This window comes from Cupressus sempervirens, chromosome 9 (assembly GCF_028749045.1).
Source record: "Cupressus sempervirens isolate cs-2001-9-10 chromosome 9, ASM2874904v1, whole genome shotgun sequence".
Classification (NCBI taxonomy): Eukaryota; Viridiplantae; Streptophyta; class Pinopsida; order Cupressales; family Cupressaceae; genus Cupressus; species Cupressus sempervirens.
The window spans coordinates 43097647-43213749 of NC_143126.1; the positions used below are offsets into that span (position 1 = coordinate 43097647).

At 33.3% G+C, this 116103-nt stretch overlaps 1 protein-coding gene and 2 pseudogenes across 1 annotated transcript; all 3 read left to right on the forward strand.

Moving 5' to 3' along the window:
- The first annotated feature begins 4673 nt into the window (after window positions 1-4673).
- LOC149537527 (protein IQ-DOMAIN 3 pseudogene) lies at window positions 4674-5277 on the forward strand (annotated as a pseudogene).
- Window positions 5278-25888: 20611 nt separating this feature from the next.
- On the forward strand, window positions 25889-29671 carry LOC149537528 (AP-1 complex subunit mu-2-like). Its single transcript, XM_089802347.1, is given in 10 exon segments — window positions 25889-26096; window positions 26397-26461; window positions 26611-26787; window positions 26879-26982; window positions 28117-28224; window positions 28370-28466; window positions 28578-28675; window positions 28838-28979; window positions 29092-29218; window positions 29577-29671. Coding segments are annotated over 10 exon segments (1221 nt in total).
- A 37-nt stretch (window positions 29672-29708) lies between these two features.
- LOC149537529 (lipoamide acyltransferase component of branched-chain alpha-keto acid dehydrogenase complex, mitochondrial pseudogene) lies at window positions 29709-113200 on the forward strand (annotated as a pseudogene).
- The last annotated feature ends 2903 nt before the right edge of the window (window positions 113201-116103 follow it).

Sequence of the window (116103 nt, forward strand, 5' to 3'; positions counted from 1 at the left end):
ATCCATACTTCCTTTGGAATACTATGGCCCAATGGAGTAAAGGGACCTCTATTAATCAAATATATAGTAGTATTGATAGCATTTTCCCACATTTTTAAGGGCAACCCTACATGCAACCTCATGCTCCTTACATGCTCTATTATAGTCTTGTTCGTGCATTTAGCCACTCCATTTTCTTGTGGAGTCCTTGCAATAGTTTTTTTTCTACGAATACCATTAGTGGGGAAATAATCTTCAAATTCATGGCTATAATACTCACAACCTTTATCAAATCTAAGACATTTTAATTTCTTACCGGTCTCATTTTCAACCAAACATTTATATTTCTTAAAAGTTTGAAATACAATAGATTTTTGTCTAAGGAAATAAATCCAAACTTTTCTAGTTGCATCGATAATAAATGTAACATAGTAATGAGAGCCACCAAGGGAAGATACCTAAGCTGGTCCCCATACATCTATATGCACAAGCTCTGATCTCTCACATTTCCTTTCCTTCCCACTCTTCACAAAACTCGCTCTCTTTTATTTTCCATACACACGACTTTCATAGAAATCCATATTAACACATTTCAAACCTAGTAAACTTGCTTTGAATGAATTATTTTCATACATTTCTCACTCATATGCGCAAGTCTTTCGTACCATAGCACTGTATCAAAATCTATAGCAATTTTTTGTTCTCCCTACTCAACTACAACAACTATTCCCAAATATTCATTTTTCTCTGAAACAATCAAAGTATAAGGAACAATATGACCTATACAAAGATATAAGGTGGCTAATCTCACACATTTTTCTACTACAAGGGAAACTTTTTAAACTTTCCAATTTTTATCATTAAAAGTAACTAAAGAACCCTCATCACCAAGTTGCCCTACTGAAATTAAATTCCAACTCAGTCTTGGAACATGTCTTACCTCATGTAGTAGCCAATAATTCCCATTTTGCAACATAATCTTAACTTTTCCTTTTCTAAGAATCGGACGAGGCTCATAATCCCCCAAATAAACAAGCCCAAAATACCCCTGGACATAATCAATAAAATAACCTCTATGAGGTGTAGCATGGAATGAAGCACCAAAATCTAAAACCCATGAATCATCAACATTTTCTAAAGAAAGAAGGAAATCATCCTCTTTGAATTTTTTACTTACCACATTTGCCTCCTTGTTTCCTTCTAGTTTATCTCCTTCATTATTCTTTTGAGTCCAACAATCTTTCTTCTTATGCCTTGGTTTACCATAGTAACAGCAATCTCTTGGTCCTCTAGATTGAGACCTTTTTCCATTTGACTTTCCTCTTTATTTCCCATGGTTTCGAGACTTGTTTCCTCTCTCAGTCATTTTGCCTCTTCTTTGTGCATTCAAAGCATTTCCTGATGTAAATCCACCTTCAAAAAATACTGCACCCATTGTCAAACACATCAGAATCCAATATGCAGTTGGGAAGTGATTAGATCATAGTAAAAAGGATATCTAGATAGGAAAACCTTTTGGTGGCAAGCCTGCCAAAAGGGGTTAGATGAAAAACTAATATAAAATAAGAAGTAACCTGCACAAATTAGAGCACACAAAAGTTAATTGGGTTTGGCAGTAAACCAACCAAATCCAAAAAAAAAAATTCAATTTCTTCCATCTTAAGAAGATTAAAGAAGAAATTAGTGAAATCTCTCTCAAGAGTCTCCTTCGAATCATACCTTCATGCAAACACTCAAAACAAAGATTAAACTGCTCTGATACCATGTTAGAAATGGAAAAAGAAATATGTAAAGAAGCAATACCAGGAAAGAATCTAAGAGATTTAATGCATGAAAAGATATTACCATAAAATAGGAGAGAGAAAGCTTCAAGATCCAACACCATGAGACAAGATATTTGGAAAGGGGAAAGCAAAGAAAACCCCTTGTGACATTATGAATGAGGCATGAAAAGCCCAAGAGAGAGAGAGAGAGAGAGAGAGAGAGAGAGAGAGAGAGAGAGAGAGCAAGTGCTCATACAATAATTGAGAAGAGGAAGAAACCTCATTGTAAATGAGAGAAGAGGGTCATCTCTTAAATAGAGATGAGAGAGAGGAGTTAGAATGTAACTCCCATGTCTATGAATGCCACCATTCATAAGTGTGTGAGGCCAAGTGTGAGATTCCTCTTAAGGAGGAATAATCTAAAATTGGAAATTACAATAAATATTTGTCCTCACATATTCCACTAGATGACAAAATATGATGTAGTGGAAAAAGGACAAAAAAGAAATATATTAGGATACCTTGGCTTATATCCTAATATATTACAACAATAAAGAAAGGAGTTCTAACCTTGGTTTATAAACACACCAAGGAAAGATTACAACTTCTAACACCCCCCTTTAATCTTTACTTGGGGAAATTACATCAAAGGGTATTAAACCCATAATTTACAAAAATCTGCAACTTAATCTTCAATATGAAGTAATTTGATTGTCTTCAAGCCATATGGTACATTTGCAGATCCAAGAGAAGTACATGAGTCCTTTGAATGTGATCAAGTGGAAGTATAGACACCTCTTCATATGTGGAAAACCAAGAAGGTTCCTTGATGGATCACCTGGAAAAAAACAAGACAAATATCCACAAGTAGAATGCCATCATATATGCAAATTTGAAATCCTTTTGAATAAGGATAATAAAACTCTCATAGAGAAAAAATGAGTAAAACATGTTACCACAAAACAATGGAGATAACCTGATATCAAGATAAATTATATGCTCAAAAAATTGTCAACAAGGACAAATTGAGTAAAAAGCTTGATCAATGCTCTCATGAAAAGAATATTATACTAATGCACAAATGACCACAGACAAGGCCAACTAATGATACGTGCATCAACATTGCATCAATCATGTGGATATAGACAGTCCACTTAATGAATCATCCCACTGCAAGTTAATGGGTGATCAATCCATAACATGCATGACTCATGATCTAAGCAATAAAGTATGTAGATCATTATCACATTAATATATGAAAATAACATAAAGGAGAGACGTGCTGATCACAGTAGAATTATCATGATTTTTGTTAGGATAATCAAAAGAATGGATTATGAGGATATAACAACATATTGCCTTCAAATTGGATCAAATTATCTGAATTTGGAGAGAAAACTCCAATAATAACATCCTCTTCATTGAGGAACAAAAATGGAACAACATGGAGGGAAAATCCATAAAAATATTATCCTATCAAAATGGAACAGATAGGATCAAATGGAGGGAAACTCCATATAAAATGAGTGCATACCAATATAGGATGGAGGGATACTCCATGGGCCAGATAAGGAAACTATGTATTAGTTATACTAAGGGGACCTACATAGTTAACCTTGAAAAAATATTAAGCTCCCTATGCAACTCAAAAAAAAATATCATATAAATTGTTTATATCAATGGTATAATACCATAAAGTGACAACATGTGCATAGAACGATGTTATAATAGCATAAAAGTGCAACTATGGGCACATCAAAATATCAAAATGAAGGCAAATGTGTAAGATTACTCATAATCCAATTAAGTAAACTGATGTAAGGAAGATCAACTAAATATAGATATCAGGTATAAAACTCCATTAAAGGTAAACATGGGTATGAAAATTATAATAGCTTGTATATTTATCTTCGTATATATGTGTGCACCCATATATACTTGAATAAATATACTTAAAATATCATAGTATGAAATCACACAATTACAATTATGAAATGATAGCTTGACGCTAGAAAAATGATTAGCCCCTTTTCCTTTTTTTGAGAGTAATTACCTTTATATTAAATTTGTTACAACTAACCCTGCAAAAAAAACATTAGAGGAATAATTCTTCTGCAAATATAGAAACTGTATCTGCCAAATAATCAAAAAGAGCTAAGTTTGGCAAAGAGCCAAAAAATTGCTGAACACAAGGAATATTAATTATAGTGCATGAGAGACACAGGTCTTTTACCCAGATTCAATTTCGGGTTGATTGGTGGATGTTTCAGAATCTCTGTTCAGCGAAAATTGCAGTGATGCGATGACTGCTAGCGAACATGAATAGTACACACGTGTCTGTGGGCAGAAACAGATACTATGAAAAGCATCTTAAATATTTTTGTTGACATTACATGAAGTTTGTATGTCATTATCCCCAGCCATGCCTGTCACATTTGGAATGTTGTGACAGAGCAATTAGTGTTTAATGCTAGAGATATCACTGATCCAGACGCACTGCGAGGGTGGCGTTTGTTGACGAAACAAGAAGAGCGCATGAGAGTTAACAGAAATGGAATTCTTCACAATTAAGACCTGGTGGATGCGCAACTTCAATAATAGCAGATGATTTCCTCTCTGCATTCATCACCACTACGCAATCTGGCCTCAATGCAGGCACCCCTCCTATGATGGATCTACCACCTTTTTTTTTTTGAACTCGACAAGCGAATCCTTCTTTTCGTCAATCAACAGAGCTGATTAAAACTTCCCCCATGCACTGGTTATTACTACAACATCATTGAGTCAAGTTAAACTTGAAATCTGATAATTAAATTACAGCAACATCTGATATTGCAAATCCAGATCAAATTGAAAATTCTAAGCCTGCTGGATCCCAGTCTCCATTTACTCCTACTTCAAAACCTTTGCTGGTGTAAAGTGCATGACGTATTCAATTTATGGGTGAGTTCAAGATAGGCATAACAGAGGTTCTCTAAGGAGAGTAACGCAACGAGAATGGGGAAGAAGGGAAATTGGTTTAGTGGATTGAAGAAAGTATTCTCTTCAAGTTCAAAAGATAAATCAGATTCAAAGCCTCCGAAGGAGAAGCGCAAATGGGGTTTCGGAAAGCATAAACACAAGGACCCTCCTGCCATTGCAGATCCAACAACAGAGGAAAAGGAAACAACACCCTCTTTCGATAAAACATTGGCTAAGGCAGGAGAAGAGCAAAACAAACATGCATTAGCTATAGTAGTTGCAACAGCTGCTGCTGCTATAGCAGCCGCTCAAGCTGCAGCTGAAATTGTTCGGCTCACAGACGTAGCCCGCTCACGTTATGCAGGAAAATCCAAAGAAGAATGTGTAGCAATCAAAATTCAAACTACTTTTAGGGCATATTTGGCCCGGAGAGCCTTACGCGCATTAAAGGGTCTAGTCAGATTGCAAGCATTAGTGCGTGGGCAAACTGTCAGAAGACAAGCAAAAAATACACTATGATGCATGCAAGCTCTTGTGAGAGTCCAATCACAGGTCTGTGCAAGAAGGGTTCGAATGTCTGAGGAGAATCGAGCTCTCCAGCGTTAGCTAATGCAAAAACATGTAAAGAAACTCGAGGAAATGAGAGTGAGTATGGAAGCAAAGGATTGGGATGACAGCTTACAATCTCAACATTCTCAAAAGATGGCACTTTTTGTCCCTTTGCAAAACAAGGACCGTGGCCAAAGAAAACAGTCCTCATAGAAAAGAAAATGTTGTAACGGTCCCTGACAAGGAGCCAAAAACTTAAGGCCAAAAAATTCAAAGTGCGAGCCAAACTAATGCAGGAAACCAATATGCTGATAAAAGGCAAAAGCTGGAGGGAGGACAGGCAAGACTGATATCAAAAGAGCACAAAGATGCTAATAAGGAATGTCCATCCATGTCCTTCACCGGACCAAACTCTAAATGTTTTGACAAAATCAGATTAAAAAAAGAGCTATATGTAAAAAAACACAGGCAGAAAAATAAAACCTTCAAAAAATACCACACCCATTGTCAAACACATCAGAATCCAATATGCAGTTGGGAAGTGATTAGATCATACTAAAAAGGATATCTAGATAGGAAAACCTTTTGGCGGCAAGCCTGCCAAAAGGGGTTAGATGAAAAACTAATATAAAATAAGAAGTAACCTGCACAAATTAGAGCACACAAAAGTTAATTGGGTTTGGCGGTAAACCAGCCAAATCCAAAAAAAAAAATTTCAATTTCTTCCATCTTAAGAAGATTAAAGAAGAAATTAGTGAAATCTCTCTCAAGAGTCTCCTTCGAATCGTACCTTCATGCAAACACTCAAAAAAAAGATTAAATTGCTCTAATACCATGTTAGAAATGGAAAAAGAAATATGTAAAGAAGCAATACCAAGAAAGAATCTAAGAGAGTTAATGCATGAAAAGATATTACCATAAAATAGGAGAGAGAAAGCTTCAAGATCCAACACCATGAGACAAGATATTTGGAAAGGGGAAAGCAAAGAAAACCCCTTGTGACATTATGAATGAGGCATGAAAAGCCTAAGAAGGAAGAGAGAGAGAGAGAGAGAGAGAGAGAGAGAGAGAGAGAGAGAGAGAGAGAGAGAGAGAGAGAGAGAGAGAGAGAGAGAAAGTGCTCATACAATAATTGAGAAGAGGAAGAAACCTCATTGTAAATGAGAGAAGAGGATCATCTTTTAAATAGAGATGAGAGAGAGGAGTTAGAATGTAACTCCCATGTCTATGAATGCCACCATTCATAAGTGTGTGAGGCCAAGTGTGAGATTCCTCTTAAGGAGGAATAATCTAAAATTAGAAATTACAATAAATATTTGTCCTCACATATTCCACTAGATGACAAAATAAGATGTAGTGGAAAAAGGAAAATGAATAAATATATTAGGATACCTTGGCTTACATCCTAATATATTACAACAATAAAGAAAGGAGTTCTAACCTTGGTTTATAAACACACCAAGGAAAGATTACAAATTCTAACAGTCTCAAAGTCTACTCATATATATCTTTTTTAGTTTTCTTTACATGTTTGCATCTTGGCTTAATTTTCTCCATTAATTCATTGGGAATTTGTTGTGCAAGTTGGACTCGAGAGTATTTCCATTTACCTAGCTTTGACATGGCCATGTCTTCAACTTGTTGCTTCTCCTTTGAATTTCTGATTTTATACTTCAATGATCTAAAAAAAATTGTTCTACCACCAAAATCAATTTCTTTCAATCTTTCTTGAAATGTGGGTGGAGGCCATTTGAAAATCACATCTTTTACTTCTTCACCCAATTTCAGTTTCTTTCTGGATTTTCTTCTTGTAAACACTACAGTAGATGGCCTAGTAGATTTGGTTATAATAACCTTCCTTTCTACTTTACTGGCTCTTCTTCTTATTATTTTTCTTTGTCTTCTGCATCATCTTCTTCCATGCCATCTCCTTTACCTTCTATCAACCGAAGAGTAAAACTAGTTTGTTTCAATTTTGCTATTCTCTTTTTACCTTTGTTGACAGCCAGAGGGAGTTTTATCTCTAATTCAATTCTATCCTTAGCTTCATCATATGTTCTAAAATATCTCGCCTTTGAATCAACAAGTTCATTTAACAATTCTTCAATGATGTCCTTGGTTTCATCAATATTGACCTCATAACCTAGAGGCTTGACCCATACAATTCTCGGTCAGACTAGTTCAATAACTACTTTATCAAAATCAACCATAAAAAAAATATCATCTTTGTAGTCTTCTACAAGTTTCTTTGGTATCCTAAATCTATTATTCATCTTCTCCTTGAATGCATCAAAATAGTTGTCCATGAAACTCACATAATTTTATCTCATTTCTGCTATGTACTCATTGATTTAATAAAGAATAGGTACATCTTTTGTCCATACAACTATACCTTTTGATGGGAATAACTTTTATAAAAAGAAATATAAATAGGTTAAGAGTCAAATAAACTTACAAAGGTTATTCTTTGAATTTTTGATGCTTTTCATATTTTGGTTGAACTGGTTCAACATTAGCTCAACAAGGTTGAAGGACATATTGTTCTTGACCACTTTGAAAGTAAAATCCATAGCTTCACATGATACACTACTTAGTTGACTAGAGCTATATATTTTTTGTACAATTACATGTATTCCAAACTTTAGCTCTATATTAATAACACAACTAATCTTCATACACCTTTCATCCCATTTGGCAAGGGTTTTCTTCTCCAATTCCACCCAACTTAGGGTTTTGGTGGTTGTTTCCTTAGCCAACATTAGAAGTCCTATGATCTGATGAATCATTTTATTTGTTATCAAAATAGGTTTTCTATTATGCACATGGATAGGGATAAATCTTATCCACTTTATCTTAAAATCTTGAGGCATGTGTGGAATGTGAGCCAAACCCTTCGCTTCTAACTGTTGATGTTCTGGTCTCAACACATTATTCACACACAACTTCTACATATTTTCAACCATTTATAAGGTTCCTATATCTTGAATCAAACATAAAAAATGTGAACGAATATCATTTACCAAAAGTACCTTGGATGGAATTTGAGATAGAGCTCTGGCAGGTCTTTGCAATTGCCAAACTCAATTTGAAATCTGGTGCTTTTCATTTGACTCCTTAGACTAGCATCTCGGACCCTTTCTTTGTCTTGTTGCTAGAGGATGCCATCATTTGGTAGGGTTTCTAAAAATATGAAAATCTTCAACAATGATTCACTTAGATCACTTAGATGTACAAAGATCACTCTTCACAAATAGCTCTTGAAAATTCATAGTGACAAATGAATTTGATTTCTCCCTTTTTAACAAATTTTTCCTTTAAATCACCATAAATGCTTGGTACGATCACTTTCTCAATGATAGATTTTCTTCCATTCATCTTGAATTAATTTCTCAATAGAGTCATCCATGACTTGGTGTCCACACAACTTAGTAACTCCCAACCTTGCTCAGCAGGGTCTTGTAACCCGACCTAGCTCGGTAGTGTCCAAAATTTCTTTAAACGCTTGGTGATCACTTTGCATCTTGAATGCTAATTTTGATCTTTCCTTTCTACTAACTAGAACTGATGTAGAATGTCTTCTTAGAATATTAGTTCTAGTTATCCTTGTGGTAGATCAAGTAGAAATTCTTGAGTCACCCAATTCTTGAGTAACATGTGCTTCATTGCTCAGACTTGCATTCTCTAAAGATTTAGGAATCCACTACTATCTCATTTTTTTTCTGATGTTATCAGCCTTGGCTTTCTTTTCATCTTCACTTCTTCTAATTTTTATATAATTCTTGGCAAGATGTCCAAGTTATGTACAAATAAAACATCTTCTAGTGGTGTCTCTTGTACTCATGTGATGTTTTACACAATTTATTCCAATGTGTAAAAATTCTCCATAGTAGTTATTGGAAATATAGATCGAGTAACTAGGGGGGGTTAATTAGTTACTACAAAAACAAATCCATAGATCCCTTAGATGTCTAATAAACTAGTTATTGCTATCACTCAGTAAACATACATAAACATGTTGTAACTTGGTAGATGCAGTGTATATTAACTTTTAACAGATTCTTAAATATTCGTAGTGATTAACATGCAACCATAAAAGAAATAACATGAACACATGAGACACTAGATTTAACATGGAAACCCAATATGGGAAAAACCACCAAGTAACTAGCTACTGATTTTCACTCTTCTAAAGTGAGCCCTGTTAGGAGCCAACCTAGTTAAAGGTTACAAAACACACTATTAGGTATGACCTTGTTAGAGGATTTTAATCACCTTGTTAGGAGTGGCCTTGCTAGAGGTCTTTAGAACAATTCAATAGAACTATCCCCTTGTTAGAGGATTTACAAATGGTTGTTAAACCAACTCTATTAAGAGATTTAGGAATCACTGCTACAATGGTGAGAAAATAACAATGAAATGACCTAAATAAGATGCAACTGAATTGTTGATACAGATTTTTGTTCTGCTTCACTAGATCCCTCTCGATCAAATAAAATGTTGTTGTTGCTCAAGGATATCTAACTGTCCTTCAAATTTTTCTCACACTTTCTTCTTCAATCAATACACTTGCATGCTGACTCATTACACTTTAGAATTCTCAACTTTACCTTTCATATATACCTTTCATATTATCAAGTTGGCTCATTTACAAGTTATAATTACCAATAATCATTACCTTAGTCGACTACAATTATCACATCAAATAATTAAACTTTATTTCTCAAAATAACAAAATCCTTCATTGGCCAACCCTGCTCGGTAAACATTGTTCTAGAAATGACTTCCAGTGTTAACCAACAGAAGCTCGGTTAACACTAAAAACCCTACAAAATCCTTCGAAGATCGAGTGAAATTGGTAAACACTGACTTTCCTTTATTAACCATGTTAGCTCAGTTAACACTGACTTCTACCACAAAATCCTTTCATGCCCAAGTTAGCTCGATAGAAACTATTTCCACAGAGTAATTTTTAGGAATGCTTGGTAGACTCTAAAATTTTCTTTGCTAACCAATTGTGCTTAGTAGATAACATCTGCCAGCTGATATGAGATTTGTGTAACATCAAAGACAACACACAATTAGACAATTGTATCCAATAGTAGTGACATCTACACAAAGTGTTGTAGTCTCAACCAAATATAGCTTTTACAATTTGTTCTATTGGATTCAATATCTTATTTTTGCATTCTAAAGATTTTTACCTATGCTTCTTGCATTTGTGACATTTTCCTTCTAATTTAACTTTTTCTTTATATTCATTAGCTCTATGGCCATGCTAATTGCAATTTTAGCATTTTCCATTGAATTTAGCTTTTCCATTGCTCCAACATTTGTTTGATGTATGACCTATTCTACCATAGTGACTGCAAGTAAGTCTTTGATTATTTTGAGCTCCTTGCTTGGATGATTCATCTTCTTTTGTATATCCAATTCCTTCTTTTCCCTTTTGCTTGTAATGGATTTTCTCATTTAATTGATCCATGTCTACTTGAGATTTCATCATCCTCTCATTGGTTTTCTTTTTAGTGTTTAGATCATTCTGTAATCTTTCATTCTCAGTTCTTTGATTCATGATGTCTTCATTTGCATTGATAAATTGATCAATGAAGTATGTTTGTTGAAGGAATATATGTTGAATTTCATTGTTCTTTCCTTCTAACTCTTCTTTTATCTTATTTTTCTCTTCCATGACTTCACATAATCTTACTGACTGGATTTCTTGTTCTCTTTTTAGCTTTCTGATTTCTTCTTGAAGTGTATCATTCTTTTCTAATAGTTCTTTGATTGCCTCATTAGCTTCATCTAAATTACTTTTTAAATGGATGTTATCAATTCTTGCTTCAATGTAGAGTTAGTCACTCATTTATACTGCAAGATATTTTCTTCTTTTCAAGGACTGAGAGAATTGCTCCTTTGCTTTCTTGAGTTTCCCAATAGCCAATTCTAAATCTAGCTTTTCATTTTGAATAGCCTTATCAAGTCTAAATACCTCATTACTTCTGATCTTTGCTCAAGATGTTAAAATTTTTTAGAGAACCACAAAGCTCTGATACCAATTGTTTGAAATATATGATAGGATTAAGTTACAAAAAGGGGTAGGGTAAACCAATAACCAATAAAACTTAATCTTTATTTACCAATTAATCCTTTGTGTGTATTCTAATATAATTGCATACATGATAAACTAAAAGCATTAAAATATTCATAACAATTTTACACATAATATGGTGACCCAGAAACCTTCCAAATAGAAAGTGAAACTGAGGTGGGGATGATACTCACAAGCTTTAGTATTGTAGTATAATGTTGTTTTGTTAAGGCTTACAATGATCACTTCTAATGATCTTCCTTGTTAGGAGAAATAAGGACTGCTAGGTCCACCTTGCAAAAAGATTTACAAACATACAATGAAGTAGTGCACGCGTAAAGAGATTTACAAAAGATTTTTCAATCTACCTTGCGAAAGGATTTAACTATTCCACCTATTAGGTTGAACCAGTAGATGATCTTTGATTTTCAACTTGGTTTACTGAATGAGATTCCTTTGAGTGTAATTGTCACCTTGCTGTGATAGATAAATCATTGTTGCTCCTTATATTGTTTTAGCCTTTAACTTCACACTTTTGCACTTTTACACTTTGATGATACCTCTTTTTGATGTGATTCAATACATTACTTTTATATCAATCCAATTTACAAATAAGCAAAGTTGGCTATATTAAAAGTTTCACCAAAATACACAAAGTCGGCCCAATTGCAAGAACTCAAGTTCTGAAAACAAACTCAGTGAGGTTTTGATGGTTGGCAACAATTATCAATGCTCAAAATCATCATGCACTCAATAGACATAGAAGCTTGGCTCATACTAATCACTTCCAAGTAGTTTGAACTTGATTTGCACTACTGACTTGGTGAATACTGTGAAACTCGACATATAAACTAAATCACTTGATTCACACTGGATAGCTCAGTCAATGCTATAACTATGAGCTTGATATAGATTGAATCACTTGGTTGACATTGTGTGGCTTGGTCAACATTGGATTCACATTGCTGAAATGAACTTGGTAACCACTGTAGAACTCAATTTGCATAGAGAAACTTGGTAAACACAATAATGCTTGGTTTACACTGATAATCACCAAGTTGGTAGAAATTGCTTATTGCAAATTGAATATTTTTCTTGAAACTTGGTAGCAATAGTAGAACTCAATAGAGCCTGAATTACTTGGTTAACATTTTTATTTGTATAATATGCTTGGTAGTTGTTAACTTTTTAATTAAGTGTGTGTTTGTCACTAATAAAAAAACTTTACTAAAATGTCAACTAGGCACCTGTGCACAATGACATAAATTTCAAATAAAAACTTGGGTTTTGAGCCAAATGTTTTTTAAGCCCTCCTTCTAGTGCCACTTCTGTTGAGCCGTCATTTTGCATGATAATGAATGAAAGGGATAATTGTGAATCCCTCTCTTGAAAAGATGATCGAGAATCAATTCCAAGGTTCTAGGCAATCTTGTAACCTGCTAAATTCCACTCAATTAAAGATAAATGAGTATTTTCACAAGGAGGCCTTTGCTCATTGAAACCAATTTTAGATAATCTATATGATCTATTACTATTTGAAAAAGTAACCACAAAAGAGATATATTTTTTGTATTTTCTATTTTATGAGGAATTCAATTTATCAATGTAACTATATCAATTCCTATTTTAACCAAGTGTTGTAAAAGAAAATAAAAAAGATAGAGTAATGAGAGATTAAAGAAAATAACTTGAAAGGGAAATTCCTAATAGACATAAACCATGGTAGCAACATGTCTATGAATTAAATCATCAAAAAGATCAAGTAGGAAACCAATGAAATTAGGAGCAACACTTCCTCAACCTTGACGATGCTATCATCGATGGAAACTCAATAATAATAGAAATATTTTTCATGTTTCATCAAATTGCAAGGCCATGGAAAGTGCACTCATGCGAGACAAAATGATATGCAACAACAATAGGTGATCTTTTCTCCAATTTGTTACGTCAACAAAATTTGTCAACATGAAGAAAACACCAAAACTAAAAGATCACACAATCATAAAAACAAAATAAAACTATTAGATCCATTATTATTCATGAACATCCATTCACAAAAATAACACACTCCAACAAGAATAACTACACTCAGAATGAGAGCACCAATAACATATATTATTGCATCAAAATAATGGCTTGGAGTACATATAACATCCATGTATTTAAAAGAAATTGTCTCCTATTTTTGTGTTAGGAGCGAGAGTTCTTCTAATGCAAACTCATGCTAGAAAACTAATAAAATTAAGCTAATTACATACAAACTAACTCTCTAAATGGTGCTAGGCAAGTCTCCAGCATTGTTTATATCAGTTAATGGGTGCATGAGCCTTTACATGACTTAAAATAATAAAAGAATGAGAAGATAAGAAGATAGAATCCATGGGATGATCTAGGAGTTTCTAGGAGATCTAAAAATGAAAGCTCAACCTTTTTTAGGTGTCTCTAGGAGTTGAACTGATCTCAAAATGTGTTTGCAATGCATAAAACGATCTAAAATAACAACTTGCAATGCCCTGCCAAGGGATCCAAAAGAATTAACCTAAATTTTTACTAAGTTTGCCAAACAATTTTATTTTTTAAACATGAAAGATAAACCATTCATATCAAACACATAGTAGTAAAAGTAATAACATACATTCATCTAAAAGGATACATAAGCATACATAACAGGTTACATTCCTTAAGGATCCCAAGACGTTGAGTCACATTTAATCTAATTAATACTAAGTCTAACAACCACCACATCCACATGAAAGAATAAATAGAAAGTCCAATGTCCATATTACACATTTTTTTCTGAATGCCTCTTGGCAATTAAATTCAAAATACTCAATCATCCACTATACATGTCATAGGAAATGAAAAGCTTAAAAGAATATACATGTGTGAAAATGAAGTACATCATCCTATTCTAATCCATGATGCAAGTGCAATAAAGTAAATGAAACCAAATTCCATACATGATACATCATCATAGAAGATATAAACATCCATCATAAAAGATAGCCATAAATCATAAACACAACACATAATTATCTAAATGCATGGTTCCTCCAAACTGTAAATAGCATCATTAGACCATCGTGGGTCCTAGCCATCCCTTTGTGCATAACATCCCAAGTCACCGAAGAGATCATTAGTATTATCATAGTAGGAATGTCACTCCTAAGACATACTACACCATATGAAAAAGAAAATCTAACATGCAAGAATAAAGCATAAGATGATCCTACAAAGCAAATAATACCATCTATCACATGCTAATCATCAATATAAATAAACATGTCAGTAAATTACATCCATCATAAGATCCAAGAACGGAATGAAGATAAATACCAACCAATAATGCTCTAACGATGATGTCTACAGACGGATCTCAAATGGTAAGAGTGAAAAAGCACTACCACTCGACCACGTGGAACCTAAATGGTCCACTCCCACCGTGCTGAGGAGATAATCTCAAGTCCCAAATAGAATATCAAATCACATAACAAAAGTACTCTCTAAGTCTAGGAATACTAAAAGTATACTAACTCAAAGGTTCTAACACAAACTAACACCTAATCCCAGAGGCACACAAAGACATGTAAGAAACCTACTATGTAAGTGGGAAAGTGTCATCGCACGGATCACACTAGAGTTACCCTGGTAGTCTCTCAATAGACCCCGGCCCCCTAGTGATCCCTATGTGGCTACTAGTATCCTCTCATACTAATGAGGCATACTACAGAATGCAAGGTCATAACCAAGCATTCCCTCTACTCCCATCCTAGTCTATACTAGCACTCAAGGCATGGGCGAGAACATACAATTATCTCATTAGGTTCATTTAATTCACCATTTAGTGTAAATATTTTCACTTATTAAATAACTTACAATGAGTTACCTTGGAAGCCACTTAGGGCCCCAGCCCCCATTACAAGCCACTTCTTGACACTACAAGTAGATAACCTACCCTAAGCTCATGGAATCATAAATCAAAAAATCACCATAGTCCTATACAAGCGACTAGAAAAATACCAAAATAAATCCATAATAAAAGCATCAAATCTCCATGAGTAACTTAAAAGAATCCACTGATAATCATGACCACAACAGTTCTCTATTAGCAACTGAAGATATCAATGATAATCACAATATCCATTGGTTCTCAATAAGCAACCAAAAATTATCTCAAAGTAATACTGATCGAAGACTCCAAACACTAATACATTAGGGGTCAATTTGCGACACCAATTTGTGATGACGAGCAAATGTTTTTTTTTTTGGCTTTTTTTTTCAATTATAGCTCGAGGACTTTGCAATTGTGACATCAGGCAACATAGGTGTCACAATTGTGATGTCGTCGAGCTATAATTGAAAAAAAAAAGCTTGCATTGGTCATTTGGTGGGTTTTCTTCTACGGCATATCAAGTCACGTTATATGCCATTTCAAACATTGAACACTTGAACTTTGAGGTGCATTGCAAGACATTTCATTCCAACTTCTTTCTCGTTCAAAAATCCTCAAACTTACCTACAAAACCAAGGGTCATGGCGTACATTATATGCATTTGGAGAAGGGTACATGCACTGACATTTTGCATTATATTCATTTGGAGAAGGGTATATTATCAGGCTCTGCAGGTGAGAAATGTCCACAACTTAGAAATTTGTGTGGGTGGAAGTTTTATTGCTAAATGATAAATTAGTTTTATTGCTAAATGATAGCGCATCAAACTTGTGGAGGAGTTCCTTACCAAATAGATAGCGCATCAAACTTGAATTGTTGCATTTTTAAAATTACCCATCATTGCATATCCTAATTAGGGTTTATACCAGAAATTGAGTTTAGAACACAAAATAGAAAGAGTGTGAATGCCACAGTATGTGAAGGAGTTGTAGAGGTTAAAGTTAAGAGAACTAAAAAGTAATCTATAGGAAGAGCTCCACATAAGGGAGTAGCTAGTCAAAGAAAATATACTTGTGAACGTGCCAAAAGATTTTGATAAAATCCCATCAATGATTTTATTGCCAAGTTCAACTGCCAAATGCATCATGAAGATAGTCAATGCAAGATCCTCAAGGGTGAGCATATAATCTAAGTTGGATGTGGTTGGACTAGAGGCTAGAAAAATTAACATTCGCTATCATGTGCAAGGCGATGTTTTAGAGTGCATCAATTTAGATTTAGAATTGGGATGGAAAAATCAATGCCTATGATAGAACCTTTTTATTTTTGTATTCTTATTGCAGTCAAGTGGGCAGCAAAAATGAAGCTTTAATGTCATCCCCAGTGAAAACTCTTGGTCAAGGGCATATGCAAGCACTAGTTTTAATGCCTTCATTAGTTGTTGAATTCCTTATAGTAGAGGCCACAAAAATGAAGGAGGTATCTCATGCCAAGGGAGGAATATAGTATCCCAAGTGGAAAATACTTGAATGGCTGCAACATGTAAAAGGAGGTGCACCCGTGCAAAAAAAACCTCCCATGCCTTGTCCAAACTATCCATTTTCCTTCTATTGTATGAAGTGTTTCCCTTTGGAGGTCATGTGAGTGATTACATGTAAGATTCTTCATTAAAATGTAAAGGCATCATAAACATGAATGCTGCAAATGCACTCCAAGCATTTGATGTTTTTCTACTCCGAGGGTTTATTTATTTAGAGAACAAAAAATTGTAAACCTGAAACAATGTTTACAAGCTCAAATTAATCTTTATAACCATTAACTTGGTGAGTGAACTTTTTGGGTTGGGTTAGGTATTTGAGGACCTTGGAAACCATAGTAGAACCCTCATGAAGTTGAGTCCTTGTATTTTTATATGTGAGCCATTAGTAGCCCTAAGGAACATTGTCAGCTTGGATTGCAATTTGATCTTTTGGCAAGACTGCCTAGTAGTTGATAAAGAGCCCTCACCCATCTCTACATCATTCCCTTCATCCTTAGTAGGAATGAATCTTCTAAATAATACCACGTAGATTTTTCTAAGACAAAACACATGAAAAGATCAGATAAATTCCATCTAAATTAACCAAAATAGATATATAAATCCTATTTTAACTATAAGTTTGCACATAACTATAGAAAAATACTATATTTGTATCTCCTTCCTAAAGCCAATCAACCCTTACCTTCTACTTCCTAAAAATAGTTCTCATTACTTACTTAAGTTCTCAAACAACTTGAGACTCCTCTCTACTCAAATCCTATGAAAAGACAAGATCTTGAATTTTTGTAAGTGACAACACACAATCTTGTGCCTACCTCTTCCTAGCATAAATATTACCAATACATTACCATTTCTTGATATGTCATTTAAACATATTGCAATTTCTTACTTCTATCATATGCTCATATGGCAAGCCTCCATCTCAAAACCACGAAGCCATGAAATGAAGCCACATTGGTTGGAACTTAAAAGGAGGATTCTTAGGAAGTACAACTTGAGTAGCATAAAACTTAATAGGCCAATTATCTAAACCCCTCCAATCAAGAACTTCAAAAATCAGATAATGTACCCAATTTTGCTATATTACTAATCTCTGACTACTATTTCTAATCTTCCTATCCTCTGATATTGATAGTCCTATTTATTCACTATTTCCATGTCACTGTTATTCACATTCATTTTTTATAATTTATTCATAACATAAATCATTGTTTTGCATATATATTCACCGCTATCTTTCTCTCTAATGTCACTATTTTTTGCATTGCAGTAGCACTATTTGGATGCATATCTTCTCACTATTTCCTTACATTGTTTGATCACTATTTTTTCTCTTATACATATATTATTGCTGCTTTTATATGGCACACACATTTTTTCTACCCTTGGCCACCTCACTGCTCTTTGTTGTATGATGGCCGTCATAATATTCTTACTGCATTTCTAGGTCTACTTTGTGTAACCAAGAGCATCATTTCATACAATCACAGATATTGTATCTTCACCAAAAGTGTTGTACCATTATTAACAAAAAATGGTCTTTGACATTAGTGCTTGGACCCCTTAGACAAGATCGTACATTGATGATCATTATATGGTGAATATCCTTCAAATAAAAGTTGTGAATGTATCCAAGGATAGTGAATCACCTTGCAAACACTCTAAATGCCTTTAACAAAAAGGTGAAATTATCTCTCTTTCTACCCCTTATCATATGAGTCATGCTCTCTAATATTTATCATAGTTTTGATCTTCTTCTTCACTAAAATTAATTGCGATCATGCTATTTTAATGTCATTAAATCTACTCATATGGCATTTTGGATGATATACTTGAGTATGACTTTAGTTCCTTCAAATTAGTACTCTTCGTTGTCAAATGGTACTGGCTACAATTTAATCCAAATGATCTTGATAGAACTGTTATTGAACATGATAATGGATTTACAATGGTTAATACAAGGTCATTTGAGCCAGTTGGGGATGAGCCCTATGTTCTTCCAAGCCAATGTGAGCAGGTATTTTACTCAGAGATTCCACATAAACCGGGTTGGTCATTTGTTGTTAGACATGAACTGAGAGGAAGGCCAATAAAGTATAATGCGATGGAAGAAGAAGATACCGAAGAAGTAGAAGATGATGTAGATGCTGCTACTGATGATGATGTTGATGTTGATGATGATGATGTTGATGATGACGATGATGATGATGAGGAGGAGGAGGAGGATGATGATAATGATGATGATGATGATGACGAGGATGATGATGATGAAATTTAGAGGTATGCCATCAATCCTTAATCTATTTAATATTCATTTCTTGATAGAAATATATTTTTCTTATATGGTTACATAGTTTATTCATTATCTATTTAAAAGCTACAAGTTTCAACTAGAAATAGAATACTGCTAATCTAAATTAACTATTAATCTAAATTAATTAAATAAAACTATTTAAAACACATATTGATGCATGAATGTATTGAGCCTTATTTTCTTTCAGGTCAAAAGCATTTGTAAGTGTTTAGTTTAGAAAAGGGAATTCAATAAATATCTATAAAAGGGAGCTGTACCTAGAATAAAATTCATAGGGAAAACATAATATAAGTGCTTAGCCCTTCACTACGCCTACTTCCCTAGTAGGCTTATAATGTGAGCCTGATTTAAGTGTTATATTGTGTACCTTTTAATGTTTTTAATTTTTATGTGATGCTTATGATGGATGTGATTATGATTATGATGTGATTATGGTCATGATAATTGAATTACATTTGTAGGAAACTGAACCCCTTTTAGGAGAATCTCGCATAGTCTCATGGATCAACACGTATAAGTCAATACTCCTTATAGATAACTAGTCTATTTAATACACTTATCAATAGTAAGATTGATGTCTTCTAAGATCTCTCCCATTTGCAAGTACCAGAGAATAGGTATTTGTTAGAAGTGTCTTCCTCGAGTAAGGGAAATATAGGAATAGAAGAGGAAAGTGAGACATGCAATTTATCTAGAACAGGGAGATTAACTAGAGGTCAAAGGACTAGAAGGAAATTCAATAAATGCATGAAATTTTTCCTTTCTCAAGGGGGATCATGTTCTTATGATGATGAGATGGAAGGCGACATCGAGGTGCCCTTCAGGTACCAACATCTATAGAAACATTGGGTACCCAAGGAACTTCCTCCAATAAACACTAATTTTTGTGTTAACGAGAGGATATATCACATAGCACTATCATCATTACATGGTTTGGGTCTATTTTCTATGGACGGAATTAAGGTGTCTTACAACAAAGTTTCTAAATTGATGGAGTATGTTGGACTATGTTACGATTACAAAAGTTGGATGCATATTGTTCAATATAAAAAAAGTATGCATAGGTATGCCCTCTCGAAAAATTATATACAACAACAAGACAATAATCAAAGTAAAAGTATGGCTATATATTGATGGAAGGCCAAAAGAAATAGGGAGTATTGTGGGTTTCATAAATAGTACACGACCTGGGTCAAATATAAAGCAACCCAATTGCATATTTGAGGTGCACGAGGGAAATCGTGTATTCATTTGTGCGATAAAATCAATACGTGCAGGGGGAGAGCTTCTTATTGATTACAATTTGAACCACATAGATACAAACAAGGCTACTATCATGGGGGTGGTAAATACTATTAAACCAACTTCTAATCAATGACTCCAACATACCATTTAGTCAATAAATTTTTGGCTAAAATTTTTATACTTGATCTTTGACACAGGGCCACAATATGGAGCAACCGCTCAGAGGGGATGCTGGCGATGTTCCTAGCTCATCTACACATGACGAGGTAAAGCTCATTGTACTTGTGCAAACTAGATAGAAGAAAAATGTTATTTTTTTAATGTTGTTTTCTTCATTTTTTTTGAGTAATTTTGATAATACTAATACTATTGTTGTCACAGAGGGCCAGTGGTCGGAGGGAGGGAAAGGAACCTACAGTCCCTCAGTAGCACACCCCTGAGGAGGACCCTTTTTATATTGATTTAGCAGAGACCAATGACCCAATCGGTTCAATTAAAAAGTTGCTAAAGAAAATTCGCAAAGAAGTTATACGTTTGGCAACCATTAAGCCTACTACTCAGGAAATAAAAGATAGGGCATCTGAATTGTTGCACACCTCTGAAACCTTAAAAGTAAGTATTAATGAAATTTTTAATTATAACAAGAGTTCAATAATGGTTTTTATGTTATGCTCTTTTATGGCATTAATTAAAATATGGATGTGTTGTCTTTACAGAGTTTTTTGTGTGATTTCGAGCCCCATTCCCATGATGAGGGTGTTGCAGGTGGTTTAGGTAGATTGCATGTTCCATTCCCCACTTGTGTTTTCCACTGAATATATATAGGAATTATCATAATCATTGACAATACATGCTCGAACAATCCTTTTTTTTAATGCTCTAACAATCTTGTCCATGCTAGTCCACACGTTCTATATTTATGCATGCTCTAAAAAATTTACTCTTCAGCTTTAGATCCTATAACAAAATCGCCTCCATCCAAGACAACCACAAATCTCTTTTTGACTGCTGAGTCGACAACATGCAGCTTATAGGCATCAACTGTTGCACCATCTACTGGTACACAAATCCCTCTTTTTCTCTCTTTTTTTATGTGTTTAAGTGTTATGTGTCTATACTTTGTGACAAAGACTCATGAAACTTATGAAACTTTTTGCAATAGGAGCTGCAGCATCATTTCCTAAATGTTCCTATGTTCCTAGTACAGGAACGATGAAGGATGTCATATTGATCGTTAGCGACGATGATGAAGGCATTCCATTAAAAGTAGCCAAAGTTCTAGGTACTTTAAAGTTATTATTCTATAGTGATATAATAGTAATTTAGTTTTTGATCACTCTTCATCAACTACTTATCCCATGATTGTTTTGTAGGGAATGATGTTTTTTGGAAAAAACTTGGTGATGAGTGTTTGCAAATATTCTGGCCCACCATGCCTACCTAGTGGAACATCGTATCCTAACTAAAACCCCAAACCACTATTTTTATTTCATATCATTGCTAGAATAGTTTTTCTTTTCATCCATTTCTTGAACTATATTAAAGGTAGCTTCACTTCATTTATGAGTCTAACATGTTTTTTTTTTTACTTAAAAGGTGGAATAACCAAGATAAAAAGTTGAAGGATGATCTTATAGAGAGCATGACCCAACTCTTTGGACCTCATGCATTTGAGAGAAACAAGCTCCTTGAAAAAGCTGGTTTATGTTTGAAGTATATTAGGGACTAGTACAGAAAAAATTTACGAGATAACCCTAGGTACGAGCGTCTGCCCTATGTTCCTGAGGTTGAGAGGCAGGCTCTGATTTTGGATGGAAAGTATAAAGCTGACAAGAAAAATGCAATTACACTAGTAGAGAGTACACCAAGGTATGTGATATTGTTGAGAATGTAATTATGTACTAATTAACCTCTATATTTATACTATCTAACATATTTCAAACTTTTCATAGATTGCCTGAGACATCAAAGGCAACAAAGGCATGACTAGAAAAGCACGAGACACACAAGCTTGGCTCTGGTGGTTTTTTGAAACTTCAAGCATGAGTTGTAAGTATTAGTAAATGAAAAATTGTATCAAATTTTTCATATATTGTGATGGGAAATGCTAGGATAGACTAGCTTGTCTATGCTCTTGATCCTCAACTTTTGCAACTTTTGTATTTCCTTTTGATATTTTAACTATCCTCCATTAGTTGATGAAACAATGCAAGTAAAATTCACCATACCATGCAAAAATGCAAGGCTTAGAGTTCAAGAGATGCCTCACAGAAGAGGATAAGAGAATTGGCTTCCAACAAGGCTATAGAGCCGTGACTAAATTGCTACAAGCTGAAATCAATGTGGAAGGTTCTAATAATGATGCATTTGAGCCATAGGTAAATAAGCTAAATGAAATTTATTTCAAATTGAATACTTCACCAATTAGTTTATTTGATGTAAAGTTCTAATATAAAGTGAGTATATCTATTTTAAGCAAGCAATAATAACAATGTGTAGGATGTTGGAATGCAGCCTAACAATCCTTCTACATAATCTATGAATATTGAAGGTTCGCATGATGTGCATCCTAGTGGTGGAGGTATACATTTTCTATTAAATTTTTTATATGTAATTGTAATTGGTGTTTGGATTAACATAACATTTTGTATAGCAATTGTAGAGGATCGAGGGGTCGATGTTCATGAGCGTGTTGACATTGAGTCCAGACAAAATGATGTGGTCAGATCAGGTAAAGAGCACCACAGTTATGTTATTTAAAATAATTAAATACTTGTAACAATTATAATAAATTATTTTTAATTTAACTCTTTTATTTGTTATTGCAAAGGACCCCCCTTTGCAACAGCATAGGAATTTGAGATCATCAAGAATAGAGTAAAGAACAACTGATGAGGGGGAAATTGATGATGACATTGATGTTCCTCTTAGAGCTTACATAGAAAAATGAGATAGAAAGATAAAAAAGAAATGATTGTCATCTACATACCTTAATTGATAATGACTAAATTTTATGTCTCAATGAATTTAATTATGTGCTAATGAATGTTCATGAATTATGTGTTAATGCAAAATATTGATGAATGTTTCATGTTTATGAATCTAATGTGTTAATGAATTTTATCATGTGATATTGATTGAATGTTACATTTTATTAATGGTTGAAAGAATGAATGAATGTTAGATGTTAATGAGGAATGTAGAGTGATGTTAGGGGGAGGGGGGTGGGGCCAAATGAGCTTCCACCTTCATGTGGTTGGCCCTGTTTAGTAGAGAATATTAAACTATTCTCGAAACAAAGTGAAGCTCAATAAGATACTAAATATTTCTCTATATTTCACAAAGTTGGCAAAATGTAGGGTATTGCCAAGAATAGGAAAATTGGCACAAATAGGGAGTCAATATGATGTAAGGGGTCATTTGAAGTCCTAGGGTGTCCTAGGAAGAGTTATGGGTGGATGGTAGTTTTTACATGATGTAATAGGCTATTAAAGCCCCTAAATGATGTAAAATGCACTCAAAGTGCCAGATCTTGTAAAATTGCCAACATTGGCAACAAAAGCCAACTTAGGCTTGAATGGGGTTAGTTAAGGTTATAGGTGTGTGAAGAGTTTTTTAAAAGGTCTTTTAGAGTCATTTAGGAATGAAATTATAGTTGTCATAAGTCTTTAGCCGAGAAAAGGTCACAAAAGATAATCAAAGGTAATGATGTTAAAAAAGTTACAAAAACTGTCTATTTGCTGTCATAAGATAGTTAGAAGAGCAGTTGGCATCCAAGGGGGCTTTAGTTCAGTTTTATGAGTTAGTTAGATGGGAAAACATTTAGAAAAGAAATGTCTTTAGAAGACACAAGGGCAGAAGTTGAAGAGAGGTGTATGTAACAAGAAAATAAATAAATCAAAGAAATCTGCTATTCACTGTCACAGTGATAGTTTCCTAATTGCAAGATTTGACTTGGTAATCCAATAAAGTTCTTTATATTCAAGATTTATTGTTGTTGCTCCTTAAAAAGATTATCATGATTTGTTAACTCTTGGCAAGGACTTTGTAAGTTTTTTTTTTTTTAAAACTATCTTTGAAATCTCTACTATCATAGGGAATGTGACTGATTGTCACAGTTTTGTAGTCATTAATGGAGACAAGCATCTCCCACTTTCTATGAATGGACTATAACTTGTGGGAGAGGCACTTAAGTGTATGAATATGTTTTTTTTTATGATTTTAGTGCAGGAGGATGCAGGTGATAGTGAACAAAGAAAAGAACAGCAAGGTGACTATTGTACCAAACAGTGAAGGTGCATTTGCAAGTTACCACATGGTGAATATGAGCAAATAAATGTTGGAATGGATAAATGTGTGTTGAAAAAAATTTAGGGAGTATGTATAAATGTGTTTGAGCCAATAGAAAGGTTTTATGAGTTGATTTAGGGTCTTTTCTAGGAAGCCCTATGCTAGAAACCCTTAAAGGGAGGGTTTGATGAAAAGGTGTCTAGAAATGTATGGAGGGTCAAAAAAATTGTGGAATCCTATCATTTATTAGATGCCTTAAGACTGTTTCAAGGTTTGGAGAGTTGGGTGTGTGTGCAAAGCATAGTTGCTTTTTTAGGCAAGGGCTAATTAGGCCTAATTGTTGTAGTGATAGCCATAGAAAGGTGCAACAGTCACAGGTTGAGAAACTGATATTTGCAAGGTTTGAAGAAAACCATAAATGGTATTTGAAAAGGTGACTAAGTCACTAGGTTGTTTGGGGAGTTAGAGAGAAAAGTGCAATTTGTTGTAGGACAGGGCTACTAGACAGGCCTAGAAGGGCTAAAGTAGGAAATGGTGAAAGATGGGTTGTTGGAAGCTGGTGAAGAGTTGAAGCATGGTAGATAGGCCATGATAAGATGGTCTAAGGTGTTAGGTTCAGTGAGAGATGCCAGAGTTTGATTTTGGTATGATGGAGGTGCTAGGTACACTAGGTGACCTAGAAGGAAATTTATACAACTAGAGATTGTGGTAACGAGGTAGGAAGTGAATTTGTGCGTATGGTGTATGGAAGATATCTACTAAGTCAAGGACTTCTTATTGATCCTTGAGTTGAACTCTAGTTCCTTGAGTGGATTCCAAGACATTGTTGAATCCTCGAGTTGAATAGGGTTCCTTAAGGGGATATTAGAAGGCTCTGCATCAATGTAACTTCCAGTCCTCGATTTGAAGATTCTTTAGTTAGTTTGTGTCCACTTTCTTTAAAACTGGTAATAAAACCATTTTTAGAGGAATAAAATTCTTACATGGATCTATCGATAAGAACTCTTTTAAAACTGTGGAAAGAACACAAGAAGCTATAGTTTCTGTTGACTCATATGTGCTATGTGCATCATGAAGTTAAAAATTGCAATGTTGTACAAAGAAGCTTCTCAAATATGGAATATTTACATAGAGGTATGAAAATTACTTAAAAGTTAAAGACATTTAGGTGGCCAATGTCACATAAATTGCATTGTCTCGTATGAATATATTCATTAAATTGTACCACCCTCTCTTATATCTTGTCTCTTATAAGGCTGAATTGGCCATGTGTGAGGATGGTTTCAACATATGTGTTTTGACAAGTTTTTTGATGGAATTACATGGACAGGGTGATCCCACATTACAAAATCCAGTACTTTATGACAATGGGGTGACTTACATGTTCATTCAACATAACAATATCTACCTTATGGCAGCATCAAGACAGAACTCTAATGTAGCTAGCTTACTATTATTTTTACATCAAGTTGTGGATGTAAGTTCAACAATCTACACTTCTTATTCACAATTTATTTCTTGTCCAAGGCTCTATTTTCAATTATTAAATGGAACACTACATTTAGGGAACTTATTGAACCTATAGAGCCAAGGATTCTAGTGTATGCATATAATTCTTTTATTTGTAGCTATTGCATGCATATTTAGGTGTTATTACAGTAATCAAGAATTGTTAATGTTCCTCTTTGTTTTTTGCTATGATTAGTGTGTTGCAATAATTGATTCACATGTCAACTTTAGGCTTAGTTTTGGATTGTCATGTGTGTTATTTTTGCATGTATTCAAGTACTATTTTGAAGAGCTAGAAGAAGAGTCTTTGAGAGACAATTTTTTCATTGTTGTGAGTGTACACATCTATTTTTAATCTAATCCACAGAGGGTCGAGGGTTCAGAACTCCTTGTAATGAACTATTTGAGAATATTTTATCACGAACTTAAAATTTAAAATATGTGTATACCATTTCACCACTTTTATTTCCCATTGTGCAGTATGAACTACTAGATGAAATAATGGATTTCAGGTACCCTCAATATATAGAGGCAAATATTCTTACTAAATTCATCAAAATGGATGATTACAGGATGGAAGTCACTCAGCGACCTCCAATGTCTATTACAAATGCAGTTTCCTAGTGAAGTGAAGGAATACAATACAAAAAAAATGAGGTTGAAGGCTAATCCAGATTTAACTTTGTGCTTTTCTTGAATATTGCAATTGATATTTGACTAATTTTGTGCTTTTAATTTGTTATTAAAGGTCTTTTTGGATGTAGTAGAAAGTGTAAATATTCTTGTGAGTAGCAATGGGCAAATAGTGCGATCTAATGTGGTTGGAGCGCTGAAGATGAGAGTGTACTTGAGGTAGTTTTTTCCTACCCCATGCATAATCTTATTATTGAGTTCTTTTAGAAATAAAACTAATAGACTATAGATAGGAAACATGGAACTGTTTCCCATAATCTCTACTAAGTTGAAACACTGTAAACTCCAGCTAGGTTCATGGAGAACATTATAATGTTACTGCAAACCTATTTTCTTAAATATGTACCCTACTTGTGGAATACCTTGAAATAGTACAAACCCCATTTTCTAAGCTGAAAGGCCCATGTATGCTTATACATAGCTAAAAAAATAGACATATATTATGAGAACTGGATTGGTGCATGAGAGTTCAGATAATAAACATCTTGTATTTATTTTTATGTGGTAGAATTATGAATTACCATTAGACAAAGAATCTAAAAATTGTCCAACTTTTATAACTACAAATATTATGTTCATATTCATTGTTAAGATTTAATAAATAACAATTTTTTGGTCACGAGACAACCAACTTCGTTGTTGGATACTTTCATTTCAATAGATTACATGCTTCAGCGAGAGTAAAACAAATATAGAAGAATAATGAACAATGGTGGATGATTGAACAGAGTCCAATTTCTTAGAGAGTTTAGAGTGATAGATTAAAAGTCAAATTATAATGACCAAATGTTGAAGTTTAGATTATGCTGCACTAGGTCCCATACCCAGACTAGGTCCAATTCATACAGTTTGTAGGCCTTCCCCAGGTCTGTAATAGATGTATCTGGAATAATTTGGTTAGGACACCCGTGCCCTTGCCATATCAAGGCTGAAGCTGGATTCCCACAGCTAATCTTGGAAATAAAATTGTATGAAAAATTACAAAAAAAGAATAAAATACTAATATGTATATATCTTTAGACGTTTTATATAATTATTGAGTGTTGGAAGTAGTTTGACCACTAATGATTTCTTTTTTATATACATATGCCATAAGTATTAAACCTTTATAACTTTTGATTTAATATTTGGCATTGAATTATTGATTGTGTTTCATGGTTAATTTAGCTTTTTTTGTGCAAAATGTGGCTATTTCTAATTTTTATTTATTTATAATGTACTTTTAGCATGACTACTGAAATGTTACATAGCTAGCTATTAATGACAAGTGTATTTTGATTCACTTTTTTTCAGCGGAATGCCAGAATACAAACTTGGACTCAATGATAGGGTGCTACTAGAAGCTCAAGGAAAAGCATCAAAGGGTAAAGCAATTGATTTGGATGACATCAAGTTTCATCAGTATGCAATCAAGCTCATTTTCTTATTCAATTCCTTAAACTATCAATTTTATCTTATATTAAAGTGCTTGCAAATTCCTTTGATGTTGTACTTGGTCTTTTTTTCCCTTGAAAAGGCATATGTTAATTTCTATTTCTTTTGTCAGGTGCATTAATCTTGCTCATTTTGAAAATGATAGAACTATATCCTTCATACCTCATGATGGGACTTTTGATCTTATGAACTATAGACTTAGCACACAGGTTTGTTCATATATTCAAGAGAATGCAGTTGTTGTCAAATCTTTGAAGTTCTGTTATGAAGGATATCCTTCTAAAGTAGGTTTCATATCATATTTTTTTATTACTTTGCAGGTAAAGCCATTGATATGGGTTGAAGCTCAAGTGGAAAAGCATTCAAGAAGCCAGGTAGAATATTTGGTGAGAGCACGTAGCCAATACAAAGATCGCAGGTTTCAAATTATCTCTCTGGCTTATGTATGCCTATTTTAGATCTGATTTATCTGCTATTTAGATAGATCTTTCTAACATGTTAGCTTTAGGGAATGTTTTAAGTATGACTGATATTTCTATGTATTTTCTAATTTGTCTCATGCTTTTCTTTAACTTTGCAGTACAGCAACAAATGTTGAAATTGAATTGCCAGTACCAGTTGATGCATCTACACCTCATGTATGCACATCAATGGGTACTTCTACATACTCCCCAGAGAGGGATGCTTTGCTTTGGAAAATAAAATCATTTCTTGGTGGAAAGGTATCTTACAGCTTTCATTGGTTTTCTTGTTCAAAGATGGTCAATAGTACCATGGTTCTAGACCCTAATGTTTTAGTTTCTTAATTGACTTATTATGTGGGTTTTGATTCATGAATACATATTGAGGGTTGAATTTAGCCTTTCTAGCATAACTATTGAAGAAGCAACCCCAGAAAAGTGGGTGCCTATTCGTGTCAAATTTGAGATACCATATTTTGATATATCAGGAATTCAGGTCATTTCTTAACTTTAGTTTGCAAATGTAGATTATTGCTTTTGCAAGTATCATTAGCTCATTAGCATGATTTATAACTTATTTGAAATTTGAGTCATTTCAGGTCGTTTTGGACTGACTCCATAAAAGTCATCACAGTGTTGGACCCTTTTGTGTGTTCACTTCTATATTTCTGATGAGAACAAGCTCATTGCTTATATTTATATTAGCCTCAGTGAAAATCATTATGCTTTTTAAATATTTAGCTCCACAAGTAAATTGATGTATTGAATAAATGGTTGAGAATTTACATTTTGTTCATTTAGATTTAGGCTACTACTTTATAACAACTTTCTTTTGTTGCAATTCTTTACTACACGTCGGGTATCTGAAAATCATTGAAAAGAGTGGATATCAAGCATTGCCATGGGTGAGGTACATCAGAATAGTAGGTGAATATGAACTAAGAATGATCTAGACTAGTGATAACTAATAAATGTTGTAAAAAAGAGAGAATGTGGTATTTGATCATTCTGATGGCTTATTAAGTTGTTTTTAGTTTCTAAATGAAGGATCAAATAAAAGGATGTTATTTGACTATCCGCCTAATAGCTGTGTCCTGTTAAAATCATTCAAGTAATGTTAATTAAATAAAAAATGATGAGATCAATACACACATCTCAAAAAATTATGATGCTACTTTACTAGCATTAATATCTAGAGATATTTTTGATCCAATTACATATATCAATGTATTCAATCTAATGCCACATCATTGCAATCTTTTTTCATAATATTTGTTTTCATTGAACCTTCCCAATTTTATTGGCTTTTTCTTCCATGGTTTCACTACTATATTTGTATTTGTATGATCAGTTTCACTACATGATATTGTAGTGCACAAAATATATATTGCACATTCCTAGTCCACTATATCCGAAAAAGTGTGTGCATGTTCAAGAGATTGTTTCTATCATACTTTATCCTTATAAGAAAGCTTTTGAAAAGAGAAATGTCAGGAATCAATTTTAGCAAAAATTTTAGTACTCAATGATTTAAGCAACATAAGTATGACATATTAAGGCCTGAGAAGGAGTGAGGCAAAGGGAGGAGACAAGGGAGGTGAAGCTTCCAGCTACGTCATTCTCAACTACCTCCAACATCAAACAAAATCAGACCTCTTAAACCCTGTGTAACTTCATTTGGTCACATCTTATATTTGAGCAAGATGGTGTCTTATTGGTGCTCCCTCAATTATTTCATGAGATATTATTATCAGGCCATCCAATCGGCTATAGGACAAAGATGATTCTTGAACAATCAAATTAGCAATACGATCAATCTGTATTGCATTTGGACACTTGGTTTGAGGTTCATCTCATCGATTCCCATTCATCACAAGATCTTTATTTGATTATACCTCAATAGAAAAATTGAGATTTCCCGAGCCCCAAGTCCAAATCATGCAGGCTTCAATCTCCACATATCATAAAGCCTGTATATAGAGTTGAGCATTCTCACACCATCTAAGAGCTAATACAAGTGAAGCTTCCATCTACAGGATGCTCAACTCTATATACAGGCTTTATGATATGTGGAGATTGAAGCCTGCACAATTTGGACTTGGCGCTCAGGAAATCTCAATGTTTTCTATCGAGGTCTAATCAAATAAAGATCCTATGATGAATGGGAATCGATGAGATGAACCTCAAACCAAGTGTCCAAATGCAATGCAGATCGACCATATTGCTAATTTGATTGTTTAGGAATCATCTTTTTCCTATAGCCGATTGGATGGCTCAATAATAATATCTCATGAAAAAATCAAGGGAACACCAATAAGACACCATCCTGCTCAAATATAAGATGTGACCAAATGTAGTTACGCAGGGTTTAAGAGGTTTGATTTTGTTTGATGTAGTTGGAAGCCAACAAATTTTTTTAATGTTTTACTCTGCCACTGTTGCAATTGCGACTGGAGATTAGTAATGGCGATGCCATGTTCCATAGCATCTCGTCGCAATTGCGACACAAAAAAGATGAATTGACAGGCTTGCTGTGAAGGTGACACCCCCTTCCGTCACAATTCAATTGTCTCCATTGCAATTGTGAGACAAAAAGGAATTATTGTGACAGGGTCTTTGTTGGAGTCACTACAGGTGGTCACCCCAACTGCCATCACAAAAACCTTGGAGGCATCACTATTGCAACGAATACCCCACAAGTTGTGACAAGGTTGGTGTCACAAGAAAGTGGTTGGATTGCGACGACTATGCATCGTAATTGTGAGGAAATAGGGTAGACATCATATTTTGGGACAAAAAAATAGTGACGTCTATTACTGTCATAGTGGCAACACATAGCTATCATAATTGTGACACATAGCCATCGCAAATTGATGCCAAATGTATTAGTGAAAAATGGTCAAGTCCAAAACATGTCACAACATGATAACATCAAGAATAAATCAACACTTCAGTCCCATCATGACGACTGAAAAGTAGTCCAAGTATAATTGATCGATGACTCTAAAATGATTAGTTCAAATGTCTCATACACATACATCTCAGCTTCACACATGAAGACTGAAAAACAATAACAAGCAATAAATACAAACATCTCATAGAGCATACCATCGCATTACCATGGTTGGGTTTTAAAAGAATCCAGACCAAATAACATCAACATGCCATCACATTCGCATAACTCCCAAGCCTCTGGTAAACATCCTAACTGGTCAATAGTCTAGGACCACCCAAACCCCAAACATGGATAGCATAAAGAACAAGATACAAACACATTTTAGTTTTCTTTTGCAATCATATGGTTAAACCAAATATTAGGTTTCAGTTTTCATTTTCAAGTACATTTCAAGTATGTAAGATTCTTCGTTTAATCTCCAAGTCAACCCATTTATCTTTTTGAATAAAACATAGAATTATCCCTCCATTATTTTAAAACAATTTTCTAAAATAATCATAAGATAATTATTTACTTATTTAAATCATTGAACTAGTTCCCATTGACTTTTAGATCAAATCATTCGCATTATTTCACTAAAAATCAATGTTACTAATAATTTCAAGATGTGTCTCCCACTATTCAAATAATAAAAATAATACTTATCAACTTTCAAATAATTAGTTTACAATTTCGTTAAAACACTTCAAGGACACTCATTTATTTGAAATAATCTTCATTGATTTTAAGTAAAATCAATCTTATTAATAATTTGATTATTTAATTCCACTTATTAATATCTCTTTTCTTTTAATTTTCCTTCATTTAAAAATCCATTTACTTAAATTGACTAATAATTAATTACACTTCTTCTACTATTAACTAATCTTAATTAAATTTGATTTAATTAGATTAGATAATAAATCATATAAAACTAATGCATATTAATAAGATTCTACTTTTATTCGAACCCAAACCCGAATCAATTTCCAAATGTTGATTATAAATGTCTTAGATCTATGTTGGTTTAGTTTTTAATTCATTCCATGCTTTGATAGATTATTTTTGTGAAGTTTAAGCACAAAGAACTCCTAGTTATGGGAAATGGAAGAATGACTGTCATTGAATAAAACAGTCCAAGTATAGGGGCCATATCTCCCTAATGAACCATTGGATCGAGCCGAATTTGAAATATGTTGGAGAGGATCAAGTTATGCCAAGGCTGACTAGAGCGTTCGAATAAATTTGGTCTAGATAAAATGTTATGAATGTATGAGTTTGGGTCTATGTAAGGGGCAGTGACAAGGTAGTTTGTGATGAATTTTCTTTATAAATAAAACTAGGGTTTCCTAATGTTTCTTTGCAACCAAATAAAAATTAACATACGTATCTAGATTCCAATTTCAAGATTGAAGATTCATTCATGGAGTATATTCAGACACATGTAATAGACACGATGAAGACAGGAAGAGAAAGAATGCAAATGGAATATGTGAAAATCACGAGCGCACCTAGATAATGATGTTAATTTTCTATGCCTCAGAAGTCCATAGAAAAATTCCTTCCTTCTCCAACATTCACCATTCCTTCAAGAATCAAACCAACGGAAACTCCCAAGTGACTAGAATTGCTTGTAGAAGCATATGAGCATGTAGAAGCATATGAACTTCTTGAATGCATGTAAGCTTGTCCATACACACTAGGAGAGCCTCTATATAAAGGCCTCTAAGATGCATCTAGAATGTGTCTAGAAAGAACTAGGAGATAAGCATGACAAATAAGCACATAACTTCCACGATAAGAAGATAAACATGATGAGGTGTGTAGAATGTTGTAGACACCATGTGCTCAAATAATATGCTAACTCCTAAGTGTAGACAACATGTGCATAATTAGAGTGCAAACTCTTGTGTTGTCAACATGACAACTTCCAAGAGCTCGCATACTCCTATGTAGATGAATAATGCATATTAATTTATTTAATATTTACTTGACTATTTTTAAATTAATTTATTAATTTTAAATCTCATGCACTCACTTTATTAAATCCACTTGTTTTATCTTAATATATTTTAATCACATGCACACATCACGTGATCTAGAATCTTTTAATAGTTTTAATATCTTTTCCACTTTTAAATTTATTTTTGAAACTCAATTGCTAGAATAGATAATAATATTATTTAGCATTTATTAAAAATGAACTCTAAATATATTATTATTAAAATAAATATTGTCACGTTCCAAATTTAAACTTATAACTTTCATCTCCAAATTTAATTATTTTATTTAATTAATTTTCCAATTAATAAAATAAAATAAATATTAAAATATCATATTAGTTTTCCATTAAATTAAACGATTAGTTAAATCTTTTAATTAGGCTTAATTAATAGAAAATACACCAAAGACTCATAAAATAAAATACGAAAAACCCATTATAGAAAAACACATACAAAATCAAACCAAAAGGGTTAATATCATGAATTATGTCATCCAACGCATTCAGAGGGTACTCAACTCAAATACTTGTCCTAATTTCCACTTAGGACAAATGGCTTAAAGGTTTGGGATTTGGACTTGAGAATTTATCTCCCCTCTCTTACCATTGAGCTAATGTGATAGGGTATGCTCATCCTAGCAATTTAGGAAATTCGATGCCCAGTACCTGCAACTTGCATAAAATCCACACATGTACAAGTACAATATATACTAAGCTAAATAGGCAATGGCAGGAAGAGGTGCATCGTGTAGATCTCTACTAGCAGGTGACTATGACTCCCTTCCTTAACCACATCAGAAATGCCATACAGAAAGAAAAAAAACATGCACACCATACACATGCAAGTATGGGGTAAGTATCCATAAGAAAAGACATATGATAATAAATCAACTAACTAATCACCATCAACAACTACAAACACTGAAATAATCATCATACATACATGAACTATAAAGTGCCAAGTAATCTCATCATATAATAAACTAAATCTGAAACAATATCTGATAATCTTAAAACAATGCCATTATTAATCATCAACATAAAACTAGCCCTAAAAGAGTTCAACAATGATAGCAAAAATGCTAACTAGGGCAGGCACTACACAACTGGCAGCTAACTATTGGTGCATTTCTTCTTCTTAAAAATTGTTGGCACACCTTTGAGAAAAGCACATAGACGCACTTGTGCACCTTGGTGATAGGACCCAAAAATCTAAAAAAATCTTCCAAGTGCTAAAACTTGATTTCTAGCATCTAGGTTTTCTTCCCCTTTATACCAAAATGATGTGTGGATGTTTCCCTTTGAACTTTTGGATAACAAAGGTAATTTATTGAGGAGATAATAATTCTAGAGATTCATAATTTTCCCTAACTTCTTGGTGAAAATCATGAAGTGTAACTTCTTGGGCATTCCCTGGAACTTGAAAATCATGGGTTTCAGTGTGATCTTAACTAGTGTAGAAGACAAGGAAGTCATGCTAATGTTCAAGACCTTGGGGGCCTTTGGATGTTTTAGATATTCCAATCTACACATCTTTAGAGATAATTATTCACCAAATCTTCAAATTACACACCTGCACTCTTGCACACCTGTGCACCTTCAGGGAATTGTGCAAGGTGCTCAATTCACCAAAAAATTAAAGTTCACAGTTTTGAAAATAATTTCTATTTTTTTCTTAGATGAGGCCTAGGAGCACTTTACTGTACTTATTTTGGATATTTTTGATGATTTATCCCTTCTTTATAGCCCAACATTGTCATATACTTGAACTCCTTCTGCTTCTTCTATCTGAAATCTCAAAGCACCTATTTTGAAAATGCACATGCAATACCATAGATATATTTTGTGCTATGGATAATGAGGATGTCATTTTATCTAAACAAAGAAGAAAAAATAGTCATCATATGTTGAAAGATCCAAAAAAGGACTCTACAAGACTTAGACTAACAAAAAATTGTGTCAAAACTAGTCAAACTACCCAAAAGTGAAATTTCCCCCCAATAGCCAATTTTGCGCACTAGCACACCTAGCACACTTGTATAGGGTGCACTAGTGCTCACCTTGTTTTCCTCTTAAGTGGCTAAGTGTGCAATCTTGAACTAGCACACATGTGCACCTTGAATAGGTGTGCATCAATGCATTTGTGTAAGAGAGGTGGGAAGCCTTGTGCACACCTCCATAGTTGTGTGCCTATGAAGGTGCACACCTCTGAGGGTGTAAACATGCACATGTGCTCTCAGAGTAGGGTGAAGTGTACTTGTGTACACTTGGTACACATGTACATGTGCACTTCATGCATTATGAAGTCTTTCATTGATATTTTATTTTCTCTGACTGCCTAATTGTTCTACGTTAGAGACTAGGGTTTTACCTAGACCCTTGGGAGGTCCAAAATGACTGAGGCTTCAAACAAGATGCCTCATAGGGAATTTTGAAACTAGGGGGTCCCCATTTTGTGACTCAAAATGTGGAACCCCTAGTGAGACCACAAAAAAACCTAATTAAGCATGGTCAAACTTTGGACCAACTATGGTCAAAATTTTGACCAACTCACTGACAAGGGCATTGCCATGGGTTTGGCTTCTCGGTTGGATGTGGTAGGCTTTTCGACCAACATTGGGGTAAGTTTTGATGACCATAATAATCAAATGTAAATATTTATTTCTAAACCTTAACCAAGGCTACTCAAACTTCCAACCACACTTTGTCACAATTTTGACCAAATAATTGACCATGATACTATCATGGGTTTGGCATCATGATCAGATCGGCCACATTTTTTGACCAACAATGGTCAAATTTTTTATGACCACAATGGCCAAATGTATAAGCCAACTTTGACCAAGACTTGCATGAAAAGTTTTACCTAAATAATAATTCGTTGAAATTTTGATGGGAAAAATACCAACAAGGCCATTTGTGGATCATTCAACCAATTTGGGTAGAAATTTTGACTATATTTTGTTGAAAAATAGAGGTCAATTATACTAGTGACCAATTCTTATATTCTATAACTCAAGTACTATAAACATAGCTAAAAATAATGTGATGTGTACTAAGACCAAGCATATTTCTATCAATTGTCATTACTTGAGAGAGTTGGTACATGAAAAAGAAGTGAGATTGGAGTATGTGAATACAAAGGAAAAAATTATTGATATATTCACAAAATGTTTACCTAAGGAAGAACATGAATATCTAAGAGGTAAACAAGGGGTAATTCCCCTACATTAGGCCACATGGGCTAGGATAGAGCTCTACATCAAAACTTTTGATCAAAATATATTACAAGTTGATGCAGAAGGTCACACTTTATGACCCGCCTAAAGTAGTGAAAGGAGAGAAGCACGAGATGTTGAATTGGTCATAAGCAAGAGGATAGAAGAACCTAGTTTAGAGGGTTGACCAATAGATATCTAAATTTTTGAAAATGTATGAGACAAAGTTATCAATGATGTTGTTGGAGTTTTTTTTACATTGTTGTCAAGGAGGGAGATATTATGTTGTTACCATCAATATATTGTAGAAAGAGGGAGAAATTCATTCATTACCATATGAAGAAGAAAATAGGAAGAGGCATTATAGATAGGGAGATCATGGTAATAAGAATAGAAGGAGAGAATGATAGATGTATTTCCATTTAGAGAATGTAGATGATGTATATAAAATAGGAAGGCTATGTTCTAATATGACAGAGGGAGCTATTTGAAGATGTTAATAGAGATGTTGGATATCAAAGTTGCATGAATGAAAAATAGAATATAACCAAAAGATGATATTAGAGAGATTATTGGATGCTAAAATGAGAATTGGAATGAAACTAAGGACATTAATGAAGATCTCATACTAAACACAGAAGCAGTTGATTGAAGAAAGTCAAGTATTTTGGATTGCATGGTAACTAGAGCTATTTCCATCAATGCAAAAGTGGGAGATTGTAAGAAACTACAATCAGAGAAATTGTTATGTTGTCATTAATGTGAAACCTTATTGGTGAGATTCAGTGATTTTTTTAGTGGTGAATCTTCACCAGGTGGCGATTCCATCTTTTTGGGAAATCACAATTTGGTGAATAAAACCTATAGATGGGGTCAACCACATTGCCAAGATATTAGATAATTTGGGTCCAAATCCTAGGCTAATCACTCATTAGTTTACACATAATTGGTTGCAAATCCTTGTCCAATTGCCAATGAAATTTACATTTAGGCCATAGTTATTTTAAGATTCCCACTAGCCTTTTCCTATTGTTTTCTTATTTACAAATGTTATTTCACCCTTAGAATAAAATAATATTTTCCATGGAGTTTCTCATTGTCTACCATTTTATCGGCACGTGTCTCCAATTACCTTATTTAGCCAACTATTTTATGTTTTGGGCTTTCACATACATGTCCTAATTTCAGGAAGAATTAGAATTTATGTTATAATGTTTTGAATTAGGCTCAAAATAGAGTTGAATCCATTGATCTATCTTACATCAATGGTTCAAATTAATTGCTTTCACCATAAAAATGATAATATGAAAAGTGATGATGACCAAGTTGGTAATAAAAAGGACACATTATTAGTTGAATATTAATGGATTAGCAAACTACAAGTACATTGTACAATGTACACTTGGAATGTGGGCCATGGACCACTTGTTACTCTATAAGTTCACCAAAAAATTAAATAATCTCTCTATAGAAACTGACTTATTAGCGAACTATATTAATATTTTGTGTTATATGAAACAATTAATTCACCTCTTAAATTACAAAAATGTTTGACCAAAAAAAATTCACCTACATTTAAATGCATATCAAAAAAGACTAATTTGCTACAATTATTATTTTTGACACATAAAGGAAAATTTTGACAATAGAAAATAATTTTCTCCCTTGCCTCGAATAAAAAAAAATCATCCTAAATTAGAAAATTTTCCTACACATTTAATATTGAATTCACGATCATTTTACATATTTTTCATGGGAGAGGTTTCTTAAAGTTATCCCTGGTGAGATTTTTTCTACAAGAGTATAGTTCCATATTAGTTGGACCTTGACAAGATAATGTGTTATTTAATCATAACACTTAGTGAAGGAGTTAGTTGTATTGAATCTTAGAAGAGATGACCAATGAAGAATATATACATAGGCTTAACTACAATTCGAGATAGAAGATTAAATAACTTATATTTTAAGTTGAGCTATGCATGTGTTGACCGAGTAAACAATAGAAGCTAAGAAAATTCAGTGTCATCCAAGCACTAGTAAAAGACAGAGTAATAGAAAATTTGGATCTAATATCAGTAAAATGGACCAAGTGAAGTCAATGTAAGCTGAGTGAGGAAAGATAGTATTAACCAAGTAATTGGGTGATGATAGAGTTTGAGAAACATAGTTTTGGCTGAGTGTGAGGATTTATTTGTATGTTAAGGAATCTCAACTCCTAGCTAACATAGTTGAATTCTTAGAATATGGAAAGTGTGTTGAAGATAAGGATTGATGAGTTAGAACATTTAAAGTGAGTAAAACTATGTTTGATCTTTTTTATGCATGGATTCAAAGAGAAGTTTGGAGAATTTTCTAGATGGGAAGGATGGAATGAAAAGATGAAAGGATTCGATGAATTTGAACTAACCCAAAGATCAATAATGGTGTTTAAGAGAAAAAAGGTCAAGCTCCTTATTTAAGGAGGCATAAGGGATAATCTAAAGATGTTTGTAGAGGCTAAGAAGACCTAAAAAGGTTGGAGTAGTGTTGATTCTATTGGTTGGGAAATTTGAGCAGAATGTTGAATAGTGAAGAGTTGAGCTAAAGAGTGATTGCTTGAAGGGTTGCCAAGAAAATCAGTGGTGGAGATGACAATGAAGGCCAATCAATGAGTCAACTATTAATCCATATTTGGTATCTCTATTTGAAAAATGAGTTTTATTTATTAAAGTCAACATGTTGTGACTTTCCAACCATTGTATTTGTTGAAATTCTTTAATGAAAATTGACCTTGATGAGAGCCATTTATGACCCATTTTAAACCATTATATTCACTTCCATATCATGTTTCTATTCCATTTCATCCTATTTTATCATCTTAGGTTGCGTATGTTTAAATATGAATAAGTAATATTATATAGTTTTTGGATAAATTAATGTAATTTATTATTGATTGCTTTTACAAATTATTATTGTTATTTTATGCCTTGGATTGTTATTTTAGTTTATGATCAAAATATTTCTTGCCAAAAATTGCTAGACAAAACTATGAGCAAACAGTTTTCTGTTGTCATTTCTAAGAAATGAGGGTGAATCTTAAAAATATAAGGCATGGGTATGGTCCAAAGTAGGCCCAATTATGTTTCAAAGTAGGCCCAATTATGTTTCTATTCAATAAAATCTATGTTAGAGTAAATAATTATTTATTAATTATTTATTCTATTTACTTAAGTTTACTTAGGTTAATGCATTAGTTAATAGTTGTAGTGATGAGGTGTTGACAACACGGGAGTTTGTTCCCTTCTAGCATGTTCCACCTTTTTGTGGACATATGCTTAGTTGTCAACCTTATCTTCTACCACTTTCTAGCTTGTTCTACAAGCTTCCTTGAGGCCTTTATATTCACTCTCTCTCTCATTGTAAATCTATTCATTCACATAACAATTTCATTTTCCTATTGTGAAATATTTTCTCTTGCTTTGTTTCCTTCAAGCTCTTGCTCCTTCGATTTCTCTTCAGAAAGCTATTTGCATGCAGGTGATAATGGCAAGCTATGGAGTTGGATTTTATCAACTCCTACATGGTATCAAAGTCTCTCTGCTGCTTCTTGGTCTGAAGGATTTTTGAAGCCGTGATTTAGAGACACAAACCCTAGTTTGTTTGTAATTTTTTCTTCAATCAAGAGGAAGAATATTTTTTCAATATTTGGAGAAAAAGGAGAAAGAGGGTTTGAAATTATAGATTTGACATTTTTTGGGCTTTTTTCTTTATTTTTTGGAGATGTGATGGTGGTGAATTAGAAAAAATAACTATAGAGGTGATTTTCAAACAATGATATCTCCCTCATATGGACTCATTTTTTCAAGCAATTTTTTTTGTTTTGGGGTAGAATTTCATGATCTACACAGTAGTGTAGGTGGTTTGAGATCTTTGTTCCTAAATTTTTCTACAACTCATAAATTCTAATTTTTGCCACTATAAATGCTTTGCATGGGCTCATCTAGACACATAATCAGGTTCCATTTTTTTTGAAGGTGCATATTTTTTTTTCTACTTTCTAGATTTGCAATTCGATTATAGGTTCTATGGACAAAAATACTACTCTCAGAAATAGGCCCTAAATTGGCTATTGTAGTCGCACTAAGTATAGAGTGCCCAAATCATACATTAGGGGTGGTTAATTGATCTCTTTTGCATTGTGGCTAGGGGGGAGAGCATTTTCTTTTCTACAATTTACCTCAGAATAGACCCTTCTACTTCCATCTTCTTCTCCCAATGTTGTATCTTTCTATGACTCGGCTAACACCACACAACTATCACACCTAGAAGGCACAAATGATAAGGCTTCTCATGTCAAAAGGCTTATGGTCATGTCTGGATGAGAACCAACCTACTCCAACATCCTCTTTTGATGTTCTTTAGCATAGGAATAAAATGGATGAGGCCATGGGATTGATTGTACTAAACATTTCAGACAATCTACTATTTCACTTGGATGGTTTGACCACTCCACGGGCTTATTGGCTCAAATTTTAGACTTTATTTGGCATAGTGAATGAGTTCTGAGCACTTTAGCTTGATGTAGAGTTGACTTCTTTAACACTTGAAAACTTTCCCATTCAAATATCTACGTACACTTTTGTAGGGATGTGAGAAAACCAAGACAGATGATGAGTGTATCTTTTTTATACTCTCAAAGTGGATGGGATAGTATCAGATCTTCTCTTCCACATTCTACTCCACTATGGATGTCTTAGGTGATAGACACAGGATGCCTTCATTTGAGATTTTTTTGATCGATTAAATCGTGAACAGTCCAAGATCACTCAGATTGATTCACTTTTAGGTTCACAGTCATAGGCATTGCTTGCCAAGGATACATAGGAGCAGAAGTCGAAGCTAATATTAGATTCCCCTTCTACTAGTTCATCATCTTCTTCTAAGAAGAAAGAGAAAAAGAAGATTGAGACTCCTACCTATTCCTATTTTTGGAAAGGATCTCATAATGAGGCACATTATTTTTAAAAGATATTTGATGGCTATGAGAAACAGATTGTAGATTTGCAAGCTCTTCTTCAAAAAAGCACTATTTCATCTTCATCCTCTTCTATCTCACAAGGGTATTATTTTCAGTCTTCTTCCACCTCTTTGACATCTACACTAGATCTTGGAAAGGGTCATGTGTTACAAGCTTTCATTGCATCCCCTTCACAGGTCCCTTGGACACTAGATTCAGGTGCTTCTCACCATATGACATCTTCTCAAGGTGTCTTCTCTACTCTTGAGGCTTCTCCTATTCCTCGTATTCTCATGGGGAATAACACTACCCTACCAGTCTATGGGAAAGGTTCAGTTCACATCCAAGATGGTATATTCAATGATGTATTGTATGTTCCATCTTTGTCTACCAACCTTCTCTCAATTTCTTAGAGTACACGCAGTGGATCAAGGAAGATAATTGAGTTCACTGCTGATTCAGTCTTCATTTGAGATTGTGTTATAGGAGTTCTTATTGCTACAGAGGTAGTTGATCATTCCACTCATCTCTACACCTTCTCGCACTTTGGTCCACCATCTCTTTCGCAGGAGCATCATGTGGTGCAGTCCAGATAGTTGAACCTTTGTATTGTTCCTGAGATCCCTATTTTGACTACCACACCGCATCTAGTTGAGTTCTTTTCTCCTCTATAGGATTCTTCTTCTAATCTACCTAATCCTCCAACTTCATTCATCAAACCTCTAGGTGCACTTGTTGCAGATACTATAGCAAACATTCAGGATAGTGTCATCACACCTGCCTTGGGGATTCCATTTCAAGATCCTCATCCTTTTTCTTTTGGGCATTAGCTAGGCCTTCCAATTTTCCCTCTCATTTAGGGGTTTCCTTGTTTTTTTCCCTTGTTGACTCCACATTGGAGTTTCATTGGTTCAATTCCTTCTCTAGGGGCTTCATTATTCTAGGGGGGCTTTGGCATCTTTTCTATCTCTTGTGGAGGGGTTGATTGTGCTTATGGTTTTGAGAGAGTCTCCTGAAACATTTCCAATAGAAGTTGTCCTTGGGGGGTTCTTGTTGAGGCCTTCCTTCCTTCCTTCATTTTTTTCAGCATGTTTATACTTACCTCTTTTTAGGGGAGGGTTTTTCCTATGAGGTTTTCCCTCTTTCCCCATTTTTAGAGGTTCCATTTCTTTGCATTGTACATGGGTACCTAACATGGCCCCATTACCAAGACCCATTCTGCATTTTATCTTCATTTTGTGAGCTTAAGTTGCACTTAAGGGGGGGTGTTAGAGTAAATAATTATTTATTAATTATTTATTCTATTTACTTAAGTATACTTACATTAATGCATTAGTCAATATTTGTAGTGATGAGTTGTTGACAACATAGGAGTTTGTTCCCTTCTAGCATGTTCCACCTTTTTGTGGGCGTATGCTTAGTTGTCAACCTTATCTTCTACTACTTTTCAGCTTGTTCTACAAGCTTCCTTGAGGCCTTTATATTTGGTCTCTCTCTCATTTTTAATTCATTCATTCACATAGCAATTTCATTTTCTTATTGTGAAATATTTTCTCATGCTTTGTTTCCTTCAATCTCTTGCTCCTTCGGTTTCTCTTCAACAAGCTATTTGCATGCAAGTGATCTTGGAAAGTTGTGGAGTTGGATTTTATCAACTCCTACAATCTCCATAACATGAATTGTTTAAGATCTTTCAATGATTTTCTATACATAATCATTTTAGATCCATTATTATAGCCAACCAAATCTCTATGTTTTTCTGCAATAAGTGATGGGTCTACTCACATGGAAACTAATTTGTTGAGGATCCAATTTGCTGAAAAATATATGATTGATTTGTTAGTTATTTGGTGGAGAAAACCCACTAATTTCTAATATGGAGAAGGCCTTTATTTGCATTTGATTATACTATTTGCATCAAGTTCATCATTGCTGGTTTCTATAGATTTTTGATGACTAACCAACTAAAATATGGAGGATACTCTTTTGTTTATGTGGTTGCATAGCTAGAGATAAAGACAATAATTTCAGAATTTATTTAGGCTTCTTGTTTCAGTAGATTTGTTATTGATTTGTCATTATTTTCAAAGGACTTATGTGATCCTCCTGCTTACTCATCTATTGCAACAAATTATTTAATTCTCCTTTCATTATTATGCAGAGAATACTTATATATATGCATATGTGGTAAGCAAAAAAGGAGGGCAGATTTATATATTAGATTTGATGTGAGATTGAAATGCATATTTACATAAGAAAATTCTTCATATAGTAGTAGCTTGTGTAGACTCTATAATGTTGGATGAACAAAGAAATATCGTTTTGATCATAAGAATGTAAAAGAGTGTTTATTTTTCATCATCAAATGTATTGAGGAGGAAAGATCCACTTATCAAAATGACTAGAGATCTAGTTTAGATTGTTTATGAGTTCTTGTTTTCTATATGTTATTATTTTCATTTGATTTCATACATAGAATTAGTGTATAGTTTATATACCTTAATTTATACAATCATATTAATGATTTGTTTTAGATTAGAGTGTGTTTTATTTTATGTATTTTTTGATTTGATTTCTTATATAAAATTATTATATTAGCTTACTTGTTTTAATTCATGTTATTGTAAATAATTATCGATTCATGTATTGCTTAAGATTTAAGTGTGAGTTTAGATTTGTGTGGTTTCTTATTTATTTTTTGTAATTTTAGATTCTAAATTAAATTTTACATTTTATAATGCTTTCTAACTTTTAGAATAGTTTTCTTTTAGATTTAAAAGTTTAATTCCTATTGCAAGAAGTGATAGTTCTTGTCCTCGGTTTATTTTTGGTTTGTTGTAGGTTTCCTTCCATATGTTCTAGATACATCCATCCCCACTTGGAATGCTATCTTCATCCCTTAAGAAAATAGTCATTATACCTTTCATGATTTTATGACCTCGGATTGATATTTGAATGTGAGATGAACTAGCTCTTAATCTTCTCAATTACCCTTAATATTTGAACCAATATTTATCCCTATAGACCTAACAATATTTTTTTCTAAAATCCTCTAACAAGACCATTGCTAACATGGTGATTAAACATTTTAATAGGGTCACACCTAATAGTGTGAATTGTAACCTTTAACAGGGTTGGCTCTTAATAGAGATCACTTTAGAAGAGTGAAAAATTCGTAATATGTTACTTGTGATTTTTCCCAAATTGGGATTCGACATTAAATCCCGGTGTCTTACTAATGTGGATATTATTTGAGTTGTTTGCTATTAATTTTTTATATTCTGCAAGTTTTTTATTATTAGGGCAATGGACTACAAGTTTATGTTTCTAATAAGTTGTTATAGAGACTGAGCTACGTAATGATTAGGTCTAAGTTGTTCGATGTGTTAAAAAGTTTAATTGGCACATCTGGACCTAAGGATAACTAATTCACCCCCTCAATTATTTTAAATCATTCCAACAAAAGGTTTGCACTTTAACCTATAAAGGAGAAAGGTTATGACAACTAATAGTAGTAACCAATAAAAAGTTACTATTTACCATTAGAAGAGGTGCGACAACTACTTCTGAGAATAATTAAGGGGAAAGAGAGTTCATTTTTCATATTTCTATATATTGTAAACATCATGATTGTTACTATGTGTAGTAGAATTTTGAGAATTATAAGACTGATTCATTTGCAAAGACTATGCTCGGTGAGGCTAGAAATGTTTTTGCAAATAGAGATAAGGTCAGGGATATTACATTTAGATTGAGTCATGGAGATAAAGGTAGATACTCCTATCCTCATTGATTTAATTGAGAAGCCTTAACCAATTTTCAAACTATATCCATTGAAGGAAAGTGAGTGACATTTCATGAGCTCTATTCTTGATATTTGCTAGAGTACTATTAATTGAAGACATTTAGTTTGTTGGCTCCTAATTTAACAGATATTTTAACAACCAAGAATCTTAAACAAGATGCATCTGAGGGAAGCTAACTTGTATGATGGATACAATTTGTTTAGAACCTGGGCCAACTATAAGGCTAGACACCTTCACTTCAGGCTCTATAAGACCTAGGTGGGTAGACCTTAGATTCCATTATGTGACTAGTGCAAAAACCATAGTTATGAATCTATATTAAGAAGATAGAAACCCCAAATCTTCTATGCTCATGCAATGCCAAAGGTATGAAATAGCTAATAACATTGACCTATGAGATTGACAAGCTAAGTGTGGGCATCCTTTCTAACTCTACAACATGAAAGGGAAATGATTTTGATTAATTGATTGATATCAAAATAATCCACATATGAAACAACAAGAATCTTATAGATCCCATCACTGATCAGTGCCCTATCCATTGGGTATTCTACAACTCACAACATACATCAAGATATCTGGATCTATCCATCCACTTTGTGAATTTGACATCTATGTTTTAGACTAAACCTCATACTCATCAAATCCTTCCATGAAATATGAAATCATGTCAAGATACATCAAGAATTTACTTGATTAATTAAATCAATGGAAAAATATACACCAAGACTTGCAACCTTAAACTAGCTACAACTGATATCTAGAACCTTTGATCATAAACCACAAAAGATTACAAACTACAAAGGTAGGAGACAAGAATTAAAATGAAACTAAGGGATTTTCTATTTTTATATTCATTTCTTTGAAGAAAATGCATTCAATATTCATTAAAATAAATGATGAAACACCTAAAATTTTAGAACTAAACACTATAGCTCCATTAATGTTGTTCATACAATAGAGAATACTAAATAAAAATGGTGGAATCATAGCTATGGAACTTGTCCAAAAATCTGGAGCCACCTACTTCTGACCCTATAGCATGAAATGAGAAGAGAATATGTAGAAGAAGAAAAAAGGATCAAATTTGATCTGATATTAACACTTTTCTTCTTTATTCTTCATCATGTGTTGAATGGAAACCTCTCTGTTCTCTCCTCAACTAAAACCCAATCCTGATCTTCCTCAATGCTAAAACAAATTGGAAAATATCCTGTCAAAATGATGAAAACCCTTTTTGGAAAAAGATAAAATATACTGCTAATACCACCACTAAAAACTTCACCAAAGTGACTAGAATGAAAAATATTAGTGTTAGGAGGAACTTCACCAAGTTTGGCCCCTGCCTAAATGATGAATTAGCAAGAAAGAATCTCTAACTATAATCATTAAAACTCAAACAACCAGGAGGAAAAAATAGTTGCATAAAACCTACTTAGAAAAATCCCCGAATAACTCTTTACCATGAAGATCTATATGCATTTGGACTGCAAATTTGAAAATTTTGCTCCAAGACCTTTCCAACAATATATATAATAGTCCTATATTTGATGAAGATTCAGGCATGCAACCCTCCATTGAATCCCTAGGTAGACAAGGAGACTGAATGTGTAGACATTTTCCCCAAATATTTGATTTTAACATAAAGTCAAGACTTTATAATAAAATTATCTTCAATTAAAAAAAATTGTGGGGCCTAGTTTGAAATTAAAATATCTTTTAATATTACTCACTATGTGTTCACAATTGGGATTTATTTCTCAAATTTTCTACACATGGTCAATTAGTCAACCTCTTGGTGATACATGTCATCATCTTATTGGTTGCTCCAATCCTTGTCAATGTTCCACCTCACCTAGCTCCACATAGGCATCCCTACCACATGGCAACATCTTGTTTTATCATGATGACATCATCATCACCTTGCAAGATAGTGAGATTACACCATGTGGCATTTTTTGATGTCACTATCCTCATCCTCAGGTGCCATGTGTCATGCTCTAATTCATCAATGTTACCACATTATCAACCACCTAGATGCCACCTAAGCACTATGTCATAACCTACATATAGGGCAGCTAGACCCACCATGTCATGTGGTGGCACCTATGCTTCATCACCATTTTGGCACTAGGCTACTATGATGAAGCATAGTTCTAACACCTGGTCATCTCATCACCTCATCCAACTTGATCTCCTTAGGATGCATGTCACATGTCTTCTTTCTTTACACTAATGAATTACCATGTCATCACACACATTGTTCAAAATTACTCCACTTATAATTTATACTATCCCCATGGGTCCCACATGCAATCCTTTGCCTATGTTGTCACCAAGTTCTTTCTTAAAACACTTGGTGAGTATATGTTCTCATATAAAACTAGTGAGAAATTCTTAAGAACACACAATGTGGGATAATGCCCCACAATATTTCCCTCTATAAAAGAACATTTTCCTTCACAGATTATCATGCCCCTCTATTTTTCATGACATTTCTTAAAACAAGCCCACATCTTTATGAATTTGACTGGCCAAATTAGTATTCTTGCTAAGTTTATTTAAGCTCCTAAATTTGTGAATACACTGAATTTAAAACATGTTGGAAAAACCTCACATCTATGCATTTGTACATGATTAGCTCATACTACTCTCTTACCTTTGATAGTGATTTATACAATATTTTCCTTTGCAAATTATTGATGTGTTGTGTAGCCTAGTTAGCAATCAAAATGAAATTCCTTCAAAAAAAAATTGTATTTAAATCTCCCAACAAACACAATGCCCATGCTTTGGGGGTGGTAGGAGAAAAATCCATTTTATTTTCTTGAAAGTCACAAGAGAAAATTAAGAAGAAACTTCAATAACGTTGGTTCTTAAAACTAGTTTAAAGTTATAAACAACAATTTTATAGGGATGACTGCTACTAACGTGGATGTTAATAAGTGTGAACCTTGGCACCTCTAATATGATTCATGCATTTTCAAATTTTATATGCTTGCAATTTTCCCATTTCTTTCAACATCCTTTGGTTATAATCATGATAAGAGCTCTAGGCTTGATGTATTTCCCCTCAAATATAAGACAAGTTTTAAGATCCTTCATGCATGCTAGAGTCTTAAAATTTTAATGAAATTTGGACTTGGAGATAGGAAAACATGAAAATAAGAGGGAGTTTAAAGTTGAAACAATTTATATTTAAACTAGTAATGGAGAATCCATGACTGCTACCTTGACTTGGATAACACTACTCCACTATTATCACTATATATCTACAATAAATTCATATGTTCTCATCTCTAATGTGTGCCAATCACTTAATCATATTAATTCTACTTTCTTTAGGTATCTCCATTCTTAATCATGCATTTGGACTACACTGTAAGAATTTGCCTTAGGGCAAGATTCACCCAGGAACTAAGAACTCAAACACAAGCACAACTGTAGACAAAAAAATGGATATGATCAATTAATTAGAGTATGTCCTAATACATTACTTTGTCTAGTATATGATGTACAAATACACTAGGAGTGCCTATATATAAAGGCCTCTCAGGAAGCACCTAGAATGTCTCTAGAAAGAACCAAGAGATAAGATAAGCATCATGATGACTAAGCAAATGCCTTATCCATCATTCTAGATGAGTGGATAAGAATGACAAGGTTATAGACACCATGTGCTTAATTAGTGTACTAACTCCTATGTTGTCAACATGACAACTCACAAGAGTACGCATACTCGTAGGTGGCTAATAAATAAATAATAAAAAATATGCATTAACCTAAGTAAACTTAAGTAAGTGTAAATAGTAAATACTTATTTACACCAACAACCCTCCTTAAGTGCAGCTTGGGGGAATGCCCTTAATCTTATAAAAACTATGATGAAATGCATAATGGGTCCTAGCTACTAGGCAATGTTAGGTACCCATGTACATAATGAATATGCAAATCTCTCATAAAGTGGGGAAAGAGGGAAAAACTCATGGGAAAAACCCTACCCCAAAAAGAGAGATGAAAAGGGATGCATGGATGAATGGAGTAATCAAGACCCCCCCATTACGACATACATCCAGTATATACAAGAGAAAAATGGAAAAGGACAAAACCTCCTAAGAGGAAAAAGTCTCCCTCAAAAAGGAGAAGAAGAAGACAAGGTAGTCCTCCCCCTAAAAGTAGTGTGCTGATTAGTGAGAAATGCTCCAATGAAGAAGCTGATCCATGACTGTGTGATGATGTTCCTCCCCTTTGGAAGAAATAAATGTAAGGGTACCAAGGAGACACATCCCCTGTATGGAGAAGGAATCTCTAAGATGGACGGTGTCTCTGAAACCTGTTCAAGTGTCCCTATGTCAATGGTGATGATGGTTTCCTCCAAAACTACTAAGAAGAAGTGCAGATCAAACAAGGAGTGATGTAAAACCTATTTCAAAAAACCAACAGTCTTCTCAAATGTCAAAGATACTGTTGTAGATGTTGTACATAGGTATCCACAATCACATCAGCCTGGAAAGACTAATCATGTAGAGAATGGACATGAGGGTCAGAGTGGGCCCTCACAATAATCGTAGAAGGATCATCCTCAACAAAGAGAAGCAGTAGATCATCAAAGAAGTCTTCCAAATCTACTGTGTGAGACTCCAAGAATAGAGCTAAAATGTCTGGCAAGAAGTCATCACCTGAGACTAAAATACCATGTGTACCCTGTTGTGCTAAAGTACATGAATCTGTCACTGCAGTAATGGATGAAGTATTTTCCTTAGAGAAAACAAATATCATCAATAGTGTCTCCCACATTTTCAATGTTAGACTCCATGAATAGGCCTGCAAGGGCAGAAAGGAAGTCATCGCATGAAGATAGAGTAGGAAGACATAAAGGGTCCTACTACACTAAATCCAAAGCATATGTGGCTATACTAAGATCAATAGGAGCAATAGGAGCATCTGGAGGTGTGATCTCATCTAAAGAAGATGTAGCAACAATTAGAGGTAAGATGTCTTCTAGAAATGGAGGAATGGTTGGATCTCCATAGTGCTCCCAAAGATACATCCAAGTAACATATGGATCAGATAACTTAATGTCAGACATTGTATCCAAAATTTCATCTACCATAAAGAGAAAGAGAGTATGCCAAATGATGTGACTCTGGTCAGGATTATACTCAAGATCTGGCGCATAGGGTAATGCATTGTGCTGACTAAGATATTTGACAATAAGTTGACTCCATTCCTGATAGTTTTTTGCGGTCAAATAAATCAAATATGCCTCTTCTATGATGGACTAATCAATGTAACCTCCAAGAAATCAAAGAACCTCCCCCCCCCCCCCCCCAAAAAAGATGTTGTTGGCACTTGGTAGCCACTTGCCAATTTAGGACCTATTTCTAAAAGTAGTATTTCTATCTATAGAACCTATAATCTGATTACAGATCTAGAAACTAGACAAAAAAAAAATGCACTTTCAAAAAAAATAAAACTTGATTTGGAGTCTAGATGAGCCCGTACTAAGTATTTTAAGTGGAAAAATTTGAGATTTATGAGTTGCAGAAAAATTCAAGAATAGAGATCTCAAACCACCTACATCAATGTGTAGAACACAAAATCCTACCCCAGAACAAAAAAAATTGCTTGCAAAAAGGAGTTTGTATGAGGGAGATATCATTGTTTGAAAATCACTGCTGGTGTTATTTTTTCTGAATCGTTGCTGCACCTCCAAAAATCAAATGGCTCTAGATTTTGCCTCAAATGTCTGATTTGGATGAACAAAAATCTGATCTAGGGGTTTTTGGACCTTTTGAATGTGATGAAAATATCTGATTTGCACCAACAAGCTCCAATCTTCACATACAAAAAATATCTCCTATGGCCCTATGGCCTAAAGAAATTCAAAAAATAATGCAAATCCAAAAAAACTTGTAGAGATGTAGAAGAAAAAAATGCAGATCTAAAAATTAAATGTACAGATCTAAAATGATCATCCAATGCTGCAAATCGATCCTTCGGGTGTTAGTTTGCAAAAAAAAAAAATTGTCTCACAATTGACTTTGGCCTAGGGTAGGCAACTTTATAGCCAATTTTCACCGAAACAGTGTTCTAAATGCAATGGTGAGGTCAGTCTTGACACTCCCAATTTTTGCAGTACTCCAGATTCAAGTTGAGGTGTTGAAGCAATAGTGGTCTTGAATGACTATGTGATGTGAAATTCTCTAAGAGCTCTGATACCATGTAAGAGTTTGGTATAGCTCTAATACCATGTAAGAATTTTTCTTAGGGAAAGATTCACCTAGGAACTAGGGACTCAAACACAAGCACAACTATAGACCAAAAATGGATATGATCAATTAATCAGAGTATGTCCTATTACATTGCTATGTTCAGTATATGATGTACAAACACACAAGGAGTGTCTTTATATAAAGGCCTCTCAAGAAGCACCTAGAATGTCTCTAGAAAGAACCAAGAGACAAGATAAGCATCATGACAACTAAGCACATGCCTTATCCATCATTCTAGATGAGTGGATAAGAATGACAAGGTTGTAGATACCATGTGCTTAATTAGTGTGCTAACTCCTATGTTGTCAACATGACAACTCACAAGAGTATGTATACTCCTAGGTGGCTAATAAATAAATAATAAAAAATATGCATTAAGCTAAGTAAACTTAAGTAATTGTAAATAGTAAATACTTATTTACACCAACATACACAAAATATAAGATTCCATCCTCTCATTACACAATATCCCCTCTTCAAATTATAGGTATACTCTATAATAACTAAGCTCCTGCATCTTCGTTTTACAAGTAATACCAAGATGTTTCAATTCACTCCTTGTATTATAGTGTAATGTGCATTGGAATTAATATGCATTGGAATTATTCCATATGCCACGAACATGCCACAATGAAACAAAAATAATAACTTGTGTATTTTCAAGCATTCACTACAAAAGTTACACCCCTCAAAAATTATATAAGAAGTCAACACAATACCCCACACTATCCAAGTATTAATTTTGTAAATTAGTCACATGGGAACTTGGTAAGTTGAATGATTTTCAAGGTAATCTAATTAATTTCCTTGTATATCTTTACTTTTCTATCCTTCTATCATTATCTATTTAGAGCTCCTCCATAAAATTGGCACTTGCATGTTCATGAATAAAGGATTAAAATATTCAATACCATATGGTTCTTCCTAAAAGTGATCCTTACCCCCCTTTTTTTTATTTTCCATTACCTTGTCATACCAATTCAATTCTATAGAAATATGATGAAACTAGTCAGATCCCCAAAAAGGGTCTGGCTAAAAAAAATTTGAACTCAAACATTTGAATCTCCTAGAATCCACTGACTAATCTTTTTAAACGAATTTAATGTCATGCCCTAAATTTAAAAAAGGCAAAACACAACCAACAAATTATTTATTTATTTTGTTTTCATTCATAAATTCATTAACTCCCAAGCAAAATTAAACCATAATATAATTTAAATGTTAGTGTCCTTGATCATAGTTACTAACCAACCTAAATACACACCACTAGGTTTAGGAACAATCAATTAAATAAAACATCTATTATTTAATATGTAATCACTATTCGCCATAAGTAATTAAGTCTAGACATTCTAACCATTACTATTTACTACCAACTCTACACTTACTAGTTTGACATAGTATCACTATCAAGATTTCTTGTTAGTAACCCCTACATACTAGACATACCAACTTACTAATTAGCATTGATCTATAACTTCCATCAATTTATATAATCATCTTACTACAATCTCTTGATATTACTTGTTGTTCATATCTGTTACCACTACCCTTTCTGACCCACACTTCATTTTTTTTATCAACTCCAGTCTCATTGCTAAATTGATTATTAACTAATCAATGATAAACTTCAACTTACCACATTTTCCAACTACTACAATGCTATTTAAGGTAATTACTTGCTTCCTACTTCTATACAATCCAATATCTAAATGATCCTAAACAATGCCATCAACACATTCTAAGTATTACATGTGTTAACTATGTAATATGGGACAATAAAATTTACATACATACATACATACATACATATACATATATATATATGTGTGTGTGTATATATATATATATCTATATATACATATACACACACAAATATATATACATATATGTATACATACATACATATATGTATATACATATATATGTGTATACATATATATATGTACGTGTGTATATGTATGTATGTATATACATATATATGTATGTATATACATACATATGTATGTATATACATATATATGTATATACATATATGTATGTATATACATACATATGTATGTATATACATATATATGTATATACATATATGTATGTATATACATACATATATGTATATATGTATATAGATACATATATGTATATACATACATATATGTATATACATATATATGTATATACATACATATGTATGTATATACATACATATATGTATATACATATATATGTATATACATACATATATATATATATATATATATATATCTATATATGTATATACATACATACATATACATACGTACATATATATATGTATACACATATATGTATATATGTATACACATATATGTGTATATATATACACATATATGTGTATATATATACACATATATGTATATATATACATATATGTGTGTGTGTATATATACATATATATATGTATGTATGTATATACATACATACATATATGTATATACATGTATATATGTATACACATACATGTATATATGTATACACATACATGTATATATGTATATACATATACATGTATATATGTGTAGACATGTATATATGTATATATACATATACATATATACATGTCTACACATATATACATGTATATGTATATACATATACATACATATATGTGTATACATGTATACACATATATATATGTATATGTATATACATATACATATATGTGTATACATATATATATATATATATATATATATATATATATATATATATATATGTATATACATATACATATACGTGTATACATATACATATATATGTGTATACACATATATGTATATGTATACACGTATATGTATATGTATATAAATATAATATATATGTATACACATATATATATGTATATGTATGTGTATACATATATATTATATGTATATACATATACATATATGTGTATACATATATACATGTATGTGTATACATATATACATGTTTATACATACATACACACATATATGTATATACATATACATATATGTGTATACATATATATGTATATACATATATGTATGTATGTATGTTTATACATACATACATATATGTATATACATATATATACATATATATATATATATGTATGTATATATGTAGATACATATATGTATATGTATATGTATATATATATATATATATATGTATATACATGTATGTATATGTACATATACATATATGTATATAGATATATGTATATGTACACACACACACACACACATGCATATATGTATATGTATATATGCATATATGTATATGTATATATGTATATGTATATGTATATATGTATATATATATATATATATATATATATATATATATATATATATATATATATATATATATATATATATATATAAAATTTGCTATGCATAAAATTTAAACATATTACACTAATTGATATATAGAAGCATCATCATTAACTACTTAATTTGCCTCCAATTGTTAAATTATCCATCTATAAATATATTTCAAGTAACCTCTAATTATTAAATCATTATCATTATCTAACTATAATTATCTATATTGATTATTAATTTATTCCTAACCTTCATATACAAATCACATATCACTCTTACTATTACCATACAATTTCCTTAGTACTATTGCTATGTCGACCCTAAATATTCTACAATTATTCACTAACAAGAAATGTTACTAATTACTAATAATAATAATAATAATAATAAAACATTTGAAAGAAAATTCTAAACTACACTACTCATGATTCTATATATACATATTAACCCATCCACAAATAATCTAACTACCTAGGCAATTCTCGTCATTGAAATATATATATCCTATTATCTTTCCAACAAGATGATGTTCTAACCTATATCATCATATAATATGATAACACTCTATTCTAACTCCTAAATGCCAATATTTCTTGTAAATAACTAACAAAATTATACAATATAAGCCACTACCATTTAATTTTAAATAATTGTGCTATTACCTATTATGTAAATACCTTCATACCACTACCTTACAATTTAATTTAGTGACAATTATTAACCATTTGTCAACGCAACCCACTACTCCTTTCTAACAATATTCTCACTAATTCATTCTCTAGTCCTAAATCTTAATACTATTGATTCCTAACCACTCTTCCCCAACCCAATCATAATACTCTAACCAACACTCAAAATTTAAATGATATAAAGTTATCCCATACCAATTGATTAAATCAATTTGCTATAACTTATGCTCAAAGACAAGATAATTATGATGTACCGGATTTTTATACGACCAAACAACATCAATCTTTGTAATAATCTTCTTAAAGTCAATGTCTTTATTATCTAATAATATTATTTACTATCTAATCCTAACTTACTTTCCTACATCACTAACTTACATATAGAAATATTCAATATATCTAATATCAAACAAGCATCCTATCTAAAACTACCAACATTAACTACTTACTAATATTACCAAGACCCTACCTCCCCACATCCCTTAGTAGTCATTAAATTCCAAAACATTAAAATGTCTAAGCACAACCTCCTAACCCCCAGCGGTCCCTTTCCCAAGTGCCCAATCCAAGTGCTAATCCCAAGCGCAGTCTTCCTTCTATGCGCCTATCCCCATCTTTCCACCTACTCCCATGCGCTTGATCACAAGGAAAATTGGGCCCTTAAAGCAAGTCGATTCTGGCTGCCCACAAATACCCATGAGCTGACATGAAGGTCAGTCGTAGGCCAATGGTGATTTTGCCTTGGAAGGAGGGAGATCACGAGTTTCAAGGGGGAGGGAGGTACAATGTCAACTTTGGCCCCCAAGACATGACGTGAATCGAATGAATCTCCTTCCTTTTGCGTGGGTTATTCAAAGAGAGGATTTTATTTTTTGTGTTTTAAAAAAATGGTCGCCCCCTTAATGATAAGAAGTGTATTATTTTATTTTATTATTATTTTTTAAAAAAATTTTTGTAGTCATATTTTTTATTGTGACTTACTCCCTTAGTCTCATGATTTGTTTTAAATTTAGTAATGTTATTGCTTGGTTTCATGGGCTTATTTTTATTTTATTTAGAAGATTCTTAAGAATATACTATTGATTATTTTATTCTTCTATAATAGACCTAGGACTATTTTCTACATCCGCATACAAAATCCAGAGAGGTATTTGTGCACATACAGGATTAGAGTTTTTTTTTTTTGTGGCGAGTTCCTATCAGAAGGTCATTAGATTTATTTTCTCTATTCAAATCATAATTTGATGATCAGTTTGATATCCTTATCTACCATTCTATTGAGTATGCCAAGGTTGACAATGTTGTTAAATTTACTTGAAAATATTTGAATATAAGCTTGCATCCTGAAGTTTGTTCATACAAGTTACTTACTAGACTATATCATTTTCATCTATTATATTTGAATAAGATCCATTTAAACACATCTATTAGAACAATCCCTATAATGAAAACTTTGAATAAATTTACTTTTCAAACCTATTTACATAGTGGAGCTCTTTTCATGAGCAATCATAATTGAATGCATTTTCTATCTATGGCTCAAGAGTGAACATGACTCAAACAATGTCTAACATTTCCTATGAGGGTTAAAAGAAAAACACTAAACTATCTATTTGAAATGGGTTATCTTGTAATACAACTATATCATTAAGGACATTCACCTCTTCATATCATACATATGAATTCTCATCTAAAAAAACAATGACCCAAGCTTCACTTTCACAATCCTTACATTTATAATATGAAATAATGCCTCAACAATACAAATAAGATGGAGATTCCTCCATACAGTGAAATGCACAAATGATAGGTTCTCCTTCATGTGACATCACCACAATGAGCAACTCCAAGCTTTTCCCATGAAGTTGTTGAGCACAAAATCCGCAAATACATCACAACAAAACAACAAGGACCATGGGTGCTTTCCACCCAACCATAGGCCTCCAAGGAGAGCACCCCTACGTTAGGGGAGCAGGGCACAAACCAAGTTTCACATACAATCTTGGAGAAGCATATGCATTACATTTCAAGAAAATAACTTGAACAATTCCATCCCAAAGATGTTTCACAATGGTTCATCAATGGAACCATAAACATAGGGTGAAGGTGTGCTTTTCAAATGGAGACTTTACATATCAAACAATATCTACAATAAACAAATTTCATGCCCTTTCAGGGCTTCCAAAAATCAACAATTTCCATGCCCTTTTAGGGCTTTCACAATCATACTCTAAACACACCACCATCTATTGTAGCTTCCTTGAAGCCCATACTCCATAAACTTCCTTCACACACCATGCTACCCTTATCAACCCCAGCAAGATATGAATGAATATGGCATACAATGGAGCCCGTACTCCAAGGTTCTCAATACATTCCAAGCCCAACTAAGCCCTTCACCCTAGACTTCTCTTCCCTTCCCAAAGGGTGAGTAAAGTTCATACACCCATATACAACATACATAAAAAAATGAAGAAACAAGGAGAAAACCAAATACAACAACACATTTCATCTCAAACCCCATAGTACCACAATCTTCCCACAACATGGAACACCATTCAAAAATTTACATGAATACTACATCACAATACAATACTATGAAATCTACTTACAATATGACTGACACTCCTTCATGCATCATGAATGCAATACCATTATGCAAGTTTGAGGAAAAATACTACATGGACAAGAAGAAACCAACCCTAAATCCTTTTCAAAATGGAAAAGGATATTTGTAGAAGAGCTCTCTCCCCAGCTTCCAAACCCTAAGAGTCTCTAAAGTTAGAGAGTTGGTAGACAGCCTACTAATTTCATCCCTAGTCCTCTAAAAAGGATCGCAAAACCCCCACTATCTAAAAATGGTCATAACATGAGCTACCTTTTCTTACACCCTTGTCTCCTTCTAAAAAAATGTAGCCTTGACCAACTAATAGAGTGTGGAGAAGTCATGTGACACTCAAATTTTTGAATTGCTTGAAATGAGTTGTTTTGGAAGGTTCCCAAGGTCATCTAGGCCTAGTAAAGGTTAGATTTAGACCCCCAACCCATAGTACTAACATGTGGGCACTTATTTTTCACCAAAGCAACCCCCTAGGACCACTTGTTGATCCTTAAAAGTCAATAGGAAGTTGGAATTCGAATTTCCCTTGATGGGGCTTCACATAACATTCTTCCATGTGAGGATAACTTGGGTACTACATTGGAGTTGGGTTTAGGTTAGGTTACTTCTTGCCAAACCTTGAATGACATGTCATCTCCACATGGACAACACAAGTGCCAAGTGATACATTAAAACACATCACAATTCACAATGACATGTCTATAATGTACTCATGAATTTAAATTTACTACACACGCAAACTCACATTTAAAAAATAAATACATCACAATGAGGCTTTGAATCTTTCAAAGATTGCCTTGGCTATGTTATGTTCAAATGGGCTTGAGCCTTGGTTCCCCATTAAATCCCATGGTCAAATTCCTGCACACTAAACTCAAGCATCAGTAGTCCAAGAAAACCATGTAAGCAATAAGTAAATGTGTGCAATAAATCATTATCACATTCAACATTAGGCTTGTATATTTCATCATTTCAAATTAACTTTCCATTTTCTAATCATTTTCATGTAAAAAATTTGAAACATTACAATATCAATCCCTACATAGAAATATTGATCTTTACTTAACATGATTTGAATAGCATTCTGAATAACCTTATAATCTATTTTCTACCATAGTGATGAAATACTAAAACCATGACTATTAAGTCACTAGGCATGTGAATTAGGCCTTATTCCATATCACGATCTATCCCTTAACATTGATTTCTATTTGAACATTACAATTTGACATTTCAAGCATTTCTACAATTTAGTCTCTTTTAAAGTAATTGAAATAATTTAGAACATGAAATGAGATCATTGAATATATCAATTAGGTCCTCATGTGCAGACATAAGTGTGGATCATCAAAATGTAGATATTAAAATGACATAACCCTATAGTCTCAAAAGTGTATCAAAACATTGAATTAGAAGTACCATAATAATAATATGCCATCTAAGCAAGGGCAGACCGGGTGAGGCCTCACATTTAATTTAATTTAAATCATTGGTTAAACACTTAACTCATCTTTTCCTTTTCTAACAAGTGTTGGTTCTATGCTAGGAGGTCTCAAGATTGGCCTTAAAAATTGACTGACACTTGGCACATATGTTCTTTATTTGGAGTTTGATACTTGGCACATATGTTCTTTAACCCACATACTTTCACCCTATCAAATTTTATCTCATGAAAACTTTTGGGTCTAAAGATAATGACTATCAAATTTACTCACTTGAAATTGTCCTACAAATGAACAGGTTAGAAATAAATAATTGCATCTAGTTTTGGCCTTGAAACCTAGTCAAATGACCATTTTGGAATATTAAATTTGGGGTATTGGTAGATTTCTACATGGAGAGTGTAAATGTGAAATGTGGGTTTAGGAAGAATGACTGGGTACATTTGGCAAGCATGCAAAGTGGGCTTTTGGGAATTGCAGAATTGGACAACCTAACCAAACTGAGATTTTTGCATCTAGAATCACTTTAGAAAAGTGTGCAAACAGATTATGAAAACTTGCAAATTGGCATACTAGAAGCATTTTTAGTGTGCAATATTGTGGTGTAATTCATTTGGCTTCATCTATCATGGTTTCAAAATTATAACATCTCGAACAAGCCTTTTGATCAATCTACACTTTTAGTTACCAGTAAAACTTTGGAAATTACATTTGGAATCATGTTTGAAAACTAGACAAACAGATTCATCATAAGTTCAAATATTAAACATAACATGTATCTGACTCATAGAGTGCAATAGAAAAGGAATTTTCACATTTTGGTGAACTAGATCAAAGTTATGATTGGTCAAAGTGGGCTACTAGTAAATTGTCATAAAGGATGACTAGGCAATTTCAACTTTGTGTAGATGGAATCAGCTAGGAAAACTCCTCAAACGAATTCAAAATACCTTCAAATTTCACGCATAGGATATCATTTATGACTAGAATGCATTGTTATGAACATTTATTCAAAATTCTTAACAGGTCATAAAATATTCACTATCAAAAATAGCTTCCTAGAATTCTAAACAATGTGCATCAACATGACAACAAACAAATGACCAACTTTGGGAACTCAAAACCCTATCAAAACATTTTGAAATGACTTGAAATATGAAACATAGGTTCTTTGATATGCATACTAATCATTCCCAAAGTGGTAGGTTTTAATACTTTCACTAATAGTATTGGCCTCATTTTTCAACAAAAATTGGTCTAATTTTCTACTCATGTTGGTTGAATGATCTACAAATGGTCTTGTTGCTATTTTCCTTCTCGAAACTTCAATTGATCCTTGTTAACGTCAAAATTTTGATGCAAAATTTGGTTGAAAATGGCCTCCCTAGTTTGTGAGAAGGTTTGTCAAACTTTTGACCAAACTTGGTTGAAATGGTTGCCTTGATCAACTATGATGCCAAACCCATGATGACATCTTGGTTGATGCTTTGGTTAAAATTTTGACTAAAGTTTGATCAAAATTTTGGCTCATGTTGATCAGCATTGGTCGAACTTTCACCCAATATGATTTATTTTTAAAAAATACCTAAAGATAAATATCCAAAGTAATCACTAATGACAGCATGGTTAGTGATTAGTTTGGATATTTATCTTCAAGTGTTACTATTTTTTTTTTTGGGTTGTTAGAGAGTTTCAGAATGGAAGTCCAAAAACTCCAATAGCATACCTAATTGTATAATTATGAAATCAAGAAGAATACTCATCTAATAGTGATATCACATGAGATACAATAGATTTTTCATGACTAAATGGGAACAATCAACTCTGTAGGTGGCATCCATAGATGGGATTAAAGAAATGGGTATGCACAGGATCATGGTGTACCAAAAAGTGGTGATCTAAAAAATATGTAGTTCTAAAATGCTTCAAAGTATTTCAAAATCTATTCCAACTTTTTTCCCACCCATTCTGATACCAAACAAAAAAATTAATACCTTTATAAGGCATAGTACATCTTTGCATACCAACCCTACATGGTCAACTTTTAAAACATCCCAAAAATGTGCTTTTGGCCTGTTCTTGTGTTTTTTTTTACTTCAAACATGTAGCTGACGACTCTTTTTTTCATCCAAATTTGATAAAATGAAAAGGGTTTCTTGGGAATGTTCTTAGCTTTCCATAAATATAAGGTTTGTCAAATTATGAGTTCAGTAAGTAATTATTACTTATTTTCTAATGGGGTTACATATAAAGTGTTAATTGACATACTAATTGAAAAGTAACTGTAACTTCCAAATGATACAACATTCTTGAAATCCAAAAGAAGCATCACATTCTATGCTTATTCTACTATAAGGGGAATAAAGAAAAGTTAAATTTTGTAGGGTTTTGAATTAGTTAAAGTGGTCAGACAAGAGAGTTTTTTCATTCCAAAAAATACTATAGTAGAAAATTCATATTTAATTATTTATTTAGAATAAAAATACCCAAAAATATGTGTCAGATCCAAGAATGAGTCTACTTCTTGTATCTATAATATTATTTAAAAATATTATCATTTGTTTTTTTATTAAGGTGGTCACATATACGTCTACTTCTTGTTTTTGTCCTAAAATTTTGGCCAATTAATTTTTATTTTTTTGAGATAAGGCCTAGTAGTTTAGAAAATAAATTTAATTTCCTAGAGACACTTTTCTCTCAACTTTTTGATATAAAGTTTATAACAAGTTGAAAATTGCATGTCAAGTTGACATAACCTTGATTTGTTGATTTTTTATTACCACTTAAGAGTATTGTTTGGTTGACCATGATCCTACACATTCCCAAATGTTATTGATTTGAAAATCATTTAAACATGCCTTGAAAGTTTTCACTAGGAATTTGTCAAGTATCATATGTAGTTATGCAACCACCTTTCTGTTGTTCCCCTACCACCCAAAAACATACGCCCTTGGTCCCCATCCCAAAAAAATATTCCCTTGATCCGCAATCAAGTAACTCTACGGATCTATGATATAAATTTCAAACACTTCAGTGAGAACCAATAGAAGTTTGATACCACTTATTCCATTCCTACATATATGTGCAAGAAAGTAAATTAATTAAGAAATGTGTCAAATAATAGAATGAAAATGTGAAATAATAAGAGCACCACCTCACCCATGAAGGAATGCACTTGCAAACTTAGCTCTAATGCTAGAGTATTCACACAATAGAAAATTGTTGCATTTCATTGACAAATCAGATTTTTCAGGATACATCAATAAGGATTTTCCTTCAATATGTACTCAATGGGGAACGAAAACTCTAATTAAACCTATGATAAAATATCAAAACATAATCTAGCTCTAAAGAGCATAATGAGGTGAGGGAGGGGTAAATTAGTAATTTAGAAATTTTAAACTCATAAAAGTTCTATAAAGTAATAATAGAATAATATGTTGAGAAACTTCTCTAAAACCCTCATTCTTTCCTACCTTGTGCATACATGTTAAGTATACATATTCATTTCTTTCTACATTGTATCTATGCATTAAGTATACTACATGAATGAGATAAGAAAAATCATATGAATTAAAATAAAGAGCACTAAAAGGGATGTAGTTTACAAAAGATAAATTTAAACTCCAAGGAGATCTACTCCAACCTTCAAAATACTTTTACTTTATGCAATTCAATCAAAGAGTAAAATAAAGCATGCCCATGTCACTATTCTCTACATAGATTTTATTATTTGTACTCTAGTCTTTTCTAATTCAGATCCATTATAATATAAAATAATCACCTCTTCAAAATTGTTGGCATGGCTATCAGACTTCAGTTGATAGGTTGAAAGTATACGGTTAGAACAACAATAGTTGTAGTAGTTGTAAAGATTGTCTAGCCATGACCATCAGGTAGTTCATGAGTTGACTACAATGCAAGAGCAAATAATATATTAAGTTTTAATCAACTATCATCAATGAAAAAATAAATTTCATTAATATGTGAAGTTAGCAAGCATTGGATAATATTATTTTGCAGCTTCAAAATAAGTTGTATTCAACCAACCTTCCACCTTATCAATGTCTCTATTTCTACACCAATGCGAACAATTTTTTTATCTGGAAAAAAATATATTTATGAAAATTTTTACTAAAAATTATAATTTTACTTGCAAAGTTTGAAAGATTTTTGGATGGATCTTCTATCACTTGGAGTTGATGGCATCTCCTCCAATATCTTCCGTGAGTTCTTAATCACATTGAAGCAATGTTCACTTTCACTCTATAAAAACTCAAAAATAGATCTTGAATTCATTGTATACTATATATATAATTTTTTAATTATAAAAATAATGATCTGAGTAGGGAATATTTTTCACAGGAAATCAAATTGCAATGTTGTTATTAGAATTTAACCATAAAATACAAAGTTTTAAGTTAAACTAATTTTGTTTATGTGTCTGAATCACTTATAGTATCTAGGAAATATAAAAATGAAAAGGAGAAAAAAAATGATGATTTGTTGCCTTCAAAATGTAATATGAAATGTTGATCAAACGAACAAGCACATTATAATCCAAAATTTGCATTCTAATGTGTATGAATTATGGAAGAAAGAATTGATAATAGCCTAAAATTAGTTTAGACAATGTTGTCGAAATAAGCTGACTCTACAATGAGATTGAAAGCCAAAATCAGAGCAAATGTTGCAAATGCAGCAATTGTAATATGTGGATACTTTAAACTAAACTAGGTGGCTAACACTACAAACCCATTATATAATTTAGACATAGAAACACAGTTTCATCAATGGAATTTGAATTTATAAGAAAAAATTAGTGAAACATACTTACTTCCACCATATGATCCTTCAAACACAACTATTAGTGAATCCTCTATTGTTAAATTATTTTCCAGATTTGTAATTAATCTAGCAAAATCAGCCAAAGCTTGAGAGGCACTAAGATGGCCCACTAAGCTAAAATGAAAATTGCACCAAAAATTATTTGCAAGCAATTATTTCTACTTTGTGTGTGGTGTTAGATGGTGTGAAGAGTTCAACATGATGTATTAAATTAAGTTATTGGATATGATTTGATTAGAAATAGATTTGTGACCTTTTTTCCAAATAGAATACATTGAAAAAATAATTTTAGTATGGGTACGCATCTAAGAAACCTTGTTGTTCTGGTAAAATAGCTAGAGTATTAAACAAGCATCCCCTTAAAAAAATAATGCTTGGACTCACACTCAATAGTTAAAAATAGTTCAAGTAACCTAAGAATCTTTGGACAATAACTCTCCAAAATGTTGGATAAACACAAATAGCTACCCTTTCACATATTTATATATCAACATATAAAATATTTCTTTCAATTCTTAATCAAGAAAACTTTAAAAAATTACTTATGCAACTATAGAAGCTAGAACATACAAAGATCTTGATAATCATATATTTCACATGTTCCATTGGATCTCTCCACAATGGACTAAAGTGAAATAAGTGTTTTGATATCGGAAGAGATGAAAATCCATATATTTTAACCAAATTAAAGAAATTATGCAGTCACAAAAAGTTGGAAAGCTGAATTTTTATCCTTTGATCAAATTTATTTGTTGTTTAAGTTGAGGATCACAACCAAGGATACTATAGCATAGAATATGTAGTGATGCATGACTATATACAATTTATGTGGCATAAATATCAAACAAGGCATAAGTACAACTATATGTGCATAGATTCTTATATACGATGCTTCTTATGGTCAGAATTTGGTGCATTTCAAGACTTTTCATGGCCAAGTCATGTTCCAAAAATTGCATTGCCAATAAAAAATAATATTGGTGCTTCTACTAGTGTAATGTCCCCAATTGCAAATCATAAATCCAAATGAAAATCAAGGATTATGCAAGAACCCAAAATGGTAGACTGACATACAAGAACTTGAATTACCAAGAACACAAAAGATGGATATATAATAAATTATGTAGAGACAAATTGAAGCATCTGTTGAACTTGAGGATGCAAATGAAACTAGAGTCCATGCTAATGGATCTTAATCTGACTGACCTCAAAGGGGTTGGCCCTGATTTGACCATGATTAGAGAATTAACATTGGAAGACAATCACACTACTACCCAAGAGTTGGGATCCTCTACTTTGAGGGGAAACATATCTCTTTCTTGAGGAAGTGGGTATTTTATTCAAAAGAAAACTAGAAATCTGATTCACATGGGCTATATTCAGAGAGTAATAGTATGTAGCTTGGATATATATATATATATATATATATATATATATATATATATTTAGGTAACTCATTAAGATTTTAATGAAGTAATCATTCAAGTACAAGTGAAAAAGAAGGCCAACTTGAATTACTATGCATATACCTATGATTAGACAATTTTGTAGTTGTAATTCAGATTAAAGAGATGTTTTTATATTTCAGTTCATCTTGAGGTCATACACAAGTGATCTTAAAGTCCTTTAAACATAAAATATATTGATTTGTAAATGTTACAAACTAATACACAATAAGAAAATCCCTTGAAATATTTAAGCTTAAAACCCAATACAATTTTACTATTTAGACTATTTACCATTGTGAGCTTACCAACAAGAATGAAAATTAAAAATCCTAGTGTCTATCAAAATGTTTGTACCAATTGCATCAAACTCATCTATAAAGATGGCACAAGGAGCTTTCTCTTTTACGAGATGAAATGCATCTCAAACAAGTTTTGCACCATCTCCGATAAACACCTGAATTGAAAATGTATAGGCAAGAATTAGCATTAGCCACTTTTATAAAGAAAATGTAGATTGAGGAGTTTTTATGTAACTAAAATCCAATGATGATCAAGAAATAATTTTTTTAAGTAATTCAAATCAATTCATTTGATGAGTTTGAAAAAATTATAAAAATAAAAAACATCATTACCTTTTGTTACAATGAGAATCATTAGTATAAATCATACCTCATTATGACAAATAAAGCCAAATGTGTTATACTTGACTTCAAGAAACTATGTCATAAAAAGTAAAAACTTAAACTCATTTTGTCATGTTTACTTTATATTCAAATCTTAAAACTATCTAGTATATTGTATTAGATGTGCCTGGGAAATTTTCAATGGAAGAGGGAGAATGCCAATAAACAAAGCTATGTAGGGAAGTGCAACCTGTGGAGAAAAGTCACAACCCATTAGCAATATAGAACCTCAAGAACATAGAATCTTGGCCAACAAATAGAAGTATCTAAGGCTATATTAAAAAAAATGGCATATACCAGCAAACCAAGAATTTAAAAAATTATGCTAAACTAAAATTATTTGATCTTAGTAAATTTTGCTTACAAAGTAGTCTCTTCTCTTTAGTGTATATGCAGGTAATGCTTTTACACACACACACACACATATAGTTGGTGTAAATACATATTTACTATTTACACTTACTTTAATTTACTTAGGTTGATGCATTATTTTATTATATTGCATTATTTATTTTGTGAGACACTTAGGAGTTTGCATACTTTCATGAGTTGTCATGTTGACAACACAAAAGTAAGCAACTCTAATTCAGTACATGGTGTCTACAACACTAGAGTTTTCATAATTAACTGAGTTGTGATGTAGACAACATAGTTATTCACACTCCTAATTTAGCACATGGTGTCTACAACATAAATTTGCATGCTACACTTTTGTAGGTTTATCCTCTCATCATCACACTTACTCTTGTGCTTAATGGAGGATAACCCACACCTAGTGGACATGTGCCTAGTTGTATGACTTCCCATGTTGCTAATTCCTAGGCATTCTAGATGCATCTTAGAGGCCTTTATATATAGGCATTCCTAGTGTACTCTCATACACATTGAATCAAATACATATCAATATTCCAATCATACTCTTTCTGATCTACTATTGTGCTTGTGTTTGAGTTCTTTGATCTTGGCTAAATTTTTCCCTAAGAAAAATTATTACATTGTATCAAAGCTTGGAGATTCTCTTCACATAGCCATTCAAGACCATTGTTGCTTCAACACCTTGGCCCAAATTTGGAGTATCATAGTAATTGGGAGTGTCTAAAGCTAGAATGGACCTCGCTATTACATCCAAAATATCAATTTGGTAAAAATCAACTATAAATTTGGCTACCCTAGCCCAAAGTCAATCATGAGGCAATTTTTTTTACAAATCAGCACCCAAAGGCCCCAATTTACAAGTTTGGGTATGATCTATTAGATGTACAATTTAATTTAATTCAAATCTTCATTTTAATTTTCTCTATGTTTTTTTTCAATTTTCAGATAGAATTTTCAAAAAAAAAAAATTGGCCAGGTGGCGCTACAAATAATTTTTTTTGGGTACAGGGACTGGGCAGTGACACCCTAGCCCTGCACCTATACAAAATATTCTGTAGAGAATATTCGATTCAGATCGAAAGGCACATAGACATTTATTTAGGTGGCCTTTTCATTTTATACATCAACTGACTACCTTTCAACTTCAATGTGGGATTAAATCCTAGGATTGCCAACATTTTAATACTTCTGGACAATTGTTCCATTATTTGTTTGGCTATGATGAAGAATCTAGTACCCATAAATCCTTTTCCATGTGGCAAGCACCATGACATCCACATGAAGCCTCTGGCATACTTTGCATTCCCATAACCTGACACGTAAGCTACAGGTCCCAATCACAAGCCATCTCATTACGATAGCTCAGTAATACATGGCTCCATGACACATAAACCATACAGGATGCGTTGCCACCTCATCCATGAAGAAAAATCCACTAAGTAGACCCATTTCATAAACCATACATGACATATAGGATACCCATATGCATTGTCAACAATGTCTATACATTCCATACCTCTACCATGTCATTGTATGGTTGTGCCACATCAGCAAAGTAGGCTAATTTTTTGCCACATCAGCATTTTATGGTGTTAAATTTGACAGCCATCTAACCATCATTCATAGGCATTTTATAACTATTGTGATGGTCATTTGACTGTCAAATTTAAGCACACAATTTTTAACCTAGACCCCTTTGCAAATGCATTTTTGATTTTGCAGTCTGACTTTGAGAAGCCATAACTTGATCATCTAGACCCTAAATCAGGTACAATTTTTTTTTGATTTTGGGTAGAATTTCCTAAAATTTTTAGTGGTGGTGTTCTTTTCTAGTTTTGGTGCAAGGTTTTGTTAGAAATTGCATTTTTAGGTGACTGTACCTATTCAATCCTGCATTTTGCAACTTCAAATGCTCCATATGGTCTCATCTAGACATATTTTTAGGTTCTATTTTTTTTTGAAAATGCATTTTTTTGGTCTACTTTCTAGATCTACAATCAAATTCTAGGGTTGTATGGACAAAAATATCACTTTTAGAACTAGGGCCTTTTCTGCATTGTAATGCTTCGATTACTTTCTAAAATCATTGTACATCTGAGCTACAATGCTTAGTGACAAGTTTGGGCTTCAAAAGGCAGTTGTATACAGAAAAATTAGAAGTCCACTTTTTACATTTTTGACAAGCCACCTATTGTACATGCACTACATATAAAGTGCCAAAAGCATCTTTTTTGGGCAAGTCTTTTGACTGAGTGAAAAGGGGGTGTGTGTATTATGTTTTTGTGTCTCTCTTTTGTGCTCTTTTACTTTTCTACATCATGGGTTCACCAAAATGTCCACTTCTAACTTCTTTATGTTGATGGTACAATTCCCAAACCCACTGATGCTACAACACTCATTGATTGGAAAAAATAGGAACAAGCTTTAGGAATTATCAGGAATTGTGTACATAGAGATCTCTTCTTCCACATTTCTAGTTTCAAGGAATCCAAACCTACATGAGACAAACTTGAAGCATTGTATGGTAAGGTGGATAAGGAAAAGGGTTTTTAGATTGAGGATGATCTACTTCTATTGGATCCAAATAAATTTGACATAATTCAAGATTACATCAACAAAACCAATGAGTTTAGGGCACTACTTAGAGATTATGGAAATCCCATGAAGGATGAAAAGTTGATTCATCACATCCTAAAAAGGCTACCTTTAGAGTATGCCTCCTTTGTTTTGAGTTATACTACTCATAGGTTAACCATGAGAAGTGCTTTCTAGAAGCCCATATTTGATGCATTTGCATAGATGTTGATTCTTGAACAATCTCACTTGATAGATTTGGGACTTCTCACATTATCAAAGACCAAAGCATTGGTGGCTAGTGATGAGAACCAATCAAGTCAAGGAGGAAGAAGTTCTAGCAACAAAAAGAAGAAGAAATGGAAGCAAAAATCATAATTTGAGACACAACAATCCTCCTCATAGCAAGGCAATTCTTCTTCCAACAAGAAGGGAAACAATGAAAAGAAGGAAAAAAAATTGTGCATATTGCAAGAAGCCAAATCATGATGAGTTGGAAAACCTACTCAAGAAGAACAAAATTCAAGTGCCAGGTACTTCCAAGGATTCAACTCCAACCTCTTCAAAGGGAAAAGGGAAAGAACTTATGGAAAATACATGTTCTTCATTGAAATGGATTCTTGACTCAGGTACCTCCTATCACATGGGTTCTTCAAAGGGAGACTTTTTTTGATTGAACCAATCATAGGTACCACACATATTTGTGGGAGATGATACTAAAATGGAAGTTGAAGGGAAAGGACATGTGGACATGGAAAATGGAGAATTCAAAGACATTCTCTATGTTCCTAACCTAAGCTCTAATCTCCTCTCAATTTACCAAATTGCTCACCTTGGAGATGGCAATAAAGTTGAGTTCCTTCTAGATTCAATGATTGTGCAAAGTCTCAAAGATGATTCATTAGTTGCAGTGGGGAAAGTCAATCATGACAAGAGGCTTTATTCCTTCTCCCACTTTGTTCATAAGTCTCCTTCTCAAGCCTTGTTGACTCACTCACATCCACAAATCAAACTATGGCATGAGTGGTATGGTCATCTTGCCTTCGGCTATCTTTAGCAACTTTTCTCAAAACACATGGTCAAAGGTCTACCTAACATCAACTTTTCTAAGGGTGAGTGTTCATCATGTTTAATGGATATGTATCTCAAGGAGAAGTATGATAAAGGGAAGTCTTCAAGAGCTCCAATTGTTCTTTAGTTGGTTCACATGGTTTTATCAGGTCCTTTTGTAGTGACATCGCTTAGCCAGGGTCGCTACATCCTTACTTTCATTGCTGACTTTTCATGCTTCACATGGGTCTACTTCCTTTATCACAAGAATGAAGTGTTGGACAAGCTACAAGACTTCAAGAGTCATGTTGAACAAAAATCAAGGAAAGCCATCATCGCTCTTTGGATAGACAATGAAAGTAGATATGTGGATAGAAGACTTAAAGACTTTTTCAAATCTGAGGGAATTGATCTTCAAAATCCACTAGCATTCAGTCCATACAAGATAGGTGTTGTAGCACCGAGGATACAAAATATTAATTTCATGGCAAGTTGCATGATTAAAGCCAAGTCTCTTGATCCTACACTTGAAGTTGAAGCCATTAGCAGTGCTACTCACATACTTAATAGGTCTCCTCATAATGCCCTAAATGGGAAGACTCCTTTTGAGGCATGGTGTGGCAGAAAACTAGTTGTGAGTCACTTCAGATTCTTCCATTGTCTAGCATGGGCAAACATATCTTCTAGGGGATGCAAGGCACCACCACCTAGCCTTGTACTTTTATAGGATATGAAGAGATGTTAAGGCATATATACTACTGGATCTAGAGACTCATGAGATCTTTGTGGAGAAGGATGTACACTTTGAGGAAAGGTCACCCAACTTATCCTCTAATCCTCTCCATACTTCATACACTATAGAAACTGATAGTGACACTAGTGATAGTGCTTTAATAGATTTAGATACGTGGGGTTCTATCGATAGTTGCAGCAAGAGGTCACAAAATCAACATAGTCCACATGCATACATTGCCACAGTAATAGGTCTAACACAATAGGGTATAGCTTGTCTTCTAGCTTCAGCAACAAGGGATGACTACATAGTAGACATTTTATATTTGTTTATGGAGTCACACATAGAAGACTTGGGAAACATCCTTGATGATGTACATCTTTTTTTTGATGAAGATGATCCTTCTATAGTTGTTGTGAGGACTGACTTTGACCCTCATGTCCATTCTCTAGACATGATCAATCTTTACAGGTTGACATGATTATGGATCCTTATGTACAACAGTTATAGGAGGTCTCTTTATCAGTTGAGGAGACTATTGGTTCTTTAGAATAGGTTCTACAAACATCCTTGCCAAATCTGCACTCATTTTTTTCAACAATATCGGAAGGGGTGACCATCAGTATCAACATAGGGACACTTGAGCAAGTTTCAGGGCCAACATACATCTTTAGGCTTATACCTTTGCCATTGTTTCTTTCAAAGGGGAGGAACATCATTCAACATTCATGGACCAGCTTCTACCTTGGAGTGGCTTTCACTGATCAACACTCTTCATTAAGTGGGGGAGAGGGGGGGGGGGGGGGGACTACCTTGTCTCTCTTCCTCTTCTTTCTTATGGGGGGGACTTTTTCCTCTTTTGAGGTTTTGTTTTTCTCATTCTTCAGTATTGTATATACTTGATGTATATCATAATGGGGGGGCCTTGATTACTCCATCCATCCATGCATCTTGTCTTTCAATCTCTCTTTTTGGGTGAGGGTTTTTCCCATGAGGTTTTCCCTCTTTCTCCACTTTATGATAGATTATATTTCATTATGTACATGGGTACCTAACATGGCCTAGTAGCCAAGACCCATTATGCATTTCATCCTAGTTTTCATAATCTTAAGGGCATTCCCCTAAGTTGCACTTAAGGGGTGGGTGTTGGTGTAAATACGTATTTACTATTCACACTTAATTTTACTTAGGTTATTGTATTATTTTATTATATTGCATTATTAATTTTGTGAGACACTTAGGAGTTTGTGTACTTTCATGAGTTGTCATGTTGACAACACAGAAGCAAGCAACTCTAATTCAACACATGGTGTCTATAGCACTAGAGTTTGCATAATTAACTAAGTTGTGATGTAGAAAACATAGTTATTCACACTCCTAATTTAGCACATGGTGTCTACAACATAAATTTTCATGCTACACCTTTGTAGGCTTATCCTCTCCTGCGCTTAATGGAGGATAACCCACACCAGGTGGACATGTGCCTGGTTGTATGACTTATCATGTTGTTGATTCTTAGGCATTCTAGATGCATCTAAGAGGCCTTTATATACAGAAACTCCTAGCATACTCTCATACACATTGAATTGAATACATATCGATATTATAATCATACTCTTTTTGATCTACTATTGTGCTTGTGTTTGAGTTCTTTGATCTTGGATGAATTTTTCCCAAAGGAAAATTCTTACATATTTATATCATGATAGATAATTGTATATTTAGGTTTTGTGCTTCAATTTAAATACATAGTTATGGTGTTTTATTATAAATATTTAGATTGGATGTTTTATGCATGCTAGTGTTTGAAGGTGACCCCAAACATCATAATAAAATATAGGAGGAATTTTTAAAGAGATAATATTCCAAAAATTCTTTCTCCACCATGTTCTAGGAAATTCCTTAATTCTTTGTACATAAAAGGATGTAGGTCTTCCAGAAGAATATTACTAGTTGTGTCAAATATTGCATTAACATAAATAAAATTCTATTTTTTGACAGTTGTATACATGACTTAGATTTTGCATTCATATAATATAGATCTTCACATTTTCAAAGTAGAAAAGTCAATTCATTTTCATATTTCCTACAAGAGAATTATATTGAAAGCACTACTGATTAAACTATTCATGACCAAGGGATATATATTTCATTCCAAATAGAATCAATATTCATAATGTGGAAATGTACAAAGGGACTATTAATTAAACCTAAAATACACTTACCTCGATAAGCTTTGCTCTCATCCCATTAACCTCTTTTGAATTTTGCACCATTAAGATATGTAGTAGAAAAATATGTTAAGATGTGACAATGCAATTAGCTAGACAAAAGAGAAAGTAAAAGAAATACAAATACTGTAATACCTTTATGAATCTACCTATTAGAATTCATATTCATGTGCTAATTGATCATAGACCAAAAGTCTCTGACATTTTCCCAAAGAAGAAGCCAATGATACTATTCACTATCAAATGCAATAAATAGACTTATTGTATTAGCCAAGAATGTATTTTGATCACCATTGTCTAGTGAATCTGATACTTTTGGTGATAAGCCTTCTTCTGCGAATTCTAAAATAGAAGTAGGTGGTTGTGGTGGTGGAACAAAGACAACCCTCAATTTTGTTTCACAAATAACTTTTACTAGTTCCTTGTTGAATTGTATAGCAAAGAATTTAACATATATTGAGCTAAAGTGAAATGAAAAATTTAACTCTCATTCCTTTTCATTTATTAGAATAATTTTTTTTATCATCATGATACCAGAAAGCATTGATCTTGATCAATAGGATGATAATCATCTAATGACTATTATAGCTTTAATATATAAATAAATGTGACTTTAAAAGTAGAATTGTTGAGCTTTGATATATATTATAATGCCACTAGAGTAATTTTATATACCATCTAATCCCAAATGAAAAGAAGTCACTTAACATTTAAATTGATATAGAAGTTAAAGCAGACTAAAACAAAGGTTTTTAGAAAAAACCAAGAAATTGTTCTAGAAGACCTGGGAAAGACAAATTGAGTATTGGGAATTCTAGTTTGTTATTTGATAGTTTCCTAATAGTCACACATCCAAAATGCACTTATAAGAAAAGACCTACAATGAATGAAATTGATTAATTAATGAAGGCATGTTAGTTTAAGCTTCACTTGGTTTTGAGAATACTTTAATATTCTCTACTTAACAAGGCCAACCATGTGAAGGTGGAAGCTCATTTGGCCTCACCCCCTCCCCCAACATCAATCTAAATTCTTGATTAATATATAATTACATACTTCATTCATTCTTCATCCATTTATGAACTATAATATTTGATGAACACAATCACTAAAGATTCATTAATATGATATAAAGTTCATTAACACGCAATACTAATCAAGACTTCATTAACACATAACAATATTCATTACATGACATAAAAATAAATATTAATACACAAAATTCATAGATAATTACTTAAAACAATGTTCTTTCATTATCCAACAAAGTTTATCAAACAAGGTTTATCAAAGAGGATTTTTAGAAAAACATTTCATTTCTTATGGAAAAAGCTAATAGAAGCATCAATATCTTCCTTATTCTCCTCCTCTAGTGGCACATCTAATGTCAAATTATCATGCATCCTCCTATTTTGAGGAGCACAAGGTTGTTGCACTAAAGAAGGCTCTGTTGCAATAACAAATAAATGGGTTAAATTGGCATACTCTTTTTCTTTTTTTTACTATTACAAGTATTTTGTTAACTAGAAGAACATAACATGCATTTTTTTTACCTGACAATGTCACATCATGTACAATAAAATTTTGATAGTCCACCACCTCAACATGTTGAACACTTTAAACATGCTCCACTCGTTCACCATGATGTTCAACATGCTCTAAAATATTCATAAAAATGTTACATGACAAATTACAATTGAAGATGTTAAATTCTATTCATGATTGCATAATTAATTTCCAATCAAAAATTAATACCTCCACCACTATGATGCACACCATGACCTTCAACATGTGTAGGCTTTGTGAGAGGATTTGAAGGCTACAATGAAATGTTATACACATTTTTATCATAATTTGATATATAAAACATAAATAGTCAATTTATGTTCAAAATTAGCAGCAAACATGAAATTTCTCAACTATTCAATATGATTTAATTTTCATTTGACCAATTTACCTATGTCTAATACCATGCACCAGATTCTTTGGTATTGCTTTCAGATTCTTGGTGTAGGCATGCATCCATGACTTTATAGTCTTGCTTTAAGGCATTTCTTTTCTCTTGATCTGTGGGCTCTACATTGAATTCTGTGCGTCGTATTATTTTCTTAATAACATCAATTTCACATGTATGATTTGATTGATCAATTTTTTTTCAACATTTTATTAAAATAATTTATGTATAATTTCATTACTGTTACTTACAAGTCTAGAGTGAAGCTTCATATAGCCACTAGAGCCAACTTTGTGTTGGCCAACCTTTTGTACTCTCACTTTCATAGCTTTTGATGTGTCTTGCAGTCTATGAAAAGTTTGAAACATGTTAGATTATATAAATAAAATGATCACTAATTAGTGCATGATTATGATCTACTTAATTCTATCATGACATACCTTCTTTTTCCATTTGTTGGTTGAATTCCTCTACTCTTTAGCCTTTTCTCTTTTGCATCTTCCATTATCTACTTGATCATATGATCTGGATATATCTCATCATTCAAGACTTTTTATTTAATTCATATGAAATGCTGTAATATATATTTATTGTATTTGTTCCTTTCCCTTTAATGGTCTCTCTTTTAAAAAATGATGACGCATGTTAGTGGTAGTTGTTTTCAATCAAGTTGTGATGCAAATAATCTTCACTTTCTACTTTCTTTGACTTACTTGTGAAATGGAAGCATTTCATCTTTTTCTTCTATTTACATGACATTAAATGATGTCATATATCTATTATATTTGTTCTCCCTTTTCTTATAATCAACTCTTGTGAAAGACTCAATTCATTAATGAAAATTGATGATGGAGGCAAATGCAATGCTAGGGACAAAGACATTATTTGTGTTCATTCACAGAGGATATCATGGAGCTTGGTGTCGATATAAACTTCTCCCTCTCCTAAGAAAGGAAGGTCATGATGCCACTAGAATAGATCTTATCTCCTATGGAATTCACCCAATGGATGCCCATCAAATTCAAACATGGTTTGACATAAATCAACCACTTATTGAGTTGTTGTACACACTTTCTCCCCCAAAAAAAGTATGATCTCTACACCACTTCTTTTTTCCTCTCAATAAATGATATGTTTTACTTCCATCTCATTTTAATTTGTTGGGTGCAAGTAATATTGGCGGGTCACAGTGTTGGAGGCATGACTTTGAGCTCAATAATGGAGAAGTTCCTAGGGAAGATCAGAGTCATTATATTTGTGACAATATTTATGCCTCTCAGTGGGAGTTCTACCATTAAAATGATAAATAAGTTGTAAGCATGAATTGAATCATGGGGAGACAATATATTCATTGTTGAGTTCCATGTCTTAATTATAAATCTTAAGTTCCAACCTCTTTCCAATCGATCTAGAGGCCCTATTTATGCTTCCTAGTCATTTTCAAACAAAAAAAAACCTTTCATAACTAATTTGGAACCGAGATGCAAAAAATGCATTTTCTTTTAATGGTAGGCAATGTTGAGGAACTAGGGCTAGAAGTGGTAGAGCAACAATTTCTTGGATGGCTGGAGCCTCTCTTTTTTGGATAGGAAAATCAACAATTTCTATTAAAATGGTTTCTCTAAGAAATGAGAGGAATGCCTCGAATATTAATCCAACAAGAAACATGTAGTGCCTCTCATGTTTGTAGTCTATACCTTGTCTATTTTGATTCAAGAGATACTTGATACTCTTATTTTATGTACTTTGATATGACCTAAGGGTTGAATGTTATACTACGATTCAATAACATAGATGCTTTACTACTATGTTGTTCAATTTATCATATTTGCATGTTGATGCTATTTTGAGATGATAGTAGATCTATGACGATATCTAGTTATATGGTTTATTGGAAATATTGTTGATTATGTTATGAGATGGATTTTTATGCTATGGTTATTTACTTTGGTCTTGTAATTTTTCACTTTCTATGAACATGAGTGATGTAAATTGATTAATTAGGTATTTAGTGCATGTTACTTAGGCTATTATACTATATACAATTGCACTTGATCATGTGTTTTAGTGTGTAGGATTTATATCCCTGGCAGTGGCCTATGGAGTTAGTGATTTAGCTATTCATATTTTATCAATGTTGTCCCTATATGGTTGACGTATCATTATTTAATTGTTTTAAATTAAAACCTTTTGGTGATTAGTAAATTTGAACTCATCTGCATTATGTGATTAGACCAATGAGTGTGCCTGTACTTTTAGAGGTTCACTTTGTCATAAAAGTTATTTATTGATTTTTGTGATTTTTGGCTTTTGGGCTTTAAATCTTTTCGGATTTAATTTTTGGCAACTTTGTCTTAGGTGAATTCTTGTTATGGAGAATAACCTATTTTTATTTGGGTCAATTTAGGGTCTAGCTACTATAGCTTGCTATTTTCCCTAATTGACTATTCACTCAAACAGTGAACAAGTATTGAAAAATGATTTTATTATGGACTTCTTACTTTTTGAAATAGAAAATTTGAGAGCTTTTTGTGAATCCTCTTCTAAAGGATTTGATTTATGTTTATTCTGGGAGCTATGAGTGTGGAATTTCTGTGAGGTCAATCTTGTTTGATTTGGCTCAGGGAGTTCTTGCTTTGCCACCACTTTTAGTAGTTTCAGTGGGATATTTATTTTATTCTATGGGTTTTAGTTTTTGCCCCTTTTGCTGTCAGGTATGGCCTTCTCATTTTATTGTTTTTACTCTATTTTAGCTTCCATTTCTTATAGCAGTATGTTAGGAGGTTAAGAACTAGTGTTCCCCTCCATTTATGTGTGCTGGTTCTGCTCGGTTGGTCGGGTATGAATGTTTTCCCTATTTTCGAGATGAGGGTTTGGGATTTTGAGCCATTATGCTAGCTATTTTCCCATACAGTGTCCGAATTCATTTATTTTTAGATTTTTAGGATTTTTTCATGAAAAGGCCAAATGAGTTTTAATTTCAAAAAAATTCTAAATTTTGGGGTTTTTACCTCATTTTGTGTGCCACCCTATTTTTTAAGGTTTTCTTGGCACAATGTGGTTCATGGACTAGGATGATCCATTTGGATATCAATCAAACCACTAATTCACTTTTGTGTTGCATTGGGATGCATGTTACCTCTATCCTCCCTAGTCTATTTTTGGTTGAGTGACTTTTTACTTTGTGTTCTCATCTAGTCCTTGTGTTGATCTTCATGATGGTGGTGCGCCACACACAAGTGCATGCACGTACATTTGTTGGGTGATCTATAGGTCCCAATCTTTTGTGGTATTTTTGAAAGTTATGATTATTGGGGTTGGGATGGGAATTTGCATGCCTATGGGCACTCATCATCGGATGAGCATAGGTAGGGTAGCATATGGAGGAGCTTCTATCTTGCAACCTGGTGACTATTTCCCATTGGTTGGCAAAAGAAGTTTTATATAAGTGATAACTAAATTAAAACATTTTTGTGGTAATAGAATATAAGATAATTAAAAAGTGGGAATTGTGTGCCTTCCATTGGGAATTCGATGCTGCCTAGAATTACATGCCTTCCATTGGAAATTTGATGATTCCAATACTATCTTGGGCTTGTTGATGCCAAGTGACTCTCCATGATGTCAACCACTACATAGTAGCTTATTGAGATGTCTGACTAGTACCTAAAGTTTATGCATTTTCTATGTCTTGGATTCAGTCATCATACTACTTGGCATGTGTGTTAGCCATGAATGTTTTTTTTGTGTGTTTTTGGTTAGATCTTTATCTCCATCAGCATGGTGGGTGTGTACCTATGGGTTTCATGTGGTTGGGAGGCATAGCTACCTATACCACTACCAGGGACTAGTATATAGAGATTGTCTTTTGTTCTAGCATGACCATTGCTGGATGTCGTCACTTAGTACTTTGGGTTTTAGAGTATGCTTTCTTGTGATTTATGCTTTCATTGGAATGCTTGTATATCATGTTTAGATGACATTATATTTGATGCATTTCCTTATTATGATGATTAGCATGTGATAGGTGATGTTATTTACATGTAGGATTATCTTATGCTTTACTTTTAGCATGTTTTAGTAGTGACATCCCTATTACAATAGTAATAATGATTTGATTGGTGGCTTGGGAAGCTATGTGTGGGGGATTGCTAGGGCCCATGATGGTCTTATGATGTTATTGATGGTTGGGAGGAACCACATTCTCAGCTTGTTTGTACTGCTCATTACGATGTTATTTCCATTTACTGTGATGTTGCTTTTAGTACTCTGCGATGGTTTCCTTATGTTCCTTTACTTTGATAAATGATTAGATGGTTAGACATTATTTCTAGCTTTACATATTTCAGTTATGGTTCAAGTGTTCTTGCCTTGAAATGTGTATCCAGTACTCCCTAGTGTGGAGGAACTTCATTCTTAGATTTCTTAGCTTTTTATTGCTTTTCATTCTTGCGTGTTGATTTGGGATCTCATGTGAAAATGCAGTTTCTCATGTGAGGATGCAAGTCTTCATGTGGTGTGTTGGGTTTATTCACATGGCTTGGCACTTTCTCACATGAGGATGCAAATCTTCATGCAGTGTGTTGGGTTTATTCGCATGGCTTGGTACTTTCTAACATGAAACCCTACACTAGTCTTGGGGTGCCTTGGTGGTATGGCCAGGCAATTCCTCATGCAAAAATGCACTTCTTCATATGAAAAGGAACTTCTTCGCATGGCATGATGCACTTCTTCAGACAAAATTTTGGGAGAGAATGTTCCGACATGAAAAATAAGGGCTATCTAGGCTTGTTAGAGAAAAGTTTGAAAATTGGTTTTGGACACCCTTTTAGGTTTTATACCTTCCTAGTTCAAAATAGATTTTGTAGGGGTTTAAAATATATCACTTATACTTAAGATATATTTTAATATATGCGATGAATCTTTTGAGATAGGTTCCAGACCTCTATAGGCTAAGATGAAGATTCTAGGAAATTTTAGGGCTTCAAAAAGTTAGACTTAGCCAAATTTCAAGGCTTCAGAATTTCAGACATAGCCAATTTTTAGGAGTTAGCATTTGTCTTTAGCTTGGTTGATCTCTTATGTTTTCTTGTTTATGTTTTGGTTAGTAGTGGCATTTGGAGATTCATTGGTGTTTGGATGATTGTCAGTCTTCTATTGTGATCTTTGTGATCCATATATGTTGTTGTCATGTGCACTTACACTTGTTAGTTTTTTTTTTTTAATCTTGTTTGTATTTCATCCTTGTTCCAAGGATCTATGGGTGGGGCATTACATCTGGTATTAGAGCCCATGTTGCAACATTGGGATCTCTGTGTTATGCTTCTACTATGGTTTTGTTTTCTGTTGTGTATTATTATATTATTTTTGTTATTTTGATATCTTGTTGTTCATGGTTTTGACTCTTATGCTTGTGACCCAAGTTTTCTGACATTGTCTTTTTGTTCCCATAGTGATGCACCCTACTCATAGACCTGATGGCCATGGTGGTACCCATAGTGATAACTATGGAAATGAACACCATGAGGAGGGACAATAAGAAGGAGAGGAAGAATAGGGTAATGCTAATCAGAATGCCATGGGAGCATTGATGCTAGTGCTTTAGGAAATTCTTGCTCGGTTGGCCCCTTTTGTTGAGGAGTGCAAATAGGATCATGATCAGGAAGAGGGATCTCATCATGGAGATTTGTAAGGAAACTCAAGTGTGGAAACAAATTCCTACACTAATCTCATAAGGAAAGTATGATGCAAATCCTATTAAAATCTTCTACACTTACAGATCAAATATCATGTAAACAACAATATTGCAGCCAACCATGCATATAGAAAATAAACAGAGAAAGGAACACATAACACAAAGATTTTCTGGTGGGGAAAAACCTTTCGGTAAAACAACCTCACCCCTTTAGAACCCGCACAATGTATTATTTTCAATACAAGGTTACAATACACTTGCAATGCAAGTTCAACGTCGACAACAAAAGACTCTAGTAGCTACTCGTAGTACCAACAATACACCTTTTTCACATCACATCTCTTCACAACCCTAAAAATGCTTATAACATGTGCTTCACTTTAGGGCTACTCCCAAAGGTAAACCATATTAGGGTTTTACCATTCTTCGAGAAAATAGGAACCGCAAAATTTTTTTCGAGGCGATGCCCCGAACCCCACTATTGGGGTAGAGTGTACAGTGCTCAAATACCTTAGTTGGCACATGTCTTCAACTATCATTGAATCTTCCTAACATAGCTCTTACGTGTCATAGGAATCTGTTATAACTATTTTAGTCATGATCTCCTTATACACAATTCAAGATGTCAACACATCAACATTATTTGCAAGAAATACATTTTACAAAACAAATAATAAGAATATGAATTATACAAGGTTGAGACACCTTATTCCTAACACGCTCCCACTTGTTGAACACCTTGTAAGAGCAACAGGAACATAACAGGCACATACATTTTTTGTGTGAACTGCAGGGCCTAATTTTCTGTGGTATTTCTAGAAGTTATGATTGTTGGGGTTGTGTTGGGAATACCCCCACAAGAACCAATTTTTGCATCACAACTATGAAATAATCCCTAACCCTAAGCTCTTTTATACAAGTATTTTTACTACTTTAGGGTTATAATTAATAATTACATGTTGGCTAATTAATAATAACCCAAAGAATTTATGAAGTATGTACAGTACTTTTGTAATCAATCACCACAATCTAACAATCTCCCACTTGAGGACTAATCAGGCTCCACTCTAAACAACAATCTCCCACTTGGATATTGATCTTGTAGCTATGTCACTACCACATGAGGCTCTCACTAGATCAAACCACCCTAGACTTTGCTATTCTTTTATTCATGTTTAGTCTAGAAGACTAATTAAAGTTGAAGAGGAATTTAGCTTCTCCCTTGCCACTACCTTGGTAAACATATCTGCTATATTTTCATTAGTATGTGTCTTGTCCATCTTTAACTGTCCATCCTCCAAAATTGATTGAATGAAATGTTACCACAATCGTATCTATTTTATCTTTGAATGCAGAGCTGAATTCTTCACAAGATGAATGGCACTCTGACTATTTGTAAAAAAACAATTATCCTTCTCAGGATGTCCCAATTCTTCCAAGAAGAACTAAAACCATATCATCTCCTTGGCTTCCTCTGTAGTAGCAACATACTCTACCTCTATAGTGGATAAAGCATTAACCTTCTGTAACCTAGAAACTCAGCTCACAGCTACCCCACCAATAGTAAAAACATAACCTATAGTACTCCATCTAGTATCAATATTCCTTGCCAAATTTGAGTCAACATAGCCCTATAAATTAGTAGTAGAGCCCCCAAAGTGTAAACACTTATTGGATGTTCCTCTCAAATATCTAAGAATCCACTTGACTGCATTCTAATGCTCAATTCCTAGATGACTCATATACTTGCCAATGACTTCCACTACATGTGCAATATCTGGCTTTGTACATACCATAGCATACATCAAGCTTCCTACAGCTAAAGCATAAGGTACCTAGGACATCTTATCCTCCTCTTATTATGTCTTGGGACACATCTCCTTAGTCAACTTCAAATGACCAGGTAAAGGTGTGCTAACAACTTTAACATTCTCCATAGAGAAATGTTACAACACCTTCTCAACATAATCAGCCTGAGATAGTGTCAATTTCTTGTTCTTCCTATCTCTACAAATCTTCATACCAAGGATTCATTTTGCTGCTCCCAAATCCTTCATAGAAAATTCATGGGCTAACTGACATTTTAGCCCCTTAATGTGATCCATGTTAGACCCAACTATAAGCATATCATCAACATATAAACATAAAATAATGTAACTCTCATCATCCAACCTCTTAAAGTAAACATAGTGATTTGAATGACACCTATTGTATCCATGCTCATGCATAAAATTGTCAAATTTTAGATACCATTTCCGAGGTGCCTGCTTCAAGCCATATAAACTTTTTTTCAATTTGCACACTAAGTTCTCCTTACCTTTGACCTCAAATCTCTATGGTTGAGCCATATATATCTCTTCATCCAAATCACCATGAAGAAAGGTTGTTTAAACTTCAAGCTGCTCTAAATGCAAATCTTTAGTAGCCACAATACTTAAAACAATATAGATAGAAGTCATTTTAACAATAGAAAAAAAATATCTCATCAAAATTTATTCCTTTTTTATGTGCAAATCCTTTTACAACTAACTTGGCTTTAAATATTTTCTTACCTCCTTCCTCTTCTTTCAACCTATAAACCCACTTATTTTGTAAAGCCTTTTTACCTATAGGCAACTTGCATAAATCCAAAATCTTATTCTTAAGCAAAAGAGTCCATTTTGTCTTTCATTGAAAACTCCCACTAAATCTTAGTATCCACCTACATAGCTCCATCATAACATTCAAGTTCACCAACATCTGTTAATAAAATTGAATACAAAGAGTGAGAAAATCTTTCTGAAGGTCTAATTTGCCTTGTTGACCATCTAACATTCACTAGTGTGTGTGGTATTTGTTGTTACGGTTGTTGCACATCATGAGGAATGGTTGAAACATCATCTTTTGGAGTATCATCTAGCACTACATAATCATTTTCTTTCTTCTCATGTTTCTGCAATAGATCTTTGTACAACACTTTCTCATTGAATATTACATCCCTACTTCTTACAATTTTATGATTTTCAAAATCCAAAAGCCTATAACCAAATTCATTAATGTCTTATCCAAAAAATACACATTTCTTTGACTTAGCTTCTAGCTTGGTTCTATTTTCAAAATCTATGTGAGTAAATGCTTCATAACTGAAGGTTTTGAGAAAAGAATAACTCACCTTCTTACTAGTCCATGCTTCCTCTAGAATACCACAACCCAAAGGAGTAGAGTGACATCTATCAATCAAATATATAGTAGTATTGATGACCTCCACCCACTTGTATAAGGGAAACCTAGCATGCAACCTCATGCTCCTTACATGCTCCATTATAGTCTTGTTCATGCATTCAACCACTCCATTTTCTTGTGGAGTCCTTGGAATAGTTTAATGTCTATGAATACTATTAGTGGAGCAATAGTATTCAAATTTAAGAGTGCAGTACTCAGCACCATTATCAGATCTGAGACATTTTAATTTCTTACCAGTCTCATTTTCAACCAAGAATTTTCATTTCTTAAAATGTTTGAAATACATCATATTTTTGTCCAAGAAAATAAACCCATACTTTTCTAGTTGCATCATCAATAAATGTAACATAATAATGAGACCCACCAAGGGAAGGTACCTAAGCTGGTCCCCATATATCTGTATGCACAAGCTCAAATTTCTTTGTTTTGTTTTCCTTCCCAGTCTTCACAAAACTCACTCCCTTTTGTTTTCCATACACACAAATTTCATAGAAATCCATATTAACACATCTTTGACATGGTAAAAAGTTATTTGAAAGAAGTACTTTCATACCTTTCTCACTCATGTGCCCAAGTCTATTGTGCCACAATGCTATATCTGAATTTATAGAAACTATTTGTTCTCCTTGCTCAATAGCAACAACTATTTTTGAACATTCATTTTTCTTTGAAACAATTAAAGTAGAAGGAACATTATGACCTATACAAAGATATAAGGTGCCTAATTTCACACCTTTTGGTACTACAAGGGAAAATTTTATTGTTGAAATTCAAAAGTGGGAAGAATACTTCTGAGAGGGGGGTGAATTAGAAATACCAAACTTTAAGCTATAAAACTTTTAACAGAAATCAATACATGCATGAAATATTTCTACTTAACATTAAAGTAAAGGCATGTATGAAAATAGACAACACAATATTTGATCACCTAGAAACCCTCCAAAATGAGAAGGTATAATTGGATTGGGGATGACACCCACAACTTATCACTGCAGTAATATGTAACTTGTCAAGGTTACAAAGTTTGACCATCAACAATGGTCTGCCTTGTGAGAGGCCTACCCTATTTAAGGCTTCAACACCTTGTTAATGGTGTACCTATCTAAAGGATTTACAAACACTCACTTGGAATGTTACCCTATTAAAGGATTTACAAAATGGTTGTTAAACCAACCTATCTTCATAGGATTTTCATTCTTCTAATACAATGGCTAGAAAAGTATAGTAGAATGTGTTGACCTAATAACTTACAATCTTCAATTGCTAATTTTAGATTTATGTTTAATCCATTCTGATCTAATCTTCTTCGATTTGATGTGATTCTATTATGAACTACTGATGCTCTGTTCTGATGTTAACTAATTCTGCAATGTTGTTTTTCTTCTAAGTCTTTTCACCCCTTTCACTACATTCAAAATTTGATAGTATTCACTCCTTGCAAGCATTCTCTTCTTGCATACTCTCTCATACACTCCTGCATTATGGGGTTTTCACCTCCTCAAAAAGGTTTCAAGACTTAGGACTAGGTATGAATCTGTGATTGAGATTTATCCATCTTTCCTGCTCAAATCTTTCCATTTTTCTGATTGGTTGCATGTTGATTGCATAGGGAATGAAATAGATTCAATCCTATCTTTTAATCCTTTGAGATTCATCATATGTTAGCTCAAAAATGGTTTACATCTTAGTTTGTGAGGGAACAAACTCTTATGCTAATTCTATGTTACTTGGCACTTACTAATTATTGATACTCAACACATATAGAAATTCTATCTTGCTTGGCACCTATAGAAATTCTATCTTACTCGGCACCTATAGTTTACTTGACACATATATTGTGTCAGCATCTATTAGCGATTTTCTAGTTGAAACTTGTTTAGCACTATCTATCTACTTGGCACTTGTTGAATTTTTGGCTGGGCACATACTTTAACTCAACATCTATATTATACTCAACATCAACTAAGAAAATTTCTTAAGTGTATTGACACTCAATTATCATAACTAGTCTGAGACCAACAATCTCCTTTGACATGAGTGTCAAAAAGACTTAACTAAACATTATGAATCTAATCTCTTTGAGTATAATATACATTTTGTTTGACATAAACATAAAATTTCAAAAAATATTCAAAATCTTGTGAAGATACCTCAAAATTTGTAACTCCCCTTGAGCTGATGTGCCTTTCCTATCTCCAAAACTTCTCATGTTGATTCTGATACTCTTTATCTCTGCCTTGCCTTGTCATTCTTTCTCTATCTACCTTGTACTGACTCCCTCTTTAACACATCTTCCCTTGTAGTTATTTTATCCTTTTGGAATTTCTATTTTTTCTCAAAATTTATCCCCTTATCTCCCCCTTAGTTCTATCTCCCCCTTTTTATTATAATCTCCCTCTTTTTTGATATTTATGTCAAAGGGTTCTATACATTAACTGAATACTTTTCTAGAAAGGATTTATTTACCTCCATTATTATCTTAAGAGAAACATCCTAGTTGTCTAGTGCAATTTCTAGTGATTTAAGTTGGATGGTTGTCTCTGCTGCAAGGCGAACTAGGCCTTCCAATGTAGAAAGATCGGGGTCTTTCTTTAAAAAATTCTCAGCACAAGCCAATTCTTTCTACAAGACTTCCATGTGTGGGGTTATGACAGATCAAATTTGTATCAATTTGGCCTTTATATTTGCCTCATCTACTATTAACATAGTTTTAAAACACTTCTCACTCTGAGCTAGATCCTTGGGTAGCTGCATGTTTGATATTTTCAGGTTCCTCTCCAAACTCATTATTCATTGGCTAGTCTCTTGTGTGAAAATTGATGGGTCACACAATTTTGAGTACAATGAGAATATGTTCTTAAGTATTGCTTTTACCTTTTCAATCTTTTTGGCCAGCTCCACCTAAGATAGTGCTATCTCACTTGATATTTGTTCATTTACCTTTGTTTGGAACCTCTTTTCAGACCATTCTAATAGTTTTCCATTAGTATCAAGATCTTCATTCTATACCTAGTCCACTATACTAGATAGTTGCTCCATAATTGGCTTGGTTTCATCATGTACTTACAAGCTAAATGCATCTAAAAAAGATGTCTTTTATCTCAATCAATGCTTGCCTTTGTTTATACTCATTTCTAAGTATCTCCTATTTCTTTTTCTTCTCTAATGCCTCTTGCACATTATTTATCTGATCTATGTTCATGGTTTCATAGTCATACTTAAGAATGACTATCTCTTCATCAAGAGTAGGGTCTCCATAGTGAAGTACCCTTGCAACCCTTTTAGAGCTCGAGCCTAGTGCTAAAATTTGGAGTGGTATTGCTCCTGTTGGAGTTCCTATTGTAAGAAAATTTATTAATGTTTGTATTGCATCTTGCTCCTTCTCCTTAGAACTTTCCTTATCCACTTTAGATATTTCCTTGTCAATCACTATGATCTGTGGGGGTGCACCTTGTTCTTGTGCTGTAGGAATAAAGGTATCCATCTGTCATGTTTGATCCGTTTCTTTTTCCTTTGTAGTTGTAGTGACTGCAACGATGGAGTCAACTTTAGCTGATACATCTTGTACAACTTGCTCTTGGGGTTGTCCACTTGTAGCTATTGAGATATGAGAAGGTGGCTCTTGTGGATTCACCTTCTCATGGATTCACCTTATCCCTTGTGATTTCAGCTAAAATATTTTGTAGTTCTTCCACACTCACCAAGACTAGATTTGTACATAGTTATGCTTGTAGTGTAGTCTGGTGAAGGATCTTTTTAAGGTCCTCTATAGTTAGTGGATTTATGTTCTGACCAAAGGTGTTAGGAACATCTTGTACAATTACTATATCTGCAAGTGTGGGAGTTACATGTGGAGGACTTGGTGGTGACAATTGGTGTCTTGCACACTCTATTATGTTTGTTTTTGTTTAAAAATTTCCATATCATTTTTTTCTGTTTCCTTCTCCACTATATCATTTTCCTTTTCTTTTTCACCTTCTTCTTCGTTATCATTGTTCTCTTCTTCTTCATTGTTTCTCCCTTCAAAGGGATCTACCTCTCCTTCTTTAATAGTTGTGAGGCCATAGATTAACTTCCACATTTGAGTGGACTTCTTCAAAACATCTTCAATTTTATTCTGTAGAATACTAAAGGCTCTATATTTGGGTGCAAATTTTCTCCTGTGCTTCTTATTTTCTTTGCTAATTCATCCTTTAGTGAGTTTAGGAATTACTCAAGCCAATGTTGAATCTCTTATTTTTTTTCCATATTGAGGCAATAATGCCACTTATTTTCTATACTAGAATATAGCTCTTTAGGCATTGAATTGTCTAGTTCAAGTGGAGTGTTCTTGAACTTGGCCATCATAGTGTAGACTAACTCTTCAACTACGTTCTATTCTTCTCTAGTCAACTTATTAAAATCAATGCCTTTTAAGCCAAACAAGTCTGCATTATCTCTAATGTTATCACATATATTTTCTAAGTTAGACTTAGTGGTGTGACTTGCCACTCTGAATTGGCCATTTTCATCAGTCTCTATTCTTTCTTCATCTGATTTAGGAGGTGCAACATACTTTCTTCTTATCTTCTTCTTGGCTAGACCTTCCTATTTAGTGGTCTTCTTCTTTTCCTCCTCCTTAGCTTCCTTTGTTGTAGCTCTTGCATTTGTCTTGTAGTAGGGTTTTCTAGGCTTGGATTAGCTATCTTCTTGCCTTTGGGCTGAGTTGCAGGCTATTTTTGAGCTTTTCTCTTCTTTGGGTTAGGCTTGGTAGGTGCTTCCTTGGCTTTCTCTTCCCCCTCAACACCTTCTACCTCTTCTAAATCTTCTCCCATGCCTTGGGTCAATGCAAGTGGCTCTTGGCCCTATTCTTCTTCTTCTTCTTCTACTTCTGTTATCTCTTCTCCAAATTTAGTCTTAAGCTTTTTGACAATTCTATCTTTTTTATTTAGGGTTAAAGTATTTTTTAATTCCATTTCAACTTTTGGTTTAACAACATAAAAAATGCCAAAAAGGTTTTGCACTTTTATCAACTTCTTCTACAAGAAGAGAAGTTATTGCTGTAGAAGCTTCATCAATGTTGATTTCTCACCCATGGTATTACTACTTGGATATATGTGAAATCAATGTCCACTAAGAAACATATTTCATTGGTGTTTTGTTAAAAAAGAGAGACAGGTATCCTGAGTCTCTATTTCATTGACTTCTTAAAGTCTTCAAAGTAGCTAGTCATTATAGTTTCAAAATTTTCCCCCATCTACTCTATATAATCATTGATGTATACTGCTATTGACCTATTTTTTATCCAATTTACCTTTCCAAAAGAGGGGAATTCATTTTGAACATAGAAAAATAAACATATCAAAATTGCTCCAAATTTGCGTTGGGCACCCTTGGACCTTCTTATTGCTCCCAAATTCTCCATAATCTATTGTAATTGGAGTTCAGCTAGATCATATGTATGATCCTTTTTGACAAGCTTTTATCCAATGTCAATTGCAATACAAGGTAAACTCTTCAGTCGGCTTGACTAGTAGAATTTATGGGATATGACCCTGACAACAAATTCTACAAGTGGATCTTTGATTGTATCAATTGTCATCCCTCTCTTATTCTACTTCACCCCAGTATTCTTCTCTATGGATTCTTTAGAATCACTCCTTAGGGTCTTTGGCCAATCTAGGGTTGGATACTTAGTTACCCTATGTATAATTCTTTTAGATAGTTTAATGGGTCTATCTTCCAACCAAAGGCATCCATCATGGATTTTGCTCAGCACAATTCTTATCCATTCCATTTTAAATATTGTAGGGAAATTTAGGGCACAAGTTTAGCCCTTCCTTTCAACAATTTGAAATTCTTCCTTCAATACCCCATTCTCACAAATTTTATCATATGCTTCCCAAATCTCCATGTCACCAATTGCACCTATTTTACAATTATAACACCTTCTAACATCTTGCACCATCATAATTTTAAGTGGAATAATGGATAAAGCTTTGACAGGGTCATTTTTGTATGCAACTTTGGGAATTGGTCCAAAATCTAGTTGTTTTACTTCATTACTGAACAATTAGACTTCAAACAACTCCTTTTCCTAGGGTTTTCTAGAGCTAGATGCCATATGTTCAAACTAGGGTTTCAATACGAAGAAATTTTGTAACTTCATAGCTTGACAGTAGTGTAAATACCTTGAATTGACAAAATGATGCTTAATCTTGGTTGGAATCTTTGCAAATGCTTAATGTATACTTGAAAATCATTCTGCACTCTTCTTGCTCTTGCATTGTGTTCATGATGATGAAAAATGATCAAAAAATTGACCATATACCCTTCATTTCATAGCATTTAATGCTTAGTGCATGTACAACTATCCACTCAATTCCTTATGCAATTTTGTTTCACTTGACTTCCATTGATTTTCCAATAACTCAGCATTCACTGGAGTTTTCCCCTACTTAGCTTCAATAAGAATTTCCCTTCACTTGGCATCCATTGCTAACTCAACTTCTACTAACTTTGGTAGACAATTTGGCAATGGAAGGTAACTTTTCTCACTCAACAACAATGTGAAAATTTTGAAGATTTATCCTTGCATCTTCATTCATGCCAATCTTTCCTTTTTTGTACTTACTTGTCTTGGAACTGATGTATGATTAAACATTGTATATCAGTTCCACACACCTTCTTTTACTTAGTTGGATGAAGTGTGACCACTTGACCTTTTGGGTGAAGTGATCCCTCCATTTGATGTGTTGCATCCATCTTTCCTTTTCCATGTTTCATTCATCTCTCCTCTAACATGCTCAACATATACCTTACCTTTTCCTTTGTTTGAGTTAGAGTTAGGCGCCTTTTCCCTTGTTGGGTAGTGCTTGTTGATGTGACTAGTTGTCAAACAACTAAAGCATGTAGTTTGGCTCGACCATATGTTGTAGCTTTCACTAAAATGTGTTCTTATGAAATTTTTAGGGATGTGCCCATACTCTTGACAGTAGTGACAACTATGCCTAGTGTTGTAGTCCCAATTATAGGAATTTTCATGGCTTCTTCCCTTGTTTGATGACCATGTGGGTTTGGATCTGCATTCAAAAGAATTGTGTCGATACTTCTTGCAATTATAGCTTTGACCTTCAAATCTTGGTGTCCTGATGGTTCTAGTCCTGCAGTCATGTGCCTAATGACCTTGCTTGTTGCACTTGTGATAATGACCCATGTTTTTATGTTTGTCATACTAATTGGCATTCTTTCTCCTACACACATTAAAGGTATGTCCCTTTTTACCAAAAAAATGACAAGTGGATTTTGTGTTCTTACCTTTGTTACTTCTTTATTCTATAGTCTTAGATGACTCTTCTTTTTCAGTGCTAGTGTATCCCAATCCTGAAGTGTCATTACTAGATCTTGGTGATTTTAGAAGCTATTCAAAGTACTTGATGGATTCATTAGGTTTTTTGAAGCTTTCTACAATTTCTTTTTCTCTTCTCAAGTCATTTTGCAATTGCTCATTTTGCATTTTCATTGTGGAGATCTCAATGTCCTTGGCATTCAGCTCATGATGGGCATTCAACTCATGATAGTCATTCATCATTTGGCTTAGCTACATGTTGGAAACTCGTGTAAGTTTAGTTGACTTCTCCTCTAATATATTGGCTAGGTTTCTCTTTTCATCTTCTATCATAGCTTTATCTTCAACGGATCTCTTCTTCTGTTCAGTCACTTCACAAAGCATCATGGCTTAAGATTCTTTCTCAATCTTGAGAGTTCTAATCTCTTCTACTTGAGATCTATTCTTCTCCATTAGGTCTGAAATTGTTGCATCAAATTCCTTAGAATCCCCATTGGCAAACACTTTTCAGGTGTCAATCTCCTTGTACTATGTATCATTCTCAACTATGGCAATTTCTTTCCTTCTCTTTAGGGATTTCCTTAATTCTTCCCTAGCTTCTTCTAGAGAGTGTAGAATGAGATGTATTTCAATATCTTGATTCTTTATAATCCTTCCAAGCTTTTAGAATTCCATTTCTAGATCTTTTCTTCAAGCTATGAGGCTTCTCCTTGTAAGAACTTCACTCTAATACCAATTTTGGTACTTCTATTTCAATCTCTTGATTCTTTATAATCCTTCCAAGCTTGTAGAATTCCATTTCTAGATCTTTTATTCAAGCTATGAGGCTTCTCCTTGTAATAACTTCACTCTAATACCAATTCTTAGAATTCACAAGTGGGAAGAATACTTTTGAGGGAGGGGGGGGAGGGGGGTGTGGGGGGGGGGGGGGGTGTTGGTGAAATAGAAGTACCAAACTTTAAGCTATAAAACTTTTAACTAAAATCAATACATGCATGAAACATTTCTAATTAACATAAAAGTAAAGGCATTCATGTAAATAGACAACACAATATTTGATCACCCAAAACCCTCCAAAATGAGAAGGTAAAACTAGGGTGGGGATGACACCCACAACTTATTACTGCAGCAACATGTAACTTGTCAAGGTTACAAATTTTGACCATCAACATTGGTCTACCCTATGAGAGGCCTACCTTGTTAAAGGCTTCAACACCCTATTAATGGTGTACCTATCTAAAGGATTTACAAACAGTCACTTGGAATGTCACCCTATTAAAGGATTTACAAAATGGTTGTTAAACCAACTTATCTTCATAGGATTTTCATTCTCCTAATACAATGGCTAGAAAGTATAGTAGAATGTGTTGACCTGATAACTTGCAATCTTCAATCACTGATTTTAGATTGATGATTAGTCCATTCTAATATGATCCTCTTTGATTTGATGTGATCCTATTACAAAGTACTAATGCTCTATTCTAATGTCAACTAATTCTGCAATGTTGTCCTTCTTCTAAGTCTTTTCGCCCCTTTCACTACCTTTAACTTTTTCTAGTATTCACTCCTTGCAAGCATTCTCTTCTCACATACTCCCTCATATATTCTTGAATTATGGGGTTTCAACCTACTTAAAAAGGTTTCAAGACTTAGGGTTAGGTATAAATCTACAATTGAGATTCATGTATCTTTCCATTTTTTTGATTGGTTGCATGTTGATTGCATAGGGAATGAAATAGATTTGATCTTATCTTTTAATCCTTTGAGATTCATCATATGTCAGCTCAAAAATGATTTACATTTTATTTTGTGTGGGCACAAACTCTTATGTTGATTCTGTGTTACTCGACACTTGCTGATTACTGATGCTCAACACATAGAGAAATTTTATCTTGCTTGGCACCTATAGAAATTTCTATCTTTCTTAGCACCTATATTTTACTCAACACATATACTAGCTTGACATCTATTAATCACTCGATAGTTGAAACTTGTTTAGCACTATCTATCTACTCATCTTTTGAATGGCTTGACACTTATTGAATTTTTGGCTCAGTACATACTGTAACTTGGCATCTATATTATACTTGGCATCCTCTAAGAAAATTTCTTAAGTATGTTGACACTCAATTGTCAAAACTAGTCTGAGGCCAACATTTGTAACCATCCAATTTTCATCATTAAAAGTAACTATACAACCCTCATCAATAAGATGCCCTACTGAAATTACATTTCTACTTAGCCTTGAAACATGTCTTACCTCATGTAATAACCAATGATTCCCATTCTGCAACTTAATCTTAACTTTTCCCTTTCAACAATTTGACAGTGTTCATTAACCCCAAATAAACAAGCCCAAAATCCCCTTGGACATAATTACTGAAATATCCTCTGTGAGGTGTAGCATGAAATGAAGCACCAAAATCTAAAACCCATGAATCATCAACACTTTCTAAAGATAGAAGCAAAGCATCCTCTTCGGATTTGTTACTTACCACATTTACCTCCTTGTCTCCATCTGGTTTATCTTCTTCATTTTTCTTTTGATTCCAACAATCTTTCCTTTTATGCCTTGGTTTCCCACAATACTAGCATTCATCCAGTCCTCTCAATTGAGACCTCCTCCCCTTTGACTTTCCTCTTGATTTCCCATTATTTCCAGAATTACTTCCTCTTTCAATTGTTCTACCTCGACTTTGTGCATTCAAAGCACTTCTTGATGTAGATCCACCAGAGGTTTTCCTACAAGTTTCCTCACTCAAAATAACACTGATCACATCATCATATTTTAGGGTACTAGATTTAGGAAGAGAATTAATCATAGCCATTACCAAGCCATTCCAGCTTTCAAGCAAAGAACACAAAATCAAGAGAGCACTAATTTCTTCATCAAAATTGATACCCACAGAAGATAACTGACTGTTTTTCATATAGTGTCACTAGGGTTTTCATCAACTCTTCTATTGTCTTTTATTTTGTAATATTAAATGCCACCAATGGTGCTAGGCATAATCAAATTCTTCCAAGTGCCTTTCTATCTAAAAGATCCCATTCATCATTTGACATATATCCCTAATTCTTGTCTTTGCCTTCCAACAACTTCCATAAATCCTTCTGATAAAGATACTCTTCCATTTGTGTCTTCCATAACTAAAAGTTCTTCCCATTAAACCTATCAACCCTCAGCTTACCCTCACTTGCCATCACTCCCACTTGACCATGAGACTCCCACTCAACTATGAGACTTTCCTGCAGAGGATAACTAAAATATAACCTCACTGTGATACCATTTGTTAGGATTAAACCGCAGATAGAAATAACAATTGCATGCAAATATAACCAATATCAAAAAATAATAAATCACAAAGAAAAGAACACAAGACACCAAGATATAATGTGGTTCACCCAAACACTGGGCTACGTCCACCAAATAGCAAGTCCAATATTTTTGCAATCTAGTGATTACAACCTAATTACAATCCATAATCCCTTACAACTCAATACTACCACAAGAACCAATTTTTGCATCACAACTATGAAACAATACCTAACCCTGAGCTCTTTTATACAATTATTTTTACTACTTTAGGGTAACAATTAATAATTACATGTTAACTAATTAATAATAACCTAAAGAATTTATGAAGTATGTACAATACTTTTATGATCTGTCACCACAATCTAACAATCTCCCACTTGGGGACTGATTAGGCTCCACTCTAAACAACCCTATAGCATTGTGTAGGGATATTAACAAGATTTTAACTCCAAAATGCATAAAAGAGAAAGAATTCATGGTAATGAGGTTGAAGAATACATGGAAGATGTATATTTTCTAGTTGACATTTATACATGCATTATACATGAAGTTCAACATAGGATATTCTTGTAGATGATAAAGACTCAATAATGATTTATAATATAGACCTATAGATGTCATAACACAGAAATTTGAAACTTATGAGGAAAATGTTTCTAAGATCAAAATGAAACTCAATAAACTAGTGTTATAAAGAAAATCCTAGAGAATGATAAGAATGTTAACACAAAAGTTTGGTAGTATAGAGCTAAGAAAACTAGTAATTACAATTGAAAAATCTAGAAAAATAGCTCCAATTGAGTTGATAGGGAATGAATGAGAATAGGAAACACCTACAATCATCTATAAGATAAAAGTGGGAAGAGAAAGTAGGAGATAAAGGATAGGATAGACACCAAGATATTGGAGTAAATATTGTTGAATAAGTTGAACTAGATAAATCCAAAGAAAGTGGTAAGTTAACATATTCCAATGCATATACCATTATCAATGACTTAATCATGAATGGAGGAGTGAAGGATGTAGAAATAAATTATTGAACTTTGTGAGGATAAAGACAAGAGGAAGCAATTGTTAGGTATTTGCATAATTTTTGTAAAATTCCAAGAGAACTTTATGGAATAGTACCCATAGAGCTTTATAAGCTAGTTGATGGAAGATGGAGAGCTTGACTAGAGGTAATCGTGGAAATAATGGAGAACTTATGGAATTAACCTCATAATTAACTCATGAAGAAATTAAGATAATGATTGAAGTCAGTAGATAAGACTTCAGTATCAAAAATAGAATCGCAAGACTTATGATTGGAGACATTTAAAGTGTGGACAATGAAACTATTGAAATATGGAAGAAAGTGATGACTAAACAAGAGGAAATTAAAAGAGAAATATAGAGAATAATGCAACCAATTAAAGTAAGATGGACAAAATTACTTTAGCTAAAAATTATATTCCATCTAAAAGTATTGGAAAAGTCAAAGATGGGACACCATGACTAGAATATGTCGGGCATAGAGAAGAATAGACTAGTGGTGATCCAATAATTATAAAAGACATACCCTATGAATAAATTTATCCTAAACCCAAAGCTCAACCTATTTAATTAGTGATAGAACCAAAAGAATGAGGTGTAAAAGGATCAATGACAATGGAAAGAAAGCAAAGTTTTGTTAGTAATAGTAAAAGAAAAAGGAGTATACCTATTGCCAAGATCATCATAGATTAAGATGATAAATCACTTAATAATTTTTACCACAAAGCTAAAACCCAAGGAGCTTATGCTCTAAAAATGTAGAGGGAAAGGAAAAAAGGGACAAACTAAAATCCAAGAAAAATAAAGCTAGAATGGAAGAAAATAGAGATATACTTGGAGAATTAGTAGCTAATATTGAGTTTGATCTAGATGTAAGTCTAATTTATTAGATGAAAATAAGGATAAAAGATACCATAGATCAAGTTCCAAAGCTGGAGATCATAGAACTCAAGATGGCAGAGAATAATTATGAAAGGAAGAAGATAGAGAACCTAATGGGAACAAGAGAAAAATATAAGGTAACTTTGTCTAAAATGGTCAATAAGAAAATATAATATTAAAGGAAGCTAGACAATTGATTATCAAACTATCAAAATTGTCAAAATTTATAGATGACTTGGAGAAGTGCAAAAATGTAGCACAAAAAGAAATAGACTCAATGATTGAACAATTTGATCAAGTTTCAAGCTCAACATTAGAGTATAACTGAAAGGTAAATTTGATCACTCAAATGATAAAGTAGATGAAAGATGAAGAAGGGAAAAGGATGAATACATTATTGGAGATATAATTATATTTAGCCCATACATTGGAGGAAATGCAATAATGTGTAATGTATGCAAATATGCTACATAGTTTATCTGATATGAGTACCTTGGACTCAATGGAAGAATCAGTAGAACATTTACATGGATAGTTAATCCCATTGTTACTTACAGAAATCATTAGTTGAATCAATAGAGAGATAAAATAAATATTTCAAATAATTATTTGATAGGTTTTAAATTATCTTTGTCATTGTTGATGAAAAGGGGAGAGAATAGTGAGAATAAGAATAATGAAAAATGGGGTGTTAGTAAGGTTTAAAATGATTGGAAAGAAAACATAGTAGGATTACCCATAGAAGGAAAAATAATAAATGATGTAACATGAGAGAAAGAGAGTATTTGAAAAAAATTTAAAGAGAGAGGGAGTAGTTACCAATGGTGAAACATTTTCACAATCAACATATAAGGTTGTGTTGTCAATGTCAAAGGGAGAGATGGTTGGCTCTTTGAATTGACAAGAGGTGTATGACTTGCTTAGAGTTACAACCAAATATGATTGGTGAAATGTTTTAATTGATGGTAGCTAAGTGATAGAATAAAATAAACTATCTAGTGAGACAAGGAATATGATCAATGATACTCTCTCATGTCTCATGTGTTAAGAAATGGAATAGTTAAGTGAGGATTTTTGGCTATGATCATTAAAAAGGATGAATAAAGTTGAATAATCATAGGAGGATATTTAAATTTGTCTTAGAAGATCAAGTTTCTAATAGAAATTCATAATGATGAGAGGTGAAAATTAATCTACATATCATAACATGATTAGGTAATATGTTTATAAGATACCCGTCAAAAAAGGATAATTAGATGATTGACATGATTGATATGGTTGACGACAAATAACTGATGTTGATTTTTATTGGATGGAGTGATATTTACTTGGTAGGTGGATGATGGAAGAAAGATAGGTGAGAAGATTTGAGATAAATCTTGTGTTTGTCAAACACATTTTGACTATTCTAGGGAATTTCAAAAGAAAACTTAATGAAAATCAAAGTAGTGACGAAAAATATCTTAAAAAAATATGGATATACAAAATGAAAAAGGTGTGAGAATGGGAAGTTTGTAATTTAAATAAAGGGTGAAGATTAACTAGAAAAATATGTTTGTTATAGTTTAAGAGAAGAGAAGTGAGTATGAGAATTACAGAGGTAGAGAAGATGAATGTAGAGTGAGTATGTGGTTACATTAAGTGTGATCATATGGTGAAGAAAATATTGAGTAGAGGGAATATATAGTGTGGTCATAAGACAAAGGATCAAATAGAAAAGTGGTTATATAAATAGATCACTCAACTTTTTGTTACCTAAAATTTGCAACAAGGGAAATCCCTTAATTTGGTGGACCTTAACCTATCTTTCTATTGTAAATATTTTAAAATAGGACTCTCAAAAGGAGTTATAAATCCTCTTAGTGAGATAGATGCTAACATATCTTCTTATACTCCCAACATTGTAAAACACTCCTAATATGGTGAACACATAGAAAGGGTTTTTATAAGATCCTAATAGAGAAACCTTTTAACTACAATAAAAGTCTTGTGGGTATTGTCCTCACCCCCACATTTTTTAACCTTTAAACAAGGGTTTAATTGATACCAATATGACTATGTTATGTGATGTGCTTTTGTGATTGATCAATTAATTATATTTGTTTAGTTTAGCAATTGTTTGATTAGTGCTTTTGGAAGTAAATTTAGATTGGTAGTTTGAATTAGTGGCTTACTTATTGTATTTTTTCACAACCCAACCCCTCCCCCTCCTCAGTGCTATGTCATACCAATAGTGAGTAACTTTCTTATGAGAAAAATTAGGAGCATTGTATAAGTAAAAAGTTTATACCAAAAAGTAGACACACTCCTAAAAACCCTTATTCTCAAGAATACCCATGAAAGAGAGCATCTCAAGAGGCATCTTATAGCTATCTATCTATGAAATTATTGAGAAAATATTGATAAAAGTATGAGGATGTGTTTCAATCATTGTTTTGTCAATGATCTCAAACCTACTACTTGTTGGTAAGACAACTTCTTAGTTGATTTGAGTACTATCATTTATTTGATTGATGAAGAGGATTTGATCAAATGAGATAACAAGAGAACCAAGAGGAAAGATTGAGATATGGTATGAAAAAGGAGTACAAAGACCATTTAAGACAATGATGATATAATGTATTGTTTATCTACTTAAGGTTGTAAAGCTTGGATACACTAATTAAGTCTAGAAGAATGAGTAATAAGAATTGTGTATGCCAAGCTTGACTGAGTGCACAGTAGGTGCCGACCAAAGTTAGTAAAAGCTAAGAAGAAAATTAGTTGGAGTTGAGAAAATTGAAGATTTAGTGTATGCTAAGTGAACATAATTTAAGCTAAATAAAGTTTAGTTGATGTCAAGTAATAGTAAACTTTAGTGTTCACCAAGTAAACTAGTGGAAGCCAAGTGGAAGAATAGTATGGAAGCCGAGTGATAGCATATTGATGTCGAGTGCCAACATTCATGTAAATCAAAGATTTGATAAACCTAAACCAAATATTTTGTTTTCTTGAATTATGTCAAGAATTTGGAAGATAACTATGATGAGCTGGTAGCATAGAATTCAAGGTAAACCATTTTGTGGTGAATTCAAGGAAGGTTGAAGAAGAAATTTCTAGAGGAACCAAATGGAAAAGTGGGTAGATTGATTATATCCTACCTGATCTTACCTAACCCTAAAATGGATGATTGTGGTGAAGCAAGAAAAAATCTTAAATATTTATTTATAGAGAGAGATGGTCAAAATAAAATGTTCTCATGTGTGAGAACCTAAGGAAGACACGGTGTCTAGGGTATTGCTTCATTTAATGGAAAAATAGAAGAGATTGTTATTGGAAAGAAAATAAAGAAGGCTTAAGAGTATGAATTCTTGAAGGGTGAATAGGATATCAAAGCTAAAGTGTGTGAAAGCCAAGCAGAATGGAGGACTGAAACAAAGATCTATGATCTTCAAATGAGTTGTAATTTGTTATCAGATCAAGCCTTAATGTTACTTTGTATTCATTGTATCCATCTAGGGTAAATCCTTTGGATTAAGGTTGACCTAATAGTCATTTTTAAATCATTTAACAAGGTGACATTCCAAGAGAATGATCTAAAGTCCTCTAATAGGGCTCACTCCTAATAGGGTGATTGAAATCCACTAGCCAAGTCACATTTAATAGTCTATATTGTAACCTTTAACAAGGTTGGCCTTTCAAAAGGCATCACTTTAGAAGAGAGAGAATTAGTAGCGTATTGCAAGTGGTTTTTTCCAAATTGGGGTTTTATGTAAAATCCTTGTGTTAAATGTGTTATTGAATCTATTATGTTTCATGTTTACATTTCTGCAAAGTTGTTTTGACCTAGGACAGTAAGCTATGAAGTTTAAGTATTGTATGATCTAATGGATGCATGCATAATAATATTTTATGGATATAGGTCTACTAAACATTGAAAAGTTTTATTTGTACATCTAGACCTTGGATAACTAATTCACCCCCCTCTTAATTATTCTAAAGAATTCCAACAATTGGTATCAAAGCCATCTACTTAAGAGGACTAGTTTGAAGGTACTAGAAGCAAAAGATCAAAATGTCAAAATGAGAGGTACCTAAGCTTAACAAGGAAAACTTCCCTACATGGAAAATTATAATGAAGCTACACCTAGGAGGTCTTAGAGACCATGCACAATCTAGCATCTCCATTGAGCATGTCAATCTTGTTGGAGCCCCAACTACTTATGATCTAAAAAAGAAGAAAGAACACAATTGGGAAATGTTGGAGATTGCCTTTGCCCTAAGGTATGCTTAGTTTGATGACATCAAGGGTTGTGATAGTGTAAAGAAGATGTGGGATTCTCTTTACACCATTTATGGAGGAGATGTAAATTTTTTGAGAGCCAAATCTAAAAGTCTTAGAGGTAAGTTTGATGATATGAGGATGCAAGAAGGTGAGAATGTTGCTTAATACTACTCTAGAATAAAAGATGTTGTTAATACTATAAGAGGAGCTACTAGTAAGATAGATGATGATATTGTATTAAGAAAAGTATTGAGAAAATTTCTTGTCATCTATGCTATTAGAGTTTCTTCCATACAAGAATTAAGATGTATACTAGGTTCTAATTTGACTTTGGAAGGTTTGGTAGGTAGGCTCACTACCTTTGAGCTCTCCAATTTTGATAACTTCAAATTTGATAATGTTGAATCTACTTTTAAAGATAAGATGTCATTAAAGAAACCTAAAGAGAAGAAGAAAATGTTCAAATATGTTTCTAGTGACAGTTATATAGATGAGGAAGATGTAGAATAGCTTGACGCATAGCTAGCAAGTTACCTATCATGTGTTTTGATTGCAATGAGGTTTGTCATATTTATATGATGTGTAGAGAAAAATAAAAATAGAAGTGGAGACAAATAGTCAAGTAGAAGAGATAAGGACAACAAAGATTACAAAGATAAAGGCAAAAATTCTTGTTACATTGTAGAAGAGGAAACTAGAGATTGATTTGATGACCATGATGATGAAGTAGTGTATGTTGTAATGAAGGATGAATAATATGAGGATGAGGAAACTACATTTATGTCTTATGTGAACAAGAGTGATAGATGGATCATTGATAGTGGGTTTTCACATCACATGACTGGAGTAAAAGTAAGTTCATTACCATAAATTATTATGATGGAAATAGAGTAAGGTTTGGTAATGATGCACCTTGTCTAATAAATGGAAAAGGATATATAAAGCTCATAGAAAATATTTTGTGTGAAAATACATATTATGTTGAAGGACTTAGCTATAATTTTTTGAGTGTGTCACAATTGAATAGTTTAGGTCGCAAAGTTTTTTTTGAAAACAAGATAGCTAAGATCTATGACACTGATGGGAAACTAATTGGGAAAGGTGATCAAACTAGAGGTAATCTATTTTATCTTGATATGCATGATGCTACTTGTCTTATTGTAGAATGTTATGATGTGTGGTTATGGCACAAGAGGTTATGTCATGTTAACTTTGATAACTTGGTGAGTATCACTAACATGAAAAGAGTGAGAGGTTTTCCTAAATTGAAGAAACCTTACAATATAATTTGCAAACAATGTCAATTAGGAAAAATGAAAAAATATAGTTTTAAGAGTAAGACTCACACCTCTAAATAAATTCTTGAGATTGTTGATACTAATTTATGTTGACCAATTAATGTGCAAAGATACAAGGGTGACAACTACATTTTCCTATTTGTTGATGATTATTCTAGGATGATGATAGTTATGTTTCTCAAATAGAAATCTAATGATTTCTAAATGTTTAAGTGGTACTTAGAAAGAGTTGAAAATGAGACAAGAAAAAGCCTAAAATGTCCAAGAAATGACAAATATGGAGAATTTACATCAAGTGAGTTTGAGATGTTCTATAATGATAAAGGAATCAAAAGATAGGCATATGTACCTAGTACCCCTCCACAAAATGAAATTCTTGAAAGGAGGAACAAATCAATAATAGAATATGCTAAAACACTCATGTTGCTTTGAAATACTAGAGAGAGGCTATAAGTACAACTATATATACCTTGAACTGTGTGCAAATCAAGAAAGGTACTCATTCAATAGCTTTTGAATTATGGTATAGATACTCGCCCAATGTCAAATATATTAAGGTATTTGGAAGCAAGTGCTACATTATTAAAGATTTTTAAAATAGTAAATTATATGCTAAAAGTGAAGGTATATTCCTTGGCTATTCCACAAGAAGTAAAGCTTATAAGTGTATATGAGAAATGTTAGTATGCTAAAGAAACCAAATTTAAATAAAGCTTCTACAAACTAAAAAAAATTCATAAACTTCAAGATAGACTAAGATGAGCTCTCAATTGAGAATATGAGCTATTAATGGGCTCTCTCAATAAGAAGCTCGCTTGTTGAGTGGCTTTGTCTAAATAGATAGGATGTATGCTCAAGCTTATGCTTCAAAAAGGGCTTCAAATGGAGTTGTAATTTGGGTGTGAGTGTATGGTTTTGATGTAAAATGGCTTCTTAAAATGGCATTATGACTTTACTTCATGGATTGTGTTATTTTGCAAAGGGGAAGGATCCAATTTATAGGCAAGAGGCTTGAGGGATTGAGGGCTAAGATGTAAGGATGGGAAAAAGCTCATGGAGGGCTCAGATTGCATGAGAAGAGAGCACATGGATTGTGCTTCCTTACAGCCAATCAGGGAGTGACACATGTCACAGGGTGAGAGGATGGAGGAAAGGGGAAGGATGAGTCAACAAAGGAGGCTCAATGGGATAAAATCTTCATAAAGACCCTCATAATGGCTTCTAAGAGCAATAAAAGGGCTTGGAAGAGTCATTTATGGCCTAGTGGGCTTCCTAAAGTTTTATGGTTGGGATATTTTGATGGAGATGAGAGGAATTTCAACTTGGGCTTGATTAGGAAGGTTTTAAGCTTGCTTAGGATTGTGCAAATGATTAGAGGATGGATTAGGATGGTTTAGGATTAGCTTAGGTATAGGCAAGTGGATGGCATTTAATGAGGGTGGGTGAAGGAGGAGATATTTGTTAACTTTGGCTTGGGTTAGTAAGTCTTAACCCATTTTTAAGGAATGTGACAAGGTTGGGAGGGGATTCTGATTAGGTTAAAAAGACATCTTCTAGAAGAGTCTAGACTTTGGATGAGGATAAAGACTTTCTAGAATAGTCTAGAACTTCCTAGGATGAGGATGAAGACTTTCTAGAAGAGTCTAGAACTTCTTAGGATGAGGATAAATTAGATTTTTAGGAAATAAATAAAGTTTTATTTATTTCAAAGGTTTGGGTTGAGAAGATATTTATTATAACTTTTTTAATAAACATGAGGATTAATATTTAATCTTAATTAAATATTTTGAGTTGGGATTAGGGGTAGGAAATGATGGGATTAGCCTTTAATCAAAATTAAAGAAGGATTAGAAGATTTTGGAAGAGGTTAGTGGTCTTAAGGAAATTGGCCAAGTTTTAGCCAAAAAATAAATTTTTTATTTATTTTGGGTTTTTTGGTCAATTTATTAATTAAATAATTAATAAATAAGGAAATAATGTTTAAATAAGATTTAAGCATTTTTGGGAGGGATTCCTTAATTAAATATTTTTAATTAAGATAAAGGGATTTAATGGCATAAAAATAAATAAATAAATAAATTAATTAATTAATTAATAAATGATGATGTCATCAGGGACTTTTTTCCAGAAAATAAAAATATTTTATTTTCTAAAGGATTTTTAGGTGTCTACAATAAATTTTTAAATATTAACACTAACAAAGTTGTAGAAAGTGAAAATGTGAAGTTTGATGAACACACAGAGGTACATGAGGCTGAATCTATAAAGGAACTAGAGAAATACAAATCTTTTGTATACTTTTATGAAGGTATTCTTGCTGATGAAGATACTATAGATCAAGGTGCAAATCAATAGCACGTTTTAGCGACTATCAATTCACATACAATGAATGTTGAGTTGCATTCAAGAACTGAGCTACAATTAGGAACTAAGTTGCAGACTGAAGATAAGACTCATTCTAATTCTGAGATTAGTGTACATGAAAGAGATGTTGAATTACCTAATAGATAAGTACATATTGATTTAGAAGTTGGTAGACCTAATGAAGAAAATATAGAATTAAGACTGTCAAAGTATGTCAAAAGACATCACCATACTAAAAAAATTATTGGAGATAGAGATGCTAGACCAATTACAAGAAATAGGATGACAAGTGACACATATTTTTTGGGCATGCATGAACCTAAGTTAATGAAAGATGCCTTAAAAAATTAGGACTAGAGTAAAGCCATGAAATAAGAGATTGAGTAGATTGAGAAGAATGAGACATGGACACTAGTTCCCAAACTAGAGGATAAGAATGTGATTGGAACCAAGTGGGTGTACAAAAACAATTTAGATGAAAATGGTGAAGTCAAAAGGAATAAGGAAAGATTAGTTTGCAAGGGGTATGCACAAGAAGAAAGGATAGACTATGGAGAAATATTTTCCCCTATTGCAAGATTGGAAGGAGTAAGAACTCTACTTGCTTACTTTGTATACAAAGGTTTCAAAGTTTATCAAATGGATGTGAAGCTAGAATTTTTGAATGGAAAATTAGAAGAAGAGGTTTATATAGAACAACCAAAAAGATTTGTTGATGCTAAAAAAAAGAACATGATATGTAGACTACATAAAGCTTTTATGGTTTAAAGCAAGCCCCAAGAGCATGGTATGAAAGGCTTCACAATTATCTTATGAAGAGTTAATTTGAGAAGAATAGTGATAACAACAATCTATACTTGAAGACAAAGGGGGTAAAGGTATTTTACTAGCTGAAATTGTTGTTGATGATATCATATGTGGAAGTCAAGATGGATTATGTAAGGCATTTGCAAATGAAATGAAGCAAGAATTTGAGATGTCTATGTTTGGAGAGATAAAGTTCTCTATTGGTTTGCAAGTATATGAGATAAAATATGGTATATACATCACTCAGTCTAAGTATGTGAAGAAAATATTGAAACTTTTTAGAGTAGAATATTCAAAACTAGTTAGAACACCTATGGTGATAGGATGCAAGTTGACAAAGAATGATGATTCAACTAATGTGAATCAAGCATTGTATAGGTTATGATTGTAAAATTGCAATATGTAGTGGGTAAAAGCACAAACGTATGTCACCCTTTTGTAAAGGAAAAGGCTAACAAAAGTATAAATGTTTGCCTTTAATGACTTAAAACTAGTACTATTATTTAAAATTTGATAATGAAGTAAACTAATAAAATGTGGAGAAATGGATGAAGTTTAGGATTATAATTTATAATAATTATTTGGAATAAGAATTGATACATTTTTCTAATTTTTATAGATAATTTTTTAGTTGCTAAAAAATGCTAAAAATTAGGGGTCTAGTTCCCACCACAAAACTATATGGAAATAATCTTATTTCCTTTTGATCTCAAATATGTCATAGATAACATATATAGGTAGAACAATAAAAAATAAAAATTGGCTTTAGACCTATATTTTAGCTTTTATAATAATTCAAATTTCAACTCACTTGAAATCAAAAGTGTTTATCTCCCACCACATTTTTCAGAAACAAATATTCTAACTAAAAGAAAAATTATACATTCTAGAAGAGGAATCTCTCCTCTAGAATATCATATAATTAAAAAAAAAATAATGATCATTTAATAGTTTTTCCTTTCTCAAAATTGATATTTTTCAAGTGTTAAAATACATGCTTGTAGAATTTTCAAATTACAATATACTATATCTAATTAAAACACTGTAAAATCTATATGAGAATATTCTTGACTTTGAGCTCTATAAAATAGTGTTTATGTGATATTAAAAAAATATCATAAAAAAGTAAGAGTTATTAAAATGTCAATTTTCAAAAATAATTTTATTTCTTTAGTAATTGGATACAAAGTAGTATAAAACATGCATTTAATAGACATTTCCAATTGAAAAAGTGTGAGACTATATATAACTTAGTTAGAATGAATTTATCTAGATCATATGTTTCAACAAAATTGAGTTTTAGATAGAAATACTCAAATTTAACTATTCTGATAAGTCATCCTAAAAGGTGACACATCTTTGTACTTTTACCCTAGTACATAGAAAAATTGGCATTGCATTATATGTTTGAATTGTTGCAAGATTCTCTTCTAATCCTAAGGAGAATCATTTGATGGTTGTTAAGAGAATAATGAGATATCTCAAAGGAAAAGAAGACTGTGATCTATACTATAAGAAAAATAAAAAATTTGAGTTGAGAGCCTACACTAATGCTAATTGGGTTGGAAATATTGTAAGAAAAAGAGCACTAGTGGAGGAGCATTTTTGTTAGGAAAGAGGTTGGTCACCTAGACCTACAAGAAACAAAATTACATATCTAGATTTACTACTGAAGCTGAATATGTGGTTGCTACAGTAAATTGTACTAATATTGTATAGAGCAAATAAATCCTCAAAGGTATGAAGGAATAAATCAATGAATATGTGGTACTTTATTGTGATAATACAAGTGTTATAAATATATCAAAGAACCCTATGATGCACACAAAGACTAAGCATATTTCAATTATCATTACTTCAAAGAGTTAGTTCAATACAAAGAAGTGAAGATAGTATAAGTGAATACAAAAGAATAAATAGCTGATATCTTCACAAATGCTTTACCTAAATATTTTCATGAATATCTAAGAGGTAAACTATGGGTAATACCCCTATCCAAAGCTACTTAAGAAGCATGAGTAGTGCTCTACATCAACCAAGGTGAATATTGTATCTCACAACTTGATGTAGTGGATATTACTTTAGGAGATGACTAAAGTAATGAAGGAACTAAATCAGAAGATTTACAGTCACAAGTTAGGTTATAGAGGGAGAAACTAAACTTGTTAACATCTGCATGTTGAGATGACAAGTCTTTGGAATTGTTTTCAAAGAGGGAGAGATAAAGAATACCAAACACAAAGGGAGATATATGCCCTATTGAGGGAGAAATGACTAAAAGAACTACATCTACTTAGTAAGAGGGAGAAAGTACTTAGGGAGATAAGTGATGGAATTTATAAGTGGAAAGATTTACTTCTGAGAGGGTGGGGGTGAATCAAAAGTTCCAAACTTTAACCTCTAACACTTTTAATCTAATATCATCACATGCATCTAACATCTTCTAATAAATGTGAAAGTAAAGACATGCATAAAAATAGACAACACAAGATTTTGGTCACCCAGAAACCCTCCAAAATGAGAAGGTAAAACTGGGGTGGGGATGATACCCACAAATTATCACTACAACAATATGTAACTGATTAAGGTTACAAAGTTTGACCACCATTAATGGTTTGCCCTATGAAAGGCCTTCCCTATTAAAGGTTTTACACCCTGTTAAAAGTGACCTATCTAAAGGATTTACAAGTATTCACTTGGAATGTCACCCTATTAAAGGATTTATCACCTTGTTAAAGGTTCTAAAAAATAGCTATTAAGCCAACCTATTCTCATAGGGTTTTCATTATCCTAATACAATAGCTAGAGAGTATAGTAGAATGTATTGATCTGATGACTTACAATCTTCAATTGCTGATTCCAGATCCTTGTTCTATCTAATTTGATCTGATCCTTCTTGATCTGATAACTCTTTATTGGTAGCGCTAATGTTTTTTTCTTGATCAACTGATTCTACAATGCTATTCTTCCTCTTAAGTCTTCTCAAGCCTTTCACTTCCTCCAAAAAATTTCTTGCATTCACTTTTGAATTTCCACATGACCTCTTACTCTTCCATTCAACACTAAATTATGGGATTTTGACCTCCTTATAAAGGTTTTGAGACTTAGGGTTAGGTATGAATCCAAAATCAATATTCATCCATCTTTTCCCACTCAAATATTTACACTTTTCTTATTGGTTGCATGCTTTCTCCATTTTTCTGATTGGTTGGATGATGATTGCATAGGGAATGTAAAAGATTATATCTTTTCTTTTAGATCCTTCAAGATTCATCTTGAGTTGGCTCAAAAATTGTTTTCATCCAATTTTGTGAAGACACAAACACATATGTTGATTTTGTATTACTTGGCACTTATTAATTGTTGATGCTCAACACATATAGGAATTCTGGCTTGCTTGGCTCCTATAGTAACTCTATTTCACCCAACACCTATACTTTTCTTAGCACCTATAGTGACTCAGTATCACTTGTCACTTGGAACTTGAAACTTCCTTAGCACCTAAAATTCACTTAGCACCTATTGAATTTCTAGCTTGGAAACATATACTATAGCTGAGCATCTATATTATAGTCAAAACCAATCTCTAGCCAACAATAAGAACATAGCAGAATGAGATAGATACTTGTATATTAGAAAGAGGAAGTGATCAGAGAAACTTAGAAGGAGAAGTGCTACAAGATGATAGATGAAGGGATTCATAAGGAAAAGTTTATTTTTTGTTGATCATAATAGAGTTTTGTAGCCTATATAGAAGATGAAAGCTACTGATAGAGGGAGAGATTTCAATACAAGGAATTAGTTTCCTTTTGGTATTGTTGTTGGTATTGGTTTTCCATCAATGCCAAAGAGGGAGATTGTTGAGAAAATATTGATACAAGTATGAGGATGTGTTTCAATCATTGTTTTGTCATTGATGTCAAACCTTACTTGTCATTAAGACAACTACTTCATTGATTTGAGTACTAACATTTGTTTGATTGATAAAGAGAATTTAATCAAATGAGATAACAAGAGCACCTAGAGGAAAGGTTAAGTTATGGTATGAAAAAGGAGTGAAAAGATCAATTAAGATAGTGATGTTATAGTTTATTATTTATTTTCTTAAGGCTGTAATGGTTGGATACACTGATTAAGTCTAGAAGAACAAGTAAGAAGAATTGTGTCTACCAAGCTTGACTGAGTGCACAGTAGGTACCTAGAAAAGTTAGTGCAAGCCAAGAAAAAATTCAATTGGAGTTCAGAAAAGTGAAGATTTAGTGTATGTTGAGTGAACATAGTTTAAGATGAGTAAAGCTTAGTTGATGTCAAGCATCTATAAACTTTAGTGTTCACCGAGTAAACTAGCAGAAGCAGAGTGGAAGAATAGTATGAAAGTTGAGTGACAACATAGTGATGTTGAGTTCCAATACTCATGTTAAATCATAGATTTGATGAATCTAAACTGACTATTTTATTTCTTGAATTGTGTGATGTGTGTGAAAGATACCTATGATGAGCTTGTTGGCGCTCAAAATTGTAGCCCTGATTTTGAGCACCATTGAGAAATTTAAGCCCTATAAATGCTTTTTGATGCCTATTTATCCGGCTGTACCTTTGAAACCCATGAGGAGTTTAATGTTTCTAACACCTTCTATTCAGTGTGTCCACATGTTCCATGAAGTTAAACTGACATTCCAAGCTATTTTATGAAGTCCTATTTTGAGCATTTGTCAAATCTGCATTTTTCACCTGCGTCAAACAATGACAGAAGGCCATGTTTGCATCTAAATATCTCGCACCCATAAATGTTTTGTGATTCACCACTTTGGGAATGTCTAGTGTCCATACCTAAAAGCCTATGTTTCATATTTTGAGTCATTTTGAGTACGTTTGACTAGATTCTGCATCCCTCAAAGTTGGTTAGTTATTATTTTCATGCTGATGCACTTTGCACATAATTCTGGGAAGCCCTGTTTGACGAGTTATATCTTTGACCTAGTTGACCAAAATGCTAAATTTCCTTTTGTGTTGCATTGTAGATGTTAGAAAATTGTTATATTTCAAGTTTCAGCTTATGAAAAATCCGTTTGATCAATTTTCAAATGCGATTCCAAACACAATTTTTATCTTTTTACTAGTGTCAGCATTTGTAGATTTGTTGGAACCCCTATTCGCGATGTTATAACTTGAGATTAATGATTTCCTAGATTAAATGGATTGTACCATCATGTTGTCCACTGAAAATACTCTAGGTGTGTTATTTTTAGGTCATCACGAATCCATTTGCATACTTTCCTAGGTCAATTCCATTTGCAAAAAAATGTTTTCTGTTAGTGTTTCCAGTCTGCTAATTCTAAGTAGCCTACTTTGACCGCTCACCATTTGTGCCTTGTTATTTTTCACAAGCCCAAATTGTAGATTTATAATGTTCTCATGATAGAGAACCAACACCCCAATTTTCATCTTCCCAAGTGTCCATTTGCCCAATTTTCAAAGCCAAATCTAAACCCAATTTATTGCTTTCTGACATGTTTACATGTAGGTGATTCTAAGAGGTCAACTTTGACTACGAATATCTTTTGATCCCAAATTTTTCATGAGACAAGATTCAACAGGATGCAAGAGTGTAGAGCAAAGAATTAGTATCCCGAGTTTCAGAACTCGATCAGAGGTTTGGGTTAGTTTTTAAGGCCAATCAATGGACCTTCTGACACCGATCTGATAGTTTGCAAATAAGTGATAAATTTGAGTGTTCTTATGTAATTAAAAAGTGTTTCCTTTCAAGTCAAGCTCATGGTAATGGCACAAAACCTATGGGAGGAATAGTCAGAGTTCCATTGGCCCAAACAGGCGAGGGGATTGTAGAATGTGAGCTCCTCAATTGGTTTGTGCAAGAGGGAGATAGAGTGGATGAGTTTCAACCAATGTTTGAAGTCCAAAGTGATAAAGATACTATTGAGATTACAAGTCGCTATCAGGGGAAAGTGTCACAAGTGAGATTCATTCCTAGAGATATTTTAAAGGTTGGAGAAACATTGGTGGATTTAGTTGTAGATGAAAAACATGAGACTATGGCAAGTTGGGAACAAATACAAACATCCTCCATAGAGTTCCAGGAAGCTGATTTGCAATCTAGATATTCTCCAAATAGCATAGAAAATAGGGAAAAGGTATTGTCTACTCCTACAGTTTGTCATATGGAAAATTAGTATGGCATTAATTTAGAGGATATTCCTAGTACTGGTAAAGATGGCAGGGTATTGAAAGAGGATGTCTTGAAATACATAACAAAGCAAGAGAGTGTTTGGAACAATCTTTCTCATATTTTTCATCCTAGTCAAAACATAGAGGTCAAAGTTATGAATTTAACACCAGAAAAAGAGTCATCTAATTGGGATGTAACAATTCATCAAGTTCATGAAGACAAGACTATTCCCCTCAGGGGATTCCAATGTGCCATGGTCAAAACTATGAACATGGCTGCCAAAGTGCTGCACTTCCATTATTTGGAAGAGATTAATGTGGACTCCCTTGTTAAGTTGAAGGATTATTTTCAAAGAATAACAGCTAACCAAGTTGTGAAGCATACACACATGCCATTTTTGATAAAGTCTTTATCATTTTCTTTGATCGATCACCCGTCAATGAATAGTATTTTCAATGAAGAAGCATGTGAACTCATTAATAAAGGCTCACATAATATAGGAGTTGCCATGGCTATGCCTCATGGTTTGGTTTTTCCTAATATCAAGAACGTTCAATCACTATCCATATTAGAGATTACAAAGGAGCTTCAATGCCTTATTCATGAAGCCTCAAACAACAAGCTATCTTCGGATGACATTTCTAGTGGAACAATAATAGTTAGCAACTTTGGGGCCATTGGTGGTAAATTTGGGTCTTTGCTTTTAAACTTACCTAAGGTTTCTATAGTAGTAATTGGTAGAATCCAAAAGCTTCCTCAGTTTTCAAATGATGGGATAGTTTATCCCGCTTCACTTATGAAACTTATAGTTGGTGCTGATCACAAAGTCATAGATGGTGCAGTCGTGGCAAAATTTTGTAACAAGTGGAAGGTATGATGCCAATCTAAAAGAGAATTGGCAAGGAGATGGACCCCTTGACAAGAAAGATTGGAGGCAAACAACCTTTATCGAAAATGAGAGGAAGACTTTATATTCTTTGAGGAGACCATGCTTCAAATTAAAGCAATGGGACTTGGAAAGAGGGTGGTAGATGATCAAGGAAAGCCATATTTAAAAGGTGTGTGAAAGCTAGATTAAGCCTCATGAGCATATTTGGAATAGTAACAGGGCATCCATGTGAAGGAACTTAGGTGCTGGAAGTCTAAAAATGGTAGGGAATGACATATAAAGATTTGAAGAGCATGTTTCACAATTAAAGAGATGGGCTGCCTTGTTGAGATAATGGGTGTTGCACACATTGCATAATATTGTTATATTTTATTATCATGTAATGTTCCACCTAGATGGACATGCAACATGTAAAGATTCCCATAGAATATTCTTGATGAGTTGTATTGTAACATTGTGATAATATTTTATGTAATTATTTAATATTGCGGAAAAGAATTAAATGCCAAATATTAAATGTGGGGTCAGTGGGTTAGGTAGCACATGGTTTTTTAGCACATGGTTTATGTAATACCACTTAGTAGTTTTGTGGGATTTGCTACTATATAAGAAACCACAAGGGTAGTTGTTGTAGAGAGAGAGAGTAAGAGTGAGAAAGACAAGAGTTGACCGGGACAAAGCTTGACAGGTTAGCCAAGGGAGCATTTGTGAAGGTTGGAAGCATGGCATGGGATGTGTGGATTCATGCTTGTTCACATAGTTTGCTCGGTTGTGGCTATGGCCATGAAGGCTTCCATGGTTGTATTGTAATGATAATTTTGCGAAATAATATATGGTGATGGATGCTTTTGGAGGCTGGGTTTTTCTCTCAATGAGGGTTTCCTAGGGTATATCTTATGTCACAATTTTGTGGGTATGTTGTCTATTCTGTTGCATGTGGATTTTAATTCCGTGTTTATTTTAGATTTATTATGAGTTATATGGAAACAATTATATTCTTTGTTGCCAAGTTTCCTTACAAGTGGTATCAGAGCTATGGTTTTATTATTGTAACCCTAGATTGAATTCATGAGAATGCATGAGAGGATAAAAGAAAAGGGCAAGATATATGAATGATTTATTGCAGATTTGAGGGTTTTGAGTTTGCTGTTATGATGGGATGTTAAAATATTTGGGCATGTGAAATTGTTGGACAAAAGAGTTTTTTAGATGTTTCATTTAAATGAGGGTTTTTAGGGGGAGCTTGCAGAAATGACCTCCTGGGTAAAAACAGACCTCACCATTGGATCCAGGTCGACATTTCCATAAATTTTGATATATAATATGCCCTAGTTTGGCCATGTTTAGAGGAAATGATTTTTTATTTTTATTTTAATTTCAGCCCATGATGACCGTCAAATTTAATCCCATCGAAATGTTTGTCATAGAAAAAATAAAAAATGAAAAATCGTAGTAAAAATGGTAAAAAGACTATCTTAGTAAAATGGCCATAACTTTCTCTTAGAATATTAGATTTCAGAGTTCTTATAGGCATTGGAAAGCTGATTCAGAGCACTACAACATGTTGTAGGTTTGGTTTTGTGATTTTGAAATTTTCTTAGGTTTTAAGAGCCCTAAAGTCAGATGTTATTTATTTTGAGCACGGATTAGGGCATAACTTGGGCATACGGAGTCGGATTTTTGACTTTGAGTAGTCAATAGAAAGCTCTTGGAGAGCTCTACACATTGGTTCATATTTGGTGTAGGTTTGGCATGGTTTATTTGTTGATATACTAATTTGAACAGTTTATAGATATATTTTGACTATGGTAACATTGTAAGTTTATGGCATTGGAGATTCAAGATTTGATGTCATTGTATACTCAGTTCATTATTCGGTTTGGTCTCATGATGATATGGTTATTAGTGTTTGGCTTGGATATGTATGATGTCTTATTGGATCTACAAGCTGTGTAGTGTTGTAAGCGGTCTATACTTATAGGTTGCATTTATGGCTTGGTTATGGGTTGTCTTTGCCCATTGATCTTTCATTATTGATGCATATTCAGATTGGTGGCTTGGATTTGAGTTGTCTATGCCCTAAGTCACATGATTTACTATTTTTTTCATGTAGAAGGGATGAGATATTGTTACTAGGTACAGTCATGGTGGAGGATTGTGGTTGACTATTTTAGGCTGATAAGTTGGACATATTGAGAGACAGATGCTCGATTCATGGATGTGATCATGGTGCCATAGATTTTGGCATGATATGATTGGATATACAAGTACATCCTTGATGTTCATTAGCTTGGATTTCTAATTCATTTATGGTGGTATATCTTCTTGGTAGAGGATCATGGTTATTTGGTCTCTTTTGAGGAGCTCATGATGTGCACTTTGAGTTTTTTGATGGTTTGATGCCTTGGTTGATTCTCATGGTTAGAGGATGGATTTTTTCATCATTATGTCATGGATAGCTTGGATAAATAGTTTAGTGGGAGCTTGTCATAGTGATGAGGTGACAGTGTAGGATTGGTTCTTGATTTGGTTTGGATCTTCATATAGGAGATGGATTTTATGATGCCATAGGTGAGTTGGTACCACGGCTGAGCGGGAGTTCTTGGCATTGATATATTTATTGAGTGTTTGCAGATGTTGGAGGTTTGTCTTAGATCCTATTGTTGCAAAAGCATCTTTAACATTTGCATGGTGCACTTGTTATCTTCATGGCGTGTGAAGATGGTTAGATCTTGAGTACTCATGGAGTTCTTGGTTATCTTCATGGTATGTGGAGATGGTTCTTCCTGGTATGTGGAGATGGCTTTCTTCATGGTGTATGGAGATGGTTGCATCTTGAGGACTCACAGGGTTCTTGGCAAAGGTGTGGTTTATACTTTCATTTGGCATGT